Below are 144,179 nucleotides of genomic sequence, written 5' to 3' on the forward strand. Positions count from 1 at the left end.
CTCTGTTAGGGCCCCTGCTTTCCTTTACGGTCCAGCTGTTCCCCACTTTAACGCTGTGTGGCTCGGACAAGGGCCTCATCTCAGCCCTAAGGATGGGCAAGTAATACTTATTTGGTCAATTCAAATCCCCCTCCCCTCTCTTGACCTCAGTGCTTGGTATCTGGATGATTAAATGACCCAAGCTGACCCCAGATTGAGTGGTATAAGCATCCAGAAAGGAATTTTGTTTTGTTTTTTTTATCCCCCAAGGCTATTTTGGAGTTGAACAGGTAACCAGGTGGAGCCTGATCATGAAGTCAGTCCAGAAGAGCAGTCTAATTACCTCATCTGAGACTTTTGATAGTATCAAGCCTGAAGTTAGACTACCCTTGGACACATTAATTTACTTCTCTTTCATTTAATGTATTCATTTATCCATTCATATGTGTAAGCATGCATTCATTTTTTCTTTGAAGCTTTTTGGTGTTGAGTTTCTGTCCCTTGCAATCAAAATACTCACACAGTTGCCAGTCTCCATCCCATTTTTTCACTCTAAGAAGCGCAACCTCCCGTCCAGCCAGACTGAAGCGCTCGTCCTTGCTGGCCCCTCATCTGCACCCATGATGCTGCCACTGCAGGCAGGCCCATCTCTCTCCTCTGCTGTTCCACATGGCGTTCTGCTCACACTGACATCTCTTCTTGACATCTTACAACCCTCCCCACCCTCATTAAAAGCTAATTTCCTCCTTTTCTTAACTCTGTACTTTTCTCCTTAATTCTTACCTTGTATTAACTCTTTCTTAACTTTATGCCTACCTACCTTCTGGTCCCATCTCCTTCTGCCTGCTCTTAGTCCTTTTCACATCCCATCCCCGTGTCACAGTAAATGACTGGTTGTGTGTGTGTTTGGGAGGGTGGGGGTGGGAATCTACCACCATTTCCATTTTAAGATAAAAGAAACAGAGTTTCAGAGAGGTTAAGTCAGACCAATCTGAAACCAAAGTCTACAGTCTTAACCACTATGAAGTCTTTCCCTTAATTATCACATTACCATTAATACAATCATTATTAACATTGATAGTGAGAGTAACTAAACATTTGACACACTGAGCCTTTGCCTTGCAATGAAAGTGAAAGTCGCTCAGTCGTGTCTGACTCTTCGCAACCCCATGGACTATACAGTCCATGGAATAGTCCAGGCCAGAATACTGGAGTGGGTAGCCTATCCCTTCTCCAGTAATCTTCCTGACCCAGGAATCGAACCAGGGTCTCCTGCATTGCAGGGACATTCTTCGCCAGCTGAGCTACTAGGGAAGCCCTGCAATGAGATAAGGGATAATTTAAATATTAATAGATAATCTCTCTTAATCTTCAAAACAATCTTCTAAGACAAATGCTAATATGATGCTGTTTTACAGACAAGGAAGTGGTAAAGAATGAAGCTAAGTGGTAAAGAGCTCAGTGGCTCAGTGGTAAAGAATTCACCTGCAATGCAGAAGACACAAGTTCGATTTCCTGGACAAGGAAATGGAACCCACTACGATATTCTTGTCTGGGAAATTCCATGGAGAGAGGAGCCTGCTGGGCTGCAGTCCATGGGGTCGCAAAAGAGTCGAACACAGCTTATCGACTAAACAATAACAACAACAACAACAAACCGAGTTCCAGAGAGGTTAAATGATTGCCTAACTAGAATTTAAACTCGACTATCCTTTCAGAAGCATTGCTCTTGGGCACTACATTTTGTAATGCTTGAAGAGAGAGAAAGCAAGATTGATGAAACTTGAATGTGAGCGTAAACTTGAACAGGCCGAGGAGACCTGTGCAGCCAACCTCGAGACCCCTTAAAATAAAGGCAAGAGGAGTCAGAGGATGAGTGAAAGTGCCCACCCCCACCCCCAGCCCAGGAGCAACACCCCTCCTCCACCCCTTCCCAAGAGGACCGCTATCCCGAGTCCAAAGCAATGCCTAGGTCAAAATCTCCATTTTCAATCACCCACGTCAGTCAGTCTGGACTGTGTGTTCAAATAGGATTTTCTTTCTCTCCTTTTTTTTTTTTTAATTGGAAGGAAGCTTTAAACACTTTGAAAGTGGCCTCAGGGACCAGCTCACAGCATGCTCTGCATCTCCTCCTTTTGAGGCAAGCGTCCCTGCAGCCACTTTGCAAGCTCTGTTTTCAATTACAAAAGCTTGTTTGAACATGGTCTGTCACAGAGGCTGTTCAAACAGGCTTTTGTAATTGAAAAGGAGGAAAAACAAAAGACTTCTAACCTTCCGGAGCCAAGATCGGATGGAGCTGGTCAGACAATTGTGGAACCAAAATGGTGGTCCCCAGGATGGGGATTGGGGCCAGCCAAGAGGAGAGCTGGGCTCTTTTGCCTGGGCTGAACCTTACTGGACTAGTCTGTTCTGATGGATAAGAGGGTTGGAACAGACGTGAATGGAAGTAGAAAAGTACAGTGACTGCCACCAACGGTTCCTAAAGAGCAATATTAAATCAGTTTTGGATGACCATTCAGAGATAGCCTCAAAGGCCTTTGGTGCCTAAATTTTAAAAATCACTTCATTTTAACTTTTTTTTGCCAATATCTTGAAATTTATCAAGCAAAAATCTCACTTTATTACACATACATCTTTAACTCTTCATGCTTTCTTATCTCACCCTTGGACAACTTTCAGAATCTGCATAGAATTTAGTAACATTGCTTCATTTTCATTACATTTTGAGGAAAATGACAATGACTTCCAATTTAAGTAAATTTCAGTTAAAATTAGATCAATTTAAAAATATTAAGTGAGGACTTCCCTGGTAGTACAGTGAATGAGAATCCACCTACCAATGCAGGGGACATGGGTTCAATCCCTGCTCCGGGAAGATTCTACCTGTCGCAGAACAACTAAGCCCACACACCACAACTACTCAGCTTGTGTTCCGCAACTACTGAAGTCCGTGTACCTACAGGCCGTGCCCCACAGCAAGAGAAGCCACTGCATCAAGAACCTGTGCCCTGCAACAAAGACCCAGAGCAACAGCAAAAAACCAAACAAACCCCAAACAGTAAGTGAATAGCAGAGCTAGAAGACAAAAACACAGCAAAAGTGACGTTGGTACATGGATATCATAAAAATAAAGAGGTTGAGGAAAATCGAGTTTGGAGACACTGGTTTGGTGGCTAAGAGTTTGGATTATAGACTGACTGCATGTATTCACATCACAGAATACCACCTACTTGAATTTCATAAACCTACATTCTTCCTCTGCAAAATGGGGCTAGTAAAAATATCTAACTTAAAATAAGCAATCATTCAGTAACTGTTTTCTATGATTGTTACTAAAAATAATATTATCATTTAGCTTAATGTTTCTCAGACATAAAAAATGAATGGACTCCCTTTAGAGGGAGAACAATTCTCACGAATGCTTAGTGTGGATGAAAGCTTTTGCAGACCTCAAGCATATGGCTAAGGAAGGATATAATTTATAAACCAAGGATCCAGGCACTACAATCAATCAGTCAAGTGACCGAGGTTTAAGTGATTTATCCAAGGTCATACAACTGTTTAATGATGTATTTTTGAACTACTGAAAGACAGTCCTTGGCAGTGATTGAATCAAACATGTTGCTGTTGTTCAATTGCTAAGTCCTAGTCTTTACTACTCCATGGACTTCAGCCGCCAGGCTCTTTGGTACTCCACTGTTTCCAGGAGTTTGTTCAGATTCATGTCCATTGACTCAGTGATGCCATCGAACCACCTCATCCTTTGTGTCCCCTTCTCCTGCCTTCAATCTTTCCCTGGATCAGTGTCTTTTCCAATGAGTCAGCTCTTCACATCAGGTGGCCAAAGGATTAGAGCTTCAGCATCAGTCCTTCCAATGAACATCCAGGACTGATTTCCTTTCAGATTAACTGGTTTGATCTCCATGCAGTCTAAGAAACTCTCAAGAATCTTCTCCAACACCACAATTTGAAAGCATCAATTCTTTGGGGGCACTCAGCCTTCTTTATGGGCCAACTGTCACATCCTTATGTGACTACTGGAAAAACCATAGCTTTGACATGTAGTAGAATCCAGATCTCTCTCTTTTTTTTTAATCAGTAAATGTGCTTCAGACATGTTGGAATGGGCTAATTATTGTGTGGGTCTGTCTGCTCATTGCTGTACTTTTATTGTCCCCATTCTCTTTTCTTTCCAGTCAATGTAACAACCCCAAATTTCACCACACATTTCCAAAGACACCCCAAGGAGGTAGCATCTCCCTGCGGTTATAAACCTCCAGATGTCCACCATCCATTCCAGCCCTCCTCTGTTAACTCCTCCAGGAGTGCTTCAGAAACAAGGTTTCTGGTGAAGATGCTGGTGAGCATCAGCAGCAGAGAGGGATGGGCCTGGATCCACCCGTCACGTGATTACTCAAACACAGTTATGCTGTGCTCAGTTGCTGCAGTCGTGTCCGACTCTTTGTGACCCCCATGGACTGTAGCCCCTCAGACTCCTCTGTCCATGGGATTCTCCAGGCAAGAATACTGGAGTGGGTTGCCATGCCCTTTTCCAGGGGATCTTCCCAACCCAGGGATCAAACCTGCATCTCTTATGTCTCTTATGCATTGGCAAGTGGGTTTTTTTGTTTTTGGTTTTTTGTTTTTTTAACCACTACAACCACCTGGGAAACCCAATTACACACAGATCTAACATGAGATAGCAATGGATTTTGGGAGGGATGTGCTGTTCTTGAGTCTTCTCTTTCCTCCTTTCACTAAGAAAGACAACTGCATGGCTTCGAGTGACCTACCATTGCATAACAGCTTAACTTCTCTCCTCCAGTCCCTAGCTGAGTTAGAACACCATCCCAGGTGAGCAGGGCCCCTCTCACCAGGTAACCAGGACAACAGGCGGGAAAGGTATGAATCTTCAGATGCCTGTTCTACGAATGACCTCAGGAAAGATGAGCGTGGCTCAACAGATTCTTAGAACTGCCATTAGTGATCATGAGCAGGCCTGGGGGAGTGGAGAGGAGAGAGGCTGAGGCAGCATGGGGGAGACCTGTGCTGACCTAAGAACAAAGAAAGCTCCTGTTTCAGGAAAAGGAATGGAGCATATCTGAGAGTTGGAGAAGGAAACCTGGTTGTCGCATGTCTGGCCTTCCCATTACCCTCCTTTCTAGATAGATAGATAGAAAAGTATGCCTGTGTATAGAAAGAGATAGCTCTAGATGGATAGGTGTTATGAGAGATGCACACACATGCAACATAAAATTCACCCTTTAACCATTTTAAAGTGGAACTCATTGGCAGTCAGTACATTCGCAACGGCGACGCTTTCATCATCCCAAAAAGGAAACCCCATACCCATTAGCAGTCACTCCCCAATCCCCACCTTCCCCCCAGCCTCAGGCAACCACCAGTCCAGTCTATTTTCTGTCTCTAGAGATTTACTTATTCCAGACATTTCATAGAAATGAATTCATACAATATATGTGACCTTTTGTGACCTTAGCAGAATGTTTTCAAGGCTTCTGTATATTATAGCATGTATCAGTGCTTCATTCTTTTTTATGGCTAAAAAATATTTCTTTGTATAGATAAAGAGCAAACTTGTTTAGCCATTGATCAGGTGATGGACAGTGGGCTGCTTCCACCCTTTGGCAAGTGTGAATCGTGATGCTGTGAACATTCATGTGCAGGGGGTAGGGATTGTGTGTGTGTGTGTGTGTGTGCACATGCATGTGTATTGTTTAGTCATGTCTGACTCTTTGTGACCCCAAGGACTATAACCTGCCAGGTTCCTCTGTCCATAGTAGGGACTATGGGGCAACTGTAATTCAATGGAAGTTCACCTGCCAAGGTGAGCAGTCTGAGAACTGGTGCTCAGGAGGGATACGTTTTGACATGGAGAGAGGGACCACATGGGTGATCAGTTTCAGAGGGAGTCTGTGCTAAAGGGAAGCAGCAGGCAGGAAGGCACAGCCATCCCGCTGGAAGAACCCAGAGTGTGCAAGGAGAACAAGGAAGTCTGGCACCACCTTAGGGTGCCCCGTTGTGGCTCAGCTTAGAGAATGTGCTCCTGGTCTCTGCAGAGGAGTCTCTGCACCTGATGCAGCTCCCCAGGCCCGGGGACCCACAGAGTGTCCGAGGATCTGGGGAAGGGGAACAGCGTCTCAAGTCATGAAGCTGGGGAGAGGGGGAAAGTTCATGAAGACAGATGCGCCAGGCCAGAAGGTTCCTGGGATGGTAGCAAAGCTGGGGAGGTCTCTGGGGATCCCTAAGGGAATGGCAGGAAGGCGCGACAGTTAAGAGCTGACTCTCGAGGCAGAGAATCTAGGTCTAAATTCATGGTTGGCCAGGTCAGGTGCGACATCAAGGCAAATGCTCCAAGCCATGAGAGGCCCAACCTGCGCCACGGCTTGATGCCAAAGGGCTGCTACTCAGTAATCCTGACTGTTACTCAGCAGCTCATGGCTCCCTTCTCCATTGGAGGGGGCCCCTCCCCACTTCCTTCCAAGGGCCTCTAAGTCCCCTTTGGCCACACTCAGACTCAAGACAGCTCAGTGCCTCAGAGAACAGGAGGTTCAGCAAGGAACACCCCTCCCCACCATAGCTGGAGCATCCGTCCCTGGTCTGTTCGTTTAGAGTTTATTATTTTTCTTATTTAAATTGTAAATTCCCCTTCCCTGGAAGTCTTGCCCAAACTGTCCTGGTATCACGACATTAGCAGCTGGTTCCCCCTCTGGTTACAGATTTTCTGATCACTCGCGTGCATCATCCGGTGCAAAGCGAAATTAGCTGCCCCAGCAAGCGGCTGGAGAGGTTAAAGCGGAAACCGTCCGGGGCCTCCCCAGAGTCCTTGGGGAAGAGGCAAGGGGCGAGAGCAGGCTGAGGCAGTCTCGGTGCCCGATCCCCAGACAGGGCTGGGCAATCACGGGGCGCCAGTCTCCTGCACCCCGGCTCGGGAGCACAGCCAGGGAGCGGGAGGCACGATGCCAGTGTCTTCCAGGCCCAGTGGCTGCAATCTTCCAAATGCTTGAATATTTTACACTTTCTCCTGTGGCTGGGCTCACATGCAGAAATGGAGCGCAATCGCCCCTGAATTCCAAATTTACTTTAAGTAATTAAACTCATTTATTTCCATCTGAATACACTACGGGGTTGGAGGAGTTTATGGAAATCTGGGTAAGGAGAATGAATAGATAAATAAATTACTCGGGGAGAGGCGGTTACTGATGGAGACAAGGGGCCAGCAGTAGCTTCCTGCCAGAGTGGACTGGGCACTCTGCACCCCGTACACCTCTAGCCTGAACCCTGTACCCAGCAAGGGGTGGGGGTGAGTCTCACAAGCACTTGTAGGGGCTGGTGGGTGGGACTGTGCCACCCTGAGCCAGGCAGGAACTTCCGGTGTGCTCCCCTTGCTCCAGGAAGATCAGGGACTGAGCAATGTCTGTCCTCAGTGGGGTCCCCTCCACCCTGTGGCTCTTCCCCGTTTCCTTCCTTCCTCCCTCCTTCCTGCTTTCCTTTCCTCATTTTCTCATCCCCTTCATTACCCTTCAAGAAATAGCTGCTTTTATCAATAGTCTCATCAGTATCAATGGTTGGCTCCATCTCAAAATCAGTTTTCCCTTGAGGCCCTCACTGGTCCTACTAAGTAGATAAGGATCTTTTCCCATCTGAGTGCTCCCCCAACTCCCTTCTCTTCCCCCTCAACAAGGGCATTTTCCTTCTACCTTTCATCAGGTTCTACACTGCGCTATAAGTGGTGTATGTAGAAGCTGCAAGTACTCTGAAGGATCTGAACAACTGAGTCAATAAAGATACTCTCCTAGAGAGCGTGGATGAAATAAAGAAATATGCTTGTCCCATCAGAAGCCACCAGGAAGACAATTATGAGCTGGAGCAGGACCAGATCTCTGCTTCTCAGTCTTCTCTCAAACCCCACTACTTATTACAACCTTTCTGTTCTCTGAGACGCTGGGCATGATACCTGTGTCTTAGGAGCTCAATAGTAGGTATGGAGCTGCATGGAATTTGGAGAGGCCAAGTGCCCTTCATCACATCAGAGATGCAGTATGGGTAGGAGTTCATCATTCCTGTGATCTACAGGGTCTCCTGCTCAGTAGCATGCAGGGAAAAGGAGAACAGAGTCCACAGGAACCCTTCCTGCATTGGTGCATATTCACACACCACCATCACAATTACCCGAAGAATTGCTCATCAACACCCAAAAGAATTAAAAACATGTACTCAGACGATTGTACACAAATGTTTGTAGTAGCACCGTTCATAAGAGCCAAGGGGTAGAAACAACCCAAATGTCCATCAACTGATGAATGGAAAATTAAGTGTGGATATCTGTGCAGTGGAATATTATGCCACCACGAACAAGTATGAAGTGATGGCATACTACCCCATGGATGCATCTTGAAAGCATGACGCCATGGGAGAGAAAGAAGCCAGACACAAAAGGACAAAGACTGTATGAGTCCAGTTAGATGAAATGTCCAGAATGGGCAAATCTGTAGAGACGGAATGTAAGTTAGTGGCTGCCAGGAGATGTGAGGGGGGCGGGACAAAGTGAGGCTGGAGAGGACAGAGGGTGGGGCCTTGCAATGGCAGCTCACTCTGAACAGGGAAGTTTGCATTTAGCAAAGATCATTCCGGCTACGCTTTGAGAATACATTAGAGGATCTACTGGGGGCCCAGGTAGCGGAAGTGCAGGGAGGCCGTCCGGTGTCCAGGTGAGAGGTGATGGCAGCATCATGGTCATTTTTGCGTGGACACTGATTCCCAGCTCCCAGGACAGATGAGGCAGGAACCACCTGTAAGTACCTGGAGGCATCCAGAGATCACCTTGAGCCTCCTCATACCCCAGTCCTCTCCTTACTTCCTTAAATGCCACAGATGGAGACCCACAAGCCACCCCCACACCCACCCTACCACCCAACGTGGCTCCCATGGGTGGGGTCAGAACCATCTGGGGATTCCCACATTCTTAGACTGGGATCTTCACCAGCTCCATAATCTTGAGAAAACTACTCAGCATCTTAAACCCTCCATTTCTATATAAAATTAAGATGAGTCATAAAAGCTCCAGATCTCTCAGGCTGTTGAGGGGATTTCACATAAGATGCACATAAAGAGTTTAGCAGAGGGTCCGGAGACAAGCACTTAATGCACTTATATTAAACATGATCAATTATTACCAATATTACCATGTTCTAAAACAAGGGAGCCCTTTGGACAATCTAAACAGACATTGTTCCAAAGAAGATATACAGATGGTGTAAAAGCACATGAAAAGATGTCCAACATCACTAATTATTAGAGAAATGCAAATTAAAACCAGCAATGAGATATCGCTTCACACTAGTCAGAATAGCCATCATCAAAAAAATCTACAAGCAATATATGCTAGAGAGGGTGTGGAGAAAAGAGAACGCTCCTACACTGTTGGGGGGTGGAAAGGTTAACTGGTATAGTCACTTTGGAGAACAGTATGAACAGTATGGAGGTTCCTAAAATAAAACTAAAAATACAGCTGGCATATGATCCGACAGTCCCACTCCTGGCCATGTATTCAGAGAAAACCATAAATTGAAATGATGTATGCACCCTGATGTTCATTGAAACACTATTTACAATGGTCAGGATGTGGAAGCAACCTAGATGTCCAACAACAGAGGGATGGATAAAGAAGATGTGGTACATACATCCAATGGAATACTACACAGTCACAAAAAGAATGAAATGGTGCCACTTGCAGCAACATAGACCTAGAGATTATCATACTGAATCTGAATGAAGTCAGACAGAGCAAGACAGTTACCATATGGTATCACTTTTACGTGGAATCTTCCAAAACAAAGGCTACAAATGAACTTATCTACCAAATAGGAATAGAGTTACAGACGGAGAAAATACATTTATGGTTTTTGTTGTCCAGTCGTGTCCGGCTCTTTGCAACCCCATGGACTGTGGCATACCAGGCCTCTTTGTCCCTCACCATCTCCTGAAGTTTGCCCAAGTTCATGTCCATTGCATCAGTGATGCCATCCCACCATCTCATCCTCTGATGCCCTCTTCTCCTTCTAGACATCTGAAGGTGTCCAAATGTATGGTTACCAAGGCGGAAGGGACAAACTGGAAGATTGGGACTGACATATACACACTCAGTTTAGTTCAGTAGCTCAGTTGTGTACAACTCTTCGCCACCTCATGGACTGCAGCATGCCAGGCCTTCCTGTCCATCACCAACTCCCAGAGCTTGCTCAAACTCATGTCCATCAAGTCGGTGATGCCATCCAATCATCTCATTCTCTGTCGTCCCCTTCTCCTCCTGCCTTCTATACTTCCCAGCATCAGGGTCTTTCACAATGTGTCATTTTTTTGCATTAGGTGGCCAAAGTACTGGAGCTTCAGTTACAGCATCAGTCCTTCCAATGAACATTTAGGACTGATCTCCTCTAGGATTGACTGGTTTGATCTCCTTGCAGCCCAAGGGACTCTCAAGAGTCTTCTCCAACACTGTGGTTCAAAAGCATCAATTCTGTGATGTTCAGCTTTCTTTATGGTCCAACTCTCACATCCATACACGACTACTGGAAAAACCATAGCTTTGACTGTCCAAACCTTTGTTGGCAAAGTAATGTCTCTGCTTTTTAATATGCTGTCTAGGTTGGTCATAGCTTTCCTTCCCAGGAGCAAGCATCTTTTAATTTCATGGCTGCAGTCACCATCTGCAGTGATTTTGAAGCCCCCCAAAATAAAGTCTGTCACTGTTTCCATTGTTTCCCCATCTATTTTCCATGAGATGATGGGACCGGATGCCATGATCTTAGTTCTTTGAATGTTGAGTTTTAAGCCAGCTTTTTCACTCTCCTCTTTCACTTTCATCAAGAGGCTCTTTAGTTCCTCTTTGCTTATATATAGTATACACACTACTATATATAAAATAGATAACTAATAAGGACCTACTATGTAGCACAGGGATCTCTTCTCAATATTCTATAATGGCCTATATGAAAAAGAATCTTAAAAGAGTGGACTTTTGTATAACAGATTCACTTTGCTGTACACGTGAAACTAACTCAACATTATAAATCACCTACACACTCAGTCGCTAAAGTGTGTCCAGCTCTATGAGACCCCATGGACTGTAGCCCACAGGCTCCTGTGTTCATGGGATTTCCCAGGTAAGAATGTTGGAATGGATTGCCATTTCTTCCTCCAGGGGATCTTCCCAACCCAGAGACCGAACCCACGTCTCTTATGTCTCCTGCACTGGCAGGCGGGTTCTTTACCACTAGTGCCACCCAGAAAGCCCCGAAATCAGTTATACCCTAATAATAAAATTTGGGGCAAATTCCTTCTCTGGAGTGTGGGTTCCTTTAAGGGTAGATTCTTGGTCTGTTTCCCTGGGTTTGAATGAGAGCCTGATACTCTGTGGGTGCCCAGTAAACAGCTGTCTGATGTGGGAAAATGGGAATAAACACTGACCCATGAATTGCAAGTTGTAAAGGAGGTTAAAGTGAGGCAACAGTGGCATGTGGGTGAACAGGGAGGAAGGGATAAATCAGGATGCCTTGTGATTCAATTCATCCCCCAGAGCATCCTGTGGACACGGGAGGCAGGTCATATCACATGTACACCAGATGGGTGAGGACACCCTCGGCTCATTCTGCTGGCCTTGCTAGGCAGGAGCTCCCCAGGGCACGCTAAGCTGTTTCTCCCCATCAGTGAGAGAGTTTTCTCTCTCGACTAAGAGGCTGTCACTTCCCAGTCTCTCCCAGCTCAATCCAGGAGCTGTGCCTTCAGGAAGTTAAGCTAATAAAGCAGTGGCCGGCCGCCGTGGCAGTGATAAGCGGCTTAGCGTGGGGCGGGGAAGGGGGAGCTGGTGCTGACCTGGCAGCTTTTCACCTGACGACCACTTGTGGAGCTTGTGAGAAGGGAAAATGAGAATTATCCTTCCCTCCCGGGAGATCGTCCTCTTGCTTCCTCAGAAATTAGTTCCAAGGCCAGAATGTGATGGGAGACTCAGCATTTCTGAACTAGAAAGGGAAAATGTTGTGGGCAGGAGGGCAACCCAGATCTCTACAAAAGCTTTAGCCTGATGGTAAATGGCCGAGTTTTAATAGAAGTAATGGTCATTCGAGGTCTCTTCCCTAAGACTTTTTCTCCGAGCTTGAGTGGAGAGCTGGGGAAAGGAGGAAGGGAAAGAAAATAGAGAGAGAGAGGATGAGCCAGGTAAACAGAATTAAGAGAACAGCATCCCCCAACAAGGGAAAGGGGAATTAGGAATGATCAGGGCGGTTATGGATAAAGTCACCTAAGCCACTATGACGATGACGGGAAAGTATTAACAGTCCTTTCATCTGTGCTGATTGTCCAAGTATCAGAGAGCCTGTTCAGACATGGCAAGGATTATTAGACATCGTCTCCTGTGTCAAGCTGTCCAAGGCCTACCATTTGTATTTGAAATAGAGCTTAAAAGCTTTAATATGGCCTGCAGGGACTCCCACAATCTAATCTCACATCTGCCAGGGACAGGCAACATCAGCTGCTTTGAAGGATTGTGAGGTGAGTAAGATGGCTCCTGCCAGGGATGCTATATACAGTTCACACGAGAGTGCACTGAACAACTCTAAGGAGCATCATTCCCAATGTGGTTGTTACAGATTGGGAATGTAACGACAGTGATATGTCATATTAGCTGTCTTCAGAAATCTTCTCTGACCACCAAGAGTAAGTCTCTCCTGTTAATTCTCTATTTAATCAACCTATTTATTTCCTTTATAGAACTTATTGCAATCAAAACTGTACTGCCAGGCTTCCCTGATGGTCTAGTGGTTAAGAATCTGCCTGCCAATGCAGAGGACTTGGGCTTAATCCCTGGTCCAGGAAGATGCCACAGGGCAAGTAAGCCTATGTGCCACAACTACTGAGCCCATGCTTTAGAGCCCATGGGCTGAAAGTACTGAAGCCCGTGTGCCTAGTAGAGCCAGTGCTCCACAAAAAGTGAAGCCCCTGCAGTGAGAAGCCCCGTGCACTGCAGCTAGAGAGCAGCCCCTGCTTGCCGCAACTAGAGTAAGTCCGAGCGCAGGAATGAAGACCCAGCACAGCAAAAAATAAAAATAAATAAAAAAATATTATTTCAAAATTACAGTGCCTATTATCAGTCTTCCCCACTAGAATGTGAGCTCCATGTTGATCTTCTTCACTGTCTCCTCACCTCTAAAGAATAAGCAGTCACTCAGTATCTACAAGCTACATATCTTCATTAAGCTCATTTCTAGATAAAGAAAGAGCAGCCAGCATGTAGCTACTAAATGTAGCTCAGAGATGCTGAGGTACTTGATTAGGGCCACACTATCAGCAGCGCTTGAGTCTGAACTGAGTCTTGGGTCTTACGACACCAGGAGAATACTTCTCCCGAGTGGCCACCAAGCCAGTCTCCCAGGTTTCCCCTCCATTCCTGAGTCCTGAACCCAGAACCGGACAAGCTCCTGGCACTTTTCTCATGGATCCATCCCTTCATTATACTTTTTCCTCATTAGAACTTTACTTTCATCGCCAAACCAGCAGCCTTAATCGCGTGTCAGCTCTGCCGCTTCTAATTATTTCACTGTAATTATTTTTCCTTAACAAAGGAGATAAAACTAATCATAACATCTTTTTGTAAGCCTCCAAGAGTCACGCTTAAATTACTGCACTGATTTGAAAACCCCAGCAAGCAAATAGGAAATAATTATACTTTTATCTGGGCTGTAGGCTGACACTTTGCCAGATACCTACTAAGTTTTTGTTCAGAAACAAGAGGTCATGAGCAGGAAAAAAAAAATTGACTTTGTCATGAACATCCTTCAACTTGTGATGAATCTTTCCCTCTACAAGTTTGCGACCTGGAGGGGACTGGAGTGAGGTGGGAGGAGCTGGAGAACTAGCGATGTCTCCAAGGCATCCCCAAAGCACACTATTTTCAGGGTAGACCCCCAATCTCTGATTAGCACAAAACTACCATCCGGTCAACTCCTCTCCAGAAGGCACCAAACAAGTGTGCTTCAGTGGGAAGGTGAAAACAGTGGAGAAGGCTATTATGCTCCTGCTATTGGCTAAGTGCTCTTCTAGGAAATGGATGGGCCTCGTCTCATTTCATAACTATAATAGCCTAATAGGTAACTGTCAGTGTGCCTGTTGTTGCTGGTGGTCAGTCGCTCAATTGGCTCCAACTCTTTGCGACTGCATGGACCGCAGTATGCCAGACTTCCCTGTCCTTTACTATCTCCCAGAGTTTGCGCAAACTCTTGTCCACTGAGTTGGTGATGCCATCCAACCATCTCACCATCTGTCACCCTTGTCTCCTCCTGCTCTCAATCTTTCCCAGCATCAGGGTCTTTTCCAAGGAGTTGGCTCTTCATATCAGGTGGCCAAAGTATTGGAGCTTCAGCTTCATCAGTCCTTCCAGTGAATATTCAGGGTGCCCATTACATAGATGAGAAAACTGAGGCTAAATAACTTTGCCAAAGCCACGAATTTAGCAACTGAGATAGGTCTGTCTCCTCCTAAAATGCTGTTCTTTCCAGTAATCTCTATTCCAGGTAGCCCTTGGGTGGGGAGGGGAGAATGGGGGAGTAAGAGGACTCAGAGTTTAGAGGCTGTCCTTGCACTGCAGCCTCTCTCCATGAGGATGCCTCAGGGCCTCCCTCAGAAGATCTAAGTGGGATTAGACACAGGGCACAGGGGCTGATGCACTGAGAGCGCTCAATGCACGCCAGCTGCTCTGCTGTCTGACCTTCTTGGGAAAGAAAATAAACATGTACTCAGTGCCCCTGGACTGGAGAGTGAGAGACTGGGATGGCGCCCCAGGCAGGCTCTGCTTATCTCAACACCAAGAGGGCTCTGAAGATACCGCTGTGACACAAGATAAGGGGAACAGGAACTTCCGTGGTTCAGATCATCCACAAGCATCTGGCGAAAATCCTCATTGGTGATAACTCTCGAGTCAAAATAGAGGGATGGAAGTGCTGCAGGGGGTGGCCACAGAGAGCAGAGTCCAGGTGTGAGGGTGTAGAGACCTGGGCGGCTCCACCCAGCCCAAATGGTGAGACCCTTTCCGCCAGCCACCTCCAGGCTAACCAAACCAACCACGTGGTGACAGGGCCTCTTAGTGCTTATTCCCCTAGAAGCAGATGCTGGGTCAATGATCCAAGCACAAGTCATTTAGTTGGGAGGCGACTGGTAGGAGAGGGAGGCGTGAAAGGAACGTGGCTCATGTTATCAGGCAGAGTATCACCGTGGGAAACTCGATCCACCCCCCTGCCCCCCGCCCCAGGGAGTACTGGGAGCCAAGGTCAGGTCAAGGTCCCATCCGGAGGGTGGGGGAGCTGGAGTATTCATACACCAACTTCCATCTGTCGTGGAACAGAGAGCTCTTCCAGGAAAAGCCAATTTGCCAGCACTTCCAGCATGCACTGCACACAGAGGAACTCGAACGGCTCCAAAAAAAAAAAAGGAAGAAATTCTCAGGCAGAGATGCTGCCAGATGGGACTTAGGCCGCTGTGCACCCCAGCAGTCAGGACAGAAGCAAGACACTGATTGAGGGACGAACTTAAAGAGGCTGGCAACCCCCTCCTCCTCTGACCAGGAGCTACCCTGGACAGCTCCTTTCTGTCCTCTGCAAGTCAGATGAAACCCAACGATGTCATCTTCCTCCCATCCACTGATCAGCCTCCAGACTTCCTGAACCTTTTGAACCTACCCTACAAGGTCCCTCCCCTCATGGGGCTCAGAAAAGACTCTTAGAGTTGCCATCATCAGGACTTTCTTCTTCTTAAAGGCAGAGGGATGGACAAACTGATTCTTAAGTTCCAAGTGTTCTGAGCTAAAGATGGACTGTCTCCCAGTCAAGAAGACCTTGGCACCTCCTAGACTGCGTTTTGAGTTCTGGGAGTCAGGCAGTGGAAACTATGCCCCTCTCTAGTCGATGTTCAGTCAAATCTCCCTGGAGAGTAGCCTGAGCAGCAGGGATGTCCAGGCTGTATAGAGGTCTCCACCAGCTCTACTTGGGCTTCCCTGGTAGCTCAGGTGGTAAAGAATCTGTCTGCAATGCAGGAGACCACAGTTCGATTCCTGGGTCAGGAAGACCCCCTGGAGAAGGAATAGGCTACCCACTTTAGTAATTTTGGGCTTCCCTGGGGGCTCAGAGGGTAAAGAAGCCCCCTGCAATGTGGAAGACCTGGGTTCAGTTTGATCCCTGAGTTGGGAAGATCCCCTGGAGAAGAGAATGGCTACCCACTCCAGTATTCCTGCCTTGAGAATTCCAAGGACAGATGACCATGGCAGGCTACAGCCCATGGGGTCACACAGAGCCAGACATGATTGAGTGACTTTCACTTATCTTACCAACTTACTTCCCTTTAATTCTGCGCATTTTTGGTGACCATTCTAGACTGCTGGACAGGAAGGCTTCAAGATCCCCCTGTGGTCAGGTTGCCTTGCAGAGCATTAACAGGGAATATAAACAGGTCACAGATGGTTTCGAGGCTCTGACACTTTACCAAGGCTGGATTTACTCCCTACCTTTACATCCTTGGGGAGTGAGCTACCTACAGCAGCAACCCTTGAGCAACTGATCTGCCAAGAGTGGTGGGGAGTGGTTTGCAGAGTTCAGCTCCCTGTTAATTTCATTCATGCAATAGTGGGGTCGCATCAGCATCACCCCCTCCCACAGACAGAGCCACTCTCCTTTTATCTGTGTGATTTGGGGCATCGCCATAAGTTTTTTTTTTTTGTTTGTTTTGTTTTTTAAGAAAGAGACCCAACACTTCCCATTCATATGCATCAAACAGAAATGAAGCTTTGGAACACTAACACTACCAAGAGAACAGGAGCAGAAGGCAGCGGTGGCTCACACAGTAAAGAATCTGCCTTCAGTGCAAGAGACCTGGGTTCAATCCCTGGGTCAGGAAGATCCCCTGGAGAAGGGAATGGAAACCCACTTCAGTGTTCTTGCCTGGAGAATCCCATGGACAGAGGAACCTGGAGGGCTACAGTCCATGGGGTCACAAAGGGTCAGACATGACTGAACGACTAACACTAATATTCCTCTGTAGTTTTAGGTCTTGGAAGGGAACATAACATAATAATAAAGAATAAGACTGTGCTATACAGTAAGTTGGTTACTTGTTGGTTATCTATTTTATTTTCTAAATCAAAGCATTATTTTATTTACATATTATATTTTGGCCATGCTGACCAGCATGTGAGATCTGAGCTCCCTGACCAGAGATTAGACCCACATTCCCCCTGCATTGGCAGCACGGAGTCTCAGCCACTGGGCCACCAGGGAAGTCCCTAGTCATCTATTTTAAATATAGTAGCATGTTCATGCTAATCCCAAACTCCTAATCTATTCCTGCCCTCACTTTTTCCCTGGCAACCATTAAGTTCATTCCCTGAACTAAATGGGAAAAGATTTTGAAAGAGAATGAATATTTGTATGGGGGTAACAGAATCGCTTTGCTATACACCTGTGACTAACACATCATTGTTGATCAACAATACTCCAACATAAAAGTCTTTTTCATTAAAAAGAGTTTTCAAATGGCTACCTGAGTTCCCATCTGAACTCTACCCTTTACTGAGCATGGCCTCATAATATGGTTTCCCCAAGTGCTCCTGGATGTACTGAGTCCCACCTCAAGGGGTTACTGTGAAGACTGAATGTATTCTCACATGCTGGGCACATGTCTGTGTTCAGTGAATGTAAACTCACGCCATGGGGACCAAAGCGAGTCCCTTCTCGCCCAGCCCACGGAAGATGGTGATGGGGATTGCATGTCACACCAATTACTCTACAATCACTAAGTGCTCCATGCCCTGAAGGGACACAGCAGGCTCCACGAGAACTGTTGCAGATGGAAAAACGTTTATCTGGTTTAATCTCTCCTCTTGATGGTTAGGAAGACTAAGGCGTTTAACGTGGAACATCCCGACGCCAGGTCACACATAGAGAGCCAGGCAGGACGGGGACTCTGGCGTCTCAGTTCCAAGCCCCGTCCTCTTTCAATTGGGTGATGCTTTCTCACGTGTGTCGCTGGGTCTGTTTGTGTCACCCTGATGCTGCAGGTTGATTATCTGTGAAGCTTCCAGGTTTTGAGGGGCTGCAGAAAGTACCCACCAAATGCATGCATCCCCACCCTGCTTTCCTCTCTAAAGCCTCTGGGAAAGCATGGAGCTTCTGTCTGCATAGCACCCAGATGGTGGAGTGCTCACCCCTCCCAAGCCAACTCAGTGCTCAAAATCAGGGAATCATCCTTTGGAGAGCACGCAGTTCAAACCTGCATCTTTCCTGAACACCCAGCATCTTCCCATCCAGAGATCTGACCCAGGTCAGGCCTGCGCTGGGTGCCGTCATGAGCCACCCAGACCGCCTTCAGGGTCCCAGCTTCTGGGAGTGCAGGTGGCAGGTGCCCTTGGCTCTCAGCCCTCCCTGGGAATGCCTCAGCTGAAGGGACCGCCTCCATGAAGCTGCCCTCTTCCTGGGACGGCTCAGGTACAAAGATCCAGCCTTCTCACCACAGTGTAGGCGGTTCTGAATGGTCATTCAAGCATTGAGACTCTGCCCTGCGTGGGCTTTGGGCCTCTGTTTAGACGGCACCCCAGCTCATTCACCCACCCCCCAGCCAACCCCTGCCCTGCTCTCTTCCCTCCCCCCAGGGGTGGACCCTGGAGGCCCCCCATAAGCTTCTTGGATGCACCTCCTGGCTTCCGCAGAAACCCGAGCTGCCCCACACACGCACCTCAGAGGTGAACCAGAACCAGCACCAAACCAGAATCCAGGTGTCCAGATCTGCAGCCCGCGGCCATTCCCATAGGAAAGAATTGGCTAATCCTCCTATCAGTATACTAGGACTGCCATAAGGACAGGTTGCTTATGCAGCAGAAGTGTGTTGTCTCACGGTTCTGGAAGCTGGAGATTCAGGTTGGCTGGGTGAATTCCTCCTGTGTTCTAGGAGGAATCATCTGTTCCACGTCTCTCACCTAGCTCCTGGTGGTTTGCTGGCAATCTTTGATGTTCCTTCTAGAAGTATCAGCTGCATTTACGCCTTCACTTTTTTTATATATATATTTTCTTGGCCACACCACACAGCATGCAGGATCTTAGTTCCTCGACCAGAGATTCGACCCGCATCCCTTGCACTGGAAGCACAGAGCCTTAACCACTGGACCAGCAGGGAAGTCCCCCTGTGCATGGGAGGCCTATTTACCTTCAATTTGGGGGTGGCAAAGAGGCTAGCTCCAAATAGGACAACTTGGAATTCTTTTGAAAGAGGCATCTTTACATGGTATTATTCCCATGTGTGTGTCTAAGTCCAAATTTACCCCTGTAATAAGAACATCAGTTCCATTGGATTTGGGGCCCACTCTAGTGGCTCATGGAGAAGGTGATGGCACCCCACTCCAGTACTCTTGCCTGAAAAATCTCATGGATGGAGGAGCCTGGTGGGCTGCAGTCCATGGGGTTGTGAAGAGCCAGACACGACTGAGCAACTTCACTTTCACTTTTCACTTTCATGCATTGGAGAAAGAAATGGCAACCCACTCCAGTGTTCTTGCCTGGAGAATCCCAGGGACGGGGGAGCCTGGTGCGCTGCCATCTATGAGGTCGCACAGAGTCGGACATGACTGAAGCGATTTAGCAGCAGCAGCAGCAGCTAGTGGCTCAGACAGTAAAGAGTCTGCCTGAACTGCAAGAGACCCAGGTTCAATCCCTTGGTCAGGAAGATCCCCTGGAGAAGGGAATGGGAACCCACTCCAGCATTCTTGCCTGGAAAATCCCACATACAGAGGAGTCTGGCGGGCTACAGTCCACAGGGTCGCAAAGTCAGACACGACTGATTGACTAACACATACACACTACTCCAGAAGGACTCCATCTAAACTACTCACATCTACAATGACCCTGTCCTCAGAAAAAGTCGAATTGTGAGTTACTGGAGGTCAGGACGTCAACATACGAATATTGTGGAGGATGCAATTCAACTTGTAACACTTCTCTCAGGGAAAATATCAGTTATGTTGATAGTGCTCACAAGACGTGCTGTCTGTGGCTCAGACGGTAAAGAATCTGCCTGCAATGCAGGAGACCCGGGTTCGATCCCTGGGTCAGGGAGATCCCCCTGGAGAAGGGAATGGCTAACCACCCCAGTCGTCTTGCCTGGAGAATTCCACGGACAGAGAAGCCGGGTGGGTTAGAGTCCACAGGGTAGCAAAGAGTCGGACAAAAGTGAGTGAGTAAACAGCAACACGAGACACAGCAAGCAGGACGTGAGGATGGCCTCTACCCCCACCACACCCACTGGTACCCGGGCCAGCTTCCCCGTAGCCTGCATCACACCCTGACACAGAGCTTCTGGTGGTCACTTGCACCAAGTGTTGCCACAGAGATGAAACCTATTCATCTTTGATTTGGGTGCAGGGAAGAGATTAATTCCAAACAGGGCAATCTGGAATTCTTCTAGAAGAGTGTGTTAATTTGCTATAATGAAGTACAGCAAACTATGAGCTTAAGCTGTGAGCTTTGGAGGCTTGAAGTCTGAGGTCATCAGGGTTGGCTCCTTCTCTGCTTGAGGATGGTCGTCTCCTCCCTGTGTGCTCACATGGGCCTCCTTCTGTGTCTGGGTCCTAATCTCCTCCTATTACAAGAAGACAAGTCATAAGGAATTAGGGTCCACCCTAATGACCTCATTGTAACTTGACAGTGAAAGTGTTAGTGACTCGGTTGTGTCTGACTCTTTGCCACTCCATGGATTGTACCCTCTGTCCATGGAAGTCTCCAGCAAGAATACTGGAGTGAATAGCCATGCCCTTCTCCAGGAGATCTTACTGACCCAGGGATGGAACCCAGGTCTCCCATATTTCAGGCAGATTCTTTACCATGTGAGCCATCAAAGAAACCCATTTTAACTTCAGTTCAGTTCAGTTGCTCATTTGTGTCCTTCTTTTTGTGACCCCATGGACTGCAGCATGCCAGGTTTCCCTGTCCATCACCAACTCCTGGAGCTTACTCAAACTCATGTCCATTGAATCAGTGATGCTATCTAAACATCTCATCCTCTGTCATCCCCTTCTCCTCCTGCCTTCAATCTTTCCCAGCATAAGGGTCTTTTCCAGTGAGTCAGTTCTTCACATCAGGTGGGCAAAGTATTGGAGTTTTAGCTTCAGCATCAGTCCTTCCAATGAATATTCAGGACTGATATCATTTAGGATGGACTGGTTGGATCTCCTTGCTGTCCAAGGAATTCTCAAGAGTCTTCTCCAACACCACAGTTCAAAAGTATCAATTCCTCAGTGCTCAGCTTTCTTTATAGTCCAACTCTCACAGCCATACACGACTACTGGAAAAACCATAGCTTTGACTAGATGGACTTTTGTTAGAAAAGTAATGTCTCTGCTTTTTAATATGCTGTCTAGATTGATCAAAGCTTTAATTCCAAGGAGCAAGTGTCTTTTAATTTCATGGCTGCAGTCTCCATTTGCAGTGATTTGGGAACCCCCCCAAAAAAAAAAACAAAGTCTCTCACTGTTTCCATTGTTTCCCCATCTATTTGCCATGAGGTGATGGGACCTGATGCCATGATCTTAGTTTTCTGAATGTTGAGCTTTAAGCCAACGTTTTCACTCTTCTCTTTCACTTTCATCAAGAGGCTGTTTAGTTCTTCACTTTCTGCCATAAGGGCGGTGTCATCTGCATATCTGAGGTTATTGATATTTCACCTGGCAATCTTGATTCCAGCTTGTGCTTCATCCAGCCTGGCATTTCACATGATGTACTCTGCATATAAGTTGAATAAGCAGGGTGACAATATACAGCCTTGACATACTCCTTTTCTGATTTGGAACCAGTCTGTTGCTCTATGTGCAGTTCTAACTGTTGCTTCTTGACCTGCATACAGATTTCTCAGGAGGCAGGTCAGGTGGCCTGGTCTTCCTATCTCTTTAAGAATTTCCCATAGTTTGTTGTGATCCACCCAGTTAAAGGCTTTGGCATAGTCAATAAAGCAGAAGTAGATGTTTTTCTGGAACTCTTGTGCTTTTTTGATGATGCAATAGATGTTGGCAATTTCATCTTAATCACCTCTTAAATAGACACTATCTCCAAAAACAAACACATCCTGAGATGCTGGAGGGTTCAGACTGAGTAGACATATAAATCTGGGTGGGATGCAGTTCAGTCCACAGCAGGAAAGGAGAACGTACCGTGATCTGAAAGTATGGGCTTGACCATTTCATGGCCACCCCTACCCCACCCTGCATTCTGCCTTTCCCAGTTAGTCTCTCTCCTCATGGGCTTTTACTTAAGGGAGTTTCCCATATTTATTGCCCCAAGAGCACAGGAAAGGAAACCACACAGGCCCTGAAACAAAAAACCAGTTCCTAAACACCTCTCTCCTCAAGTGATAGGGAAGTCTCTGCTAAGAACATGCATCAAAGTCGAGGGGAATCTTTGTATTCCGCTGGCCTGACTTACAAGGTAAAGTGGCATGCAGATTTCTTATTTAATAAATTCCCACAGAAAATTAGTTTTTCACAGTGGGGAGAATTTCAAGGCTTGCCGAGATGAGCGGGCAGGATCTAATCACTGTCGAGGCTTTGTACATACAGCGGGCATCTCGGATCTCCGAATGATCCAATTACTCTGCGGAGGCCCATCCGCCTCACCTGCATACTAATCGAGAGAAGGAAACACACTGGCCTTTTCGGGAAGCTCCAGACGCATGTGGCTCCCTCGCTGACCTTCTGCCAATTACATTCATCTCAATTCTATTAGCTCGTTTTTTGCCCGAAGGTGACATATGCCTGGCTTAGATGGAGACGTGCCTCCACCAGCTTCCCTTGGCAAGGGGAGAGGATGCCGGCTCCGCGGCGCACACATGTGGCTCGCACAGCCGAGGCCCCTGAGTTTGCTTCCTTATGGTCCTCACAGTGAGGACTGCTGAAACAGGAGAGTGCAGCCATCCTGGGGGACAGACCAGTGTCTAAGTTCTGATAGGTGGCTTTTTTAGAGATAGAGTGATGAAATAGGGTCAGACATTTGTGTTGGGGCCTTCCTTAGTGGCTCAGACTGTAAAGAATCCTCCTGCAATTCAGGAAACCTGGGTTCGATCCCTGGGTTGGGAAGATCTCCTGGAGAAGGGCATGGCTACCCACTTCAGTATTCTCACCTGGAGAATCCCATGGACAGAGGAGCCTGGTGGGCTACAGTCCATCAGGTCACATAGAGTTGGACACGACTGGAATGACAGCATGCATGCACACACGTCTGTGTTTGAGTTCAAGTTCCTCTCTTAGAGGGCAACGTGGAACAGATGGCTTCACTTTCTCTAACCTCTGAGGTCTCATAGATAAAATGGAGGTGGATACAGGTTCTGATAGCTCAGTTGGTAAAGAATCTGTCTGCAATGCAGGAGACCCCAGTTTGATTTCTGGGTTGGGAAGATCCACTGGAGAAGGGAAACCCACTTCAGTATTCTGGCCTAGAGAAGTCCATGGACTGTATAGTCCATGGGGCCACAAAGAGTCGGACACAACTGAGTGACTTTCACAGGTTCTGAAATAGAAAGTGTTTCTGTCTGCCTGGCCCCACCCAACCTCCTTCCTATTCACTTATCATCCGCCTCTATCCAAAGGAGCTTGGGATGTTTTGTGGACTAGAAGAGCTAAAAGGTATAGCAAGTGGGTCTAAGGATATAGCAAGTGGGTCTAAAGAACGCCCCCTTATGTAGACGCAGGCATCTAACCAGCTGCATCTCTGTGTAATGCTGGTTCCGCTTGCTATTGAATCACCAGGAAGAGCAGAGCAATCAGGGGTGATTTCCACAGGAGAAAACTCAGATGTGGGACCATGAACAAGATGGACACATGGATAAAAGGCATAGGAAATATTTAGGAACAGAGAAGTGGAGATTGTTATTATTATTTTAAATATTTATTTATTTGGCTGCACTGGGTCTCAGTTGCGGCATGCCAGAGCCAGTCGTTCCCTGACCCAGGGATTGAACCCAGGCCCCCTGCACTGGGAGCTCAGAGTCGTAGCCCCTGGACCACCAGGGAAGTCCCTAGAGTGCAGATTATTATGGCATGTGTTGACTGGTGGGCAACTGTGTCCGGAAAAACTATGTGGAGTTTATCTATATTTTCCAGTAGAGAATATATTTCTCCAAAAATACACACACACACACACACACACACACACATACACACCTTCACAAAAGAAGTAAGCCACCTCAGGTGAGCCCAAGAGAAGGCTGGGCGCCCAGAGTCCAACCATGGGGGACTCGAAAGGGGCTCACATGTGTGTTGAGGGTCGGGGAGTTTCAGCTGACTCACCTGAGATGAAAACTATAATGGCCAATGGCAAGGTTAACAGTACAGCCAACTCCACAGGCTTAAGACTCCATGTGAGCAGCACTTGAAGGTGAGTACCATGTCTTGGGGGGGGGGGCGGGGATTCTTTGTGGCTTTTGAGTTTGTCTTTCAGTGTTTAAAGAATAACAACTGCATGTCTTTCTCTGGGCTTGGAGTAGAGGAGAAGAAGGAGGGCAGGAGGAGGAGAGAAATTCGATGAAGACTACTTTCCTCCCATAATGAAATGAAGGAACTTTGCTTCAAAGAGAAGCAGCACTTTGTGGGAAATGAAGCATTACTTCGTGGGAAAACATCTTAGAGTCATTCAGACTTGGGTTCAAATCCTGGCTCTGCTATTTGTCACCTGTGGGCCTAGGGATAGGGGAACTGAATATTTGAGCCTCAGTTTATTCATCTATAAAATGGGAATATTAATTCTAGCCTAACTGTTCTGTTGAGCTTCCCAGGTGGTGCTAGTGGTAAAGAACCCGCCTGCCAATGCAGGAGACAAGAGAGACAGGGGTTCAACTCCTGGGTAGGGAAGATTTCCTGGTGCAGGGCATGGCAATCCACTCCAGTATTCTTGCCTGGAGAATCCCATGAACAGAGAAGCCTGGCAGGCTACAGTCCATGGGGTCTCAGAGAGTTGGACATGACTGAAGTGATGTAGCATGCACACAGGCAATGGTTGTGTTGCAAGGGAACACTATGGACAAATTTCCTAAAATGCCTAACTCATGGTTCAGTTCAGTCCAGTCACTCGGTCATGTCCGACTCTTTGCGACCCCATGGACCGCAGTGAGCAACAATGGGTATCTGTCAGTATTTAGAGCTTATAGTTCAACAGAGGGATGGTCATTCATTCAACAAACATCCACTGAGCCCAGTACATGCTACAGGCATTATGACGTGTGTAACCAGGAATAACAATGAGTTACAAGCACCATCAGAAGTACTGGGAGCTATGAGAGTTTAAAGGGAGGGCAAGTCATTTCCAGGTGGAGAAGCAATAAAGACTTCCTAAAGAATCTTGAAGAATCAGGGCTGTCTGAGCATGGGGGTACTGAGGAGAGCATTTCTAGAAGAGGTGAGACCATAAACAAAAGCAGTAAGGTGGAAAAGCAGAGGTTATGGAGAAAGAAGTGCGGGAAGCATCCTTTGGGTGGGGTTTATGATTGTAAAACAGCAAAACCCAAAAAAACCTTCTGTAATGACAGGTATTTCCTGAATCATTTTTGATAAGGTAGCCATGAGCTCCATGTGGCCACTGAGCTCTTGAAATGGAGCTGTTACAGATGAGAAAGCTAATATCTAACTTTATTTAAATGTAAGTGTAATGGTCACATGTGGTTAATGGCTCCTGTGCTTCCTAGCACAGGTGCGAAGGGCAATTAGGAGCCAAACCATCTGAACGAAAGAATTGAGATCTGACTGGGGAGAGTCTTGAGTGCCATGCTGAGAATCACACTTCATCCTTTGAGTCTAAGCCATCACAGTCTGGGTCTGGAACGCTATTCCAGTTGCAGAGTGCAAGGTGAATTCTAAAGGGGACCTAGGGGTGAGAGGATCAGGCTGGAAGAGTCTAAAATTATTTAGAAGAGCAGTGATTAGGATCCCGCCTTAAACTGGGAGGGTACGCATAGAGAGGTGAGCATGGGTGTGAGAATCAGACTCGTGGGTGACGTACAGCTGTCAGGAGACTGGGCTGGGACGGTCAAGGGAGACGGATGTGGCTAAGGGGGAGCGGAGATGTGAAATTTAATCAGTGAGTCTCGGTGTCTTGTGACACCAGGCACAGGAGAGAGTGAAGACAGGATTATGAGCTGGATAAAGGAGAGGAGGCGGGTGTCTCTGGGGCCGACTTGGTGAATTCTGATGGAGTAACAGCTCCATTGCCCCTCACATGCCTCCCAAACATAACCACTGCATCTTCCACTCCCCCTGGGGGGAAGATTTTTCTCTGGTTAATTTCCCCAGGTAATCTAACCTGCGTAGACTTGGCCCTGGGGGGTTGGAGCTCCAGGGGCCTGAAGGGGGGCTCCTGCGCCTTCCTGAATGGCATGGACATGCTGGTGACTCCTTTCAGGGAGAGGAGCTTGATTTGGTATTCCTGGCACTGCCCACGTCTCTCACGCCCTTCTCCGAGCTGGCTGCCAGGTCCCCAAGAACCCCGCATGACTTGCTGGAGAGCGGTGATTTGTTTTTGTCCTATTAACTTCTTTAAAGGACAGGAACAGATTACTGGGCTGGAGGGATGGCCTGGGAAGAATACGGATGAGGAACTGGCTGCATGAGGCCAGAGCAGGGGGGTGCTGGGATAAGCAGGGCAAGAGGGCTAAGGAGGAAATAGAATCCTATCACCGAGCTCACATCTGAAACCAATCTCTCCGCAGAACTGCTGTGGTCTGGGGAGTCTTCTCTCTGTGTATCTCTCTCTCACTTTTTTTTTTTAATTTTAAACCATTTTTTCATATACTATATTCCCTCTGCCTAGAGAGCATACCTACCCTCTCCTCCACTCTCCTCATCCATAGCTACATCATCCATCCATGAATTAGTGAGTAACACATTAAGCATCTCAGTTCAGTTGCTCAGTCATGTCTGACTCTTTGCGACCCCCTGGACTGCAGCACGCCAGGCTTCCCTGTCCTTCACCATCTCCCGGAGTTTGCTCAAACTCATGTCCATCGAGTCGGTGATGCCATCCAACCATCTCATCCTTTGTCATCCCCTTCTCCTCCTGCCTTCAATGTTTCCCAGAATCAGGGTCTTTTCAAATGAGTCAGTTCTTTGCATCAAGTGGCCACAGTATTGGAGTTTCAGCTTCAGCACCAGTCTTTCCAACGAATATTCAGGACTGATTTCCTTTAGGATAGATTAGTTGATCTTGCAGTCCAAGGGACTCTCAAGAGTCTTCTGTGCCTATCTTTGTGTTAACAACTGAGTGTACCACAGGAACAAAATGAGATAGTATTCTACCCCAACCCGGAAATCCAGAGAGCAGGAAAAAAGCTTAGATACTAATCACTGAACCACTCAATCAAGGTACAATTGTGAACTTAGATAACTTTGCTGCAGAAACTCTTGCCAAGCTTTAGGCTTGCCCATTCAGACACATCTCTGTAACATCCCCTCCATGCCTTGACTTATTCATCTGCAAAATGGTGTTGAGAATAGAACCCATATATGCAGTGGAGAGAATTAGATATGATTTTACATGCAGGTGTCCAAAAGAGAACCTGTCAATATTATCTGTTTTATCATCACTCCTCTGTGAAGGTCAAATTGGACAATGAACTCTGGTCCCAGGACCATTCTCTACTCTGAATGCATCCGAGGCTGATTAGTTTTGGGTATGAGTAAGAGGCCCATCAGATCTTTCAGGAACACTGTGGGCCAGCCTGTCCCTATCTCTCAGGTAGCACAGTCGGAACCTCACTCTATGATTGACACACAGAGGCTCTTTCCTAAATCCCTGGCCTTCTAGGGAACCGTGAAAAACATTTGGAACTCAAAGCACAAACCTGTAACGTTTCAGAGTGAAACCCATCTGCTCAAAGAGAGGAGTTAAGGGAAGAGCAATAAAAGGCATGATTTATAGGCTGTCTAGTGATATGCGCTCACATATGGCTATCAGGATACTGAGGGGGCAGGCGGGGAGAGCCAAGGGACAGCTGCTGAATCCCCTGAGATTTGCAGTCCAGATGAAAAGGTTTGTTCACCTATAGTAACCAAGAGAGGGCCACCCTGAGGCTTGTCGCTCTCCTAGGTGCTGAAGCATGTCCTCCTAACACAAAGTTTTCTCTTCTAAATTAAGTGGAGCAAACCTCCAGGGTGGCTACTGTATCTTTCCCCATGTGTTCTGGCAGATTCAAAGCTGATTTTTGAGAATAACATTGATCCTACTTATATGTTTCCCAGGAGATGGTACTGATAGAAATATGAAATATTAAAGCGTACGTACCTACAAGCCTTTAAGGAGGCTGAGTAGGCATACAAAGGGAAGAAAGCAGAGTGGAGTAGTAACTCTTCTGTGTTAAAAAGGGGCTGGGTAGCTTTAAGTGGTGGGGAGGAAAGAAGAGACTTAAAGGAAAGGAGTGAGCGGGGTTGGGGGGGGGGTTGCGAAAGAGGATTGTGGTGAGAAAGGAGAGGGATTCAGGCAGCTGATGAGAAGAGGAGGAAAGTGGGAATTGACAGCTGAGTTTTAGGAAGTGGAGAGGATGCTGCTGATGCCTCCTTCCACTGCCAGAGCATCAGCCCCCAGAGGCTGGAGTGTTGACTGACATCACTCACACGTCCCCCTTCTCCAAATAAAAATGCCCTCACCTGGGAGCCTACACCTGTCCTCTTAAGACAGAAGATGGGACCAACTCTTCAGGTGTAATTCACATTCCAGGGCCTCCCAGGGGGGCAGTCTGAGCCCAGATTCCCCCTGAATCTACATCCTCGCTGACTCTTAGCTTTCTCATCCTTGTTTTCACTCCCCTTCAGCAGAAAGCACTCTGTCGATATATCCCCTAACAAGACTCCCTCGCAGACTCCTGCTTCCAGGCCACCTAAGACAAGATGTCTTACAGTGTCATGCCACCTTCTCCGTCATGTCCCCTTCCCCAGGAAATATCGCTAATACAGATTTCACTCTTGCATGCTTTTGGATTTAGAATTGTGCATCTTGGGCTGTGATGATATTCTGAGATTGGCTGTAAGGTTCAGCAAAACAGTTAAATCACTTTCTGTTTACAATGAAAATAATATCTATCATGTATCAAATGCCTCTGTTTTAATCACTGTTTTAGGTACTTGACATTGCGTCATTCAGTCCTCCCGACAGTCCTAGAAGATGCTGACTTTTCCCTACATTCTAAATGAGGGAACGGAGTCCGCAAGAGGTAAACTAACTGGCCCTGGGTCACATCACGTGTCAGTGGCAGAAACGGGTCCAGACCAGGTTTTATTTTTTTCGATTCCAACAGCTTTTTCTACACAATAGGCCAAACTGGGTCCTTCTCCAGCTCATTAAGAATCAATATCAAACTGCCAAGTGCTCATTTCAGAACAGAAATGCAGATCCTTCAGCCCCGGTATTTCAAGCACATACATTTTCTTCTTCAGTCAATGACACGGGGGTTGGCAGTCACAAGGGAGTCCAGCCATGAGTTGACTGAAATCCAGCTCCTACTTCCAGAAGCTCATCTGAGAAATCTAATATCTGAGGCAGATAATCTAATGGGCCTGTGAGTCATCCATTTCTGAGGCTTCTCAAAGCTCTAGTCTTGTATTAAGTTAGAAGGACGGGCACCTGGCCCATATCATGTTATCTCCCTCCATGAAACTGCCTCAACCAAGTTAAGACTTAACACTGTGACCTCAGCATTTATAACAGAGGAGGGCAAGGAATGTCAATGCGGACAATCCTTTTGTTGAACACAATGTTTTCTGTTGTGAAATACCCATTAAATACAACGCAAGTGACTGACTCCCTCTCAGAGTTCAGTGTTTGTGCAACATTTTCTCCTGCAAAGGGACTTTGTGTTTCTTCTCACCATGAAATATAGGTTCTAAACCCAGTGTGTTTCTCATTTTGCCTTTGCTTCCAGGAAACTCAGAGACAAATTCAGTGCCCTGATACATACAAGCTCTATTTTAGATGGAAACTCCTGCAATGTTTCTGAGTTGTTTTCACATGTTTTATTTCTTAGGCTTGACTGAATCAGTCAAATTTCTACCTAGAAATTTGAAATAAATGTAATAAAAGACTAAAAGTAAATCTGTGTGTTCTTAGAGGGAATACCTGGAAAACTGGGCCACTGAGGTTGTATTCTGATCTGGTGGCATTTTTCTTTAAATATCCCCAATGGATATCCCTCCACTCCACAAGCATGGCCATGAACACAGTCCAGGCCACCATGGAATCCCATCTGGATGACTACAAATGTTTCCTACTGGGGGGCCAGTTGAGTTTTGACTTACTCCTTGCCTCTCCTTTGATTCTCCACTTTGCAACCAACTTGTCACTGGACAGGGCTTCCCAGGTGGCTCAGTGGTAAAGAATCCACCTGCCAATGCAGGAAATGTGGGTTTGCTCCCTGGTCCAGGAAGATCCCCTGGAAAAGGAAATGGCAACCCACTCCAGTATTTTTGCCTGGGAAATTCCATGGACAGAGAAGCCTGGTGGGCTATAGTCCACTGGGGTCTTAAAAGAGTAGGACATGACTTAGCAAGTAAACAGTAACAACAAAGTCACTGAACACACCATCATCGTCACTTTCATCACCACCATCAGGGTCCCCAACACCATCATCAGAGCTCTCACTCTGTGTCAGGCACTTTACAAACATTAACTCACTTAACCATTTAAATACCCTTAATAAAGATAAGGAAACTGAGGCATAAAGAGGTACAGCCATGGGAAGAAGAGATCATTCCAGAACTAAGTGATAGAAAATGGAATTCCAACTCAGATGGGTCCCCATCACAGAAGCAGAACTTTTCATCACTCCTAATCACCCTTATGGATGTGAGAGTTGGACCATAAAGAAAGCTGAGCATCGAAGAATTGATGCTTTGGAACTGTGGTGTTGGAGAAGACTCTTGAGAGTCCCTTGGACTGCAAGGAGATCCAATCAGTCCATCCTAAGGGAAATCAATTCTGACTATTCATTGGAAGGACTAATGCTGAGGCTGAAGTTCCAATACTTTGGTCACCTGATGCAAAGAGCTGACTCATTAGAAAAGATCCTGATGCTGGGAAAGATTGAAGGCAGGAGGAGAAGGGGACGACAGAGGATGAGGTGGCTGGATGGCATCACCGACTCGATGGACATGAGTTTGAGTAAACTCCTGGAGATGATGAAGGACAGGGAGGCCTGGCATGTTGCAGTCCATGGGGTCACAAAGAGCTGGACGTGACTGAGCAACAAAACAACAACACACTTAATCACCAAGGTTCTGTTGGTTAATGGCCTCACCTCTTATAGGTGAGAACTGGTAGAGGTTCGCTCAGAACTCACTTTCTTATGGAAGTCTTACTGACCCATCACTACTAATGTTGCACTCCCAATCTCCTTTTCTCTGTTTCACTCTTTCCTTTTAACTTTCCATGTATTCACTTTCAACACCCCATGTGTACGTGTGTGCTAAACAGCTTCATTTGTGTCTGACTCTTTGTGACACTGTGGACTGCAGCCCGCCAGGCTCCTCTGTCCATGGGATTCTCCAGGCAAGATACTGGAGTGGGTTGCCATGCCCTCCTCCAGGGGATCTTCTTGACCCAAGAACTGAACCCAGGTCTCCCACATTGCAGGTGGATTCTTTACCACTGAGCCACCAGGGAAGCCCAAACTATTGGAATGACGGTGGTTTAGTTACTAAGTTGTGTGTGGCTCTTTGCAACTCCATGCACTGTAGCCTCCAAGGTTCGTTTCCCCATGGGATTTCCCAGGCAAGAATACTGGAGTGGGTTGCTGTACCCTCCTCCAGGGGATCTTCCCAACCCAGGGATCAAACCCACATCTCCTGCATTGGCAGGCCAGTTCTTCACCATTTTGAGGGCCCCCGGGAAGCCCTCAAAGCCCTATACAACCCCTTATTCTTTTTGTTCATTGTCTGTTTTCCCTGCCAGAAGATAAGCTCCACAGGGACAGAGAACTAACGGTATTCATTGATGGTCGAACAGGAACACAAGAAATACTTGTTGGATCATTGAATAAATGAACAGTGCCATCTGCCCTCTGCATCAGCAAGACTCCCAGGAGGAGGTAAGCGAATGCCTGTTGTTAGAGGAACATTTGTTGTCTCATTGGGAAGTAGGCTCTGGCCCTGGGCTCCTGTGCTTTGTTGCTGCTATTACTGCTATGGTTCTCAGAATCCCTCAGATCAGGGTGGAGGGCCTTTGGGCCTCCATCCAAGGTCAGGAACTGTGTCTGGCTGCCGGAATGTCCTGAGCCCTGCACTCCGTTCTGGCGCTGCCTCAGGAGCTGTGTCCGTGGCCCTTGGAAGCCTCACCCCACTACCTTCCCCAGCCTCCAGCATTAGTCCAGACTGTCCCTTTCTCAAGCTCATGAGCAGGACTGGTTGAAATTCCTTGGGTGTGTGATGGTGCCTCCTCTGCCTGGCTGAAATTCCTTGGGTGTGTGATGGTGCCTCCTCTGCCTGGCTGTGGGGCAGTCAATACCCCTCGTTTGCCACCTCGCATATCCAATTAGGTGGGCTCTTGGTGGTGGGGAAAAGCGGGCTGTTTCCTTGACAGCAAATACCCAAACTGACTGAAACAATTAGTTTGTCTATTTTAAAACTGAATTCCAATGCTTCCATGGCAACCAAAGTTATTAAAAGATGTAAATTAAAGTGTTGCTCAGGAAAGATGGCTTGGCATGGAAGGCTCTAGTTTTGGGGAAAGAACATGAAGAATGGTGAACCAAGGGCATCCCCCTTCCTGCACGCAGGTCACCATCAGCTGGAAGGAATCAGTGCCAATGGCTCCACCTCGCACCCCTGACCTCTGTTACCACCTCTTTCGGAGACACCATGGTCTCTTAGAAGCCCGGCTTTGCAATGTCTAAAGCCCCTGTGATGGAAACTTGAGAGAGCAGGTGGGATGGCTGACATTGGCATAGCACCTACTGTATACCTGGGCTTCCCAGGTGGCACTAGTGGTAAAGAGCCCGCCTGCCAATGCAGGAGACACAAGAGACTCAGGTTCGATCCCTGGTTTGGGAAGATCCCCTGGAGGATGGCATGACAACCCACCCCAGTGTTCTTGCCTGGAGAATCCCATGGACAGAGGAGGCTGGCGGGCTACAGTCCATGGGGTCGCACAGAGTTGGACAGGACTGAGTATCACATGCTACTGTATACCTAACGACACTGAGCATTGAGATGTGCTGGGTGCTAACTCAATCCCTGGCATCATGCTGAGGGGTTTGCAGGCATTCTCCCCCCTGAAAGCTCCTAATAGATGAGATGGAATCTCAGTTCACTCCCATTTCACAGATGGGGAAACAGGCGCAGAGAGATGAAAGGATGAAAGGAGTCACACAGCCGGTAAGCGATAAGCCTGGGATTAGAGCCACATCTGTCTGATCATATTATATTTTCTGAATCTGTGCCAGACAAAATGCTGGGGAGATGGATTATTCCACTTAATCCTCTTAATAAACCTAAATGGCAGTATGGTACGGGATTAACAGCTCAGGCTTCTGAGTCAGACGGATGTGGGTGAACATCAGAACCTCCATGACTTAGTGCTGGGACCTCAGGGTGAGCGCTAACTCTCACCTCCTGAGTTTACTGGGCTGGGAGATGAGCTCTGTGTGGGGTGAGGATGCAGAAGCTGACCCAGGAGACAGAGCTCACCCAGGGTCTGATAAAGATAAGCACTGCAAGACCAACACGCCTTGTATTCTTACTATTCCCCTTGTGGGCGAGGAAGAGAGGCTTAGAGAGGTAAAGGAACTTGCTCAGGGACACAGGGCTGGGTTGTTGTTGTTGTAGAGTCGCTAGGTCATGTCTGACTCTTTGTGGCTCTGTGGGCTGCAGCATGCCAGCCAGGCTACCGCGCACTGTCTCCCAGAGCTTGCTGAAGCTCGTGTCCATCGAGTCAGTGATGCCATCCAACCATCTCATCCTCTGCCATCCCCTTCTCCTCCTGCCCCTAATCCGTCCCAGCATCAGGGTCTTTCCCAGTGAATCAGCTCTTTCAGTCAATCTCGTCCCCAATACTGTGCTCCTTTCCCCTCATCCCCATGAGCAAATGACAGTGTTCCTTCAAGATCTACAGCTTACAGTCTTTTTGGGGTAAGCCAGGGCGCCCAGAATCTTCCATCCACAAGCCCCTTGTCTCTCGTCCGGGGCTGCCCTGCCACTTCAGTGGCAGCACCCAGCATCCTGATAATCACCCCAGGGGCCGGGTCCAGGCTTTCTGTCCTCCGTTTGGCACTGCGCTGGGCGGGGTCCTGGCTCTGCGTTCCTGCCCACGCAGAAACGCATTCAGGTTTCAGAATGCTCGTTAGTGCTTTCACACAGTCTGCTGCTTCTGTGTCCAGCCAACACTTGCTGATCTGCTGGGATTCAGTTTAAACACGAACCCCTCTGAGAGGCTTCTCTAACCCCCGTCAGGGGTTAGGGGACAGGGTCCCATTAGCTTATGCTCCCCAGCATCTGTGCTGCTCTCAGCATGTTGTCTTTGTGTGTGTGTGTGTGTGTGTGTTTCTGTGTGTGTGTGTGTGTGCGTGTGTGCCCAATCTATTGTTTAGAACACCAGAAATCCTAACCATCATTTTATTCGAGCTCATGTCACTGGCCACTTGTCCATGGACAGAGGAGCCTGGCGGGCTACAACTGTCCATGGGGACGCAAAGCGTCAGAAACGACTGAGCGACAAACACTCCTGATCTTACAGATGAGGAAAGAGAGATGCCCAAAGAATCACCTCCTTGAGGTAACACAGCTGGTAAGTAGGAGAGAAGCGGAGTGAACCCAGGCCTGGGGTCTGGAATTCTGTGAGCTGAGCCCCCTGGCCGCACCCGGTGGGGGTGCTGGGCAGGACTGTGATGCTGTGATGCACAACAAATGTGTATTTCACCTTCATCTGCATTCCTGGTACTGAGCTGCTAAACCTCTCGGAATTTCCTAAGTGTTGAGAGCAATCAAGGTGCCTTTTGTTATATTAATTAGTGGCTTTTGGAAAGCCCCCAGGTCATTTAAGGATGGGGGCTGATTTCCAGGGGAGCCAACCAGGTGATTAGAGTGATTAGAGGCATGGAACTTTCAGTCCTAATCCAGGCCTCCTGAGGGACAGAGGGGCCACATGAGATTCAGTTCAATCTTCAATAGCCAACGACCAAGTCAATCACATCGACTTAAGGAAGGCTCCAGAAAGCCTCAAAGGACCGGGTTTGGAGAGCTTGTGGGCTCGTGAGCACACGGGGACCTGGGGGGAGTGGCGAGAGGGCTCAGAGTAACTGTGTCTCCTTCCCAGGTGACTCGCCCCGTGTGGCTCTTCCATCAGGCTGTTGAGTTATATTCTTTATAACATACTGGAAACCTAACAGATGAACCTATCTGCAGGGCAGGAACAGAGACGCACTCATAGACAGCAGATGTGCGGGCACAAAAGGTAAGGGGAGGACGGACTGGGAAGTTAGGATTGACATATACACACTGCACTGTGCTTAGCCGCTCAGTGGTGTCCGACTCTTGGTGACCCTGTGAACTGTAGCCCGCCAGCTTCCTCTGTCCGTGGGATTCTCCAGGCAAGAATACTGGAGGGGGTAGCCATGCCCTCCTCCAAGGGATCTTCCCGAGCCAGGGATTGAACCCAGGTCTCCGGCTTTGCAGGTGGATTCTTTACCTTCTGAGCCATCAGAAGAATAATCACTTCTAATCACCTGTGTATATACACTGCCATGTGTGAAATAGATAGCTAGTCAGAAGCTGCTGTATAGCACAGGGAGCTCAGCTCGGTGCTCTGTGATGACCCAGAGGGGTGGAATGACGGGGGTTGGAGGGAGGTCCAAGAGGGAGGGGATATATGTATACACATAGCTGACTCACTCTACTGTAGAGCAGAAACTACCACAGCATTGTAAAGCAGTTATACTCCAATAAAAAGTAAACTGGTAACCCAGTAAGTAGAATAGTTCTGCGCCCTGTGAGCCACTCTAAGGAATTAATTGTACCCAAGAGATGGGGTGTGGTCATTGGAACCCCTGACCTATAGCTGGTCAGGCAAAATCATGGGCTCTTCCTGGACTGGCATCTGAACTGGGGCATCAGTGGGGCTGTCTTGTATGACTGAGCCCTTAGCCTGTAGGACTGGACACTGTCTGCAGGTAGCTAACATCAGAATTGAGATAAACTGTAAGACAACCAGCTGGGGTCAGAGAATGGCTTCTTGTGGAAAAAAAAAACCCACACCTCTGGATTGCTGGAGCAGAATCCTAGGGTCACCCTCTCAGCAGGGAGTCTCACAGCAGGTGCCATGCACACCTACTGCTGAGCACTTTCCTCAATGACGATTCAAACCCCCAACCCCAGCACGTGACTTGAGAGCCAGACCTGCGGGGTTCAGAGTAGAAGACCCGGAACCCATCGGACCACCTGGCACCCAGCAGATGTCTGTCAATGAGAGGGTAAGTAAGAAAGGCACCTTCTGCCTCCAAACTCCATGAGTGAGTATAATTCATTTCTTTATTTTGGTTTCAAAGCAAATTTCTCCAAGAAACATTAGCATAGGGACAATTTCTGAAGGGGACCACAGAGTAGAGAGCTCAGATCAAGCCAGGATCTCTGCAGAAAGCTGACCACATCCCAGTCTCTCTGCTGGTCACTTAGAGAGAGAAAGGAGGGTCTGCTCCTCTGTACATGGAACTAGCCAGGCAAAAACACTGGAGCGGGTTGCCATTTCCTTCTCCAGAGGATCTTCCTGGCCCAGGAATCAAAACCATGTCTCGTGCATTAGCAGGCATATTCTTAACCACTGAACCACCTGGGAAGCCCTCTGAAAAAGCCACACAGCTCTATCGGTCCTGACTCCACTCCCTCAGCATAGGTCAAAAAAGTTCACATTTTTAGCTTACATTCTGTGTGACGCTTTTCTTAACTCTGCAAATTGCTATTTTACTAACAGCTTCCTTTTGGGGCATCAGGTGGAAGATTGGATGATTTAAGGGTGTGGGGAATGTGATTGGATCTGAATTTTTTTTTTTTTCTCCAAAGCCTCCAGGAGTCTAATGTGACATTCTGGGTAAGAGCCTCATGCGTGTGCATATGACATCTCCCTTAACGATGTACAAAATCGCTGTATGGAGACAGATCACCAGCAGGGCGGAGAGGAACCAGCGGGAGATGCCATCAGCCTGGCAGACTGTGGCCGCCACTGCTACTTCAGAAGAAATGGGCAAGGCTAAGAGGTCCCAGGGGTCTCCATCTGGAAAGTGCTCATCCACAAGGGATGCAAAGAACATCTGGCCTCAGCACCCAGACTTGACAAGATCCGACGTCATTCACACACAGGCTCTCGAGGCAATGGCTCATGCGTCCCCCGCTGCTGGGCCCAGGTGAGAAATCAGCTCCCCCAACAGAAGCGCCAGCTATTTCTAGGAGATTCTAATGGGACTCTGGGCTTCCCTAGTGGCTCAGAGGTAAAGAAACCACCTGCCAATGCAGGAGACGAGCGTTTGATCCCTGGGTTGGAAAGATTCTCTGGAGAAGGAAATGGCAACCCACTCCACTATATTCTTGCCTGGGAAATTCCATGAAACAGAGCAGCCTGGAAGGCTTCAGTCCATGGGGTTGAAAAGAACTGGACTCAACTTAGTGACTAAACAACAGCAACAACAGCAGTGGGATTCTGAAAGCACCAGAGCCTGATGAAATGGGAGAAAGAATTTCTCCCCAATTTGATGCCACACTCTGCCTACAAGGTACTGAAGTCCCCTCACAGAGCTTCTTGTAATCACCTCTGGATCTCACGGACCATGCATCAAGGGCTTTCATAACAACTGTTTGTTCCTGTGACCACTAGACCTCTACAGATCAGGCAACTGAGTGACAGAGAAGTTAAGAAACCTGCCTCAGAGTCAGCTTCATCCAGCTCAAAGGTGGAAGGAGAGAGACTGCAGGTGACTAATCCATGGGACTTTCATGCGCTACACTTGGAAAAGTCATACATCACTCTGATGCTCCTGTGCTCAGTTGCATCTGACTCTTTGCAATCCCATGGACTGTAGCCCACCAGGCTCCTCTGTCCATGGGATTTTCCAGGCAAGGATACTGGAGTGGGGATGCCATTTCCTCTGCCAGAGGATATTCCTGATCCAGGAAATCAAACCCAGATCTCCTGAGTCTCCTGCATTGGCAGCCAGATTTTTTTTTTTTTTTTTTTTTTTTACCACTGAGCCACCTGGGAAGCCCTACATCACTCTGCCCACTTTCCATTGGCCAGAACGCAGTCACATGGTCCCATTAAACCACAAGGGATGCTGGGAAATGGCACTAGTGGTAAAGAACCTACCTGTCAATACAGAAGATATAAGAGATGCAGGTTCTATCCCTGGGTCAGGAAAATCCCCTGGAGGAGGGTGTGGCAATGCACTCCAACATTCTTGCCTGGAGAATCCCATGGACAGAGGAGCCTGTCCATGGCTACAGTCCATGGGGTTGCAAAGAATTGGACATGACTGAAGCAACTTAGTACACAGGTACATGAGACCAAAGGCGAAAAGGCATGGGTTTTGGAAATTCAGAGCTGTCTCTACCACAGGCACTAAGCAAAGTCCTGGGAGCTCTAATGAGTCTGGGAAGCCAGATTAAAAAATAGACTCCATCATCTTTCAATCATCCATCTCGTCCACTCCCAGTCTTACAATGAAATCTTTCAGATCTATCCCTGGACAGTGTTCAGAGGAAGAGGAGGTGGAGGTGAAAGTAATTGATGAGGACTCTCTGGGGTTGTCTGGATGTTGCTCAAATGTAAAATTGAGGGACCATTTACTGACAACTTGCTCTGTACCAGGATCTGTACCCCCACACTATAACTGCCTTATCTCATGTAATCCTCACCCTCATGGGTTTCCCTGATGGCTCAGATGGTAAAAAAAGAAAAAAAAAATCTGCCTGCCAATGCAGGAGATGTGGGTTTGATCTCTGGGCCAGGAAAATTCCCCTGGAGAAGTAAATGGCAACCCACATCAATATTCTTGCCTAGGAAAATTCAGTGGACAGAGGAGCCTGGTGGGCTACACTCCACGGGGTTGCAAAGAGTTGGACAGGACAGGAGCAACTGAGCACGCACGCACGCATGCATTGATGGTGTCAGATTGTAACAGTGACTGTCCCCATCTCACAGAAGCGGAGGTGCTGAGAGAGCACACAGCAATCCCAAGAGAACTGGAAATCACATCCAGGTGAACCTGATCTCAAGTGTTTGCCCCACTGGCTTTTACATGTTTGTGCTCTTTTCTTCCCCTTAGTACGATTCTGTTTTGAGAAATAGGGTTTGTACCTTCCAGTCATATTATTTAAACCACAGCATTAGCTCACTCGGAAAGGAAAACATTTTCATAAAATATTCAGTACATGAAATATGAAAGAAAAGAAATATATCCACAGGAAAGTCACTAATCAAAGTGATTTTCTCATCCAGTTGCCTTACATGACTGGTGTTCTAGTCAGAACATGAAAGAAACAAAGGGTGGATGGCTGAAAATCCCATGCTTATCAGACGGAGCTGCCTGGAATGCTCTTAGCTTCAAACAAACAGGCTTCCAATTCCAGAAGAAGAGAGATGCGCGTGGTCGCATTCCTCTCTCAGAATGATTCTGGGAGCTGTCTGTGGGGACCCGTGGGTGCTTGTCACCCACATCTGGGACTACACTGCTATGAGGCTATCCGTCTGTTTACATACACAGTGAGATGGAACACCAAGATGGGTTGTTTTCAAGTAGCCTGGTTTCCTTCTCGGAGAATTTGCAGAAGAGAGTCATGAGGGACCGAGCTGTACTTTTGCTACTGTTTCCTGGTTTGCTTTCTCTTTTGGGATGTGGGTAATATCCCCCCTCTCCCGCTCCCAGTTGAAATGCGTGCCTAATTTTGTAAACACCTGGAATAAGAATGTGTTTTTAAATCAATATTGTGTTGTTTCTGTTCTCCATCCCCTTCCCCTCTCTCCAAAAAACAGCACCACGAGAGCGAGGCTGTGATTTATAACCCTTGATATCTGAGAATGGGGGGAGCAGAGTACATAGTACTAAATGGCTCAGGACTAGAGTGTCCACCTCTCCCAATCACCCTGCAGGCCTAATCCTGTGACTGCAAATTGGCCACCCATGGAGGCTTTGAGCAGCAGATCCTAAGGGCAGGGGCTGGCTCACTCAAATTAAAAATACACACCAAGCTAAAAGAGAGAGCAAAGCCAACAACCATTTTCATTTTCAAAAATAAGACATTTTAAATATTCATTTGAATGTATAGTAATAAATGATTACACATTTTAATCTGTTTTCTGTTTGACAATACTTCATTTGCAGACTCTTCATAGTTTTTAAAAATAGACCCAGAGTCCAGATCCCCACAGCATGAAATTTTTCACGTTCTCTAATTTGTAGCAATGTATTTGTGTCAAATTTAGTCTACAAGTCGCCCTAGGGTGCGTTGGCACTGGGTGGCTGAGAAGCCACCTGCAGCTTGAGCCCAGGCATCACATGGGGCTGTGGATCAATCCTGGGACTAGGGTGCCTCTGCCGTGGACAGACTCTCCCCTGAGATAAGCAACCTGAGCTCTGCTTAGTACTTGTATTAGAGACAGCTACCATCCCTTTTCTCCTTCAAGTTCACAGTTACACCACATTTCCCAGCCTCCCTTGCAGTTCAGTGGGACCACGTGACTGAGTTCTGGCCAATGGGAGGTGGAAAACGTGACGTATGACTTTTCAAAGCATGGCCCTTAACAAGTTGCCTGAATGGTCACCTGTGCTCTTCCTGGTTCCATCTTCTAGTTGAACGAAGCTGATTCCGAGGCAACTTTACAACTCCTCTGTTCCTCAATTGCATGATTTATAAAATGGGGGCAAACATAGAATCCACTATTGGGCTTGTTTTGAGGAATATTTAATGAAGTAAAAACAAGACCGCAGAACATAGTAGCTGACCTTAAGGACTGTGAAATCAAAGTTTAAGGCTTTGCTTCACAGTCATGCAACTCATGGGCCAGTTTTTTAACCTCTCCATCTATTTCCCATCCTCTGAAACAAGGATAACAATACTCTCTGGATAGTAATGTGGTGGAAGTAATTTTTTAAAAAGATAGAAAATGCTTAGAATATAATAAACCTGCCATCTAGTGAGTACTATGTAAGTCTTACCTGCTACTAATACTATTACTACTGCTGCTACTATTGCTATCATAATAATTACTATGCTTAGAAGAGTGTCTGGTGCATAGTACTATTCATAAATGTTGTTGCTCAGTTGTGTCTAACTCTTTTGTGACCTCATGGACTGTAGCCCACCAGGCTCCTCTGTCCATGAGATTTCCCAGGCAAGAATACTGGAGTAGGTTGCCATTTCCTTATCCAGGGGATCTTCCTGACCCAGGGATCAAACCCGCATCTGCTGCACTGCAGGCAGATTCTTTACTATGTGAGCCACCAGGGAAGCCCATTCATCACCATTTCTGTAAAACACCTACAACAATAGTCTCTACCAGAATTCAGTGAAATAATAGGTACAAAGCTTTATCATGGTACCTAGGATTGAAAACACATAAGCCTTGAATAACCTCTGGTCCTATTCAATGCCACATGTGCTTTGGTAGGAAAGAAGGCTCAGAGGGTCAAGACCAGACTCTGGGCGTGGATGATGTAACAAAGGAGGTAGAGACAGTTGAAGGAATGCACCAACACCAAACTTCACCTTTTCCATAATATGAGCTGGACACCATCCAGTTCTGGATTTTGACCAACTAGAATCAGAAGGCAATCCAGAGCCAAGGATGGAGAGAGTTCCTAACGCAGAAACTTAGACCCAGAAAGTGTCCCTACAGAGGACTCAGTGGGTCCACAGACTTGGATAAGAAAAAATAAAATTTTATTTCCAGTAACCTCTAATTGTAATCTAACATTCCCTTTTGTGGGGTTTCTCTGGTGCTCAGATGGTAAAGAATCTGTCTGCAATGTAGGAGACCCAGATTCAATCCCTAAGTCAGGAAGATCCCTTAGAAGGGGGAATGGCTACTCACTCCAGTATTCTTGCCCAGAAAATCCCATGGACAGAGGGGCCTGGAAGTTTCCATGGGGTTGCAGAGTCAGACATGACTTAGTGACTAATTGGTTGGGTTCATTCCCTTTAGAATCACTTTGTCCACAGAAGTGCATATAGTCAAAGTCATGGTTTTCCAGTAGTCATGTACAGATATGAAAGTTGAACCATAAAGAAGGCTGAATGCTGAAGAATTGATGCTTTTGAATTGTGGTGCTAGAGAAGACTCTAAAGAGTCCCTTGGACTGCAAGGATATCAACCCAGGAAATTCTAAAGGAAATCAACCCTGAATATTCATTGGAAGGACTGATGCTAATGCTGAAGCTCCAATACTTTAGCCAGCTGATGAGAAGAGCCAACTCATTGGAAAAGGCCCTGATGCTGGGGAAGATTGAAGGCAAAAGGAGAAGGGGGCAGCATAGGATGAGATGGTTAGAGAGCATCACTGACTCAATGGACATGAATTTGAGCAAGATTCAGGAGACAGCAGAAGACAAAGGAGCCTGGCATGCTACAGTCCATGGGGTCACAAAAAGTCAGGCACTCCTTAGCCACTAAATGACAACAACAAACTCCCTTTAATTATAAATATGAGCAGCAATTCACAGTAGAATTACCAGTACCTGTGAGTTTGTCACCTACAGAATCCACAGAATTTTTCAGTCATAACATTATAATTGTCATAGATATCTCAAAATGTCATAAGCTTGTTGCTGTTTCCAAGTTACAGTAATTATTAAATTTGTTATTTAATGTATTAAAAAGGAAAACAACAATTTTACTGGATCACATTTATTATTTTAGTAAATGCATTTCAATACACACATTTTCCTTAGTTATCCTAAGTATTTCATATTATATATTTTAAAACTTTATTCTCAGGTGGTTCTAGTGATAAAAAAAAAAAAAAACTTGCCTGCCAAAGCAAGAGATGTAAGAGATGCCTGTTTGATCCCTGGATTGGCAAGATCCCCTGGAGGAGGGCATGGCAACCCACTCCAGTATTCTTGCCTGGAGAATCCCATGGACAGAGGAGCCTGGCAGGCTACAGTCCATGGGGTTCCAAAGAATCAGACACGACTGGAAGCACTTAGCACACAGGCACACATTCTCCAAAAAGACCCACCATTCTCCTCAGATGTCAAAGGGACTCATGAAACACAAAAGGTAACAGTTCCTTGGTCTAGGGTCTCAAGGACCCTCAGTTCTACACAACTGAAGAGGAAGGTCAGGACTGCAGACACCTGCTGGTGATCACCCAGGTGTCTTCTGGCAGGTATCCTCCCAAGCCCTCTGCTACTACATCTATAATGAGGAGCTCATCACGTTTCCCCCAAATCCTCCATAGGATTATTACAAGAATCAAATATGGCACTGAATGTGAATCTACTGGCTGAAAGGAATAGGTTCTGTGTAAACATGGGGCATCAAGCAAATCATGCTTTGGAAACTTAACAGACCCTTCTCTAGCTTCCTCCTGGGGGTCCTGCATGTTGCTCCCAGGTCCTCCTCCTAGGATGCTACAGAAGGAAAGCTGCCAAGGGCTGTGGGAGGCAGAGACCACTGGAGGCACTGCCGTCACATTACGAATTGAGTCCTGGCTGGATCCCTTGTAACAATAGTCTCATCCCTTTGAATCTCTGTTTCCTCTTCTTGTGACAGAAAGAGTGACACTGGAATAAGAAAAGCCCATGCAAAGTGTAAAACAGAGCGCCTGCCACGTAACCACAGTGTAGGGTTTGGTGAAGCATGGTGGTTGGGATGACAATAGAGATGACTATTATCATCATTGTCACACAGGGGCAGGTATTTGCTACTCATGGAATAACTATGGGAGCTTCACATTTCCAAACTCCTTGCCTGTGGGCACAGTGGGACACGTTTTAGCTGGTGGATTGTGGGTGAAAGTGATGGGTGCCATTTCTGTGCTGAGACAGTGAAAAAGACATGTGAGATTCCCTCATTCTTTCCTCCCCTGCCATAGGGATGGTAGAGGTGTGTGCTGACATGGTGGAGATACAGGATAGAGCAGCCTGTATAGCTCGATCACTAGGAGAGAGCTCCCTAGGAGAGTCACTCTGTGCTCACTGGATTGGTCCCCTGAGCAAGAAATAAGACTTGTTGGGTGAGCCATTGAGATTTCCTGGTTAACCTGTTACTTCAGCACCTCCTAACCTGTCCTGACTAATATATTAACTATGAAAACCACAAAGAAACACACAATATCTACATCTTTAATGATGACAATGGCTAGGTCTACACGAGACACACTTAGAATTCAGTACCATCTACAAGGGCATGAGTAGATAGTCCACTGGCAAATCTGGACAGAATCTAGTCCAAAGACTGAATGTAGTCCAAGGAGAGATGCTCAGAGGTCACTCACTCCAGTGTCTGCATTCCATCTGCAAACCCTGCTGACCCAGGACAGCATTTACTCATTGGAAGTGAGGTAGCCTCCCGAGACACCATGTCTGTAGACATTAGCTGAACCACCAAGGTGCTATTCCTACACACCGTTCTCTCTCCTTCCCACCAAAGGTTCACGGAACTCTTGAGCAATGCAAAAAGCTCTCAGTATCCATGTTGCCCCCAGTATGTAAGGAGGAGGGCATGGAGGACCAGAATCCCTGTCTATGGCGCCGCTCGGGATGGTACAGGGGCAAACTATAAGGAGTAATTAACACATTTCAAACCAGCATGTAAAACGTGTCAGCTGTTTTGAGTGTTAATTGATATTTTTGCAAACTAATTACATTAGAATGACAAGGCCAGGAAGACACTGAAAGAGTTTACCAATTTTGTTCCGCTCCTCTTGTTTAACTGGCTACATGGATTACCACTTTATTCAATTTTTATTTTTTTTTAATTTACCAGAAATGATCTAAACACCATGCTATTTCACAGCTATCATCATTTATTCATAGCTCAATAGAGGAAGCCAGAATAGCAATAACTCTTTCTTTTTTTTCTCCTCCTAATTGTCATTCTGGGGAGATAAGTGGAATATCAGCCTCGAGTCAAGCTACATTAGTGCTGAGAAGCAGGCTCAGTCATGAAGTTTCTCCAGTGTGCGCTAACATCATTTGTCATGAGAGGTTTGTGCTGAGCAATCAGACTGTAACCCAAGGGGGTGTTCAAGCCTGCTTCCCCCATCTTAGCTGGGCTGCTGGTGCCAAAGGCAAATTGCCTAGAATCAAACACTAACTCTGCCTGCTAGCCGTGAGGCCATGAATGGATCCCATCAACTCTTCCGAGCCTTGGTTTTCTCACCCATTAAATGAAGGTTATTTACGTGAATACTTATCCACACAAGTCTGCTGGAAAGAAGAAATGAGGTAATCCATGTAAAATTCTCAGCAATGTGCTTGGCAGGCAGAGGACATCCAATAAATGCTGGCTGTTCTCACGGCCACCACCACCACCACCGTCATCAAGGGTCTTCTTTCCTGCTGCCCCTACAGTCAGGTGCCAATCCACATGTCTGGGGGATTTCCCAATTCTCCTGTCCATCCCTCACCTATATGCACAGTAAACCCAAGGCAGTCTCTCTGCTGTTTGCCAAACTTGGTCCAGATGATTAAAATAAGCCATGCACCGTGGTATCCAGGGCTACGACCCCCAGTGCCTCTTACTGACCTCAATGCTAGGTCACAGGGGTGGGTGGGAGAGGAGGATGACTTGATCACCCCCTCTAGGTGTTCATTCTCTCCCTTGAATCCTCCTCTATTTCAGAACTTGAATAAAAAGCATCTGTTCATCCATCTGTGTATTTTTTTAGGTTTGGGGCTCTATGAGAGCAGGAGATGTGTCTTATTCATTTTACATGTGTGCGTGCTAAGTCACTTCAGTCGTGTCTGACTCTTTCCAACCCCATGGACTGCAGCCCTCCAGGCTCCTCTGGCTATGGGATTCCCCAGGCAAGAAAACCAGAGTGGGTTGCCATGCCCTCCTCCAAGGGATCTCTCTGATCCAGGGATCGAACCAGGGTCTCCTGCATTGCAGGTGGATTCTTTACTACCTGAGCCATCAGGCTCTCAAAAAAATAGTGATGTAAAAATAGATGCCCTTTCCGCTTTCTGCATCAGTGGGTGCTCCTCCAAACAGATCCATCTGCTAATGAGTATGTGGTCCACAGGTTTCCAGAACCTCTGAGCCCGGGCTGATTCCAGCCACAATCCCTCTTCCCTCTTGTTCACTAGTGTTTCTATGATTCTCTCAGGGGCAGCTCACAGTTCCCCATATGGAGCTTTTCCTTCTCTGGCCTGTTACAAAGCTTTGCCTTTGGCCTCGGTTTCCACAGCCAGTTGAATTCCTACCACCCAGGCTGATTCTGAACATCCCAACACTCCCTTCAACTGTCACATCTTTAAGCCTCCTCCATGGAAGCCCCACCCCTGTGGATCAGTTCGTTTCTCCTTTGCCATTGATAAAGATGGGCTAAACTATCGGAGTGATGTAACATTACAGACCCTGGCAGGTTGGAGCCTCTGCTGTTGGGTCTAATTTGGTGCATCGAGTCTGAGAGCTGAGTGAGATGTGAGCCCGGAGCATACCTTTTGATCTTAAGTAGTCAGAAGGTTGGAGTGTATAATGCTATGGAAATAAATGGTGTCAAAACTGTAGGAAATAATTTATGGTGTGGGAATGGGCTCTGTGATCACAGGGCCCTCACAACATCTTGAAACAGAGAGTTGACGAGGTTGTTTGAGCTGTGGCAGGGGCAGGTGGGCAGGAGGGAGAAGGAGAAGAGGAGAGACTGGGTTTTTCTCACGGGAGTTGGGAGGCCCAGTCTATGTCTCTGAGAAACAGGAGGTGACTTCCAGTTTAAGCTTGTCACTTCAGCTGACTTTGGGGTCTGAGAGTCATGGATGAGATTCTTGATCCCTTTCCTATGAACTCTGTAACTTGCTTAATTAAGAAACTTGAACCTTGGTTTGCTCATCTGTAAAATAGGAAAAATACTAGTAGTCACTGCACAGGGCTCTTGTAAGGGTGCAATTAAATAAGTTATATAAAATGTCTTGTAGAGTGCCTGGCATATAGTCAGATACTAATTAAGACCCAATGGACTTTTTCTTTCCCTTTAGTTACTCTTTTTCATTAACCTCATCGCAATGTACAAGTGGTGAGATTCTTCTAACTCATCCTCAAAAGCTCAGAGTAACAGAAACCAATTTTTTTCTGATATAAGCAGTAGAAAGAGAATGTTTTTGACTGCTCACCTTTCTCAGGGACCTTTACTTACTTTCCAAGGATTGAGGTGTTTCTGGAAGGCTCAAGATCTGATGAATCCATTCGGTTTAGAGACTATGAACTGGTTTTAGTTGACACCCTGCTCTTTCCTCCTGTACATCAGAAGGAGCGCCCAAGAACCCTAACAAAAATAACTACAATGACTAGCATATATGAAGGGTTATTTGTGCACCAGGTAACATTGCTAATTGCCTCCCACAATTTATACCATGACTTTTCACCTTCACCAAAAAGCTATAAGGTTCTAAAATAGGTAACCAACCAGGACACACTGTATAGCAGTGGGCTCTCTATTCAGTATTCTATAATAGCCTAAATGAGAGAATAAGTTGAAAAAGAATAGATATATGTATATGAAAAATGTTGCTATACACCTGAAACTAGCATATACTCCAATATAAAAAAAAATTTTTTTTTTAATTGAAAAATAAAAATGGGGGCAAAAAGTTATAAGGTTCATTCTTTATCTTCATTCTATATAGGAGGCAAACAGGACATGCAAAGGTTAAGAAATTTGCCCCAGTTTCATCTCCAGCAGGGTCTGGAGATGGGAAATGCTGGAGCTGGGGTTTGAAGCCAGGCGTTGGACTCCATAGCCTGTACACACAACAGTCAAGTTCATAGTAGAGCATGCCCCAGCACTGCAGTCAGACACTGATTCAGACATTGGTCCTGCTATTTAATTCTTACGTAATTGTGGCCAACGTATGTCACCTCTTAGAGTCTCAGTCTCCTCCTCTGTGAAGTATGGATGGTGACACTCGTAAAGAGCGTCATGAAGCTAATGCAGTGCTCAGTGCATAGTATGCATGTGGTGGATGGCATGGTGTGTCCAGGGCTGCTGCTGTCAGCTCAGCTCCCGCCCCTGGGGCTGCCAGATGCCCGTTTACAGGACAGACCTCACTGATCAATACCCTCTGCACAGTGCTTCCCATCAGCGTCCCTCTTCCTGCTTATCTTTCCCTCTTTTACTCTCAATTCTACCTCTGCTACTCACTGGGTATATGAGGGCTGCCAGCCATCAGCTCTGTTGGTCTCTTCCTTTTCCTTAAAATTCATCCACACTTACTCTCCCATTCTTTCTTCAGTTCAGTTCAGTCCAATCGCTCAGTCATGTCCAACTCTTTGTGACCCCATGGATTGCAGCACGCCAGGCCTCCCTGTCCATCACCAACTCCCGGAGTTCACTCAAACTCACATCCATTGAGTCGGTGATGCCATCCAACCATCTCATCCTCTGTCATCCCCTTCTCCGCCTGCCCTCAATCTTTCCCAGCATCAGGGTCTTTTCAAATGAGTCAGCTCTTCGCATTATGTGGCCAAAGTATTGGAGTTTCAGCTTCAACATCAGTTCTTCCAATGAATACCCAGGATTGATCTCCTTTAGGATGGACTGGTTGGATCTCCTTGCAGTCCAAGGGACTCTCAAGAGTCTTCTACAACACCATCAATTCTTTGGCACTCAGCTTTCTTTATAGTCCAACTCTCACATCCATACATGATGATTGGAAAAACCATAGCCTTGACTAGACGGACCTTTGTTGGCAAAGGTATTGCCTCTGCTTTTTAATATGCTATCCAGGTTGGTCATAACTCCTTCCAAGGAGTCAGCATCTTTTAATTTCATGGCTGCAATCACCATCTGCAGTGATTTTGGAGCCCAGAAAAATAAAGTCTGCCACTGTTTCCACTGTTTCTCCATTTATTTGCCATGAAGTGATGGGACCACATACCATGATCTTCGTTTTCTGAATGTTGAGCTTTAAGCCAACTTTTTCACTCTCCTCTTTCACCTTCATCAAGAGGCTCTTTAGTTCTTCTTCACTTTCTGCCATAAGGATGGTGTCATCTGCATATCTTAGGTTATTGATATTTCTCCTGGCAATCTTGATTCTAGCTTGTGCTTCATCCAGCCCAGCATTTCTCATAATGTACTCTGCATATAAGTTAAATAAGCAGGGTGACAATATACAGCCTTGATGTACTCCTTTTCTTATTTGGAACCAGTCTGTTGTTCCATGTCCAGTCCTAACTGTTGCTTCCTGACCTGCATACAGATTTCTCAAGAGGCAGGTTAGGTGGTCTAGTATTCCCATCTCTTTCAGAATTTTCCACAGTTTATTGTGATCCACACAGTCAAAGGCTTTGGCACAGTCAGTAAAGCAGAAATACACATTTTTTCTGGAAGTCTCTTGCTTTTTTGATGATCCAGCCAATGTTAGCAATTTGATCTCTGGTTCCTCTGCCTTTTCTAAAACCAGCTTGAACATCTGGAAGTTCATGGTTCACATATTGCTGAAGCCTGGCTTGGAGCATTTTGAGCATTATGTTACTAGCATGTGAGATGAGTGCAATTGTGTGGTAGTTTGAGCATTTTGCCATTGCCTTTCTTAGGGATTGAAATGAAAACTGACCTTTTCCAGTCCTGAGGCCACTGCTGAGTTTTCCAAATTTGCTAGCATATTGAGTGCAGCACTTTCACAGCATCATCTTTTAGAATATGAAATAGCTCAACTGGAATTCTATCATCTCCACTAGCTTTGGTATTAGTGACACTTCTTAAGGCCCACTTGACTTTGCTTTCCAGGATGTCTGGCTCTAGGTGAGTGATACACCATCATGATTATCTGGGTCATGAAAATCTTTTTTGTACAGTTCCTCTGTGTATTCTTGCCACCTCTTCTTAATATCTTCTGCTTCTGTTAGGTCCATACCATTTCTGTCCTTTAGCGAGCCCATCTTTGCATGAAATGTTCCCTTGGTATCTCTAATTTTCTTGAAGAGATCTTTAGTCTTTCCCATTCTATTGTTTTCCTCTATTTCTTTGCACTGATCACTGAGGAAGTCTTTCTTATCTCTCCTTGCTATTCTTCTTGTGACATTCTTTCTTAATGTCACAGCAAAAAGTGTCTCCTTTCTCAGTCCAATTAAGACTGTAGTTCTCTGGCTTCATGCTGGTCCCCGATGACACAATGGTGACCAAAGCAGCTTACCCTCAGGGACACTCTGCTCACCTTCCAGCATGTAAACCCCACCTGTGCTCTGATCCCCATCTTTGTATCCTCTGAGGCCCGTTCTTCAGGCATATGACAAACGCGACCCAGCCTCTGCCGTCTTCAAAATTCCTTCAATCCAGGGAGCATCATTGCTTTGGCTCAACCACTTGCCCCTTGAGAGACTGGTCCATATTCTACATATGAGTTGTTTTCTTTCAGTCTACTCCCTAAGGCTCCACTTCTGTCTTCCACCACCAGCACTGGGAAAGCTGTTGTTGAGGACATTAATGATTGTCCACCTGACAAGTCTAGACCCATCAACCTGGGGCTCACTCTCCTTGACCCCAATGAATCATCCAGGGCCTGCCCCTTTCTCGTAACCCTCTCCCCCTTCAGTTTCCAGGAGGATCTTGGTCTGTTTCTCCAAGTTCACCCTGACCACTTCCACTCCTCTTCACAGCTCACGTACCCCTTTAACACTTATTCCCTGAACATGCAAGTGCTTTCTCATCTGTGCCTTTTCTCGCCTTCTCTGCTTTTCTTGACTTCAAGCCTCCAGTCTGTACCTTACCCACTCTGGGAAGCCTCCATATATACCATACTCCCCTCTCAGCCCACTTATGTCTCAGCCCAGACCCTAAACTAAAGGAATATGGAGTAGGGTTTATGGAGAGGGCTTTGCTCTTACAAGAATGCTGGCCATCACAAAACAAAGGACACTATACCATTTACAATATAGCCTGCTCCCCTCCACATTGGTCCATATGTTCTTTGAGGGTAAGATTGTATGTTCAAGTCACATATGGATCCCAGGACTTAGCTCTTTCCCTGGAATAGAAGAGCTGCCACTTAAATCTCCATCAACAATAGACAAGACAGGGAAGCAACCTAAAAGTCCATTGGACTGAGGAATGGATAAAGAAGATGTGGTATATATACAATGGAATATCACTCAGTCACTAAAAAGAATGAAATAATGCCATTTGTCACAACATGAATGAAACTAGAGATTGTCATACTGAGTGAAGTAAGGTAGACAGAGAAGGAGAAGCATTGTATGATATCCCTTGTAATCCTGTATATGAGGAACCTAAAAAGAAATGATACAAATGAACTTATTAACAAAATAGAAACAGACTCACAGACTTAGAAAATGAATTTTTGGTGGCTGGGGGGAAGGGATAGTTAGGGAGTTTGGGATGGACATATACACACTGCTATATTTAAAATGGATAACCAGCAAGGACCTACTGTGTAGCATAGGGAATTCTGCTCAATGTTATGTGGCAGCCTGGATGAAGAGGAGTTTGGGGGAGAATGGATACATGTATACGTATGGCTAGGTCCTTGCTGTTCACCTGAAACTCACAACATTGTTAATCAGTTATACTCCAATACAAAATAAAATTTTTTTTTCTTTATAAAAGACCAATCATGTCTCCAACTGAGATTTCTGGACCCTTGAATAAAGACCGGATGACTCTTTCTATGGTTCTTTAAACATTTTTTTTTTTTGGAGCTGGTTTCAAGGACAGAGAAGACTCTCAAAACGTGATTGGGTAAATTAGATGAGGTCTGTGTGCTTGTGCTGGGAGGGATTGGGAGCAGGAGGAAAAGGGGATGACAGAGGATGAGATGGCTGGATGGCATCACTGACTCGATGGGCATGAGTCTGGGTGAACTCTGGGAGTTGATGATGGAAAGGGAGGCCTGGCGTGCTGTGATTCATGGGGTCACAAAGAGTCGGACACGGCTGGGTGACTGAACTGAACTGAACTGAACTGTGTGCTCATTGGGAAGCTTTGCTGATCTTCAAGTGGATCTTGCCCTTGATGGAGAGAAGAGGGCTATGGACTTTGATTGAATTCAGTTCAGTTCAGTCGATCAGTTGTGTCCGACTCCTTGCAACCCCATGAACCACAGCACGCCAGTCCTCCCTGTCCATCACCAACTCCCAGAGTTGACCCAAATTCATGTCCATTGAGTCGGTGATGCCACCCTACCACCTCATCCTCTGTTGTCCCCTTCTCCTCCTGCCTTCAATCTTTCCCAGCATCACTGTCTTTTCCAATAAGTCAGTTCTTCCCATCAGGTGACCAAAGAATTGGAGCTTCAGCATCAGTCCTTCCAATGAATATTCAGGACTGATTTCCTTTAGGATTAACTGGTTTGTTCTCCTTGCAGTCCAAGGGACTCTCAATAGTCTTCTCCAACACCATCAATTCTTTGGCACTCAGCTTTCTTTATAGTCCAACTCTCACATCCATACATGACCACTCGAAAAACCATAGCCTTGTTAGACTTTGTTGACAAAGTAATGTCTGTGCTTTTTAATATGCTGTCCAGGTTGGTCATAACTTTTCTTCCAAGGAGTAAGCATCTTTTAATTTCATGGCTGCAAATTTTGGAGCCCCAAACAATAAAGTCTGCCACTGTTTCCCCATCTATTTGCCATGAAGTGATGGAACCAGATGTCATGATCTTAGTTTTCTGAATGTTGAGCTTTAAGCCAACTTTTTCACTCTCCTTTTTCATTTTCATCAAGAGGCTCTTTAGTTCTTCTTCACTTTCTGCCATAAGGGTGGTGTCATCAGCATGTCTGATGTTATTGATATTTCTCCTGGCAATCTTGATTTCAGCTTGTGCTTCCTCCAGCCCAGTGTTTCTCATGATGTTCTCTGCATGTAAGTTAAATAAGCAGTGTGACAATATACAGCCTTGACATACTCCTTTTCCTATTTGGAACCAGTCTGTTGTTCCATGTCCAGTTCTAACTGTTGCTTCCTGACCTGCACTTAAATAAGCTGCCTGCTTAAGGTGTGGGTCCGCCATGATGCAAAATCACCAAAGCACATTTTCAAAGCCACGAGTCTCAAGCTAAACTTCTAGTTATTTATTTATGCTCTTACTTTATACAAGAGATAAAAATTGTGTGAGGAAGCAAAATAACAATTGTGGATCATTTGTTCTGTGCCAGGTACTATCTTTGGATTATGAAATTTTCAAATTCAAATCAATCTTTTGAGGGGGTGGTTTTCATTCTTGCCATTGTATGGATAAGAGACCTGTTCATCAGTGAAGTGACTTGACCGCAGGCACATAACTTATAAATTGTGGACCCATGATTCTTATCCCATCTCTAAGACTCCAGAGAGCGCAGCTTTCCCCACTGTAACCCTCTCAGCGCAGTAGCTCAACCTTCTCCTATAAAATGTTCTCACTTCACAAGTGACTTGGAACAGCCAGGACTGGCCTTTTGTTCACAGCAAAAGAAATTCAGTCTCTTCTCAAAAGTTCTGGCTTCTCTCCAACTGGGCCAGAGTATTCAGAGGCTCTGTAACCCCTGGATCTGCTTTTCTGAGACTCGGGATTGAAACAAGAAAAATGCATGATTCCTTGGCCTGGGTTCAAGTTTCCTTCGAGATGGACACAGGGATTGGTGGAAGCGAGATCCCACGTACCTTTCTCTGAGGCCACCAGGTTCTGCCAACTGCACTGCTTCCCACTGCAATTATTTGGGATAGCGAGACTAATATCAATCAATCTCACTTTGATCGCTTTGCCATGAAATAGGAGCTGGCCAATTTGTCAAAATTGAGGCCCTCCACGGGGTTTATATTGCCATTAAACTATCAACAGGAAATCATTAAGGTGAGGCAAGAAACCAACTGGTAACTGAAAAGAAATGATTTTTTTTTCCCAAACATCCTTGCCTACAACCTCCTTTGTCTAGCTGTCCGTGCAACCACTGTGGGGCTGGGTCTCAGATCTCTGAGCCACCCTGTAGTCGGAGGTGGAGAGAACTCAGATGCAGGCATTTGCAATCCAGTGGCTGAGCCCAGGTTACTTGGTTCTCTCACAGCAGGGCAAGCTGCGTGACGACAAACAGAGGGGGAGATGTGTATGCATTTGTGCGATAAAACAGGCTTAATGATTCCGAAGGGGAAAGAGTCCAGGAGACGTACAGTAGCAACTCAGGAACAAAATGGAACCATGCAGGGCCAATTAATGTGCAAATATGTGTGTGCTGAACTTGCATTCCATTCATCATGTGGACATGAAAATTGGGCCATTTATCTGTTATATTATGTATGTGACATCTTAGTTTGGTTCTTACAGGCTGCTTGGGGACAAAGGGCCATGTGCTTTGCGGCAAGCAGAGGGAATTTAAGATAAATTCTTCAGCTGTCATAAACATTGCTGGGCAGAATTTGGTCAGAAGATAAAGCTCTTTCCTCTGCAGGGTTTTAACATTTCTCAATAGTCCATGTGCCATCTTATTAAAACTGTGTGTGGGGCGGGGAGGGGTGGCATATGCCATGAAAAATTATTGGCACAAACAGCTCGCTGTCATGTTTTCAAAGTCCAGATTTAGCAAACGTTATTCACATATTCACTGTCAATCTGCAGAGAGAAAGGGAACTGGCAAAGCCATTCATTCTCACTGCTTCTGTGGGTTTGTAATTCTTCTTGTCTGTCTTTACCAACGTCTCCTCCACAGGTGGGGTTTGTTCTGTTTAAATTACAACTGTTTGTCTGTACTTAGAGGGAAAAAAAGGAAAGTCATTTGAGAAGGAAAAGGACCTCATAGAAGTACTTTCTCAGAGCCACTATTATTTACCTAACAGAGCATGCCATGAATATGGATCACACATTAAATAACGGTGATCGCTTGCTTTGATGAATTGCCATTAGAAATTCAATTAATAAAAGGTTACCTCCCTGCAGTAGTGCAAAAAATATGATCTGGCTCCAACAATTATAACTTAGCCTTGGAAACGCTGGTTAGGAGAAAGGAAAAGTTGTGTGTGTATGTTTTAAACCTGTTCCATCTGTGACATAGGATTCTGGAATTAAAATGAATGAATGAATGAATGGGTGATGAATGGGTGAGCTTAGGCTATTTTTGATCCACAGTTTTGTCTCTATGCTGACAGCTCTACACTTCCTCATTCCCTTGTTTTCATTATCTTGTGTTATACTTTTTATGCTATGTTTTTTCAGTTTTGTTGCTGCTTTTTGTTTTAACCAGGTAGCTTCATTGTTTTCCTTGATGCACAAATCATATACCATAAAGTACACTCATCTTAGGTGCAGAGCTCCATAAATCTCACACATGATGGTACCCTATGTAACTACATCTAGACGAAGGTGTTGAGTATTCCCATTGCCCAGCTGGCTCTCTTGTGTCCTGACCTAAAGGTAACCCAGACGGTTACTTTTATCACCCACTCAGAGGTGGGTGCTCTTTCACATGTAAATGAAATCATACAGGATGTATTTTTAACTCAACATTATTACTCTGGGCTTTCCTGGTAGCTCAGTGGTAAAGAATCCCCCTGCTAATGCAGGAGATATGAGTTCAATCCCTGATCCAGGAAGGGATTACCTTTAGGTCAGGACACAAGAGAGCCAGCTGGGCAATGGGAATACTCAACACCTTCGTCTAGATATAGTTACACAGGGTACCATCATGTGTGAAATTTATGGAGCTCTGCACCTAAGATGGGAGAAGGCAATGGCACCCCACTTCAATACTCTTGCCTGGCAAATCCCATGGACGGTGGAGCCTGGTGGGGTGCAGTCCATGTGGGGGTCGCTAAGAGTCAGACATGACTGAGCGACTTCACTTTCACTTTTCACTTTCACGCATTGGAGAAGGAAATGGCAACCCACTCCAGTGTTCTTGCCTGGAGAATCCCAGGGATGGGGGAGCCTATTGGGCTGCCATCTATGGGGTCGCACAGAGTCGGCCACAACTGAAGCGACTTAGCAGCAGCAGCACCTAAGATGAGTGTACTTCATGGTATATAATTTGTATACCAAGGACAACAATGAAGCTACCTGGTTAAAACAAAAAGCATCAACAAATGCCACAGAGCAACTAAACCCTGTGTACCACAACTATTGAGCCTGTGCTCTACAGCTTGGGAGCCACAACTGCTGAAGCCCACTGGCTGCAACTACTTAAGCCCAGTGCATTAGATTCCATGCTCCGAAACAAGAAAAGTTATCACAATGAGAAGCCAGTGCACCGCAACTACAGAGTAGCCCCCGCTTGTCATAATTAGAGAAAAGCTCATGCAGCAATGAAGACCCAGCACAGCCACAAATAAACAAAAACTTTTTAAAAAGTCACAATATTTAAACATATATATATCTAAAATTCATAAAGGCTATTTCCTATATCCATTGATAACTATTTTTGGTTAGCATCCTATATTCCATGGTATGACTATATCACAATTTATTCATTATCCTGTTAATGGACATTAAGTTTGTTTATTTTTTGGCTATGATAAATAAAGCTTCTGTGAAAATTATTGTGTACATCTTTTGGTGGCCATTGGGCACACAAGCAGGAGTGGAATTGCTAGAACATTAAACATTATTTCAACTAAGTTTAAAGTATTGCGAGTCTCCAAAACTCCAATTTTTAATTTGGAAATAAGGATAACAAAAATCCTGCCATGTGTGATTTCTGTGAAATTGAAAAGGGGCAACATATGTTTAATTGTTGATTATTTGTTTTAAACTGCCAAATGAAGCACAAATGTGAGACTGTTCCTGGGGGGTTGAGGGGTAGAGAAGATGAGTGTGTGTCCAACTCTTTGTGACCCCATGAACTGCGGCCTGCCAGACTCCTCTGTCCATGGAGTTCTCCAGGCAAGAATACGGGAGTGGGTTGCCATTTTCTTCTCCAGGGGATGGGGATCATAGGAAACAGGCATCTGTCCATGGTGCTGATTCTAGAGCACTGAGACATATGCAGATATGATCTATTGACAGAAAGCAGAGTCAGTCCTCAAGGAGTGACAGAGCTACCATGTATTAACACCCACTATGCACCAGGCCATGATCTGGGTGGTTTACATGCTGCTATTCATATATTGAAATCCTGTCCCCCAAGGTGATGGCATTAGGAGGTGGGGGTGGGGGGAGGTGGTCTGGAGGTGATTAAACCTCAGGAGTGGGATTAGTTTCTGTGTAAGAAGAGATATTGGATATTAATTGAATACTGGATATTCATTGGAAGGACTGATGCTGAAGCTGAAGTCCAATACTTTGGCCACCTGATGCGAAGAGTTGACTCATTGGAAAAGACCTTGATGCTGGAAAAGATTGAAGGCAGGAAAAGAAGGGGATGACAGAGGATGAGATTGTTGATAGCATCACTGACTCAACAGGCATGAATGTGATCAAACTCCGGAAGGTAGTGAAGGACAGGGAAGGCTGGCGTGCTGCAGACCATGGGGTCACAAAGAGTCAGACACGACTGAGCAACTGAACAATGACAACAAAAAGAGACAGAAGAACTTGCTCTCTCAGCTTCCATGTCATGTGAGGATACAATAAGATAACTATCTGAAAACCAGAATGAGGGTCCTCAGTGGACACCGGATCTGCCAGTACCTTGATCTTGAATTTCCCATCTGTCTAAACTCTGAACAATGAATTTCTGTTGTTTAAGTCCCCCAGTCCATGAACTGACTAAGACACATGGCATGAAAGTTAACAGCCAGCCCTTTGTACCTTGCTAGACACAATTAGAAATCCCAACTCACTCTCTCTCTCTCTCTCTCATTAGCTGAATTGTTCTAGGAAAGTCACTGAGTCTCTCTGAGCCTCAGTTTATTTTTCTGTGAAGTGGGGACTACAATAGTGGATACATCCTGAGATTTCTGTGAGGATTTTATAAGCTGATGCATGTGAAATCTTTACATGGTGAATGGTATGTGGTAGGCACTGGATACATGGAAACTGGTTCTCTGTTGAGAATAAATCAAAAGAGTAAACACAGCAAGGCCCTTTTAATGCTCTCAGCAACCTTGTGTGATGTATTGTCATTCTCACTCTGAAAACGAGGCAAGGAGCTTCGGGTGGACACATGACTGGCCTGAGGAATTGCCCCAAGATCATCAGGAAGCAGGTGGACTAGCAGCTCCTTACCCCTCTCCATCCTTTCACATCCTGACCTTCTTCTCCTCCCAATGATCTGCCTCACCAGGCATCTAAAGTAACATTCACACCACTCATGAACCACATACCAAGTCGCTTCAGTCGTGTCTGTCTCTTTGTGACCCTATGGACTGTAGCCCGTCAGGCTCCTCTGTCCATGAGATTCTCCAGGCAAGAATACTGGAGTGGGTTGCCATACCCTCCTCCAGGGGATCTTCCCTACCCAGGGATAAAACCAGTGTCTCTTACATCACCTGCATTGGCAGGTGGGTTTTTTTACCACTAGCGCCACCTGGGGAGCCCAGTGAACCACAGTTTCTGGAACACTTTTGCACACCAAGCTATCCTATCCAAGCATGCAGACATCTGAACTGGTTTCCACTCTTTGCAAAAATCTCCCGTCAAGTTTTGTAGAAAGCTGCCAGCATCTGCCTTCACACTCCTTATTCCATATGACCATCCAACAACCATGTGACGGGTCCAAAGGAGCCAAGTTACCCTCACTGAGTCCATGAGAAAAGTGAGTTTCAGCAGGGAAAGTGATGGATGCATGAAGTCACACAGAACCGAGGCTGTGGAGGCCCTGGTCAACACCTATTGCTCAATACACTCAAGCCAAACTTGCAACTGGGATGATGGCTCCACGGCCCTGGGTGTATTTTGCATGAACCCACTCAGTGACATCATGTACAATTCCTCACGGATGGTCACCCTGCTGGGGACTGCTGATAAACATCTTTTCAAAGTCTCTACCTACTGTCAGCATCAGTCACAGTTCCCTTACTGCCCCAGAAGGTGAACTGGGAAAGGAAAAAGAGGGAAGGAATGGAAACCACCAGAGAGACAGATGGAGGTCTCACCGCTGAAGCAAGGACTTGTCTCGATAGAGCTAGAGTCATCATGTGGATATCCAGACTCTGGAGTCACCAAGACAGAAGCAAGTGGGAGACCCAGCTTTGAGGCCATCCACCATCTTTATCAGGCTACTCAGCACGCAGTCCACAAAGAGTACCAGGGGTGACCCAGTCGGCCCCAAACCCAGCACCGCGGAAGCCACGCAACTGACAACACACGAGACAAATCTCCAGGAGACTGTGCAGAGCACAGTCACAACCACAGCACCCACTTCATGCATCACAGAAGAAAATGGTTTCAGAAAGTCCTCCAAAGAGACAACAAAACCACATTTCCTACCTCAGTTGTGCTGGTAGCCAGGCTTGCTGAAACCTGCAAGTTAAAAGAAAAAAAGACATTAGTATTGATTCAACAAGAAGGTAATTGGATTAATTGTCTTTTTAAAGGAACTGGCATCAATAATTTGTTATGACCCGAGGGGACAATGGGTGGGACGGACGGACACACACACACACACACACACACACAGGTGCTTTTTCTTCTATCAAGCACAGGAGCAAGATTTGTTTTTCCAGTCCTGTGAATAAGGTGAAGAGGATAATTAATATTTTCAACACATTATAACAATCTTGCCAGGAAGAAAAAAGGGGAAGGGCTGTGTGCAATGCCCATGCACTGATAATGATTAAATGAACACCAAAAAAAGCAAAGGCATTGAAGACATTGAGGCTTCTTTTTCCCTTAAAGTTTTGAGTCAGTGTTCTGAAAAGGTACAACTACAAACTACAGAAACTGCAACCTTCGGTTCCAAAATGCCTCAAACACTCTGAACTAAAGAGCGATGCCAAGGATTGTGCCATGCTCTTTATGTCATCCCCAGAACAACTTTTATTATCCCATTTCATTGCTGAGAGTATTGAGCTTAGAAGAAAAGTAATCTTTTCCAGCTCAGAAAGTTATTCAGTAGAGGAAGTTAGATTTAAGCTCAAGAAAAAGTCACAGACTTTCAGGCTCCTACCCACAGCCCGTTCTGCACTAAAGGACTTGACTTAGACTCCACCCACCATTTTCAAGGTGGCTTCCCCTGTGGCACTAGTGGTAAAGAACCTGCCTGCCAATGCACGAGACATAAGAGAGGTGGGTTTAATCCCTAGGCAGGGAAGATCCCCTGGAGGAGGGCATGGCGACTCACTCTAGTATTCTCACCTGCAGAGAATCCCATGGACAGAGGAGCCTGGCAGGCTACAGTTGGCTACAGTCTATAGGGTCTCAAAGATTTGGACATGACTAAAGCAACTTAGCACACACACCTGCACCAAGTTCATATATGCAGAGAGGGAACCTCCTATCTAGGGGCAGATAGGGTGTTATTTTTCCCCTGATGACTCCAGGAATTATCTCCCCCACAACTCTCTACTTACACCTGAGGCTGACCTGGCCATCCTCAGCCTTATTTTCCTACCAGCCAGCTATGAACTGAGTTGAGTCTACTCCCACTCCAAATTCATGAAGCTCTAACCCTCAATGTGATGGTATCTGGAGGTGAGCCCTCGGGAGATGATTAAGTTTAGATGAGGTCTGAGTGAGTCCCCCAGGATGGGATTAGGGCCTTTTATGAGACACCAGAGTTTGCCTCCTGTCTCTCTCTTCACCTTCTTGCACCAAGAAAAGGCCATATGAAGACACAGTAAGAAGGTGACCACGTGAAATCCACAGAGAGAACTCTCACCAGACACAACCCTGCTGGCTCCTTGATGGCGAACTTCCAGCCCCCGGAATTGGGAGAAACAAACCCCTGTTGTTTAATCCACCCAGTCTATAGTATTTTGTAACCCGAGTAACCCAAGCTCACTAAGACAAGCCAATACCAGCTCACAGCTGTGAATCAACTAAGGGCTTAAGAATGCATGGGTTCCTGAGTTAGATGAACAGGCCTGTAACCCGCCCCCCTCCCGGCTCCCATTACCCTCACTCCGGCGCTCACCCCCAGGGAACTAGACCAGCCCTCGCTGAAGCCATCAGCCCCAGAAGCAGCTGAGGCAGTGCTCGCTTCCCACTGGGCAGCTTTCAAGTGTCATCAGCCTGCTAAATAGGAGGCCAGACTTTAGACTGACCTCAGCCAAGAGGATGCATTAGTTAGTGTCCTGAGGTTTAGCAAGGTACGAGTCCGGGGACCAGCCATGGGGAAACCGCCAAGGTGTGATGAATATCGGAGCCCAGGGCACCTCCCCCCTTACCTTCCTTTCCCTCCCTGCCCTCTGTCCTTTCTGTGGTGGGGCTGGGAAAGCAGCTGGTCCCAAAAAGAGTGGCCATATCCCTAAAGCACAAGTGCAGAAGGTCCCTGGCTACATAGCTCTGTGTGTGTGTGTGCACACACGCGTGTGTAAAGTGAAGCATGCCATTCAACAGCTGCAGGTCCCTGGCAGTGCATGACAATACAGTTCTCAGGTGCCCTCTCTAACTTCCTCTGCTTCATAATCTTAGTCTGAGTCTCCTAACGTTGTGTATTTCGGGTCACACAACCCCTTTCATTCCTCCCTATTAGGCAAGCCTGCTTCTTGCATCTTCCTTAGATAAACACACATCAACAAAGAGGAGTAGGCGTGGCTGTTGATGGAAGCACTGTTGGTGATAACAAGACGCTTCTAAAACATTTTAAATTTTATTTAAATTGGAGAATTATTACTTTAAATATTGTGATTTTTTTGCCATCAGATCACATCAGACCAGTCGCTCAGTCGTGTCTGACTCTTTGTGACCCCATGAATCACAGCACGCCAGGCCTCCCTGTCCATCACCAACTCCCGGAGTTCACTCAGACTCACGTCCATCGAGTCAGTGATGCCATCCAGCCATCTCATCCTCTGTCTTCCCCTTCTCCTCTTGCCCCCAATCCCTCCCAGCATCAGAGTCTTTTCCAACGAGTCAACTCTTTGCATGAGGTGGCCAAAGTACTGGAGTTTCAGCTTTAGCATCATTCCTTCCAAAGAAATCCCAGGGCTGATCTCCTTCACAATGGAATGGTTGGATCTCCTTGCAGTCCAAGGGACTCTCAAGAGTCTTCTCCAACACCACGGTTCAAAAGCATCAATTCTTCGGTGCTCAGCCTTCTTCACAGTCCAACTCTCACATCCATACATGACCACAGGAAAAACCATAGCCTTGACTAGACGGACCTTTGTTGGCAAAGGTATTGCCTCTGCTTTTTAATATGCTATCCAGGTTGGTCATAACTTTCCTTCCAAGGAGTCAGCATCTTTTAATTTCATGGCTGCAGTCACCATCTGCAGTGATTTTGGAGCCCAGAAAAATAAAGTCTGACACTGTTTCCACTGTTTCCCCATCTAGTTCCCATGAAGTGATGGGACCGGATGCCATGATCTTCGTTTTCTGAATGTTGAGTTTTAAGCCAACTTTTCACTCTCCTCTTTCACTTTCATCAAGAGGCTTTTTAGCTCCTCTTCACTTTCTGCCTTAAGGGTGGTGTCATCTGCATACCTGAGGTTATTGATATTTCTCCCGGCAATCTTGATTCCAGCTTGTGTTTCTCCCAGTCCAGCGTTTCTCCCAGTCCAGCGTTTCTCATGATGTACTCTGCAATAAGTTAAATAAACAGGGTGACAATATACAGCCTTGACGTACTCCTTTTCCTACTTGGAACCAGTCTGTTGTTCCATGTCCAGTTCTAACTGCTGCTTCCTGACCTGCATACAAATTTCTCAAAAGGCAGATCAGGTGGTCTGGTATTCCCATCTCTTGAAGAACTTCCCACAGGTGATTGTGATCCACATAGTCAAAGGCGTTGGCATAGTCAGTAAAGCAGAAATAGATGTTTTTCTGGAACTCTCTTGCTTTTCCCATGATCCAGCGGATGTTGGCAATTTGATCTCTGGTTCCTCTGCCTTTTCTAAAACCAGCTTGAACATCTGGAAGTTCATGGTTCACATATTGCTGAAGCCTGGCTTGGAGAATTTTGAGCATTACTTTACTAGCGTGTGAGATGAGTGCAATTGTGCGGTAGTTTGAGCATTCTTTGGCATTGCCTTTCTTTGGGATTGGAATGAAAACTGACCTTTTCCAGTCCTGTGGCCACTGCTGAGTTTTCCAAATGTGCTGGCATATTGAGTGCAGCACTTTCAAGCATCATCTTTCAGGATTTGGAATAGTTCAACTGGAATTCTATCATCTCCACTAGCTTTGTTCGTAGTGATGCTTTCTAAGGCCCACTTGACTTCACATTCTAGGATGTCTGGCTATAGGTCAGTGATCACACCATCGTGATTATCTGGGTTGTGAAGATCTTTTTTGTACAGTTCTTCTGTGTATTCTTGCCATCTCTTCTTAATATCTTCTGCTTCTGTTAGGTCCATACCATTTCTGTCCTTTATCGAGCCCATCTTTGCATGAAATGTTCCTTTGTTGTTTTTTTGTTTGTTTTGTTTTGTTTTTAATTTTATTTTTAAACTTTACATAATTGTATTAGTTTTGCCAAATATTAATGAATCCGCCACAGGTATACATGTGTTCCCCATCCTGAACCCTCCTCCCTCCTCCCTCCCCATACCATCCCTCTGGGTCGTCCCAGTGCACTAGCCTCAAGCATCCAGTATCGTGCATCGAACCTGGACTGGCAACTCATTTCATACATGATATTTTACATGTTTCAATGCCATTCTCCAAAATCATCCCACCCTCTCCCTCTCCCTCTCCCACAGAGTCCATAAGACTGTTCTATACATCAGTGTCTCTTTTGCTGTCTCGTACACAGGGTTATTGTTACCATCTTTCTAAATTCCATATATATGTGTTAGTATACTGTACTGGTGTTTTTCTTTCTGGCTTACTTCACTCTGTATAATAGGCTCCAGTTGGTACCTCTGATTTTCTTGGAGAGATCTCTAGTCCTTCCCATTCTGTTGTTTTCCTCTATTTCTTTGCATTGATCACTGAGGAAGGCTTTCTTATCTCTTCTTGCTATTCTTTGGAACTCTGCATTCAGATGCTTATATCTTTCCTTTTCTCCTTTGCTTTTAATTTCTCTTCTTTTCACAGCTATTTGTAAGGCCTCCCCAGATAGCCATTTTCCTTTTTTGCATTTCTTTTCCATGGGTATGGTCTTGATCCCTGTCTCCTGTACAATGTCACAAACCTCTGTCCATAGTTCATCAGGCACTCTATCTATCAGATCTAGTCCCTTAAATCTATTTCTCACTTCCACTGTATAATCATAAGGGATTTGATTTAGGTCATACCTGAATGGTCTACTGGTTTTCCCTACTTTCTTCAATTTAAGTCTGAATTTGGTAATAAGGAGTTCATGATCTGAGCCACAGTCAGCTCCTGGTCTTGTTTTTGTTGACTGTATAGAGCTTCTCCATCTTTGGCTGCAAAGAATATAATCAATCTGATTTCAGTGTTGACCATCTGGTGATGTCCATGTGTAGTGTCTTCTCTTGTGTTGTTGGAAGAGGGTGTTTGCTATGACCAGTGCATTCTCTTGGCAAAACTCTATTAGTCTTTGCCCTGCTTCATTCTGTATTCCAAGGCCAAATTTGCCTGTTACTCCAGGTGTTTCTTGACTTCCTACTTTTGCATTCCAGTCCCCTATAATGAAAAGGACATCTTTTTTGAGTGTTAGTTCTAAAAGGTCTTGTAGGTCTTCATAGAACCGTTCTACGTCAGCTTCTTTTTTGCCATACATCAGTACAAATTGGCCATGGGTATACATGTGTCCCCCACATCCTGAACCCCCCCCATTTCCCTCCCCACCCTGTCTCTCCAGGTTGTCCACAGAGCACCAACTTTGGGTACCCTGTGTCACACATCAAATTCCCCTGGCTGTCTACTCTACATATGGTAACGTACATGTTTCAAGGCTATTCTCTCCAATCATCCCACCCTCTCCTCTTCCCACTGAGTCCAAAAGTCTGTTCCTTACATGTGTCGCCTTTGCCGCCCTGCACATAGGACCACTGGTACCAAAACAGAAAAGGACATTTCTCAAACACTGTTAAAGCCATTTGCATTCAAATTATGAAAGCAAAGAATGGCTCCAGTGAAACACAACACGTGTAACCTGGATGTGGCTGCTGGACTGCCAGTTTCCGATGCTCTAAGCCAAATCAATTACAGTCCAGCCACATTATAAAATAGTATGCTACAACCAGAATGAATGGGCTGAATCCCAACATTTTGACATGAAAAATTCTACCACACATACTGCTAATGGACAAGAAAAGATGGAGAACAGCACATACAACATTGTTGTTTAATCGCTAAGTCACATCTGTCTCTTCTGTGACCCCATAAACTGTAGCCCATCAGGCTCCTCTGTCCATGGGATTCTCCAGACAATAATACTAGAAGCAATTGCCATTTCCTTCTCCAGCATACAATGATACCAATATTCTAAAAAAAATTAACTGAAGTATGTAAACATTTGGGGGCTCCCCAGATGGCTCAGTGGTAAAGAATCCTCCTGCCAATGCAGGATATAGAGGAGATGTGGGTTTGATCCCTGGGTCAGGAAGACCCCCTGGAGAAGGAAATGGCAACCCACTCCAGTATCTTGCCTGGGAAGTCCCATGGACAGCGGAGCCTGGTGGGCCACGGTCCATGGGGTCACAAAAGAGTTAGACATGACACAGTAACTAAGCACAGCACACACATATACCTTATATATTCCTATAACTGAGCAGGACCCTATGGGGCCTTCCCAGGACAGACCGCTCCCCATAGCCTCTGCTTTAGCTCCTCTCTGATGTATCTAGATAACAGTATCTGATGCACATTTTATGATTTGTTTCATGGATGCTAAAACCCACACCAAAGGGAAGAAGTGCTTGATGACTATGAGCACATAGCCCCCAGACCTACAGGTGCCTAAAAATTGATAATGTTAGCCCCTGGGACATCACCCTGTTAAGTCGACATCAACCAATCAGAGAGCTGTGCAGGAGCTGATCATATGTTCTGTGGCTCCCCTCCACCACCCGGCCTTAAAAAATGTCTCCCTAGGGCTTCCCTGGTGGCTCAGTGGTAAAGAATCTGCCTGCTAATGTAGAGGACATGGGTTCCAGCCCTGGTCCCAAAGGATCCCACTTGCTGTGGAGCAACCAAGCCAGTGTGTATGCCACAACTACCAAGCCTGTGCTCTAGAGCCCATGAGCCAGAACAGAGAGCAGCCCCCACTCATGGCAACTAGAGGAAAGCCCTCCCAGCAGTGAAGACCCAGCACAGCCAATAAACAAATAAGCACATCTCCCTGAAACCCAACAGGGAGTCTGGGTGCTTCTGAGCACTAGCCCCCAGGACTCCTTGCTTGGCACCTGCAATAAACTCTGCATTTTCTTCACCACAAGCCAGTGTCAGCAGATGGGGTAGAGAACCCAAGTTTGGTTTGGTATCATTCCTCCTCCCATACTCACCTCTTCAGTTACACACACACACACAGATGTATGTCTAAAAACATGTCTAGGAGGATATACATTGAACCAACCAAAGTTTTACCTCTAAGGAGGAATTTGGAACGTGACTGGGGCTTGATGGTTTGAGGAAAGTCATGGGGAACTTTCTATTTTTCTGAATTGTATGAAAATTTTTCATTGAGCATGTATCCGTATATTATTTGCCAAGCTAACATACATTTAAAATATGATTTAAAAAACAAAGTTTTACTGTTCCCATTAGAGAATCTACAGAAATGTTGGCTTGTCTCATTGAAGGCAGAACTCAAAACAGCTCTCTTTCCCATTCATATATATGATGACACAGAGGAGAAGGTGGGCCATACGGTGATGCAGTAGGGAGTCGTGGGCCTGTGGACAATTGGAGGTAGATTTCATTTAATTTATGACTTATAATTCTACTTTTACAAAAATATATGGAAATCCTCTTGATGGGGGTGAAAGAGAGTGAAAAAAAAACTCAGCATTCCAAAACATAAAATCATGGCCTCTGGTTCCATCACTTCATAGCAAATAGATGGGGAAAAATGGAAGCAGTAACAGATTTTATTTTCTTGGGCTCCAAAATCACTGTGGATGATGACTGCAGCCATGAAATTAAAAGACAGTTGCTTCTTGGAAGGAAAGCTATGGCAAACCTAGACAGCATATTAAAAAACAGCAGAAACATCATTTTGCTGACAAAGGTCCACCTAGTCAAAGCTATGGCTTTTACAGTAGTCATGTAAGGATGTGAGAGCTGGACCATAAAGAAGGCTGAGTGCCGAAGAATTGATGCTTTCAAATTGTGGTGCTGGAAACAACTCTTGAGAGTCCCTTAGACAGCAAGGAGATCAAATCCTAAAGGAAATCAACCCTGAATATTCATTGGAATGGACTGATGCTGAAGCTCCAATCCTTTGGCCACTTGATGTACAGAGCCAGTTCATTGGAAAAGACCCTGATACTGAGAAAGATGGAGGGCAGGAGAAGAAGGGAGCAACAGAGGATGAGATGGTTAGATGACATCATTGACTCTGTGCATGAGTTTGAGCCAATCTGGGAGATAGTGAAGAACAGGGAAGCCTCACGTGCTGCAGTCCTTGGGGTCACAAAGAGTTGGACATGACTTAGCGACTGAACAATAGCAACAAAGAAAAGCAAATGTTGAAATTAACTAGAATTCTACATATTATATTCAGTGTCGATTTTATGGTCATAATCATGTGAGATTCACCCCTGACACAGGGAGCTCTGGGTTATCCAGGAACATGGTACCCACAGACTTTGAGGCCTGACTGTAATCTGCTGTGGCAGGGTGGGCAGACAGAGGATGGGGGAGCCAGCTGGGTGGGGAGGGTTCTTTAAGGGCTGCAGTTTCCAGGCTGAGGCACTTGGCTTTTATCTCATCAGTAGCAGCCACCATCAGAGGCTTCCCGGCGGGGGGCTGATATGATTAGAGCCTTGTTTGAGGTGGGCCATTCTGTGGACCAGTACAGGGCACAGAGGGAGTGCAGGAAACTCCCAGCAGGACACTCCTTAGAGCTTTGTTCCAGTGGCTTCCTATCCCTTTAATCATTTCCCTTCCTCTACCTGTGTTTGAAATCACAAAGATTAAGGGGTTCCTCCTCGCTTGTGCCAGGAACTTGATGTATGTGATTCTTTCAGTCCTCACCTCAACCCTAGGAGCTGGTTCTTGAGCCAGATTTTCAGATGGGGAAACTGAGGTCGGGATGCTAAGTTCCTTTCCCACAATCAGGACTGGGACTATGGTGTTTGAACCCAGGTCAGACTCCAAAACTGCCCTCAAGACCCAGGCAGGGTCTGGTGGAGATACAAGACTTCCTACAAATTAATAGAAGTGTTGTCATTCAGTTGCTCAGTCATGTCTCTTTCTGGTCCTGTGGACTGCAGCACGCCAGGCTTCAATGTCCTTCAGTATCTCCCACAGTTTGCTCAAACTCACGTCTGTTGAGTCAATGATACCATAAGACCGTCTCATCCTCTGTCACCCTGTTCTTCTCTTGCCCTCAATCTGAGTCAGTTCTTCATATCAGGTGGCCAAATTATTGGAGCTTTAGCATGAGTCCTTCCAATGAATGTTCAGGGTCAATTTAGGATTGACTGGTTTGATCTCCTTGCTGTTCAAGGGACTCTCAAGAGTCTTCTTCAGCACCACAATCCAGAAGCATCAATTCTTCTGAAGGTGCTCAGTCTTCTTTATGGTCCAACTCTCACATCTGGTACATGACTACTGGAAAACCATGGCTTTGACTAGATAGACCTTTGTCGGCAAAGTGACATCTCTACTTTTCAATATGCTGTCTATGTTTGTCATAGCTTTCCTTCCAAGGATATTCATTTCTTGCTCACATAACAACTATAGGTGGGAGAATGTATTAGAGGCCAGTTCTCCTCCACAGCATCATTCAGGGCCCCAGGCAGAAAGAGGTCCTGCCATCTTTAACATGCGGCTTCCCCATGACCAGAAAGCCAGATGGAGGAGGATACATGAAAGAACTCAAGTAGGTGGTCTTTATGGACCAGACCCAGGAGTCCCATATATCATTTCAGCTTATATCCCATTGGCTAGAGTTCAGTCACAGGGCCACCTACAATGGCAAGGGGTTTGGACATGTGGTTGAGCTATATGTCAGAGAGAAGATGGTTGTGCAGAACAGGGCTGGCGGGCCTGGCCACACCTCCTCACTGCAGCCCTGCCTTGCCTGAGAGCCCCCTCCATGGCTCCTTGATAGAAAACCCACCTCCAGTTGACCTTCCCCAATGTCTCCTGGTGATCAGTCTGGCAGATAAGACAGTCTCCTGTTGGCTGAGGTCCCCTCACCTTGCAGCTGGTCCTCTGGGGTGCACCAGCCACGTGGCTCAAACCTAGCTCTCTGTGTGTCCTCTAGACCCGCAGGAAACTAACAAGTCCTTTCACAAGAGCAGAGATTGAAGCTGAACCTCCTTCTGTCTCTCCTGGTGTCTCCTCCCCCAGCTCGAACCAGCAGAAAGGGGGGACAGGAAGCTGCACCAGCCAGCTGATTCCTCTTCTTGCTGGCATCCCAGTGTTTACAGGGGATCCCTTCGGAGCTCACCTGGTCTTCAGGTTGACACTGATAACTCTCCTCTCTGCCCTGAAACCTCTCTAGTCTTCCACTCCTCTCTGGTCAGTACTGGTAACAGCAGAGCTGGCTCATCCCCTCGTGGACCCAGAGGAGGTCCCTGAACCCATTGTGTCTGGCCCTCTTTCAAGTATAAGAGGCGCTCAGCATTCTTCTGCCTTCACTTGGGGTCAAAATGATCTATTCTGGGAAGACAGGAACTGTCTTCCAGTCACCTTGACCAAAGCATCCTGCCAAAGGCTGTGAATGTGTTGCCAAACTGGGTCAACTTGTCCCTGAATGGATTAAATCTCTGGGTTGTTTTCACTGGTGTCAACAGAACACTTTGAAGTGCTGTTGTCAGAGGGTGGGGAAGCAGAACAAAGTGTGTGGAATAAGACAAACAAGGTCCCTGCCTCTCCGAAGCTGGGGGGCTCTGAGAAGGTCACTTCCCTGACCTGAGAGAGTTGATTTCTCTATAAGCTGTGCACAGGGAAACTTGTCCCCAAGCGGTGTGGATTCTGTGTTGGCTCGTGATTAGTATACACTGGTGTCTTCAGCACCTCCCTGCTGTGTGTGTGTGAGTCCCTGAGCAATCTGGGGCTGTAGAAAAGCTGTGGAGTTGAGTCCTGGGTTCCAAATCTGCTTCCCCTCACCACCACCATGCTAGGTATGTCATCTGGAGCACATATGGTGACTGAAATCTGCCACACGTTCTTTGGTGCTTCTCCTGAGAAGATGTGGGGTCTATGCTCCCAACCCTTGACTCTAGGCAGGCTTGAAAACTTCCCTGACCAGGACTTCCCTGATGCTCCCACTGCAGGGGGACCAGGTTCAATATCTGGTCGGGGAACTACATCCCACATGCTACACTCAGACTCGGAGTGGTCAAATAAAGAAATACATTTTAAAAATACATTTGTTTTCCTCTGGCTTACTTCACTCTGTGTGATAGGCTCTAGGTTCATCCACCTCATTAAAACTGACTCAAATGTGTTCCTTTTTATGACTAAGTAGTATTCCATTGGTTTTATCCATTCATCTATCAGTGGACATCTAGGTTGCTTCCATGTCTGTAACAAGCTAGAGGGGTGGGAAAGGGTGGGAGGTGGGAGGGAGGGGACATATGTAAACCTATGGCTATTTCATATTGACCTTGACAGAAATCAAACCATTATTTTAAAGCAATTATCCTTCAATTAAAAATAAATAAGATTTTAAAAAATAAAAGGAAACAATGGCTTCTTTAAAAAAATTTAAAAAATAAAACTACCCTAATCACCAGATTACAGCAGAAGGAATGTTCTGTCTTTTCCAGGCCAGATTTAAAAGATTGGATGTGTCCACTGCTGTCCAGGGGGCCCTCTCTGGGTGTCCTTCATGCCCACCAGAGGTCTGACTACCCTGAGGCCACATGGAGGCACTCTGATGGACAATCCCAGCTGACCCCACACCTCCAGCCTCCCTGGCCGATGTGCCAACCACCTCGCACCATGGCCCCCCGCAGGCAGTTGAACGCCACCAGGAAACCTCAGCCCACCCACGCCCAGCACACCCTGCCTGGATCCCTGACCCACAAAATCTTGAGCTGTAATGAATGGTTGTTGTTTAGAGCTGTTAAGTCCGGGGTACTTGGATACACGGCAATAGATGCTCACAACAAAAGGTACTTATGCTCTCTAAGCCTATAATTTCATACTTATAAAACAGAAAACATGTTTTTACAAGATAAGTCCTAAGAATTAAGCAAAGAACATATATTTAAAGCCCTTGGTCCCTGGCACACAGCAAGCTTTGAGTTTCAGCGCATGAGCATGTGTGCCGGTCTTTGTCCATCTCCACGTGCAACAGACGATTGACTGTCAAGCGACGCCTCTCAGAGCACACAATTTGATTTCCAGCTGGTAAAATGTATATGGGTTGCTCTGAATTCACATACACCTAGGCTTTATAAATCCCTGCCCTACCACTTACAGGACTTCCCTAGTGGCTCTGTGGTAAAGAATCCGCCTGCCAATGCAGCAGACGTGGGTTCGATCCCTGAGCTGGGAAGAGTCCCTGGAGAAGTACATGGCAACTCACTCCAGTATTCCTGCCTGGGAAATCCCATGCACAGAGGAGCCATGGGGTTGCAAAAGAGTCAGACGTGACTGAGTGACTGAAACAAAGAAAAACACCACTTAGAAGCAGTGTGCACACCCGAGAGCGCTACCTCTCCTCTCAGGATCTCAGTTTCTTCAATTAGAAAACAGATATAAAAAGATATCTTGCTGTCTTTTTGGCGAGGATTCGATGGGAATGTCTGGCCTAGAGTTAGAGATTGGGAAGGAATAACCGTAGTCTTAGTTTGGTGGCATAACTGTTACAGTAGCAGCATTCATAAAGCTGATATTTTGAGCTCTACTGAAGTTAATGGAGCAGTCTTTGAATAGACTCCCCCAAAGGGGTATTTCTGAAAGCAGGTAGCATCCCCTCTCCCCACCACCTCTCTCTTCTATTCTAGCTCAGGACTTTATTCCAGTCCTGAGCTGCCAGAACTCAGCCCAGATTTTGAAGTGTGAGTGCAAAAAAGAAAAGAGCCCATTCACAGATGATACTCAACGCTCCCCTCCCTCCCTGAACCAAATTCCGTAGGCTCTGGGATGCCCAATGAATAAAAGCCTCTTAAAATTCTTCCAGAAAATGCACAAGGTTTCTCTTAATAAATCTCGCTGTCAGGAATGAAATATTTACATGCACTTGCTTCAAAATGCTGGCAGCTTGTAACCGAAGAACAGTCTTACTTGTGGCGATGAACAACCACCTTGGGTCCATCCTGTAGATGATTTTGAGAGGAGCGAGAGGATGCAGGGAAGGGAAAACTGCAGCAGGAAGGCCGAGCCTCGGAGAGAGGAGCCGACAAAACCCTGCCCTTGGTTTGCCCTTGAGGCTGGTGTTTAAGGAAGGTTAAACTGGCTCCAGCACTGGGTTGATGGGTGTCTGAGCTGTGATGAGCCCATCAGTCACCCTGACACATGCTGGAAAACACCGAGCGATTGCAAGCATTCCCTGAAGCTTAATTATGAGGCAGATGGGAGGCTGGGTTGGCACGAGGAGGAAGCCCTGGGGCTCCCCGCGCCCTGCCCCCACCCCTCCACCAGCATCCTGGAATCCTGGGGAGAAGTTGACACCATCCACATCTCCTTCCAAAGAGCTCCCTGTTGCTTTTTTTTTTTTTTTTCTTCTGAGGCCAGGCGGCAAGTTTTAAAAAACACTCCTAAGATGGTTCTGCTTTCAAATTTAGCTCAGCAATCTGGAAATGTAGTTAAAGATCCTTAAAAAACCTCCTTTCTCTTTGACCCAATAACTCTGCTCCTGGGAATGTGTCCTAAAGATGTACTGGAAATACAGCAAAAGCCTGTGGCACAGAATAATGCTGCGCAACATGTTTGTAATGGAGAAGACAATCGGAAACAACCTAGCTGTTCAAGAGTCGGGGATCGCCTCAGGGAGCTTAGTCATCACCCCTTTTCAGGGAGCACTGTATGACTGTGGAAGCGATGCTCCAGCAGAGTTTGAAACAACGTGGGAAAATGCTTACATATGAAGAAAGCAACAGAACATGACTGACATATACACCGTGCTAAGTCGCTTCAGTTGTGTCGGACTCTTTGTCACCCTATGGACCGTAGCCTGCCAGGCTCATCTGTCCACAGGATTCCCCAGGCAAGAATACTGGAGTGGGTTGCCATGCCCTCCTCCAGGGGATCTTCCCAACCCAGGGATCCAACCCATGTCTCTTACATCTCCTGCATGGGCAGACGGGTTCTTTACCACTAGAGCTCCCTGGGCAGCCGGACATATATACTGCATGATCTCAATTCTGTTAAAATATACATAGAAGGGACATGGGAAGGAAATGCCAAAGAAATATGTTTACAATTTTTCTCTTTGGGAAATAAAGGCAGATATTTCATTTTCTTCTTTCTCTTTGCTGCGCTTTCCAAGTTTTCTCTAGTAAACAAATGTACAGGAAGCTATTCTTTAGACACCATCTAGTTCCTGCCAGTCTTTTCAAATATTCTACTGTTTTCCTAATGCTGTCTTCCCCAGGGATTGGTAGTTCCAGAGCAACACTGGACTGGACTATGCGACTTCAAATGGCACAAAACAAAGAGACAGGAAACCTGGCAGGATGAGCTTTGTGCAGTGAGTCAGGCGCTGAGCTGAGACTTGTGTCCATTCCCTTATTCACTCCTCACATCCTGCTTTGCTATTGTTTAGTCACGGAGTTGTGTCTGACTCTTGCAACCCCGTGGACTGTAGCCTGCAAGGCTCCTCTGTCCATGAGATTTCCCAGGCAAGAACACTGGAGTGGGTTGCCATTTCCTTCTCCAATGCATGAAATGAAAAGTGAAAGTGAAATCACTCAGTCGTGTCTGACTCTTTGCGACCCCATAGACTGTAGCCTACCAGGCTCCTCCGTCCATGGGATTTTTCAGGCAAGAGTACTGGAGTGGGGTGCCATTGCCTTCTCTGCCAAAGACTGCTAGGTAAGTGCTATTATCATCTTCTTTTTTTTAATTTTTTTTATTCAATTTTAATTAAAAAAAAATTATACATGTGTTCCCCATCCTGAATCATCTTCTTATCAATGTTGTAGGAACTAAGAGCCTAGATAAGTTAAGAAACTTTTCCAGACAACATGGCAGTTTAAAAGTCAGGCTGGGAATGTGCACTCAGGTTGGGCTGAGTATACATTCCTTTCCCTCCCCTCCTTCATCATCAGCCCCAGATGGACAGGAGGTGCCCTAGCTGTCACAGCCCTTCCTTCCAAAGCCCTTATTGTAAGATTTGAATTGCTATGGAAACATCTCAGGATACACACCACCCACCCCCCCAGCAGCCCCCACCACCTCATTTCTTCCAGTGCCTAGAATTCCATCGCTAGAGATGCTTTCCTTTAGGTTATAAAGCCACCATACGCTTGTCCTCTTTGAAAATGTGTATCCAGCTGGGAGAGGAAATGGGGCTTAACGCCTGGACAAGAAGGGGGTGAAGAGTAGGGGCCGTATGCTGACCTGGGGTGTTCTCAGGCTGGGAAGAGGGGCCAGAGCACGATTTATAAGCTGGGGTGTGTACAACTGTCATTCGGGGTTGCCCAGCAGTTCACCTCTTTTCTTAAAAACATCTCTATTCCAAGAAACCACCTCTCCCCCATCATGCGTGATCTCAGGGTGGAGGTGAATTGAGGTGGTCAGTTTCCCACTTCAGACTGAAAGGGCAGAGAGCCCTTTCTTCATGCTGGCTGCACTTCAGGGTCAAAGGGAGCTTGACGAAAGGCAGCTGTCCAGGACGAAGCCCTGAGTGTTCTCCCATCCAAGTACTAGCCAGGCCCAATGCTGCTTAGCTTCCAAGATCAGGCGGGGTTGGGTGTGTTCAGGGTGGTATGGCTGAGGACAGCCCCAAGTGGTCTAAGTCCATCAATCTGGGGAGGCCGCTGGACAGTGGTAGCCACCGAAGCCATCCAGGGGACTCTGAGGAGCAGACAGCATTGAGGACCCCTAGGCCAGATGCCTCTTCTCAGCCTCCCCAGGCCAGTGCGAGGCACACATGATCAAGCACTGTCCCCTCTGTGTCTTGAGATCTCAGACTGTTGAGTCAGCAACATGAGGGCAGACACAAATGGCTAGGGTGCATTTACCCCCATGGATGATGGGGCTCTGCCAGGACCAGACCTGAAAGGAGGATATTCCTTCTTCCAGTAACTGCAGGCCCAGTCTGGTTCTTGACCTCTTTCCAAGCTGGTTCTCCTGCCTTTGTACAGATTCTGAGAGCTCCATTCCAACAGATCCCTTTTGTCGGACCCAGGAGCAGTAGACTGTGGTCACAAGGACGAGAAGGCACCACAAAAGGAGCACACAGATTTCCAGGACCACCAGAGCGTCCTGTTCATGAATGGTAGAAGCGACCAACCATCATCCAAAGATTCATGCTCCTGTTTCCCTCATGTGTAATTGCCACCAGGAAATGGCTGTACAGCCAGGGACTACATTTTCCAGGCTCCCCTGCAGCTCGATGGTACCATGTGACTAGTTTGCACCAATGGGATGTGACCAGTAATGATGTAAGCTACTTCCAGGCCAAGCAGCTTATGAGGCAGGTAGGCCTCTCTTTTTCCGAGCATTTCTGAATATTTCCCAGGCATTTCTAAATGTTTCTGGAGCCTCTGGGGACTGAAGGGAGGGGAATGCTGCCAGGTAAAAGAAATCTGGATCCTGGAATCACATTACGGAGAGCTGGCAGGCCACCAGAGACACCTGTACTGGCTAAAGAAGCAAAATATAAACTTTATTGTGTTATAGGACTGTAACTGGGGGCTTGCTTTTTAACAAGGGCTGGTGTTCTCCTAACTAATACATCCTATTGCTACTGGTGATGATGATGACAATACTAAGAATAATATTGGTACCTTCAGCTAATGTTTGGGGAGAAATATCAATAACCTCAGATATACAGATGATACCATCCTTATGGCAGAAAGTGAAGAAGAACTGAAGAATTTCTTGATGAAAGTGAAAGAAGAGAATGAAAAAGTTGGCTTAAAACTCAACTTTCAGAAAACAAAGATTATGGCATCTGGTCCCATCATTTCATGGCAAATAGATGGAGAAACAATGGAAACAGTGAGAGACTTTATTTTGGGGGCTCCAAAATCACTGCAGATGGTGACTGCAGCCATGAAATTAAAAGACACTTGCTCCTTGGAAGAAAAGCTATGACCAACCTAGACATCATATTTTGCTGACAAAGGTCTGTCTATTCAAAGTTATGGTTTTTCCAGTAGTCATGTATGGATGTGAGAGTTGGACTATAAAGAAAGCTGAGCACTGAAGAATCAATGCTTTTGAACTGTGGTGTTGGAGAAGACTCTTGAGAGTCGCTTGGACTGCAAGGAGATCAAACCGGTAAATCTTAAAGGAAATCAGTCCTGAATGTTCCCTGAAAGGACTGATGAAGCTGAAACTCCAACATTTTGGCCAGTTCTTTCTTCAAAAGAACTGACTCATTTGAAAAGACCCTGATGCTGGGAAAGATTGAAGGCAGGAAGAGAAGGGGACGACAGAAGATGAGATGGTTGGATGGCATCACTGACTCAATGGACATTAGTTTGAGCAAGCTTCGGGAGACTGTGGAGGACAGAGGAGTCTGGCGTGCTGCAGTCCGTGGGGTCGCAAAGAGTCAGACACGACTGAGTGACTGAACTGACTGATGTTTCTTCTTTTCCATTATTTTTTTAACAGAATCTTGAATACAGTTCCCAGCACTATACAGTAGAACCTTTAGTTAATCCATCCTCTGTGTGATAGTTTGCAGGTGCTGATCTCAAACTTCAGTCCTTCCCTACCCCCACCTGTCCCCCTCGGCAGTCACAAATCTGTTCTCTGGTCTGTTGTTTGGATGTTTATAATATGCCAAGCTCTTTGCTCAGGATCTTGCCTGTAGTAACTCAGTGGTTCTCAACCAGGGCTAATTTCTCCCCAAGGGACAGGTGGCCATGTCTGGAGATGTTTTGGTTGTCACACTGGGCAGGGGGTGGGGGTAGTTAATTGTCATCTAGTGAGTAAAAGCAGAGATGCTGCTGAACCCCCTACAATGCACAGGACAGATCCCCACAACTAAGAATTATCTGGCCCCAAATGGTACTAGCGTCAGAGCCAAGAAACCCCGTGGAAACTCACCAAATGCTAATCATCCTCACATTGAACACCATTATAATCCCCATTTTTCGTTTGTTTTTTATACATCTCTCCCTCTCCTCTCTCCCCATGTCTGGAGAAAGAGACATAGAGAACAGATTTATCCCCATTTTAAAGACACAGAAACAAAGGCCGAGAGAGTGTATGCTAGGAACACAGCTGGTCAGCATCAAGGCCAGCAGCCTCAGCCAGAGGCCATCCTGCCTCTCTGCTGCCTGACCCCCTGGACTTGGCATCTCTGCTCTCTACCGAGCTGGACTAATCCCAGACTGCTGGGCTCCCTTTTCTGAGGGATCATTCAAACCGTCTCCACCATCCCTCAAAGGGGGACCTCGTTGCTACGGTCAAGGACGCCATCATCGAGCGAAACCACCAGACAGGCTCTGTGTTGTCAGGTTCAGCTGGACGGTAAATGATTCTACAAGCTGATCAGGATTGGGGTCCGACTCAGGCTGAAATGAGACACTGCCTGCCAGATCCAGGCAAGGAAGGGGCAGGGTCAGCCGTACCCTAGCCCAGAGGTCTAGCATATTCCCCAAGTTTTAATCCTGTCGTCCACATTTTGGGAAACTTAAGTGTGCAATTCCCTGACTCTCTATAATCCCCCAGCCATTCCCAGGCTGGGAAGTCAGAGCTGGCCAGGACACAGAACCCAACCCGGGGCTGAAGTGGTGAGTTTTCGGCTCTGTCTCTCACCATGGGACCTGCTCTTTCCCTGTGTTTCCCCCATTCAGTTCACACCACCTCATCGCTGCCTTCTCTCTCCATATAAGAGACGAATCTAACGTCTGCAGACTGTCTCTCTCACTAGGGCAGGTCTGATCTGGGAGCATATAATCCCATTACAGTGGATAAGTGCTATCACTGAGGTGCCTGTCGTGAAAAGCCTTGGGGATCCAGAGAGAATAAGGTCAGAGCATCAGGAAGAGAAGGAAGGGCCACAGAAGGAGGAAGCGGCATGGAGCTGGGTCTCGGAGGATGGGTCAGTGCACTCTGAGAAGGAAAAGGCAGTGCCCAACCCAGAGTCCTCTTATCAGTCCAGTATGTCAGTCCCCCCACTGCTGTGAGTGTCGGTGGCCACCTTCTCTGGAGAATCAAACTTTATCCAAAGATGCCAAAGAGGAGAGCCCTGCCCCAGAGGTTGCATGCAAGCCAGTGGTAGAAACATACATTTTGCTTGCTCCAAGGTGGGCTGACAAGGGTCTGTATAGTCAAAGCTATAGTTTTTTCCAGTGGTCATGTACAGATGTGAGAGCTGGGCCCTAAAGAAAGCTGAGTGCTGTAGAACTCGTGCTTTTGAACTGGAAGAGACTAGAAAAGGCATGCTGGAAAAGGCCCTTGAGAGTCCCTTGGACAGCAAGGAAACCAAACCAGTCCATCCTAAAGGAAATCAACCCTGAATATTCATTGGAAGGACTGATGCTGAACCCAAAGCTCCAATACTTTGGCCACCTGATGTGAAGAGGCAACTCATTGGAAAAGACCCTGATGCTGGGAAAGACTGAGACCAGGAGGAGAAGGGGGTGACAGAGGGTGAGATGGTCGGATAGCATCACTGACTCAATGGACATGAGTTTGAGCAAACTCTGGGAGACAGGGAAGGACAGGGAAGCCTGGTGTGCTGCAGTTCATGGGGTTGCAAAGAGGTGGACACGACTTAGCGACTGAAAAACAAAAGCAAGGTGTGAAAGCTCCGTGGTGCTCCTCACACCCCAGGGCTCCCTGTGGGACCAGGCTGAGGCTTGACTTCAGCCAAACTCCATCTTTACCGAGCCTCTCATCCTGCCACCTTTACTTCTCGCCAGGTTCCTGCTCAAAGCACACTGCTTTCAATACCTATTTGCACAAGAATCACATGTCAGTTCTGCCTCTAGAGAATATGACCTAAGGCCTGGAGGAAGGGCATTCTGGGTGGTCAGGACAATTTGGGCAAAGGTTTGAAGGCTGATATGAGTTTGGAAGGTCAGCAAGCTTTTATGCAGTATTATTAATAATAATAATAAGTTAGCATTTACCAAGGATTATCCTGTAGGCTGCAAAAACAAAACTCTGCTCTCAGTATTTTTAAACATCATCTCAATCCTCATCACAGTTCTAAGATGCAGATTCTTATTGTCCTCAATATTAAAAATAGTTGGACTAAGGTGAAGTAATTAGCTCCAAGTGGTATGGCTGATAAGTGGCAGAGGGAATTCTGACTTCAAGTGGGTCTGAGTTCAGAGTCCTGGCCCTCCAGACATGACGGTTGAAGTCTTAAGAAAGTCTCCACACGCGGGCAAGACATCCTGCTTCCTTCTCTCACCCATCTACCCAGCCACGGAGTTGTTGAGTTGCTAAATCATGTCCAACTCTTTTGCAACCCCATGGACTGTAGTCTGCCAGGCTCTTCTGTCCATGGAACTTCCCAGGCAAGAATACTGGAGTGGGTTGCCATTTCCTTCTTTAGGGGACAGGGATCGAACCTGAGTCTCCTGCATTGGCAGGCAGGTTCTTTACCACTGAGCCATCAGGGATGCCCCCAGGCACGGACAGTTCCTTTAAAATATCCACACACAGGATGCCAAGCTTCGGGTTTCACTGTCACCTTTGAAGGCACAGGCTCAATGACTCCTTTTAATAGGATACAGTATTTACGGACCCCAAATGAAAAGGACAGCATGGAGGAATGCTGGGAACCTTTGATCGCACAGAGATGACATAATTTATGTTCTGCCACCACCGTCTTTGCCCCCACTCACTGCAATATCGAATTGGAGGGGAAATTTGGTGATTGCTTCAGTTGGGCTGGGCCCATTTGTGCCCATGTGTTTTTCTTATTACCTTGTCCTGCCTGGTGATCCCTGAGTATTTCATCTCTTTGCTGGCAGGGCTGGCAAGTTTCAGGGCACCCCTGGCAGAGTTGAAAACGCCTTGGAAAACACACAGGAGGAAACCAAGGAGGGAGGTGTTGGGGCGGGAGGAGCAGGCTTGGGGAGAGGTCTGTAGGTAGAAAGTTGGGAGTGCCCCTGTGTTTAGAGGTGAAACGCAGAGCTCCCACCATGGGTTGGAGAAGAACAGCCCATTCTGGGTCAGGCAATGGTCTGTAGCACTGATCCAAATGGACATGGTTCCCCCTCTTGCCTGGTGGGGAACGCACTTTAGAATCATGAGGATAACTATCAGGAGAGTTACTATCATAATAGATTCCCACACGACCGTCGAGTATTGGGGTGATTTCTGAGGCTATGTGCACAAGCAAAGGGTGCAGAAAAGAAGAATGCAGAAGGCCCAGGAACGGGGGAGTGGCTGGAGTGCACCCTGCACAGACAGGGAAGCCGGGTGCCCAAGCAGGAGAGTGCTCGAGGAGGCCAGTGCAGGACGCCGCCCCCGGTGTGATTCTCCAGCTGGGCTGCACACCTGCTGACCCAGCCTCTAAAAACTCAACTTTCCTCCCCCTCCTCCCCAGACTGAGCTGTCGCCCTGCCTGGGGACACAGATCTGAACTCACACCTGGTCTAAGGCCCCTGGGAGGTAAGAGAGATGAAATGTCAGGGGCGCCCCGCTGGTCCAGTGGCTAAGACTCTGTGCTTCCATCGCAGGAGGTAGGGGTTCGATCCCTGGTTAGGGAACTAAGATCCTGCATGCTGCGTGGTGCAGTGAAAAATATTAATAATAAGAACTAAAGGAAGATAAGACGTCAGGCATTGCAGTCTCCTAACCCAATTCAGTCTCAGCCCTGCCCCTGACTCCCTGTGTGGGCTGGGGCAAGTCCCTTAACCTCTCTGGGCCTCAGTTTCCTCATCTGTTAAATGGGGACCACGTAGGGCTGTGTTTTTTTTAAGGAGTAAATTGGTAGCATGCATAAAGGAGTTACAACCAGTGTTGGTGGAGAGTGAAGAGGCAACGAGTGTTGTCTGGTGTCATCACGCACAGTTACCGTTGATTTTATTACTTCTGCTGCCACTTCATTTCAGAAGCACAGCGCTTAGCACCCAGGCTACCGGAAGTCAGTATTTCTGTTATTTCTTCTCCCTCCTTTCTCTGCTGCTGCTGCTGCTAAGTCGCTTCAGTCGTGTCCGATTCTGTGCAACCCCATAGACGGCAGCCCACCAGGCTTCCCCCTCCCTGGGATTCTCCAGGCAAGAACACTGGAGTGGGTTGCCATTTCCTTCTCCAATGCATGAAAGTGAAAAGTGAAAGTGAAGTCGCTCAGTCGTGTCTGACTCTAGCGACCCCATGGACTGCAGCTTACCAGGCTCCTCCGTCCATGGGATTTTCTAGGCAAAAGTACTGGGGTGGGGTGCCATTGCCTTCTCCTTTCTCTAAGTAACTCCAAAGAAGGCAGTTACCGATTCAAAGGACGCAAGCACGCAAGTGCACCCACGTATTCCTAATACACAGCACGCTGCCGCCGCCATCTTCTTTCCAGCAGGCGGCCTCCAGCACTGACTTCCCTCGCTTCCACTCCACCCAACTCCTCCTGAGAAAGGCTCAGGGAAGTTCGCTTTTTCTCCATCCCACCTGCTTATCCAAGCACCATCCTCTCTCGTTCGGATGAGAGGGATAAGACCACTTAACCAGTTAAGTGATAGCCCCCAGCCTCTTAGCCACTGGGACGGCGGAGCCACTGAGAGCGAGCCCGGGATCCCCAGCCTGGGGTTCAGGGTAAACAAGATTACCTGGGGTGGCAGGAACTGGTGGAGACAGAAGGTGTTTCCAAACTTAATCTGAAATTAATTAGAAAACGAAACAAGCCAAAGGACAAACATCTGTGAGCAGATGATGTGCAGAGGCGAACAAATTGGACACATCACATTCCGCTTGAGCTGGGAGTAGGATCCTGCCGGGCTACATAGGGAGTAGCCGGAGAGGCTTTCAGGGGGAGCAGTCTCAGTGTTTACTTCTCAGGATCAAATGACGGAGCAGCGCCAAGCTCCAAAGATGCGGTCAGGGAGAGGGCTCTGCAGGGGAGCTGTGCGTCGGGGAGATGATCATAAAAACTCATCAGAACACACGCTGTTCAGGACCTGGGAGTGAGGAGCAGAGTGGTGCGTATGAGAAGGGAGAAGCCTCCTGAAGCAGCCAGAACCGGGGGCTCGCCCGTACCCCACGACAACCTTCCAGGCGGGATTGGTGGTAATGGCTGTTCCAGGGCACCTCCCTCACAACCCCCTTGCCATTGCTGAGTCAAGGTCTCCCTACCTAATGCAGGACATGGCAGCTCCCCTGACCATGGGAGCAGGCTTCCTCGTGCACCCCGCAGGCTGGAAGGGGTGCCGGCACTGAGGTCCCGGAAGCACCCCTCCACTCCGTGTGCCCCCAGGTGGACTGCTCAGACACGGCCCATGGAGGAGCCCACGGTCCCGGCTGAGCGCGTGCACACGCGGGACCTGCCACTTTGGGCATCCTCACTGGCCTCCTCACCACCCCCTCCCTTTCCCCTTCTCCACCTGCTTCCTGGGACCAGTCCCCAAACAAGCCGCTAGCACCCCAAGTCTGACCCGAGCTGGGGGCTGCTGCTAGGAATGCAGACAGACAAGGATGTTGGTGGCAAGCGGATGGGATGGGGGTTGGTAACCTGGATGAGTGAGAGACACTGTGCACAGACCTGTCCCAAAGCCGGCGAGATCCCTACGGGGACTCTGGTGGTTCCGACTCCCGTTTGGATCAACTGCCTGGTGACCTCATCACCGCCGTTCCCCAGATCCACGTCAGCCCTGAAGTCGGGGACCCCCGGCACACAGGAAGCCACACTCGCAGCATTACCTTAGCTCTGACCCCAGCAGACACCAAGCAACCCTGCCCTCTTCTTTCTAAAGAGGGAGCAGACACCCAAGGATTCTTACCCGAGTTAACAGCCCCCCTCGCCTTGTGCATTGCGGTCACTTGTATCTCAGCAAGAACGAGCTGGAAGTCTGCTGATGGAGGTGGGAGAGAAAATGGGTCCTGGGTCCTGCTGGTCCTAGGGCGGGGGGCCGGCTCCAACGCCCTCCGCCCAGCATTTCAGGTGTCCGTGTCACCTGCCTGAGCCCCTGTTACTCCACTCGCCTGTTGGTGAGGGACAGAAAAGCTCCCTCACTAGGCTACTGTGAGGACTATGGGAGATGGTCAGCACCAACTTGTGGAATTACAACCCAGAGACAGAGATGACAGAGCACATCAACTACACTGAGTAGAAGTTGCTCTCTCTTCCATAATGCTTCCTCCATTGTTTTTTGCATCATATCAAGCACAGGAAGATACACCTGGTTCTAACACATGTTGTAAATCAACTATACTCCCCTCCCCCCTAAAAAAAAAAAAAAAACCATGAGGGTAGGAGGGGCTTTGTGGGAGCCCTCCTTTCCTCTCCTCCCACCCCTCCACCTCATCACAGATGCTATTGGCGAGCATCTGTCATAAGCCACATGCCCACTCAGCATTTTCTCACTAAATGCTCCCCACACCACCCTCAAAAGACGAGAGCTGCCTCCCGTCCCTGCCCCACCCCAAGAACGCTCGGCGAAGATGGAGATGCGCCACACCTGAGCTGCCCAAGACAGCAAACACCAGCGACCAGCTGCCCAGTGCTTGGCCTGTGCCTCGTGCAACCAACGGGCTTTTACTTAATTTTAATTCCTGATGTGCAACTAGCCACAGGTGAAACTGGTCACCATGTTGGACAGCAGAGATACACACAGGGGTGAGAAAGAAAAGCAAACTGAAGTCTAAAGGAGTTCGGCAACTGCCCAAGGCCACGGACCTGGAGGAAGGTGGAGGTCAGAGCTGCTCCCACTCTCCCCAGCTTCCCGTGTGCGTCTCCTAAAGCGAACGGCCAGGCTGGCCGTGGACTTACTCAGACACAGGAGACGAGATCTGAAAGTCAAGACGGGCCGGGTGAAAAAGACACTCAGTAACCAGGGAACTGGCTCAGAGAGACGAGGAAATGAATATTCAAAGCAGATAATGGTGGTGGAAATGCTCTGTAAACTGTGAAGTGCTGTCTCAGGGTGGGGGTTATTAATAATCCCCTTTGGCACTGACTCCACGGCAAAGATTTCTTGTCCCTCTCCATATCCTGCTGCTCTGTTAATCGTTAATTAAAGCTTAAGGGATTTGGGAATACAGGCCTCTGAAATTTGGACTAAACCCTCCATGTTATTGAAAAGAAGAAAAAAAAAATAAATGAAGAATCTTGGATAATTAGCTTTTCTTTCCCTAAATGCTTTCTGGGTGTCATTACAAACCAAGTGCCAGGCTAATATACCTTGTGTTGTGAATGCCTCACAATTCCTGCTAATTGAATTAAACCCAATTCTCTGCAAATAAACTCTTGGTTGTTCTTTAATGGCAAATAAGGAATAGAGCTGTTTCTTTCTGGAACGGGTCATTACAAGGCCCTAATTACCAGCATCTCAACGTGTTAACGCCAGCCTAACGCAAGGCGCCTTTATGTCGGCTCCTGACAATGACGGCTCTGTCAAGATCAAAGTTGTGGCTTGCCCTTGGAAACTTCTCCCTGTTTTTCCTCCACTTCAAAATATTTAATAACGACTAATCAAATTTCTAAGATGGCAGAGAAAGGACAAGAGGACAGAAGTCCCCCTTTTTAAAAAATATATATATATTCAGGACAAATATTTCAAAACTGACACACTGCTCATGCCTCCTCCCTCCCCTTTCTTTCTCCCTTGGACACAGCACACGTCGTGAAGTTGCCAATGAGTGAAGGAATCTGTGCCTCTGGAGCTGCATGCGAGCCCAAGGTGAACGGAGGAGCCGCACAGAGTAATCGGATGTCAGAGAAGAAGATGGATTCCTCGGTGCGTGCGTGGCCCAACACCTTTATCAATAATGCAATGCCAATTACTTTGGGGACCAGCCTTGGCTCTTGTGGGATGAGAAACTTTATTCCAGGGCTCTGAGAACAGCATCTGTAATCAGCCACCTTGCCCAGACTTTAAAATGCAGCACACATCAGTGCTTACTGGCAGTTCTGCCCTGATGTGTGGGTGGAGGTTTCACGGCTGAGATTTCAGAGTCGGGTGGATGAAATTTTCACACGGGTGTGACTGACCTTTGTGTGCACTTGCCGCTTCCTGGTGGGTGATAGCTGGCTCTCTGAAGTGCTAAGCCCTCATCCTAGGAGAATCCTGTGGATGGAGGAGCCTGGTGGGCTACAGTCCATGGAGTGGCAAGGAGCTGGATACAACTGAGGGACTGAGCATGCACACACACATCCCATGAAAAGCCTCAGACTCTCAGCTGTCTGTTATAGAGGAACAGACCAATTTGAGATTACCTGGGCAACCCAGAAATTGGGTTCCCACACTTTACCCTCCAAAGCCTCTCCTTTGCCTCCCTCAGTGCCCAAATGCCTCATTCTTTCAAGATGTTCTGTTTGCCTCCCTAGGAAAGCTCTTCTGATCTTCTCTGACAGCAAAACTCTTAAATTCAGCCTCCAGAACCCAGGGCAGACACCCCCATCAGAGCCTGCCAGTTGCTTCAGCTTCTCCTGTTGCATTTTTCTCTCCTGCTTGTGCCTGAGGGCAACACAGCAGAGTGGATGCTTGGGCTCTGATTGGGGTTGAATCTTAGTTCTGTTACTTGTAGCTTGGGGCAAGGTACTCAACCTCTCAGAACCTCTCTTTTCTCATCCACAGAACAGGGATGTTAATGGCTACCCTGCTTCAAGGAATGGCTTGGGTATGACGTGTTATAAATAGCAATGTGGATAAAGTGACTGGTGTATAGCAGATGCTCAGTAAATGGAATCCCACCATGGCTCACTGGTAAAGAATCCACCTGCCAATGCAGGAGACGCAGGAGACAAGAGTTTGATCCGGGTTGGGAAGATCCCCTGGGGAAGGGAATGGCTACTCACTCCAGCATTCCTGCCTGGAACAGAGGAGCCTGGCAGGCTGCAGTCCATGGGGTCACAAAGAGTCAAACATGACTGAGCACGCATGCACATACCATGTTTTTAATTATCAGGCTGACCTTCTGTATTTCCTTGACCCATGTAGATGTCCACTTCCCCCACCAGACAATCAGTTCTTTGAAGGGAAAGCATGGGCCCCATTAACTCCTGTATCTCTAGCACAGCTCCAGGCATGCACCTGGTTTGGAAAATGTTTGCGTAATAAACTAACAAATAAATACCTGCATGTTTATTCATAATGAATAAAAAAGGAATGGATACCTAGAACAAACACTGAGGAAGAGAAATCAGTCAGTGCTTAGCATGTAGGAGGTGCTTACAACATGTTCGTAAATGAACGAATGAAGCGACACCTACAACCAAACATTCAGGGATTTAAGTGAAAGTCAAATGGAAAGGCTTTGTGGTTTCCCACCGAGAAAACAAGTTCCCCCCAAACCCTCCTGCCAGAAGCAGCTCGCATCAGCTCTCAGCAGAACAGCAGTGTTAAATTATTGCTTAACTGCTCCTCATATGATGGTCTCCGTGTCTCGCCAGGAAAATCATCGCCATTCTCTCGGCGCCGGGAACAGCTGCATTTCACATGTTCAGGGCGCCTTTTCAACACGACTCCCTCTAACAAGTCTGAACTTAATTTCAGTGGCTCCCTCTCCCTTTCCTCTCCAGAGAGATCTCTCCAGGAACCTGACATGTGAAGTCCAAGGTTCAGGGAAGAGATTTACCATCTCCCAACCTACAGGAATAGAGGAGGAGGAAGGTCTTTTCCCAGAGAAAAGATGTGGTGGTGTTTTATTTCAAATCACACCTGGGGGCTCTGGGCTTGGAGTAGGGGTGGCCCGGGGAGCGCAGCAGCGTATTTTAAAGCAGACAACGTCTGTGGCTGCTTCTCTGTGTCTGTCCGTAGAAGGAAGCTCTTGATTCTGGCTGAAATGATGACTGGGCTGCACTGGGCCTGGCTGGTGGAGGCAGGGGTCCCTGAGGCTATGGGAGTAGTGCGTGTGGGCTCAATCATGTCCGACTCCTTGTGGCCCTATGGACTGTAGACCACTGGATTCCTCTGTCCATGGGATTCTCCAGGCAAGATTCCTCAAGTGGGTTGCCATTTCCTCCTCTAGGGAAACTTCCCAACCCAGGGACTGAACCCAGAGGGTCCTAACATATAGGACACCCACTTAACATTCAACTTACAGTCGAACTTCAGATAACAATGAACATAAGTTTTTTAATCATGTACGTATGGCTCCAATACTTTGGCCACCTGATTCGAACAGCTGACTCATTGGAAAAGACCCTGATGCCGGGAAAGATTGAGGGCAGGAGGAGAAGGGGACGACAGAGGATGAGATGGTTGGCTGGCATCACTGATTCAATGGATATGAACATGGACAGACTCCAGGAGATGGTGAGGGACAGGGAGGCCTGGCATGCTGCAGCCCATGGGGTCGAGAAGAGTTGGACGTGGCTTGGCAAATGAACAACAACAACCAGTGTGGCCCACATCCTCTACGGGGCATGCTTTTGGTTGATGAACATTTGTTGTTTCTCTATTTGCAGCTAACTGGGCATCGTGTGTTTTTCACTTGCTACGTCTGACAACCTGTTGGGGGTTGGGAGGGCAAGGTGAGGAAGCCATTTGCTCAGAGCCTCCCTCCCTCCTGCCTGGAAAAGGATGCCCTAGAGAGACAGGTGGCTTATTCAGGTTCTGAAGATCCCTGAGCAGAAGCACCATACTGCAGTGAAGAGGACAGCCTCTCAGTCCAGCTCTGGGGCTTCAAATCCCAGCTCTGCTGCTTCTCAGCTGGTGAATCTGGGCATGTGACCTCACCTCCTCATGCTCCCACGTCTTCATCTACTAACCGGGATGGGTGGTGTCACGGTACCTACTTTATATAGCACGTGGGATGGTTAAGCGGAACCATCTATGTGTAAAGTACTTGATACAATGCTTAGAAATCAGTCAACCCATGTCATAAGGCACCATAGTTATTACTCGGGCCTAGTTTTTGAACTATGGTGCTGAAGAAGACTCCTCATTGTCCCTTGGACAGCAAGGAGATCAAACCAGTCAATCTTAAAGGAAATCAACACTGAATATTCATTGGAAGGACTGATGCTGAAGCTGAAGCTCCAATACTTTGACCACCTGATGTGAAGAGCTGACTCACTGGAAAAGACCCTGATGCTGGGAAAGATGGAAGGCAGGAGGAGAAGGGGGTGACAGAGAATGAGATGGTTGGATGGCATCACTAATGCAATAGACATGAACTTGGACAAACTCCAGGAGATGGTGCGGGACAGGGAAGCCTTGCATGCTGCAGTCCATGGGGTTGTGAAGAGTTGAACATGACTTGGTAACTGACTATGCGGGCTACTCCATTTCTTCTAAGGGATTCCTGCCCACAGTAGTAGATATAATGGTCATCTGAGTTAAATTCACCCATTCCAGTCCATTTTAGTTCCCCAATTCCTAGAATGTCGACGTTCATTCTTGCCATCTCCTGTTTGATAACTTCCAACTTGCCTTGATTCATGGACCTAAGATTCCAGGTTCCTATGCAATATTGCTCTTTACAGCATCGGGCCTTGCTTCTATCACCAGTCACAACCACAACTGGGTATTGTTTTTGCTGTGGCTCCATCCCTTCATTCTTTCTGGAGTTATTTCTCTACTGACTCCACTAGCATATTGGGCACCTACCAAACTGGGGAGTTCATCTTTCAGTGTCCTATCTTTTTGCCTTTTCATTCTGTTAATGTGCTTCTCAAGGCAAGAATACTGAAGTGGTTTGCCATTCCCTTCTCCAGTGGACCACATTTTCTCAGAACTCTCCCCCATGACCCATCCATCTTGGGTGGCCCTACACAGCATGGCTCATAGTTTCATTGAGTTAGACAAGGCTGTGGTCCATGTGATCAGATTGGTTCAGATCAGATCAGTCGCTCAGTTGTGTCCGACTCTTTGCGACCCCATGAATCACAGCACACCAGGCCACTCTGTCCATCACCAACTCCCGGAGTTCACTGAGACTCACATCCATCGAGTCAGTGATGCCATCCAGCCATCTCATCCTCTGTCATCCCCTTCTCCTCCTGCCCCCAATCCCTCCCAGCATCAGAGTCTTTTCCAACGAGTCAACTCTTCGCATGAGGTGGCCAAAGTACTGGAGTTTCAGCTTTAACATCATTCCTTCCAAAGAAATCCCAGGGCTGATCTCCTTTAGTGGACTGGTTGGATCTCCTTGCAGTCCAAGGGACTCTCAAGAGTCTTCTCCAACACCACAGTTCAAAAGCATCAATTCTTCGGTGCTCAGCCTTCTTCACAGTCCAACTCTCACATCCATACATGACCACAGGATTGGTTAGTTTTCTGTAATTGTGGTTTTCAGTCTATCTGCCCTCTGATGGAGAAAGCTAATATCTACTACTATACATAACTATTATATCTACTACTGTGGGCAAGAATCCCTTAGGAGAAATGGAGTAGCCATAATAGTCAACAAAAGAGTCTGAAATGCAGTACTTGGATGCAATCTTTAAAATGACAGAATGATCCCTGTTCGTTTCCAAGGAAAACCATTCTGTATCACAGTAATCCAAGTCTATGCCCCGACCAGTAACGCTGAAGAAGCTGAAGTTGAACAGTTCTATGAAGACCTACAAGACCTTCTAGAACTAACACCCCCCAAAAATGTCCTTTTCATCACAGGGGACTGGAATACAAAAGTAGGAAGCCAAGAAACACCTGGAGTAACAGGCAAATTTAGCCTTGGAGTACAGAATGAAGCAGGGCAAAGGCTAATAGAGTTTTGCCAGGAGAACGTACTGGTCATAGCAAACACCGTTTTCCAACAACATGAGAGAAGACTCTACACATGGACATCACCAGATGGTCAATACCGAAATCATATTGATTATATTCTTTGAAGCCAAAGATGGAGAAGCTCTATACAGTCAGCAAAAACAAGACCGGGAGCTGACTGTGGCTCAGATTATGAATTTCTTATTGCCAAATTCAGATTTAAATGGAAGAAAGTAGGGAAGACCACTAGACCATTCAGGTATGACCTAAATAAAATCCCTTAAGATTATACAGTGGAAGTGAGAAATAGAGTTAAGGGACTAGATTTGATAGACAGAGTGCCTGATGAATTATGGACAGAGATTTGTGACATTGTATAGGAGATAGGGATCAAGACCATCCCTAAGAACAAGAAATGCAAAAAAGCAAAATGGCTGTCTGAAGAGCCCTTGCAAATGGCTGAAGAAAGAAGAGAAGTGAAAAGCAAAGGAGAAAAGGAAAAATATACCTATCTGAATGCAGAGTTCCAAAGAATAGTAGTAAGGTGAGATAAGAAAGAATTCCTGAGTGATCAATGCAAAGAACCAGAGGAAAACAATAGAATGGGAAAGATCAGAAATCTCTTCAAGAAAATTAGAGATACCAAGGGAATATTTCATGCAAAGATGGGCACAATAAAGGACAGAAATGGTATGGACCAAACAGAAGCAGAAGATATTAAGAAGAGGTGGCAAGAATACACAGAAGAACTGTACAAAAAAGATCTTCATGACCCAGATAATCACAATGGTGTGACCACTCACCAAGAGCCAGACATCCAGGAATGTGAAGTCAAGTGGGCCTTAGGAAGCATCACTAACAACAAAGCAAGTGGAGGTGATGGAATTCCAGTTGAGCTATTTGAAATCCTAAAAGATGATGCTGTGAAAGTGCTGTACTCAATATGCCAGCAAATTTGGAAAACACAGCAGTGGCCACAGGACTGGAAAAGGTCAGTTTTCATTCCAAACCCAAAGAAAGTCAATGCCAAACAATGTTCAAACTACTGCACAATTGCATTCATCTCACACGCTAGTAAAGTAATGCTCAAAATTCCACAAGCCAGGCTTCAACAGTACATGAACCATGAACTTCCACATGTTCAAGCCGGATTTAGAAAAGGCAGAGGAACCAGAGATCAAATTGCCAACATCTGTTGGATCATCAAAAAAGCAAGAGAGTTCCAGAAAAACATCTATTTCTGCTTTACTGACTATGCCAACGCCTTTGACTATGTGGATCACAATCAACTGTGGGAAGTTCTTCAAGAGATGGGAATACCAGACCACCTGATCTGCCTTTTGAGAAATTTGTATGCAGGTCAGGAAGCAGCAGTTAGAACTGGACATGGAACAACAGACTGGTTCCAAGTAGGAAAAGGAGTACGTCAAGGCTGTATATTGTCACCCTGTTTATTTAACTTATTGCAGAGTACATCATGAGAAATGCTGGACTGGAAGAAACACAAGCTGGAATCAAGATTGCCGGGAGAAATCTCAATAACCTCAGGTATGCAGATGACACCACCCTTATGGCAGAAAGTGAAGAGGAGCTAAAAAGCCTCTTGATGAAAGTGAAAGAGGAGAGTGAAAAAGTTGGCTTAAAACTCAACATTCAGAAAACGAAGATCATGGCATCCGGTCCCATCACTTCATGGGAACTAGATGGGGAAACAGTGGAAACAGTGTCAGACTTTATTTTTCTGGGCTCCAAAATCACTGCAGATGGTGACTGCGGTCATGAAATAAAAGACACTTACTCCTTGGAAGGAAAGTTATGACCAACCTAGACAGCATATTAAAAAGTAGAGACATTATTTTGCCAACAAAGGTCCGTCTAGTCAAGGCTATGGTTTTTCCTGTGGTCATGTATGGATGTGAGAGTTGGACTATAAAGAGAGCTGAGCACTGAAGAATTGATGCCTTTGAACTGTGGTGTTGGAGGAGACTCTTGAGAGTCCCTTGGACTGCAAGGAGATCCAACCAGTCCATCCTAAGTCCATTTCCTTTAGAAATCAGTCCTGAATATTCATTGGAAAGACTAATGTTGAAAATGAAACTCCAATACTTTGGCTACCTGATGCAAAGAGCTGACTCATTTGAAAAGACCCTGATGCTGGGAAAGATTGAAGGCGGGAGGAGTAGGGGCCGACAGAGGATAGATGGTTGGATGGCATCACTGACTCAATGGACATGAGTTTGAGTCAACTCTGGGAGTTGGTGATGGACAGGGAAGCCTGGCGCACTACAGTCCATGGGGTCGCAAAGAGTCAGACATGCCTGAGTGAGTGAACTGAACTGAACTGACAACTGAACAACAACAACTTATAAATCAGCTGGAGAGTGTCTGCTAACCTGCCCAAACAGTGACCTGCAGGACAAGGCAGTTTCCCCCATTCCCTAACCCATAGGCCAGCACTCCATCTGCTGTCTGCTTTTGTAAATAAAGCTTTATTCGAACACAGCTGAGGCTGGAAATAGATAGGCCCCAGGGTGAGCAGTTGGAACTTGTCTCCCATGGACAGATACTCCAGGACGAAGATTACAGCAGGAGCAGGGAGGAGCTGAGTCCAGCTTGCGTAACAAATAAAGAGACCATGTATTTCTCATTCTTGAGGTCAAGGAGACCTCCCTGACTACACATACACAGAAAGCCTCCTTAGGGGTCAAAAAGGAAGGAGCGCCACCCCATAGTGGGTGATGTCGACCTCCGTGCTGCTGGAATCCGTCTTGGCTGTGAGATGCATGCACACACAGGGGAGGACCCTGAGATAAACCAGAAACTCAGAACCAGGAGAAGCAAGATGACCGGCCAGAGGGAACCAGGAAGAACCACCCCATAGAAGTGATTTAAACCACCACAAAGGCCGGACGCTGTCCTTGTGCTCGTCTGTGTGTGTTGTACTATTCAAATGTACTATTTTTCCTCCTTGTTATTGTTCAGTCACTAAGTTGTGTCCCACTCTCTGTGACCCCATGGACTGCAGCACGCCAGGCTTCCCTGTCCTTCACTATCTCCCGCAGTGTGCTCAAATTCATGTCCATTGAGTCGGTGATGCCATCCAACTATCATATCCTCTGACCCAAATGAAGATACCACTCTTTAAAAGACACACACTCTCAACCAGCCTCACCTCCTTGGGAAGCAGTGGCCGGCTTAAGGAGTGTCCTCAAGGGCCCCACAGTGACCAAAGAGCTTGGAAGAGACCAGAACATTTCGGATCAAGAGCAGCTCTGTGACTCACCTGCAAGAAGACCTCCAGTAGCTCAAGTTCTCTCCCAGAGCAACTCTGAGAGGCGCTCCTCCGGGTTTTGCCAGCATGCTTCCCAGGACAGGGAACTCACTGCCTCCCCAGGTAGGTGGCCCTGTCCGCACTGGAGCCTGCTGCTGCTGCTGCTGCTAAGTCGCTTCAGTCATGTCCGACTCTGTGCGACCCCATAGATGGCAGCCCACCAGGCTTCCCCCTCCCTGGGATTCTCCAGGCAAGAACACTGGAGCGGGTTGCCATTTCCTTCTCCAATGCATGAAAGTGAAAAGTGAAAGTGAAGTCGCTCAGTCATGTCTGACTCTTAGCGACCCCATGGACTGCAGCCTACCAGGCTCCTCCATCCATGGGAGTTTCCAGGCAAGAGTACTGGAGTGGGATGCCATTGCCTTCCTACCTGCTGTTATAGGGCTCTTCCCCAATGCTTACATGGGCCTCCAGGTAACTCTGACCATGTGTCACACTTCTAACTAACTTGACTTCCCTTTTACATATGTGAAAAAGTGGCTCAGTGGGTAAAGAATCCACCTGCAATGCAGGAGACACAGGCAGACGTGGGTTCAATCCCTGGGTCAGGAAGATCCACTGGAGGCGGGCACAGCAACCCACTCCAGTATTCTTCCCTGGAGAATTCAATGGACAGAGGAGACTGGCAGTCTACAGTCCATAGTATCGCAAAGAGTCAGACATGACTGAAGTGACTGTGCATGCACACAGCACACATGCACATGTGCAAAGCCCAGATTCTCATCCTAGGAGCTCCTTGCTCCCGCTGACAGCTCTGTGTTTATGTAAAGGCCGTGACAGCACAGGGAGAGCTGTGCGCTAGGTGCCCCACAGGTACAGGGCAGAGGAGATCCAAAGCCCAGTCGCTGCTAGGCCAGCCAGCTCGCTGCAGCTTTCTCCCTGCAGAGCAGAGCATCCCCGGGGCCCCAGCCTCTGTGCTGTCAGACACCAGGCAGAGAGGGGGCGGCCTCTCTGGGAGCAGCTTTGTTCTTCCAGACTCTTTAGAAAAGCGGTCTGATTCATTGCCATGCAGATGTGCAGCTTCTGGTTCAAACAAGGACAGAGCCAAAGGGAAGTGGGGGAGGCAGGAGAAGCCTGGGACCAAAAGGCCAGAAAATGGTCCTAAAAGGGTCACTTGACTCATGACACAGGCCCCAGGCAAGTTTCTAAAACACTACAGGGACCTAAGCAGTCCGACTTTTGTTACTGTTCAATTGCTAAGTCATGTCTGACTCTGTAACCCCATGGACTACAACACACAAGGCTCCTCTGTCCTTCACTATCTCCCAGAGTTTGCTCAAACACATGTCCATCATGTCAGTTTGATGGTTTGATCATGCCATCAAACCATCTCATCCTCTGTTGCCCCCTTCTCCTCCTGCCCTCAATCTTTCAAGGGAGGGGCGTGTTATTTAGTTAGATATTAGGTGGACTGTGAACAGTGACCCATAAGTGCTGATCCACTTCCTGCCTTAGAACACAATGGGAGGTTGTGATGCCTGGAGCTGTGGCAGCCATCCTGTGATCATGAAACTATGACCATGAGGCAGAAACTTTGTGCTGAGAGTAGCAAAGCTAAATTGTGAAGCCAAGTTTGGATTCTCGATGCTACTGAACTAGTCCTGAGCCACCGGACTTCAGTCTTCTTGTTGAGTGAGACACAGTCTTTGCATTGATAAGCCTCTGTTAGCCAAGTATGTTGTTTGCAGCTCAGGACACTCCAGTTGATGGAGCATTTGACAAATATTTCCTGAATTGTGCCTGGGTGGTGGGGTGGGGTGGAGCCTATCAGAAGTCTCTGCCTAGTGAGTTAGGATCAGATATAGTCAGTAGGACACAATGATGGGGGAGGAGAAGAGGCTGAAAGTATTATGGCCAAAACCAAGAAAGTAGCTTTTTACAAAAAGTGAGTCTCAGGAAGAAACTCAATTCCCTCCCAGTTATAAACATTAGATTTCTAGTTTTGATGGTCTGTGATTTTTGTAAGACTTTTTCTCCCTGGTAAGTATTGAGCAGAGACAGGAGAGGCTTATCTGGGGTCTTAGCCAGTCAAAATATGGTGCAGAGAGCATGGACTCTGGAATGGGTTAAGCTGAGTCTGAGTCTACCTCTTCTGAGCCAGGGTTCAGCCTCAGCACTGTTGACATTTGGGGCTGGATAACTCCTCACTGTGGGGTCTCTCACACCGAGATACGGGCCTCCACCGTTAAAGGCGAGGAGCATTGTCTCCTCCAAGTTGTGACCCCCAAAATGTTCCAGATATTGCCAAATGTCCCCTGGGGTGCAAATAGTCCTCAATGAGAAACATGCCTCTCAAACAGTTCAGTTATGTTTTATGAGTGTCATTCAATTGTCTTCACCCATAGAATGATACTCAGATGTGTTCTATCTATTGAACTTAAAAAAAAAAAAAAATGCCTCTCCAGTAGATTGTGAGCAAGGGGACTGACTCCTCTGGGCCTCCTTTTCCTCATCTGTGAAATGGGACTAATAAGAGAGCTATGTGCTGAGCTGGTGAGAGTTCAGGTGAGAGGGGCAGTCTGCAGGAGGTGCTTTCATCAGTGTGAACTGTTTCAAAGATTACCATTCTCTGAGGAAGGCTGTGCCAAGCCTGCTTCATGACTTGGCACTCAGGGAATGTAGGTATTAATCAATCCAAGTCCCCGTTTCCCAGATTAAAAAAAAAAAGATCCAGAGAGAGCAGGGGACCTGGCCAGTGTCACAGCCCTGGGAGCAGAGTCCTGCTATCTCAAATGCTGACCTGTGTCACGTCTTTTGGAAGCAGAAATCTGAACCAGCCTTTCCCCAAGAGCCTTAACCTGCCCCCCACAGAACCCTCAACACCAATCAGTTCAAGGGCTTTAATGAGTACAGACTCCATACCAGACATCATGGTAAATACCAGGAAGGCAGTGATCAGTCAGATGGGCACGGTCTAGCCTGCCCTCATGAAGACTGGTCAGAAAATCCAAAATAGCACAAATAACGATGGATGAGGTGCCCTTGAAATCACATGAAGCCCTGAAATAGGCCAAAATTCTGGAAAGTAGACCCAGAAAACTCCAATTCTGCAACCTTTTTTTTTTTTTTTCCTTTCCAAATGAGGGGTAGAAAGCTCCCAGGACAGAGGAGAACACAGGCATCAGACAGTCAGCTCTCCAGAAAAGGCATTTCCCCAAATTCCTCCTGCCCCAACAAGAGGGTGTGGGTGGTAACTGGAGGGGCTGAGAGCAGAGAGAGAGGCATGTGGGGACTGACTGAGATTCTGAGGCTTACGTAATTTCTGACAAAGCCATCCCTGATCAGATTTGGATGGGTACAAAAGAACAGCAGGAGAAGACCCTGATGCTGGGAAAGATTGGGGACAGAGGAGAAGGGGCAGCAGAGGATGAGACGGTTGGATGGCGTCACCAACTCAATGAACAGGAATCTGAGCAAACTCCGGGAGATGGTGAAGGACAGGGAAGCCTGGCGTGCTGCAGTCCATGGGGTCGCAAAGAGTCAGACATGACTGAGCAATTAACAACAATAACAAAAGAGTAAACCCATGGCCAATATGATCACTTCGGATCTTGCCAGCTAGAAAAAACCCTCATCCTAATTTGTGTTACCCGAGGACCCTGAGGGCAACATCCTTGAGGGTGTTTGAGGTAGAGGGAGCAATGTGTCTATTCAAGGCACAGAGGAAAGTCCAGCAGGTCTGGGATATAAAGAGCGTGTGCAAAGGCTCATGGGAGGGGGAGGAGGAAGGCGATGGGAGTCCCATGGGGCTGGAGTAGAAAGGGGGAGAGGGACCCTGTGGATGCTAAGACCAGAAGTGTAGGCTGGGTCCTTATACTGTGTCTGCTCAGTCGCTCAGTCATGTCTGACTTTGGAAGCCCATGGACTGCAAACTGCCAGGCTCCTCTGTCCATGGAATTTTCCAGGCAAGTATACTGGAGTGGGTTGCTATTTCCTTCTCTGGGGGATTTTTCTGATCCAGGGATCAAACCCACATCTCTTGTGTCTCCTCTATTAGCAGGCAGATTCTTTACCACTGTGTCACCTGGAAAGCCTTATACTGAGATGCCTCCAAATCACATTAGGGAATACAGATCCTTCTGCAGGTGCCCAGGGCCACTGGAGGGTCAAAGGTGTAAAGTATCTCATGATCCAGCTTCTATTAGGGGTGCATCCCTTTGGCTTCAGTGTGGAGGATGCATTGAGGGAAGCCAGGCTGGAGATGGGAGACAAGGCAGGAAGCTGGAGCTTGGAGAGAAAAATCTTTGGGGAGCAAGAGGTGGCCTGGGCTGCTGTAGAATGCGTTTTCAAACCAGGGGAGTTTGTGCTCCTAGACACTTGGCAACGATGGGAAACGTTTCAGGTTGTCACAGCAGGTAGGTGGGGCTGGCTTACAGTGGGTGAGGGTCAGGGATGCAGCTAAATATCCTATAGTGCTCAGGACACCCCCTGCAGAAGATCACCCACCCAAAAATGTCAACAGTGCCAAGGCAGAGTCCTGGCACTGAGAGATGGGTTTGTGTTCAGAAGGTACAGTGGGAGCTCTGATGATGAACCAGACATGGAGGCTGAAGAAATAGGAAATAAGGAGGACATGTCCTAAGTAGCAGGAAGGGTCATGGTTCCATCCTGTGACTTGGGGAGCACAGAGGAGGAGAAGCAAGGAAGGGATCAGGATGGAAACTCAGTTTGGGGCGGGTTGAGGCCAGGGTCCTGGACGTGAGCAGTGGAAAACTCACTCAGTGCTCCCGGCTGTCTGGACATAGGGTGTCAGCAGCTCCCTGTCCCCCCGACTGGACTCATCAGCTCCCCCTGCATGGTCCACCTGGGCCCCCACACCCAGAGCCCTGCCCCCTGAGCCCCTTCCCCGGAGCCCAGCTCTCTGGGGGCGGGTGTCTGGCTCTCCTCGACCAGCCCCACCCTCAGCTGGGGAGCCCACGGCCCCCTCAGCCGAGGCAACCTCGGCAGCAGACGGAGTGGCCCTCCCACTCCCCAGACTTCAGTCACCGCTCCCCTCCACCCAGCCTCAGGACTAATTAGACATCTGCAGCAAGCTACAATTTGCTAAATTGCCTCGCGCTCTAACTTCTGGCAGGGATGAATCTGAGTCCCCAACTCAAAGCCCAGAAGCCTTCCTCCCAGCAGCCTTGGCCCCCTGAAAGCCCTGGATGTCACCCTGGATTTCACCAGGCCCCCAACACCCCAAGGGAGCAGAGCAGGGACAGGTCGAGGGTGTCTCCCCACCAGACGGGGCCGGGGGAGGACAGGAGGCGCCTGGCTTGGCTCCTTAAGGAGCTCGTCATCAACTGTCCCCACACAAAGATTCCAGAGGAAGATGAATAAGTAATCAGATATAACAACTTGCCAAATTGAGTTTAATCAAGAACTAAAATGGGTAAGACAGGAAACACGTTTTATGCGGGTGGGCAGACGAGTCTCTTTTCCTCATAAGACCTTGAGAAGGAAGGGTCCTTGGAGACCATCTTAGTCCAATGTTTCTCAAAGAGCCACCTGCCTCAGAATTCCTTGAGGAGGGTGGGAGGTGCTGGGAATGCAGATCGCTGGGCCCTGTCTCTGAAATGCTGATTCAGTAGATCCAAAGGCAGGGCGCAGGGCAGCAATACTGACTCTTTCAAACAAAGCGGCCAGGTTTCTGACCCCCCACCCGTAAAGTCTGGCTTGTGCGAGGATCAAGGTTCTGCAAATCCCTGTTTCTTTACTAAGCTTCCCCAATCCTCCGCATCAGAATTAATCAGAACAGGAGGTGTCACAGCGTTTCCCACGAAGCTGATCAAAGCGCACGCAGGTCCATAAGGCTGTGCGCAGCTGTGCTGCGCCCCACCCCTGCCCACTCCGCCTCTGCCCAGCCAGGAGCACCTGCCCCTCACTGTCTCCCAGGACGTCCATGTCGAGCTCAGGCACCTGATCTGGGAGGATGCACATCCCAGGACCATAAGGCTCCCGATCCCTCCTGTTGCCCTGTTTCGCATGCAGGACAAGCAGGTTAGTTATGTTTCAGAAAGAGAGTTTCAACCTGGCGCTGCAAGAACGCCATCGTCCCCACTCGGGTTTGGAGAGACAAAGCAGCATATGCATGAATATTTTTACCTCCAAACAAACACATGAGAGTCCAATCTTTCCAGAATTATCGTATTATAATCATTTGGACAGGGCCTGGACTGAAGAAAGGGATGCCTCTGTTCTCTCTCCAACATCAGACTTCGCCAGGCCCAACACATGTCGGCTCTTGGTTTAGTGATCCCAAACCATCCTTACCTTTCAGTTAAAGGGGACCCTCTAAGAGCGGCTTAAAAGGCAACACTGTATTGGTTAAGTTACCTTTATCCCTGAAAGGTTCACAGTCCCCCCTCACACATACCGTTCTGCGAACATCTTACTAACATAGATACGGGTTGAGTTAGGAAATCATGCTGACCTGTCACCTTTAATTCTTCACACGGGGCTTCTTGGCAAAGGTAGTAAGGCTTGTTGATGACTAAGACTCTCTAGAATGAGACTCTTACCCAGACCCTTGCCTCTCCTTACTTAGCTTCTAGAGGTCTATGGACACCCTGATATGAATGTAAAATATGAATTTGGGGGAGCGGGGGTCATTGGCTTTTGTCTGATTCTCAGAAACATCTAAAAGAGACAAAGGCACCATTGGAGAATCTCTTTCTCAGTTGTAGGGTTTGTACAGCAGGGGGATGACCAGGATGACCTCTGGGGAGCCTTTAACCTTATCCTGTGCAGGAGGCTCCCCTTCGCTCCCATGTCTCCTGCAGGGGTCTCAGAGCGCTGAAGTCCACAGGAGATCAATTTCTGAAACACCTCTGCTTCCTGTGCTACCTCTAAAACCCAGCACACAGCTGTCTTCCTCTGCTGAGTCCATGAGGCCCCAATTGAGAAAGGACTTCATATTTGACAGGTTTGCACAGAATGTCCCGTGAGAGTGCACCTACCCTCGTGCGGAAAACCACATCAATAGGACGGAATAAAAATAGAATCAGAAACATAAGGATGATATTGCCTGCCAGGCCATGACTAAGCACATCATACATAGCACATGGATTGGATATTGGGTGTCTGCTCATTTGTGTGCGACTCTTTGCGACACCACGGACTGTAGCCCGCCAGGCTCCTCTATCCATGGGATTTTCCAGGCAAGAATACTGGAGTAGGTTGCCACTTCCTCCTCTAGAGAATCTCCCCAACCCAGGGATCAAATCCACAACTCTTGTGGATTCTTTACCAGTAGTGCAGCACCTGGGAAGTCTCATACATAGCATCCTGGCTCATCTTCACAACAGCCCCAAGAAACGGACTACTATTCCTTCCAGTTTCACAGCGAGAAGACTGAGGCACAGAGATGCCAAGAAACCAGCCCAAGGTCACACAGCAAGCAAGCAGCAGAATAGCATGCCCTTGTCTGTCTTAGCTTTCCTTCCATGAATTCGCCCTCCCCAACCCATTAGCCAGCGTAGTTTTAACTCCCCGGGCTCAGGATCTCGTTTCACTGCCTTCATCCCAACTCCAGGAAGGCAAGATCCGCACTACTCTGTAACCACTGAGCTTCAGCGTCCCTGCCCCCTTTTATTCTGGCCACACTGCACAGCATGCAGGGTCCTAGCTCCCTGACCAGGGATGGAAGCTGTGCCCCAGCAGTGGAAGTGTGGATTCTCAACCACAAGACTGCCAGCGAAACCTCTCTCCCTTAGACTTCTCAGGTTATACCTGACCCAGGCCATTGGCCTCCAAGCCACGCAGTTCCCCTTCTCTTTCAGGTCCCAGTTCTGCCCTGAGACTTTAGCTGGGTCCTGCCTCTTTTATGCAGTCTTGGACCATAACCTGAGGCTGGCGGGGGTCTTCCTTCAGCCAAAAGGACATGCCTTCACTCTAGACTTAGGACGCTTGATACACACTTTTTTGAGAGCTTCCCATGTCCCAGAGCCCAGTTTAGGCAGTGGAAACATGTGTGAACAAGATTGAGTCCCTGATTGAAAAGAGCTCATGCATCCATTTTTTAAAAATTCATTTATTTCACTAAATCTTTAATGAACACCTACTATGTGACGAAATATAGATGTTTGTGTTATTGTGAGTAGGGAGAACAGATGTTCAACTAGCTGACAACATTAGCAAGCTCACTGCACATGGTGATCAGGGTCACAGTGAAATGGTTGAGGGAGCCTATTATACTGAGTGAAGTAAGCCAGAAAGAAAAACACCAATACAGTATACTAACGCATATATATGGAATTTAGAAAGATGCTAACAATAACCCTGGGTACGAGACAGCAAAAGAGACACTGATGTATAGAACAGTCTTATGGACTCTGTTGCAGAGGGAGAGGGTGGGAAGATTTGGGAGAATGGCATTGAAAAAAAAAAAGATTAAATGTATAAACAAAGTAAAGGGATGCATTTTTGCTTATCAAAAAAAAAAAGAAAGAAAGAAATAGTTGAGGGATACGGCGGAATGGCAGGTGGGAACCTCATTTCTGTGGGATGCTCTGGGGTGGTCCAGTGGCGGGGGATGGCCTGTGAAGGAGCCCTGAATGTCCCAGAAGATGTATGCATGGGGTGGGTGGAGCGGCAGAGGGAGCAGCTAGGAAACGGCCCGATGGCAGGATGACCTTGGGCTGTTGAAACAAGATGCTCAGTTTTAGAGCCACAAGCAATGGCAGGGAAAGTGGAACCTGCTTGGTGGGGTGGGCAGCAGCAGTGCCAGATGGGCACCCTGCAGCCATGGAGACCATATGGATGCACTGCCTGTGGATGGCTGGGGACACAGGGAAGAGGCGTCAGCTTCTTGGGTTGCTTTGGGTTCAGAGATTCCATTCCAGCTGCTGTCTGTCCTCTTCCTGTGGGCCTCACCCACAGGGGTCTCCCCTCCTGGGCTAGACCCACAGACACCCACCCATAGGGAGCTGGAAGCACCAGTCCTTCTGGGACTTGGTCCCCATCCTCCAGAAAGTCCTTCAGACCCAACTCAGCCCCCTTGATCCTGGCCCCCTGTTGTTCCCTTCCCTCCAGCTGCTCGTCTGTGACAGACACTGAGCTTTCATTGGGTCACGTTCACTTTTATAGAAGAAAAACAATGAAGAGTAGATAACTGGAAGTGCAGTGATTCCTTTGTACTCCTGAGTGGAGTGTGGACAACGGGAAGCCTTGGCGGGCCTGAAACAACACCCACCCCAGCATCGTCGTAAGATGCACAGCGAGGCGTAGTGCCCAGTGTGGATGGTGAAGTTTCACCGACTTGACCCAACCGTGAGCACGTGGTTTCTAGCCCAACACACAGGTAGCCAGGTGGAGACAGCTCACAGATGGCTTTGCAGCCCATGCCATGGGTGCTGGACAATCCAAACCTGGACAGAGGTGGCAATGTGATGTCCAGGGAACGACCTGGGAAAACATTTAACATCCAGGGAACATTCCCCTGCAGGGAAATGTCAGGGCCATCGAGTATACAGAGCAGACGAAGGAGCTGGAATCAAGAGGGAAGGAAAGGCAAATATCCTCAGATCGCGCCCCTGGAGGTCTTGCCTGCCATCTATGCCAGTAAGTTATCTGAGGAAGGAAAAAAAAACAACTTTTTTTTTTTTCTGTTTGTTTCCCCCTTTGAACTTTTTGAGCTTTTTCGAAAGGTTCCAAATTATCTTTGATTCTGTAGTTGCTGGTGATAGCATTCAAAGGCCTTCGGGGTAACAGGTGCATTTCAAATGAGTGGAAATAACAAATAAATTGAATCTGGGATTTACAGCATTAGCGATGTCTTTGTTCTCTTGCGTCAACGCCAGGCTTACGGACAACAGAGCTATACAGCCCGCAGGAGCCCAGGGGGTGCTGCTGAGGGGGGAGGAGGAAGAGGGGCTGGGGGCAGAGAAGGGAGGATGCAGAGGAGGACCACTGAGTCCCCCTAGGCGGTTCCCCGGAACATGCTGCAGGCTCAGCCTCCAAAACGCTGCTGATGCCCTTCCTCCTGCCTCCACCCCCGCTGCCACCACCCCGGTCCAAGCCATCATTAGGACTTCAACAGTGTCCTGCTGGGCTAGCCTCACTTCTCTTTGCCCCTTCAATCCATTTTCCACACAGCAGTCAAAATGGTCTTTTCAAAACCCACAGCTCATCACGTGACTCCCGGCTTAAAACCCTGCTAGAGCTTCCTGTGGTGTCGAGGGTAACCTCTGTGCCGGCTGCAGCCTGGAAGCCTCTTCAGGGTCAGTCCCTGCCCCCCTCTCCGCACTGCCCTCTACACTCTAGCGTGGTCGGTAGCTTCTAAGATGGTCCCCAAGATCCTATCTTCTGGGCATTCATGCCTTGGTGTGGTCCCCGTCTCCCTGAGTATGAACCTGTCCTTGAGACTTGCCTCTAATGAAGAGAAGACAGCAAAGGAGAGACAGCTTGAAACCAGGTCCTTCCTTTAGTTGGTCAGACCTTGAGATGCTGCAGTCTGCAAGAGACTCTGCAAGAGCTAAGCTGCACCTGGATTCCAGATCCAAAGTTATAATAACTGTTGTTGTTTTAATGTTAAATGTTGGGGTGATTTGTTACAGAGCAATAGATAGCTCCTGTATCCAGCTGCCTTTTTCTCCATCCAGCCTACAGATACGCCACTGTCTTCCTTGCCCCAGGGCCCCCAATATACTCTACTCTCTCCTGAAATGCTTCACCCCCACCCTTCACATGGCTGCATGGTTTTTCATGCTTTATTTCTCAGGCATCACTTTCTCAGAAAAGTGACCTGATCACACCATCTAAGTAGTTAACCCACCCACCAGTGTTCTTTAATACCCTTTAGTTCTTTAATTCCCTTTGTATTATAGATCTGACCATGGTTAGTAATTATAAATTAATGAAATATGAGCCAAATGACTCTCACCCATATAAACAGATGTGTGTATGCATCATGGGCAGATGGGTGAGTGGATCAATTGGTGGGTGAATGGATGGATGGATGGATGAATGGAAAGATAAATTGGTGGATGGATGCTTAGATAGATGGATGATGGGTGAAGAGGAGAAAGAGTGACATTGACACATGGGTTTGTGTTCAGAGGAAGATGGCCAATACAGCAAGAGGACTTGGGACTTTAACTTGAGCAGGAGTTGATAACTAGAGTTTCACTGAAACACCCATTTTTTCCATGGTGCTACAATACTACAGAAGAATTGAGTAGTCAAGTCGGTAACAGTGTGACCTGAAAGCTCAAAATAGTTACTATCTGGCCCTTTTCAGGAAAATTTTGCTGACTCCTGATCTAGAGAGATGGGATTCTTGGGGTGGGTGGTTAGAGTCAGAGCTGCCCCCCAAAATAGGCTTCCCAGGGAAGCAGTGAGCACTCTGTCTTGAAGGTGTGCAAGGGGAAACTAAAAGACCACTTTCCAAAACATTGTAAAATATTAGTTCATCAAGCATTTAGCCTGTTTGTGTCAGGAACTCCTTTAGAAATCAGATGAAACCTAAGCACCACTTCTCAAAATAGCATTTATCAATGTACAAATATTTGCATAGAACATGAAAATTACATTAAAATACAGATATCAAAAATTTATAAGAGAACAATATGTCTGTGATTTTTAATTGACACATTAAGTAACAATATCTGGTGATGGTGTATAGTAACTCTAAAGTAGACATGAGCATAAAATAGGGGTCAGCAAACCATGATTCACAGGTCAAGCCTGGCCCACAACTTATTTTTATAAATAAAGTTTTATTGAAATACAGGTACCGCCATTTGTTTAGATCATAAGACTGCTTTCATGTTATAAGGCATAGTTGACTAGAGACAGCAAATACATGGGCAGTAACACCGAAACATTTACTCTTTGACCTTATACAGAAAAACTTTGTCAACTCCTAGCACAAGGGACTTTCGAGATATCTGTAACACAATATGAAGAACCTGGAATTTCTATTAGCAATAAAACCACAGGTATTACTAACACTATTGAGGTTTGTTTTGAAATTCATATTAAGGGATAGAGTAAATTTCTGATAAAGCTTATGTAAAGAAGTGTTAGGGGAAGGAGAGACTGCTTAACGGATATGGAATTTCCATTTGGAGTGATGAAAAATTCTGGAACAGTGGGGATGGTTGCCCAACACCATATACTTAACGACCCTGAATAGTATACTTCAGATTGGTGAAAATGCTAAATTTCATGTTATGTGTTCTTACCACAAAAAAAAAAAAGCACCAAATTAAAAAAAAAAAAAAAAGAATATATTTTGTCCATCCAAGTTTTTGAACCCCCTGAATTTCATCCACAAATTCCAGGTAAACATCTAGGTATATTCCAGGAGTCAAAGTTCTTAGAGAAACGCTTGGGCTGTGGATTGCAAAGGAGTAAAAAGCAAGAGATTGACCTGCTAGTGAGAGAAGCAGGGGGACAAAGTCCACGTCTGAGACCCTTGGGCACACGAGCCAGGCTGGAGCATGTGGTGATGTCACCGGGAAGGCCCAGGCAAGTGCAAGAGAAAATAAATCTGCTGCCCCGCCTGAGGAGCCCAGGAACTAGAGGCAGGAGGACACAGGGGTCCCATCTAGGGATGCTCGGGGTCTGTATTTGTCTACTGCGCAGCTGCCCTCAGACCCCTAAAGCCACAGGGCTCCACGTGGATCACGTGCAAAGTCACATCTGAGCCCGCAGCCTGGGAAGACAGAGGCCTCAGATGCCCTGCAAAGGCAGAACGTCTAATTGTGGAACTCAATTCTGCTTTCATAGGAATCAATTTGGAGGGATTTTCATTTTCAATTATTCAACAACATCCAATTTTCCCTTCACACCTCAGCCAGACAGAAGGAGAGAAATTGCATGTGTCAATCACCCAGGAAGGCCACAGACCAGCCTCCAGTCGCCCGGCGTGGAAGACTGGAGGGCCTGGGGGTGTGCCCCGCCTGTTCTGAGACAAATGGAGACACCAGCTGGCCTTTGGCCCCAGACCCCGGGACACTGTCTGGCGCTGGTTCTCTCTGTCAAGGAGGGAGACAGACAGTCTTGGTCTTCCTGCTGGTGAGAGTGACAGCCTCGGGGCACCAAGGAGGGGCGCAGCCTCTGGCCTCCCCGCCCCTGGCCGGTCTCACGGCCACTCTTCATCCAGCATCAGAGAAGGCCCTCTGGCGTCCTTGGAATTAACAGGAGATAGGGGTTCAGACTCCAACAGCCCTCGCCCCCCGTGCCATACCTCCGAGAAAATGCACATGGTCACTCTGGACCTTGGCTTTGTACCCCTTACCGTGGAAGTGAGTCCCTCCAGCTTCTGGACACAGATGGGTTAAGCAGCCCACTCCAGCTCCCACAACTAGAGGCAGAACCTGGGCTCAAAGCCACAGTCTGGCTGCCGAAGCTTAACGCCCACCCCGTAGAGTAGGGTCCCCAGTCCCCAGGATCTAACGCCTAATGATCCGAGGTGAAGCTGATGTAATATAATACTAGAAATAAAGTGCATGATAAATGTAATGCACTTGAATCACCCCCCAAACCGTCCCCCCAAAAAAACCATCTCCCATCCTCGAGTCCATGGAAAAATTGTCTCTCACAAAACCGGTCTCTGGTTCCATAAAGGCTGGGGGCCGCTGCCGTAGAGGTTGCTGCCCGGCCCAGCACCAGGCTCTCAGCGGGGACGCGTCCACGCCTGTCATCCCCAGTGGAGCCCTCGGTGCCATCACCTGGTGTGAGACTGTGAGCTGCTCAGCTCCCCGAACCTGCCACCCGGGGCTCAACTGCGTGTGTACCAAGCCCCAGGCGCCAGCCCTCAGCTCACTCTGAAAAGAGTTACCACCTGCCCGCCCTGCACCGGGCCTTGTGTTGATCGACAAGAATAAATAGAATGGCCTTCGTCCACTTGCAGCTCAAATAAGTGACTCCCCTCCATGTGCCAGGGCCTGCGCTGCCCTCCGGCATCCTCAGTGAATGGGGTAGCGGGGAAGGCTTTGGGTATTGCTGTTGTTGTTTAGTCGCTAAGTAATGCCTGACTCTTTGCAACCCCATGGACTATAGCCCACCAGGTTCCTCTGTCCATGGAATTCTCCATGCAGGAATACCGGAGTGGGTTGCATTTCCTCCTCCAGGGGATCTTCCCGACCCAGTGATCAGACACGTGTCTCTTATGTCTCCTGCATTGGCAGGCAGATTCTTTACTGCTGAGCTACCTTGGAAACCCAAGGCAATGGATATCACTGGGGGTTAAATGTGCTGAAAGGAGTGGTATTTTGAGCCAGGTGCAGGGTGGGGCTCCCACCACCAATAATAGTAACAACAACAATACCAACACCAGTAGAACAGTCAATATATCCTCTGTGCCAGGCATTGCTCTCAATGCTCCAAAGCCTTGTGACTAAATCCTCACAATTCTCTGATAGAACAGCTCTTTTTGATCCCATTTTTACAGGTGAATGAACTGGGACCAGAGGCTAGGTTACTTGCCCGAGGTGTCACAGGTCATAGAAGGTGGTGCAGAAGCTCTAGCCTGGGACTCTGGCCCCAGGAACAGGCTGGTAACCATTTGGCTCACTCTGTGGTGTGCCCTCCCCACAAAGAGGAAACACTGTTGGGTTGAACTGTCAGGACTGGCTGGGAGGGTGGAGTGGTCTGCCAGCATTGAGGCCGAGAGAATGATTGGACACCCTCCCTGCACTCCAGCTGGACGGACTGTGTCCAGACTGGCTGCAGCCGCAGGTCCCAGCCCCTGAGGTGGTTCCCATGTAATGTCTGAGGCCAGATGAGCAGGAAGTGATAGGAATCAGCTGTAAGGCGTATCTTCCTCTCTGAGTGGTGATTCAGTACTGATGGGGCTGGGCTGCCCTATGGGCAGGGGGCTGCAGAAATCCTGGTGGGAGCATCACTGGGTGGTGGATCTGTGGGAGAGGAAGGGGGGAGCGGCCAGCCTCTGTGGCCAGCTAATGGCTGACAAGGACCCTCCTCGGCTCTCCCAGGGCAGATGGGCTCACAGGTGGGAGCTGCAATGACAGACCGCCTGAACCATGTGGGACCTTGGGGTCAAAGGCTAGGAAAACTGTCGCTCAGAGAGGGGACAGCACTCCCTGGAATTGGGACCAAGATTTCCTCTGATGAAGACACTGCTGTCAAAGAGAGGGCTGGATGCAGACTGGCGTATTTAACTGTCTGATCCACTTAAAACCCGGTGAGGCTGGGAGCGCCCCGGAGACAGACAGGGGTCAGCGGGTCATCAGGATGCTGCCAGAATCTCAGGCAGCAATTCAGGAGGCTGCCGCGATGCTCTTTGGGGGAACGGCCTCACATCTCTTTCTCAAGGGAACACGTTCCTCCTCCCAAAGCCCACCTTCAGGCGGCACCCCTGAAAACTGACCAGCAAGCACAGCATCAGAGCCAGGGAATAAAGCGTACAGGCGTTGGGGTGGGGGGCCATGGGGCAGGGGGTGGTCTCCCCTCCTTGCTGCCCAGAAAACCAGGGGGGCTGCTTCCCTCAAGCTGACTCCTGGAGCTCAGTCCAGCAGTGATGAGTCCAGGGTCATGTGTCTGGTGGATGCAGAACCACTGCCTGAGGCTGGGGCGAGGACGATGTGCCAGACGAGGGATGTGTCTGGATACAGAGATCCAGCATGCGGGGAGGTTTCGGTGTGGACAGCAGCAGCTGGCCGTGTTCCTGAAGCTCATCCTGAGTCCCACTCCCTGCTGTCCTCCCGGATCACGACTCTCCATCTTCACCAACAGCTCTTGAAGACCAGACCCCCTTCAACCCCTCCGCTCCCTCCCCAAAGCAAGCAGAGGGAAACATTCTAGAAATGAAGCTCGACCACCCTCCATCCAGAGGTTCTGTGTCCCCAGGGAAGGGCTTCAGAAGGTGTGTCTAGTACGATGTCTGACTGCTATTGGTGACGAGGAGTCTGCTGACAGAGTGAAAGAAGCCAGAAGCTCCTGGGCTGTTCACAGAGCACCCCCGCCCCGGCACCCCTAGAGCAGGAACAGGTGCTCCTGGTGTCCCCCTCCATGTGGGACTGGAGAGCCATAGGAGGCAGGCACTTGTCAGGTGTGACTTCCAAGGAAACCTAGGCTCCCCCACAGGGTCAAGTGACTTCCTCTCCCCAAGCCTCAGTTTCCCCACATGCACAGTGACGATGGTTTGATCACCCCGGGGGCATCACTGGGCCAGATGTGGAAACCACTCCACACTCGGCCTGGGGCAGTGGCCATTCGGTAGTTGGTAATGATGCTAATGATGGTGACGGTTCCCATGATTTGCTGCTACTATTGATTTTGGACGATGATGAAGATTACTTAACGTCTTCATCCATCACTCCTCTGCCTCAGAGATCCTGCTTCTCTCTCAATGAAGACAAAGACATCTAATACGGTCCAGGAGACCTGCTACTGTCTGAGTCCTGCTTGTATCTCAGCCCTAACTTGATAAGCCCTGTTTTTTATTTTCCTCTCTCATTCCCCCTCCCTCCCTCTCTCACTAGGGGGCTTGGTGACTTGCCATCCTGCCAAATGTCACCAAGACCTTCTCCTATACCCTAAGCTGTGAGATTTTTTGGCCCTCTCACTGGTTCTCTCATTAATTTCTCACTCTCTTACTCATTCAAAGGTAATTTATCTACTGCCAACTCTGTGCCAGGCATTGTAAAAACTGAAGTGCCTGAAATTCCAGCCACAAATGGGATATCAGCGTGTAGTCCATCATCCATCCATGCCTGCTTGTCAGCAAGCTCAGTTTACAAAGAAATGTCAGGGGAGTAAGATGGGATAGAAGGTCATGGACCCCAGAGACCCAAGTGGCTGTCCACACCTGTTTAATCACAATAATAGGAATATGGGCACTTCCAGAAACACCTACCTCCAGCACACACACACGCACACACACATACACACACACACATATGTCCTAGCAGAAGATCCAAATCAAATTATAAAATAGGGCTTAAGTACAGGAAAGGGGGTGTCCTCACTGAGCCCCACATGGAATTCAGAGTCTGCTTTCTGCGGGATTTACTGAGAGGTGGGTGGATCCCCAGCCCACTGTTTACTTGTGTGTGAGGAAGAGAGACTATGAAAAGAAATATTTTTTCTGATATTCTCAAGAAGGAAGACAACACAGACAGGACAGAGAGCAATTTTTCTTGGTGTGGATCTTGGGATGATAAAGAATTGCAGAGAAAACAGCTTCAGACAAATGAAGGAGCAGCTTTCATGAGACACTGTGAAATTTGGGGTTCAGGTGCCATGGTTTGGGGGCCCAGTTGGTGAAAAAGAGTTGGTCTTATCTCTTCTACAGAGAAAACTATGTTGCTTCAGCTGGTGAGCCTCAAAAGCACCTGGAGAGTTTTGTAACTTCAGGTTCTAGAAGTCAGGGATGCCTTCCTAGAGGAGGTGAATAGAACTTAGATGAGCATATGTGCATGCGTGCTAAAGTCACTTCAGTCACATCCAGTTCTTTGCGACTGCATGGGCTATAGCAGAATTTTCCAGGCAAGAATACTGGGGTGGGTTGCCACACTCTTCTCCAGGGGATCTTCCTGACCCAGGGATCAAACCTGTGTCTCTTTTGTCCCCTGCTTTAGGCAGGTTCTTTACTGCAAGTGCCATCTGGGAAGCCCTAGATGAGTGTGTGGTATGGGGTAAAGGTGTGTCAGAAAGCCCCTCCTGCTTCTGACATCCCAGTACCTCAAATCTAAGGATGCAGCAAGTGAAACAAAGTGGAGATGGGTGAGGAAGATTATCTTTAAGGGGCTCTTGGGTGCTGGTGGTGGGTGCTGGTCTACAAATCCGAACCAGGGCGCCTCATCTTCCCAGAGCACCTACAACAAGAACTGGAGGCTCACACAACCCCACAGGCCACAGCAAGAGCTGCCACCCCGCTGACTGGCCCCTTCCCAACCCAGAGGTCCCACGAGCCACACACCTAGGAGCTGTGAGGGCTGAATAATCCCAGAAGATATTCGCCAAGGGTAACACCCACACAACATCCCTGCCAGAACCCAGCCCCCCGGCCCCATCCCTGCCGGAGCTCACCACTGAGCCCAGCATCCAAGCTCTCCGCAGCACCAATTTCTCTGGGCTCCATGGTTTCCCGAGAAGGGATAATAAATGTGTTCAGAAGTGTGGGGTGATTTATTAAAGTGCATTGTATTGCAATGGTTTTACAAGAAGATTAATTTTTAATAAAGAAACCTATTACCTCACTCTTTGAGGACCTTCACACACCTAAGAAAAATGATCCTCTCTGCCTCTGTGGAGGTTGCTCTGATTTCTTTCCTGGAACACAGTCCACTTTGCTCTCTCCCTCAAGAGACGAAGATGGACTTGCTGAGTGGGGTCCAGACAGAACCCGGGCCTCTCCTTGGTCCATTAGCGACCGATTGCCCATTTTTCAGGCTTTTTTCTTATCCACACTGGCTTGGCTTTCTGGTCTCAGGGCTGCCCCCTCTCTCATCATGAGAAGCAGTGCAGAACAGATGAAGGGCCAGACTCTCAATCCCCAAGGCCCAGGCCAGCTGCTGACCACTGAGACCTCCAAGCTGGGGCTTGACAGATGGAAGGGAATTTAAAGGAGACCCACGTGTGATTAAGACATCAGAATGCGAGTCGGGAATAAAGCTAGGAAGGACTAAGCAGCTTCACACACAAATGGACCAGATGAGAGGCTTCAAAACACCACACTCCACCATTCACAACCTCTGTGACCTTGAGCAAGTCACACGACCTCTGAGCCTGAATTTCCCCATCTGAGAAATGGGGGGAGGATTCAACGAACTGAAACAAGTGAAATCTCTATGTAGGACTTATTTTTGTTGTTACTGTCATTGCTGTTGATATTACTGAAAGGAGAGAAAAGGCTGGGGAGGCTGAATGCAGGGTGGGGGGTGATCTTTGCATAAACTGAAGGCCTTTTAGGGAATAAAATTCCTTCTTCTCTCCTTCCATAGGAATAGCATACAAGGAAACGGGGGTACAATTTGCCAAAGAGGCTTTAGACAAAGCCAAGAAAGAAGGGTCATGAACGTGGTCCAGGCGGATGTGGGCCTGATAGTCCAATTCAGGCAACTGAGGTTCTCTGGGGGATTTTAAACCGAGGAAAGTGCCCTCTGGCAAGAGTAATTATGACAGGTTACTTCAAGACAGAGGGTTAGTATTATTATTGTTGTTATCGTTGTTGTTGTTATTGTTGTTTTTTAAGCCACATCATTAAAAAAACCAGTTGAGAACCTACCACGTGCTGGGATTTCATCTACAGTAATTCCAGGGCTCCAACCCAAACATACATACATTTAATTACACATAAAGGACTTTGTACTGAGCTTAGGGTTGGAACATATCACTAAAATTCCCAATAATACTTGACCCTCATGATAAAATACCAATAGTAGCTAACATATATTCAGTACTTTATCTGTGCCAGACACCATACTAAGCACTTGATATATTAGCTCATTTAATTCTCAGAATAACTCCATAATGTGAGGAAACTGTTTGCAAAACACATATCTGATGAGGGATCACTATTATATAAAGAACTTAAAACTCAATAATAAGACTTGCCCATTCTGGTATTTAATATAAATGGAATTCAGTGATATGTGGCCTTTTGAGTCTGGTTTCTTTCAGTGAGCAAAATGGCATTCACATTTCATTGACATTGTTGAGGGCTTCCCTGGTGGCTCAGCAGTAAAGAATCCACCTGCAATGCAGGAGAAGCAGGTTCGATCCTGGGTCGGGAAGATCCTCCAGAGGAGGGCATGGCAACCCACTCCTGCATTCTTGCCTGGAGAATCCCATGAACAGAGGAGCCTGGTGAGCTACAGTCCAGGGGTTCACAGAGAGTCAGACATGACTGAGCGAGTAACAGCAGCAGCAGCCACATTGTAGCGTGTATCAGGGTTTCATTCCTGTTTATAAGTAATATTCCACTGGATGGATAGACATCACAGACAGAAACCAGATTAGTGGTTGCCCGGGGCTGTGGAGAGGAGTGAGTGGGGAGTGTCTGCTTAATGGGAATGGAGTTTCTGCTTGGGGTCTGGAACCACAGTGGTGAAAGTTGTGCAACACTGTAGAGGTACTTAGTACTACTGAACTGTAACACTTTAAAGTGGTTTAAATTGGCAGTGCGTGCACACATGCTCAGTCGCTTCAGTAATGTCCAACTCTTTGCCACCCCCATGGACCATAGCCCACCAGGCTCCCAGCTGAGGACAACCTGATTTTTCAGGGTTACCATCTTTTGCAAACACATTCATAACTCAGAGGGGAGGTACAGAGCTGAGATTAAGTACTAAAGGCTGTTAACTATAAGGTTCCAGTCCCAAGGGGGATGGAAGTGTAGGTTTATTCTATGGAGATCTTGCTGTTGAGGTCTGATCGCACAGAAGGGAAAACAGCAGAGCCATGTAAGAGTTCTAGGCCTGGACTGGGGTCTGCTCCATGGCTGCATTCCAAGTTCATTCCAACTTCATTTAAAGATGCCATCACCAAATACAGTCACAGTCCAAGGTATTAAGGGTTTGGACTTCAACATTTGGATTTTGGTGGGGACGGGACTCAACTCATGACGCCCTGTGCGGATTCAGGTGTAGAACCGGCAAGACTGACAGGTGTTCAGGAGCCACAGCAAGGAAGGAGGAGGATCCTGAGAGAAAAGGACGGGGGAATCCCAGATGCGACATTCAAATAAGGTTCGTGGTGTGGACTATTCTCTATCGGCCGTGCTGTCTCGGGCAGACATGACTCCTGGAAACGCCAAGTGGTTCCAGCTGCTTGTTCCTCAATGCATGGCCCAGACCAGCAACACTGACCCTTCCCAGAGACTGTTAGAAATGCAGTCTCTGGCCCTACCCCAGACCTACTAAACCAGCCTGCAGAGTAACCAGATTCCTAGGTGATTCTTGCTGCGATGTAAGTCTGAGAAGCACTGATCTAGACTCTCAACTTCTTCCTGCCTCCCTCCTCCACAGAAGCCAGGATTTCCAGAACTGATTCCTGTTCAGAAGCCCCCTCCCCAACTTGGTTCCCTGTGGATACACTTGTGAGGCCACATATGCAATTAAGTTATAAAAAGACCCTAGGAAGTTCTTTTATCAAACTGGTTTGCACCCAATTGATTTCCTGGTTGTGCAACTGTGCCCAGTGATGAACCGTTTTAATAGGAAGTGAAATTAGCCCAGAAACCTGGCTCCATCTTCCTCAGCCAGGCTGCCTTCAGAGATGAACCCTGGAGGAGCCAGCTCACAAGAGGTCCTGGCCACTTGGCCTCCCGGGATGCTGGGAAGTGATGAAGGAAATGCTGGGAGAGGTGCTGAAATGGCTCGAGCTCTAAACTGAGAATCAGCGGAGGAGATGCAATGCAGGTGCCCCAGCCCAGTGAAGGGAAAGGAGGGACCTGCCGGAACCGTCCCAAGGCCCACGGCCCTGATGGAGGTCGGGTCAGTCACTGCACTTCCTAAGAGAGAAAGGAGGCTCAGAGAAGTTAAGCAATGGTGCCCTTATCACACAGCAAATGAACAGAGGAGCCAGAATTTGAACCCAGATGTCTGCTAACAGCAGCCGACTGCCGAGCCTCACACGAGGTGAGGATCAGTTACTGTGCCGGGGTTGTCAAGGCAACGTTCGTTTCTGCCTGAGGTCTCGCAAAGACGTTTTTCTATCAGGTTGTTCCATCTTATCCTAGGGGTCCTGCCCCTCTGGCTGGAAACGCTGAGTGTTTGGGAAAGTGGCTCCAAGAGGCTTAGAAGAGTCTTTGGGAAGATCAGTGGGCTAAGGAGTAAGAAGGGCCCCCCCAGGGTGTCAGCTCCAGGAGGGCTGCGCCAGGCAGAGGGCATCATCCGTCCAGCCGACAGCCGCCTCCGCTAATTAGGGAAGCTTATCCCAGGGCATCACGGGGTGTGTTTAGCTTTCAGATCCCGTCTCTCCCAGTGACTACAGTCCCTGGCAAGGACCCGATTTCCTAATGAGATGTGGACAGCTTCTTTCACCCTCAGGGCCTGATTTTAACCCGGGAAAGAAAAGCACGCCGGCCACCTGTTGGCGTCCCTCCGATGGCCATGGACGAATGAGAGGAAGTGAGAGAAGGTGAGACACTGGTGGAGGAGGGCCTCTAGCAAAGCCGCGGGGACCATTCTATCTCCCTAAGCCTTGATGTCGAATGGAAATAACAATACCGGCCACCCCCTCACCCCCAGGGGCATGTCAGTGCCTTGCGCCCACGGTGCACTGACTCACGGAGAGTCAGCTGTGCTGGTGTGTGTGCTGGAGGCACTCATCTGTCCCCTCAAGGCCACCCTACTTGCTCTGTGCCTGGGAAGGTTCACCTTCATGGACTGTAGTGACGGATCCCCTTCTTCATGGGCGGAGGGAGACGGACGTCACAGGATAGCACAGATGGGAGCAAAGGGAGATGAGAGTGTCCTCCTGACTCCCTCTCTGCTGGAATGTGGGCTGACAGTGACCTCTCCTGAAGGTCACAGCCGTGTCAGGTAAAGTCTGGGTTCTAGGAACCCCCGTTCCCTTGGCCCCTTGAAGTCTGGGGAGGCGGTAACAGCCCCCCCCCAACTGTTGCTGGCTCCAGGGCACTGCCTCTTTGCCCATCTGCCTCTCTTCACCATGCCCTGTCTCATAAACAATACCCAGGTGGTTGGATGGCATCACTGACTCAATGGACATGAGTCTGAGCATCCGAGCAAACTCCAGGAGACGGTGAAGGACAGGGAAGCCTGGTGTGCTGCAGTCCATGGGGTCACAAAGAGTCGGACATGACTGAGCAACTCAACAACACAACAACAATCCTAAACTCTCTTCACTTCTCCCACGAGTGCACGTCATGTTTCTGCAGGGACCCTGACCCACACAGAATCTGAATTATTTGGCCCCTAACCTTCAAACATAATTATAAAGAATAGGTGTTACTAGCTTCCTATTGGAGATAAGAAAATTGAGGATTAGACCTCAAATCTGCATAAACAGCCCAAGGCCATACATTAGCTAATAGAATTGCCAACGTATGGAGTCTGGTCTACATCTGTGACCCATGAGTCAAAATGAGTAAGTGCTTATTGAATGGAGGAGGAAATGAATGACTGAATAAACCCATTCCACCCCGCCATCTCTAATCTAGGGTTTAAATCTAGCTGTGTTGCAGGACTTCAAGTGTGCTTCATCCACAGTTCACAAGAATCATTCCTCAGAGCCACCTGTAACCCTGGGGCTTCCCTGGTGGCTCAGTTGGTAAAGATTCCTCCTGCAATGCAGGAGACTGCCTGCAATACAGGAGACCCAGGTTTGATCCCTGGGTCAGGAAGCTCCCCCTGGAGAAGGAAGCAGCAACTCATTTCAGGATTCTTGCCTGGGAAAATCCCATGGACAGACGAGCCTTGTGGGCTACAGTCCACAGGGTTGCAAAGAGTCAGACACGACCAAGCAACTAAATCACCATCAACACCCTATAACACAGGTCTCCTCAAAGACCCTTGCCCCGTCTCCAGCTTTCAGGCCAACTTGATACTAGATCAGCTTCTTCTAAGATCACCATTTTTTTAAGAACTCAGTGTTCCCCAAACTGTATTTTTCCACCCCAGAGCCTCCAAGTCACAGCAACTCAACCCTCTGCACTTTATCTACAAAATTTTCCAAAATACTGCGATTTTAGTGGGACTATTAAAAATCTGTCAGAGAAATGCTGGTAATGGCAAAAACATTTCTCTGGGGCCGTCAATTCCCCCACATATCCATCAGCGCTGCCCTGCACGACAAGGAAGCCCTCATTTAGAATGTGTCAATTCTGATTATTAATGCGGGGAAAACACCTGCTAAGTATGTTTTTCTGGAGGTGAGCTTGGCAGGACACAAGGGCAGCAGCAGCCGGGGCTGCAGAGAGAACCCTGGTGCCCAGGGCCAGCTCTAGGAAAGGCCACCATGATTAATGAGAACTTGGCGATCACAGCACACATGGGGCAGGAGGGGGCGGGGCGGAGTGGGGAGAGTCGTCACAGCACGCAGATGGCAGTCTCCCCTGGATTGCACGGAATGCATTCCTGCTTGGGGTCCACAGCACCCTGACATGTTCATTAGTCCTCAGATTTATGAGCTCGTGAAGTGCCCTGGAAACTCCCTACAAAACAGTCCTCAGGGTTCAAACCTTATCAGTGAACAGAATAGCTGTGCTTCATTGTTTCACTAAAATGCTTTGACTTGATCACTACCACCATTAAACCAAGTGTAGGCACTCACTTGTGTACTGTTTCATTTGTCTGTCCATCCATCCATCTATCCATGCATTCATGTAGTAATGTTTGTTCTGCCTCTTTCTCTCTTACTTTCTCCATCCATCCATTCATCCAACTAACCATCCATCCATCTGTACATGAAAGTTTGTCCTGTCTCTCTTTCTTTCTCTCTCTCCCCCTCCCTCTCTCCATCTTCCCACCCAGCCAACAATCCAGTCACTAATTCATGAATTTATTTCTTCACTCAACAGGCACTAAATGAACCATTACTCAATTCCAGACAACATGGTAGTCACCAAGGATACCAAGATGAATCGGACATGGGTCCTTGACCTTAAGGAGCTCTCAGTCTAGAGGAGGAAACAGACATGAGTATGGGTAAAAGGCCCCAGGGAAGATGAAGATAGCAGCAGACCATTGGCAGTGCCGGGGCAGAACTGCCCAGGGGAAATCGCAGAGCTGGGTCTTGCAAGATGAGCAAGGAGAGTTGGACAAGTAGAGAAGAATGTGTGTTGGGTGAGTTGGGATGGCCAAGGCTGTTCTGGGCAGAGAGATCAGCATATACAAAGGCATGGAAGTTTGATCACTGGTGAGAATTAACAGGTGAGGCAGAAGACTGAGAAGGAAAAGAAGATGTTTTCTGATGCCTTGAAACACCTGAATGAAGCAACATAATCATGGTGAAACATGAAGTCCTGGAGAGGAAAAGCACATCCTTTTCAACTTGCCATATATCCCTTTCATATCTAATTGTTGTTGCTATTGTTTAGTTGTTAAGTTGTGTCTGACCCTTGGAAACCCCATGGACTATAGCCCACCAGGCTCCTCTGTCCATGGGATTTTCCAGGCAAGAATGCCATTTCCTTCTCCAGGGGATCTTCCTGACCTGATATACCACCTTAAATACAGGGGGAGCTTAATAACTATTTGTAGAATTCCATCATTTTATTAATTCAGCTCTGTTTCATCAAGTGTGTAATGAATGCCCATCAGGTATGCCCAGGGCAGAGGCACACAGGTGGGCACCTATTAACCCCAATACCTCAGGGCTAAGTACACAGTGCCTGGCACCTAGCAGATTCTCCATGACTATATGTTCAGTGAAAGAATGAATGTCAAGTGTCATGTATGTGTTTCATGGTCATGATATCATGTTAATGCTTCAGTTCAGTTCAGTTCAGTCGTTTAGTCGTGTCTGACTCTTTGTGACCCCATGGACTGCAGCACACCAGGCCTCCCTGTCCATCACCAACTCCCAGAGTTTACTCAACCTCATGTCCATCGAGACAGTGATACTATCCAACTATCTCGTCCTCTGTTGTTCCCTTCTCCTCCCACCATCAATCTTTCCCAGCATCAGGGTCTTTTCAAATGAGTCAGTTCTTCGCATGAGGTGGCCGAAGTATTGGAGTTTCAGCTTCAACATCAGCCCTTCCAATGAACATTCAGGACTGATTTCCTTTAGGAGGGACTGGTTGGATCTCCTTGCAGTCCAAGGGACTCTCCAGAGTCTTCTCCAACACCACAGTTCAAAAGCATCAATTCTTCAGTGCTCAGCTTTCTTCACAGTCTAACTCTCACATCCATACATGACCACTGGAAAAATCATAGCTTTGACTAGATGGACCTTTGTCAGCGAAGTAATGTCTCTGCTTTTTAATATGCTGTCTAGGTTGGTCATAACTTTTCTTACAAGGAGCAAGTCTTTTAATTTCATGGCTGCAGTCACCATCTGCAGTGATTTTGGAGCCCCCAAAATAAAATCTGTCTGTTTCCACTGTTTCCCCATCTATTTGCCATGAAATGATGGGACCAGATGCCATGATCTTAGTTTTCTGAATGTTGAGTTTTAAGCCAACTTTTTCACTCTCCTCTTTCACTTTCATCAAGAGGCTCTTTAGTTCTTCTTTGCTTTCTACTGCTTACTGCAACCTTACAAGGAAAATGGTATTGTTTTCAAAAGAGATGAGGAAACCAGAGCTGGGGGATGTTAAATAACTAGCTTAAGATTCCGCTGCCGGGACTGAGGAGAGCTGGGGTTGGAATTCAGGGGTGTTGTTTCCCAAGCACCCACTATTTCCGTGCTGCTCATCCAGTACCCCTCCCAAAGCCAGAAAGAGGAACATGACACAGGACAAAGGAATCCTCGGAGCTGTCAGGGAAGGACCAAGCCTGTAGCCAAAAGTGACGGGCAATTTGCTTGATGCCAAGGTGGCCAGGGAGGATTGTAGAAGGGAAATGAAAGTGGAGGAGGGTTGTTTTTTAGTGTGAGGAAATTGTGGCTGTATTCCCATCTCATCAAGTCCTGCTGTTAGCTGGGCCCTCATAAAAGAGAAACCCACATTGTCTAGCTCCAATTTAGCATCTGGGCATCCATGTGGGCCCAGACATGCTCTTCCTGGAAAGAATGATCTTAACCCTTTCTCTGCATGGATTAGCAAATAGCTCCATCAATAGTACTTCTGGCTTGAATTTATAGTGGCACAGGCTTGGAGGATGGAGGGGCCAAGTATCACTTTACCCTAGTGAGTCCTTCCTGGCTGCCTCCCCAGCTGGGAGATCTCTGAACACAAGGACCCCTGTCTTCTACATGTGTCTGATGCCCTACAGTTCAACCATTTTTTATAGAAGATGGAAACCAGCATCCAGTCACCCAAGCCAAACCCCGGCTTCCAATCAGAGGAGGCAAGACAGCTTCTCCACATCTAAAGCAGAAAGACTCCTTTAGCATCAAAAAGGGGGAAATAAAAGGGGAGAAAGGGCTTTCGAAGTCTTCTTGCCCTGCTCAGACTCAACAGCTCCAATTTGAAGAATTATTTTAGGCCTCCTTTTGATGGGGAGCTGAAAGGGCAAAGTTTGGGCTGCAAATAAAATTGAGCGTGCTGTGCAAAGGAGAGTCACACCACACCAGGAACATTTTAAGGAGCTTATATGCAGCTTCGAGGAGAGCTTATTACATCTCTGCTTCCTGGGAACTTGAGGATCAGATTTAATCTGTAAAGAGGCCCTGTCAAGGTCTCCTCCCCAGGCAAACAGAGCCTCCAGCAGACCCAGGCTGAATGGCGGTTCTCTCTCCAGCCTCGGCAGAAAAGCACACGCAGCCAGCCGTTGGGGAGACAGCGTCCAGCGTAACCACCCAGTCTCCTTTATGCTCCATTTCCCTACCTAATATACAGCTGTTCTGCATACGTAACTTCTATCGCCAGCAAAATTGAACGTCCTGATTCTTAATAACGCTGGGCAGTAATTTCATCACCCGGATCACTCTCTTCGCCTGTCAGCATAGAGGGGGGAAAAAAATTCCGTGTTGTTGGATAAACCCACCAGATGGTTCATCTCTATCAATTGCACATTACGCCTGCCGTTACATCTCACTCTGAGTAAATCTCGACTGTTTAGCGACCATCACGTCAGTATTTTTTTGCCTAGTTAGCCTTTCAACCTTATTCCCAAAGTAAGCAAACCACGCTCAATCCTCCCATGGACCTCGTTCCCGCGCCTGCATCCAGATGCATATGTCCTCAGCTCTGTGAGTCACTGCTCGGCGCCAGCTAAGTATATTACTGCCTCGAAAATTAACTTGCACACTGAGAATAATCACAGAAAAGAAATTTGTTTTCCTACAAGGTTGTTTTCCAGCTGTTTTAATGCAGACAATTTTACCCTGGAACCTAAATTGAAAAAAAAAAAAAAGAGAGAGAGAGACAGACAGAGAAAGAAGAGAGACTTTAAAATCTGCATAATTTGAAAGTGCTTAATGTAAATTAGATAGATCAGCCTAATTTTATTTCAGTACTTTTTAATTGCATTTATAATTAGCAAAATACATTAATGTGCTACACAGAAGGTCAGGATTTCTGGTAAAGGGATCTAATTAAAATGCCCCAGTGCATTTCTGTCACACATGCGCCCAGAGGCCTGCTTCCCTCCGCACTCCGGACCGGGGACTATTTTTTAACTCGTGTGCGTTTTCATCAAAACCGGAGATCCTGTGATCAGCCTTGTGTGGAACATCCCACTCTTAGGGACGCCCAGTGAGTCCATTCCAAGTCTAAAAGGCCAGATCCCATTTGTCCCCACGTGGCAAGGCAGTTTTCAACAGTAACTCATTTCCCTTGGAATTCCCTTTCCTCACTCTTTCGTCCATTCGAGCAGACGTCAGTCCGTGTTTTGTGTGGGGAAGGGTTGTAAAAGCAGCGAGCAGCCAACACCAACAGCGGTAGGAGGGCTTCTCTGCTTGGGCTCTCCTGTGGTCCTGTTTGCCTCTGAAGAGCACTCCCATTGAGGACAGAGGTTCTGGTCCGCATTCTCTATAATGACAGTGACGATGATGATGCAGTACCAATAGTAGTAGAACTGAGTTTTCTCTCCTCCAATTCCTCCCAAAGTCACCCTGAAACCAGTTATTATTAATACATCACTCTCAGGCCATTTTCCCTGATTCCACAAGCTGCTGACCCAGCAGACGGCCACTTTACTTGCTCTGTGGAGTTCTTGCCCTGCCCAGCGAAGGATCCCACTCTAGCTCCACCTGCAGCCTGGCCAGGGCTCCGCATATTGGGAGAGTGGTGTCTGCTCAGTGCCTCAGTTGTCTAACTCTTGGCGACCCCATGAACTGCAGCCTGCCAGGCTCCTCTGTCCATGGGATTCTCCAGGCAAGAATACAGCAGTAGGTTGCTATGCCCTCCTCCAGGGGATCTTACTGACCCAGGGACTGAACCCCCATATCTTGTAGCTCCTGTATTGGCAGGTGAATTCTTTACCCCTGAGCCACCTGGGAAGCCCTGGGAGTGTGCCAGTGAGGTCTAGTCCCAATACAAAGGCACGAGCTCGGCCTCCCCCACCCCCTGTCCAGCAGGTCCTGGTAGCAGGATGTCCCATCACAGCATGCTCTTAAGTTCCTTTCACCTTGTTCGCATCCTGTTATCACCGACACCATTACCCAGGAGAAAGGGGATGGGCTCTGGGATCAAGTTCCCCCTAGCACTTTGGCTAAGGCAAAGATGAGCACCACACCGTTGGACTCAGAGATCAGATCAGCCCGTGTGGCCTGTGGGGTTAATCTGGTTCTCCTGTTCTCAGAACATTTCCCACTTTTTCTGGAACAATCTGGTATATTCCACAGTTTCCTATATCTACTCTTCTTACTTAAACATGTCTCTCAGTGTATAGGTAGGATATGTATCTATGTTCTTGAGCTTACATATTTGTATAATTATATATATACCCACATGGGCTTCCCTGGTTAAAAAAAAAAAAAATCTACCTGCAATGCAGGAGATGTAGGGGATGCAGGTTCGATCCCTGGGTCAGGAAGATCCCCTAGAGGAGGCCATAGCAACCCACTACAGTATTCTAGCCTGGAGAATCCCATGGACAGAGGAATCCGGTGGGCTATAATCCATGCGGTTGCAAAGAATCAGACACAACTAAAGCGACTGAGCACAAGCACATATACGCATACACACACACACATATATGTGTGTGTGTATATATATAACAGATACATATTTAATACAAGAAATGAAACAGGCATATACATCTTTGAAGAAATGCATATTCATTTTCTGAGGACAGATGTATATTTAGTACATGAAACAGAACACCCAGATATAGCAATCCTCCCCCACTTATTTTTTTAATTAATTAAAGAAATTAAACACTCCACATTATATTCTGGGAACTAACATTTGTTGCATATGTAGATGTACTAAGAGCTTACACAAAGAGCTATATATTTTTATCCTTCAATTTTTTTCAATGATCCTATCTACATCCCAATGGGATAGTTTTGAGAAACCTCCCTTTTGCAGAGAAGCTGAGGTTCAGAGAGGCTACCCGAAATTCTCACAAAGCTGGTCCCAAAGCCAGGCCTGTGTGACCCAGACAATGGTCCACACCTCCAGGCCACACTCACACTGACCGTGAAGGAGTGTATGCAGTGACCGCACAGAGCACATACCCACGGGGAACCTCACAGCTCAGACCCCTTGGGCATAATTGTTGAACATACAAGGGAACATATAAGGTTTTCCTTCTGATCCCATTGGGAAAAACAGAACATTTGACAAACTTAAGGAAATAAACCTGGTGGAAGAGCCGACTCATTGGAAAAGACCCTGATGATGGGAGGGATTGAGGGCAAGAGGAGAAGGGGACGACTGAGGATGAGATGGCTGGATGGCATCACCGACTTGATAGACGTGCATTTGAGCAAACTCCGGGAGATAGTGTTCAGTTCAGTTCAGTTCAGTCACTCAGTGGTGTCCAACGCTTTGCGACCCCATGGACTGCAACACGGCCGGCCTCCCTGTCCATCACCAACTCCTGGAGTTTACTCAAACTCATGTCCATTGAGTTGGTGATGCCATCCAACCATCTCATCCTCTGTCGTCCATTTTCCTCCAACCTTGAATCTTTCCCAGCATCAGGGTCTTTTTCAATGAGTCAGTTCTTTGCATCAGGTGGCCAAAGTATTGGAGTTTCAGCCTCAGCATCAGTCATTCCAGTGAATATTCAGAACTGATTTCCTTTAGGATGGATCTCCTTGCAGTCTAAGGGACTCTCAAGAGTCTTCTCCAACACCACAGTTCAAAAGCATCAATTCTTGGGCAATCAGCTTTCTTTATAGTCCAACTCTCACCTCCATACAAAACTACTGGAAAAACCATAGCCTTGATTAGATGGACCTTTGTTGGCAAAGTAATGTCTCTGCTTTTTAATATGCTATCTAGGTTGGTCGTATCTTTTCTTCCAAGCAGCAAGCGTCTTTTAATTTCATGGCTGCAGGCATAACCTACAGTGATTTTGGAGCCCCCCAAAATAAAATATGTCACTGTTTCCACTGTCCCCCCATCTATTTGCCATGAAGTGATGAGACTGGATGCCATGATCTTCGTTTTCTGAATGTTGAGTTTTAAGCCAACTTTTTCACTCTCCTCTTTCACTTTCATCAAGAGGCTCTTTAGTTCTTCTTCGCTTTCTGCCATAAGGGTGCTGTCATCTGCATATCTGAGGTTATTGATATTTCTCCTAGCAATCTTGATTCTAGCTTGTGCTTTATCCAGCCCAGCGTTTCTCATGATGTACTCTGCATATAAGTTAAATAAGCAGGGTGACAATGTACTTGATGTGCTCCTTTCCCTATTTGGAACCAGTCTGTTGTTCCATGTCCAGTTCTAACTGTTCCTTCCTGACCTGCATACAGATTTTTCAAGAGGCAGGTCAGGTGGTCTGGTATTTCCATCTCTTTCAGAATTTTCCAGTTTATTGTGATCCACACAGTCAAAGGCTTTGGCATAGTCAATAAAGCAGAAATAGATGATTTTCTGGGAAAAAAACATCATTTTTGATGATCCAACAGATGTTGGCAATTTGATCTCTGGTTACTCTGCCTTTTCGAAAACCAGCTTGAATATATGTAAGTTTGCAGTTCATGTACTGTTGAAGCCTGGCTTGGAGAATTTTGAGCATAACTTTATTAGTGTGTGAGATGAGTGCAATTGCTCAGTAGTTTGAGCATTCTTTGACATTGCCTTTCTTTGGGATTGGAATGAAAACTGACCTTTTCCAGTCCTGTGGCCACTGCTGTGTTTTCCATATTCCTGGCATATTGAGTGCAGCACTTTCACAGCATCATCTTTTAGGATTTGAAATAGCTCAACTGGAATTCCATCACCTCCACTAGCTTTGTTCATAGTGGTGCTCCCTAAGGCCCACTTGACTTCGCATTCCAGGATGTCTGGCTCTAGGTGAGTGATCACACCATCATGGTTATCTGGGTCAGGAAGATCTTTTTTGTATAGTTCTTTTCTGTATTCTTGCCACTTCTTCTTAATACCTTCTTCTTCTGTTAGGTCCATACCATTTCTGTCCTTTATTGTGCCCATCTTTGCATGAAATGTTCCCTTGGTATCTCTAGTTTTCTTGAAGAGATCTCTAGTGTTTCCCATTCTGTTGTTTTCCTCAATTTCTTTGCACTGATCACTGAGGAAGACTTTATTATCTCTCCTTGCTATTCTTTGGAACTCTGCATTCAAATTGGTATATCTTTCCTTTTCTCCTTTGCCTTTTGCTTCTTTTCTTTTCTCAGCGATTTGTTAAGACCTCCTCAGACAACCATTTTGCCTTTTTGCATTTCTTTTTCTTGGGGATGGTCTTGATCACTGCCTCCTGTACAATGTCACAAACCTCCTTCCATAGTTCTTCAGGCACTCTGCCTATCAGATATAGTCCCTTGAATCTGTTTCTCACTTCTACTGTATAATTGTAAGGGATTTGATTTAGGTCATACCTAAAGGAGATCAGTCCTGGGTGTTCATTGATAGGACTGATGTTGAAGCTGAAACTCCAGTACTTTGGCCACCTGATGTGAATAGCTGACTCATTTGAAAAGACCCTGATGCTGGGAAAGGTTGAGGGCAGGAGGAGAAGGGGACAACAGAGGATGAGATGGTTGGATGGCATCACCGACTCAACGGACATGAGTTTGGGTGTACTCTGGGAGTTGGTGATGGACAGGGAGGCCTGGTGTGCTGCGGTTCATGGGGTCGCAAAAGAGTTGGACACAACTGAGCAACTGAACTGAACTGAACTGATACCTGAATGGTCTGGTGGTTTTCCATACTTCCTTCAAATTAAGTCTGAGTTTGGCAATACCGACTTCATAATCTGAGCTATAGTCAGCTCCCAGTCTTGTTTTTGCTGACTTCTCCATCTTTGGCTGCAAAGAATATAATCAATCTGATTTCCATGTTGACTGTCTGGTGATGTCCATGTGTAGATCTTCCCTTGCATTATTGGAAGAGGGTGTTTGCTATGACCAGTGTGTTCTCTTGGCAAAACTCTATTAGCCTTTGCCCTGCTTCATTCTGTACCCCAAGGCCAAATTTGCCTGTTACTCCAGGTATTTCTTGACTTCCTACTTTTGCATTCGAGTCCCCTATAGTGAAAAGGACATCTTTTTTAGGTGTTAGTTCCAGAAGGTCCTGTAGGTCTTCATAGAACCGTTCAACTTCTTCTTAAGCATTACTGGTCAGGGCATAGGCATGGATTACTGTGACATTGAATGGTTTGCTAATGGGAGATGGTGAAGGACAGGGAGACCTGGCATGCTGCAGTCCATGGCGTTGCAAAGAGTCAGACACAACTGAGCTACTGAACAACAAGTAAATAAACAGAATAGACATCTGAAGAAGAGATACGTGATCCATGTACATTTCGTGGAGAAAAGCATAAAGGTGAGTAATTAGAGCACAACACGCAGTTTCCAATTCTTGTTGCTCTGATAAGAACCCAGCAGAGATGCTATCCTGTGACGCTGAGCTATATAAAGCCCCCCACTGCCAGCTTGTTCAAGCCCCCACGCCTCTGCCTCTGCCGTGCCAGCGCCCAGGAAGCCCCGCACCTCCCTGGTCCACCTGGGGAACAAATCCTCTCATCCTTTGCAACCGAACCCAAATATCTCGTTCTCATCAAAGCCTTCTCTGACCCTTGCTGGTATATATGTGGCACACAGCAGGGATAAACCAACTCTGCTTGGAGGGTCAGATGAGTCATAATTTATTGTTTGAATTCTCCAAAGGGAAAATCTGTCTTATTTATCCTACTACTAATGGGAACTAACATCATAGCAACATCTATGTGCAGGAACTACAATAAATGAGTCACACACAACATTTCCATGACTTCTCATGGCAACCCTACTTGTCACATTTATCCCTGTTTTTCAGGTAAGGAAATGGAGATTCAGAGTGGTTAAGTAACATGTCCAAAGTCACACAGCTATGAAGCGCTAACAGCAGTGTTCAAAGCCAGGCTGTCTTCTTCACTATAGACTCCCAGGGCCTAGCACACAATAGATGCACAGTAAAGGCTATTTGAGGGAACAAATGGTGCGTATTTACTGGAAGCCTCCCTTCCGTGTCATATCCAATTACTTTCAAGCAGATGGAGTGAGGACACCTTTCAAGCCCTTGTCCTGCTTGTCCTAAGGCCTCATGACTTACCTCGAAGTCAATATTTCATTATGAGCCCATCATGCAGGTCAGTGTAATAATTAATGACTATCTGCTGGTGTGACTGCTTATCGTATTTTAGCTTAATTCCAATAAAATCTAAATGGCCTATTAATTTTCCTAATAAATTTAGATATGGCCTCTGACCGCAATCTGGCTTTGATTAGCTAACAAAATATTTGAAGATGGGCCAAGCTGGCTCTTTCAAATATTTCAAGCAAATAACACTTAACTGGATTTAGGATTCTCTGCGTCAAGCTTATGGCTGTGCTCAGCAGTGAATAAGGCAAGAGGACAGCTTCATAATTGGTCCCCAGCTCCCCAGAGTCAAGCTGCCCTGGGGAGCAAGCCATCTAGATCAAGGTTTGGAAGCCAAATGTGACCAGGACAACACAAATATGTCCTTGGTTACAGGAAAGAAAGGGATGGAGCAGCAGGTGAGTAACTTCTCAGGAGCACCCACAGGAGGGTCCCACACACAGGATGCACCTTTCTGAGACTGCCTGCCCCAGAGATGTTCTGAAATGCTCCACCACTGATGAGAACCCAACATATGGCTTATACCTCCAGAGACCCAAAAGGAAATCAGGAGAGGTGGGAAATGAGAATGTTCTTCCACAGGCTCATTGCGGGATGGGTTCCTCTTACTCTTCAGGTCTCACTGTAAGTGTCAAGCTGCAAGGTGCCCGCCAACCCCACCTCCCTCATAAAAGGGACCCCTCATCCCCCTCAATCAGTTATCACAAAGCCCTGTTCAGTTTTCTTTATAGCACTTATTATTAGACGCTGCAATCTTTCATAGGAATTTTATGTATGTGTTTGTCTTTTGCACCCCACCCTAGCCCTTCAGTAGGACTTCAAGTCCAAAAGGGCAGAGAGCTTGCACAGTGCTTAATGCATAGTAGATGCTCAATACCTATTTGCTGGATGAGTAAATAATTGGTGAATGAATGATGATGGATTGAATAATGATGAGAGAGGGTCACACAGAGGTCAATCTGAAAGAAGAAGTAACAGAGACAGAGCCCTACCAGGTCCGGAGTCAGACAGAGCTGGGTCTGAATCGTGGCACTGCCTCTTGCTAGCTAGATGGCCATAATAAATTACTTAACCGCTCTGTGCCTCAGTTTCTTCATCTGTAAAATGGGGTCAATAGCAGTGCCTCCCTTGTAGACAGTATTCAATGTGTTGATATGTAAAACGCTCAGTACAGTAACTTGAGCACAATTAGCGCTCATGAAAGGTTAGCTGCTACTGCCATCCTTCGCCTATTCCTCCTCCTCCTCATCGACGTTAACATCGTAATCATCAAGATCATCATCCTCATCAACAGCAGCAATATCATCATCATCCTCCTCCTTCTCATCATCATCAATATCATCATCATCATCACCCTCATCAATATCCTCCTCCTCCTCCTCATTCTCATCACCCTCAGCCTCATCATTACCATCACCATCATCACCCCCGGGATGGGGTCTTCCCCTCTAGCCTTATTCTAGCTCATCTTCAAAACCCAATCTGCACAGCACCACTCCTCTAATACCCCATGATACTCTTTGAGGCCACTGATCTTATCCCATATTCTTCCACTGTCCCAGGACCTACAAGGAAAAGGACACCCAATCAACACAGACACTCACTCTCAGGCTGGACTGATCAACACAACCCCAATTCCTTATTCATGCCCTCATTCCTCTGACACATTTGCAGCACACATCCCCTGGAATCGACTGCATGGGGCTGCAGCTACTTCCCTCCCTATTGAAACCTTTGCATTTCAGGATGCAGCTCCAGATGTTGGTGGGTCTCTTGATGTTGGGGTTCACTGTTCCTGACCCCAACCTGTGAGTGATGATGGCCATCCACAACAGCTCAGCAAAGCCCAACCATGCCCTAACATAGAGATAGCTCTTAACCGTACAATGTGAGAGTTGAACTGCAGTACCCACCTATGACCATCTAGAATGCTTTGCTAAGCCTTGTGCAGGTGTGAAAGATCAAGTGCAGTGCCAAAGTCTGAAAACAGGGATTACTGATGCAAGTGGCGGGTACTGTCAGAGTTGTCACCAGTAGAATAAGAAGGCAACTAATTCATTAGAGAATGAGGGATATTGTGAGGCTCTAATGGGTCTGGGAGGCAATAAAAAGAAGTGGATGCTTTTCACTGGACACCAGCAGAAGGGGAGAGCAGAATCATGTCTCTTCCAGGATTAAAGTCAGATGTAATGGGCATGCATGATGGGGAAAACTGATCTACCTAGAAGGCCAGAGGAGCCTTCTTGAAGATGGTGAACTTGAGCTGAGACTTGCAAGAGAAATGGCCAGGGATCAGGAGGAAAAGAAGTCCAGGCTAAGGGAATAGCACACTGAAGACTACAAAGTAGAACAGATCTTAGTTCCTAACAGGAAGTGAGAAGCCCAGCATAACTGGGCACAGTCAGTGAGAAGGAGGGAGGAGAAAAGTAAAGTGGAAGCAGAATTGTGTCTTGACATTCACTGGTGTCTCCATTGTCCTGGGCCACTGTGACAAAAACACCATAGACTGTGGTTTAAAGAACATTTACTTCTCATTTAGTTCTGGAAGCTTGGAGGTCCAAATTCAAGATGCTGGCAGACCCGGCATCTGGTAAGGGTCTGAAGGCTTCCTGGTTTGCAGGTGGCTTGTTGCTGTGTCTTCACAAGGCTGTGGGGGTGGGGGGAGGGAGTGGGGAAGAAGGAAGGAAGAGAAGGAGGAAGTGTGGGGGGAATGCTTTGTCTCTTTTTCTTCTTATAAAGATATCCATTCCATCCGTGGGGCTCCATTCTCATGATCTTGTCTAAACCCAAAGGCCCCACCTCCTAATACCATCCCATCACAGAGATGAAGGTTTCAACACGCAACTTTGGGGGAGATTACACAAACATGCCATCCATAATGATGGGTAAGGTTTCCTGTTAGAGTTTCCTGTCCATTTCCAGTGAGTTGTAGAATAGCACAACAAGGTGGGGATAATTTTTCCTTTTCTCCAGGGGAAAACCTGAGATTGGACCACTTGAGTAGGCTGGCCCGGAGTCAACCCAGTGAGAGAGTGGGGGGAATTTGAAAAGGTGTTCTGGTTTGCATGTGATTCCTCCTCTCACCTCAAGAACCAGAGAGATGAGAATGGATACGTGTCCAGGAAACACACAGAGAGTGTGTGAACTGGGATCCCACGGAACGGGGTGAACTTCTATCTCACAGTGAGTCTCCATGACAGGACCACCGCCTCTTGGCTGCTGATATTTAAGACATGCCACCAGCCTCTGCTGAGATTTAATATTGGTTTAGCAGGCAGGAGCTAATTAAATGTTAATGTTCAGTCACTTGAAATTAACCATTAGGAATCTCAGCCTTATTTGTAAGTTTCTTAAGCCATCATTAATGTGTTCTGGCTGGTTCCCCCCTCGCCGGGCCTCCCGACTCCTCCAGCTGGATCCCCCATCCACAGGCAAACTCATTTCCCTCACCACATGCCTTAACACGTAGCATCTGACCTGCCCGACAGCCATACACCACTGAGCAGATCTAAAAGCCTGAACTCACACACACTCACGCTGGCATCAAGTTTCACCTTAGGTGAGTCTACCTATAATTCCATATGTAATGTGTTACAGATGACAAAGCACTTTCAGGAAAGTAATTGAATTTGGCCTCATAGTGAGATGAGGGCAATGACGATAATGATGTTGGAAGAAGAGGAGAAGGTGGAGAGGAAGGAGGTGAAGGCAAGGAGGGAAGGGAAGGAGAAGGAAGAGATAGGGGAAGAAGGACCGTCCTTCTAGTGTTTGACGTTTGTGTTGTCAGGCTCACAGTAACGCCACAAGGTCCACGGTGTGCTTTCTGACTGCTTTCATTTTACAGATACAGAAACCGAAGCCCAGAAAGACAAATGCATGTGCCCAAGACCACTCGTGGGACTGGATGTCAAGGCCGAGACTTGAAATGCTCATTCCTTTGACTACAAATGATCGTATAAATGAGACAAAGTCAACTTCAGAGAAGATGAGAGGTTTGATCAAGAACCCACAGTTTTACGATCTTACCCACAATATGAGGAAATAAAGTTCAGAGAAATTAAATGGCTCACTCAATGCCACAGCTTTGTATGAGGATCAGAGCTAGCATCCTAGATTCCAGTCTCCGAGGAACTTTTTGAGTGTGTGTGTGTGTACGTGTACACACAGGTTCAGGCTCCCTCCAAACCCAGAACACCCCCGGAACATCTCCCTGGTGAGAAGGTCTAGGACACTCCTAGCTTTGCAATTTGCTGAATTCCTGGTTGCATTTCAGCCCAGAGCACTGCTCTTGAATAGCTAATAGTGGACAGGTGGGAAAGACAGGGATGGAGGGAGGAGGGGGAACACCTCATCTCTTCCCAGAAAGTCCCTTCTGGGACTCCGTCAGCTCCAGGACCTTTCAACTGCAAGAAGCTTGTGCCTCTGTGCCTCTGCCCAACGTGCTGAATTGAAAATCAGGGTAAATCTGCACCAAGGGAAATGTCTAATCAAGGCTCAGGTTTGCATTTCCTTTTCAATGGCATGTTGACAAAACAAGAAAAGACAGAGACAGATATGATTAAGCTGACTTTGGGAGGCCAGCCAGCAAGAAGTGAGAGCAGTGGGGGCTGCCTATGACCAGCAAGGAATGGCCAGAGGGGACATTTAGCACAGAGGGCCACACCAGGGCTGGGACCCTGGCCCTTATGAGCTCTGCTCAGAAGATGAATCGCAAAGTTAGAGAAAACTGAGGTCAGCCCCATAGAAAGGGGTTGGTGGGGTACATAGCCAGAGGTTTATAAAACATGAGGTTTATAAGCTGTGGATGCAAAGAGCCGACTCATTGGAAAAGACCCTGATGCTGGGAAAAACTGAAGGCAGGAGGAGAAGGGGACGACAGAGGATGAGATGGCTGGATAGCATCACCAACTCAATGGACAGGAGTTTGAGCAAACTCTAGGAGATGGTGAAGGTCAAGGAAGCCTGGTGTGCTCCAGTCCATGGGATTGCAAAGAGTTGGATATGACTGACTGAACAACAATATTAAGCTGTGGAGCTATCTCTACAGTATTACACAGAGTTAGAACAGGAATAGTAACAGTGATGACCATTTACAAAGAAGCTGTTCCGTGACAGGATTACACACACAAAAAAACACCACTTCTTCAAAGATGGTTCTGTTCCATAATCTCTTTCACAGACCCTGAGACTGAGGTCCCAAGATGCTATATCACTTGTCTAAGATAACCAATTGTGAGGGAGTCAGAAACCATCTCTCCTGTATTGCTGGTTTCATAGGAGAGAAAACAGGTTCCATGAGGACAGAGCACTACCAAGGGCATCCTGAACATCCCTGGCATCCCGGGAGCCTCCAAGCCCCAGAGGAAACCCCAGGAGATCCAGATGATGTGCTCAGTCACCTTGCTGATTATCTTCAAAGTAACCATTTGGGCCACAGCAGCAATCATGATTTTTCCCTATCTCTTTATTTTCAAAGAGAACAAAGTCCCTTTAAGTGGAAATCAAGCAAAGGGTATTTAGGTGGGTCAAACATTTCATAGCGTGGTGGGATCACTTCCTTTTGAATACATGAGGACCAACCTCTGCTTTGGTTAAATTTTTCTACTCTGCAAAATGTAGTCTGGGGCCAGAGAGATCTGGCTTTGGATCACCTCTAATACCCACTGCTATGTGGCTGTTGGCAAGTCTTGTAACTTTGCTAAGCCTAACTGTTCTTGGAAATGGAAGAGTTAGCCCATCAGCCCACAAATCTTTGAAAGTCTGCAGTGTGTCAGGCATGTCGTAGGTGCTGAAAGGAGAGCCATGGAAAGACAGACCAAAATTCGGAGCTCTTGGCTGATATCTGAGTGGGGATAATAGGTAGTAATGAGCTTCCTGATGGCTTAACTGGTAAAGAATCCACCTGCAATGCAGAAGACACAGGAGATGCAGGTTTGATCCCTGGGCTGGGAATATGCCCTGGAGAAGGAAATGACAATCCTCTGCAGTATTCTTGCCTGAAAACTCCCAAGGACAGAGAAGTCTGACGGGCTACAGTCCAAAGGGTCACAGAGTCGAACATGACTGAGCAATTAAGCAGAGCACAATGACAAAAATATACAAGAGGACCCAGGCTGTAGGTTTGCTATGGGGATTCTAGATTCAGCATGTTAAGGTCTCAGAACAGTGACTTCTGGTGAGCCATCACACAACTGAGGATGTCTGTTAAAATAATGTAATTATGGGGAGCTCCCTAGTGGTCTAGCGGTCAGGACTTTGTACTTCCACTGCAGTGACCATGCATTCAATCCCTGGTCAGGGAACTAAGACCCCTGCTTCATGATGCAGTCAAAATAATCATAATAAATAATATAATTATGACTATCATTCTCCTGATCATTTTTTTAATCAGGTAGAACTACATAATTTTTAGGGCAATAGAGAATTTAAAAAGAAAAGTTTTCTATAGTGTGGTGAGCATGTAAGCACGAGTTTTGTTTTTTTTTCTTCCACTCTTTTCTAGATTCCAATATAGGTCATTGCAGAGTACTGAATAGAGGTCCCTGTGCTATACAGTTGGTCCTTATTAGTTGCCTATTTGATATATAGTAGTGTGTATATTGGAGAAGGCAATGGCACCCCACTCCAGTACTCTTGCCTGGAAAATCCCATGGATGGAGAAGCCTGGTAGGCTGCAGTCCATGGGGTCGTTAAGAGTCGGACACGACTGAGCGACTTCACTTTCAATTTTTACTTTCATGCGTTGGAGAAGGAAATTGCAACCCACTCCAGTGTTCTTGCCTGGAGAATCCCAGGGACAGAGGAGCCTAATGGGCTGCTGTCTATGGGGTCGCACAGAGTCGGACATGACTGAAGCAACTTAGCAGCAGCAGCAGCAGCAGTGTGTATATGTCAATCCCAATCTCCCAGTTTATCTCTCTCCTCCTCCTTCCAACCTTGGTACCATAGGTTTGTTTCCTGCATCTGTGACTCAAATTTCTGTTGAGGTTCCTTGTTAAGCACGAGCTTTTTCATGATCTAGCTGACTTGCCGTGTAAGGAATTAAAGAAAGGCCCAGCATCTACCTCCCACAAAGTAGCACAGGGGTGTAAGAGCAGCTGCAGAGAGAGTGGTGCAGCCTTCTGCCACTGCAGACAGGACGACGGCGATGCTCGGGTGTACCCCATGTGCCAGGCACCCAACACTCCCTTTCTACTTCCATTGTCACTGTAGCCCCCCGTGCAGTAGGCGCTTGGTCTTCCTTCTCTCAAGGAGGAGGATGAGACATGAAGAGGGTAGGAACTGTTTTCCGTGGTGGGACCAGGATGTGAACCCCAGCCCCTGACAACACCAATGGCTTTGTTCTTTTCCTTGCATATGTGTCATTTTTTTTTTTTAGCATTATGAGTCATTTTCTTTTCATGATCCTTTTTTTTTAAAAACTGACCTTGCCACTTCTGGAGGGGAAAGAGACAAAAATAAAGCTCTCCACATAGTCCCACCCTCCTCTGTAAGGTCTCTGCAACTCTGACATTGGAAAATGCAGAGACTTCTCCCGCTTACAAGCCTTGACCATATACCCCAGCTTACCCTTCTTCCTGAGAACACAGGTACCAGCATTTGTCAGCTCCCTTGCAGCTAGGCAGGGCCCTGTCACTGAGTTACAGTGGCGAGAGCATGAAGGGAAGGACTTTCCACTATGCCCAGGCCTGGTCAGTACAAATTCTCCAAGGGACCCTCACCCTATTTCCCCCGGGGGCCAGAAGGTGAAGACGGAAGAGCCACAGAGAGGTAGGAGCCGGGGTCCTAAGTAATTTCAGGGTTTGTCTGTTACAGCAGCACATGTCATATTAGCCAGCACTTCCCACTGAAAGACAGGTTCCTTTCCTTAAGGGTAAGACTCATGTCTCATTATATTCTATACTCTAGGCCCCCAGCAAGAGGCCTGGCACATAGTAAATTCAGGAAGGCTGGCCGGGGTGGTGGTGGTGGGGGTGCAGTTCTTAGGGGAAGAGGTTCTGAGATCAGGTCAGCCTGGGTCTGAGCACCAGCTCTGAAACTGTGAGCTGTGGGAGACTTTGGCGAAGATGAGTTAATCTCCCTGAGCTTCATCTTCTCATTGGTAAGAGAGTGAAACTAACTGTCAACACAGAGTCATGACAACATATAGCTGTGGATCTTTAGATATGATGGGGAAAAGTGCTTGTCATATAAAGGGCATGCAACAAGCCTGGGAAATCCCACGGTCGGAGGAGTTTGGCAGGCTACAGTCTATGTGGTCGCAAAGACTTGGGCATGACTGAGCAACTAGACAACAAAAAGCGCTTGGTAGCTGGTAAGATACTGCTGCTACTACTGATGAAACCGGTACTGTTAAATGCCCCACAGTAACAGCCTGAACATGACCTTGAATATACCCACATGTGCATGCACACACACACACACACCCACACACACACACACACACACACACACACACGCTCACTCACACAAAAAACATACAAATACACAGGCTTCTAAACTCCCTAAGGTGGCTTCCTCTTCTTCTAAATAACAATCATGGCTCTGTCCCTTTTTCACAAGCATTTGCCATCACCATTCAGAGCTTCTCCTTCTCCACTTCACCCTCCTCAATGCCGCTGGCTCCTTGAGTTCTTAGAAATTATAATTAATTCATACTCTGGACTCTCAGGATTATAAGGTATTATAGGATGGCAGAGCTAAGACAAATGCTTTAATTCACCAGCTGCCATGTATTTAATTAGAGATTCCGATGAATCCTTCTTACACAGATAGGCCTTCTTACTTCATGTTGCAGGAGAGAGGGAGAGAGAGTGGGGGAAGGATTTGTGCACAGGCCTCCAGGACTCTCAAACTTCTGGCCAGCATGGACAGCTTATCTGGCACCTTCGAATCAACTGGAAGGGGAGCAGTGCTGGCTGAGAGCCCTTGCTGGGTGTGCCGGCTGATGGAGATGTCTTTGAAGAAGCTTCTCGATTTCTGAGACACAGGAAAGCTCTCTATATGGGGGTGGGATGGGATGCATTTTTCCTCAGATCTGAACTTCTTCTGGAACCTCTTATAATTTTTTATTGTAATTTTGGAGGTGGGTGGCAGAAGAAAAAGGGTTTGACTTTCATTGACAGCATCATTCTCAGGATGGGTGGGGGGTGTGTGTGTGTGTGTGTCACACTTGCTGATGAAGCTGACAGCTTGGTAAATAAGTAGTATTAAAAAGAAAAGACATCACTTTGCCTACAAAGGTCCATATAGTTAAAGCTATGGTTTTTCCAGTAGTCACGTAAGGATGTGAGAGTTGGACCATAAAGAAGGCTGAACACTAAAGAATTGACGCTTTCAAATTGTGGTGCAAGGGAAGACCCTTAAGAGTCCCTTGGATTGCAAGGAGAACAAACCAGTCAATCCTATTCAACCCTGAATATTCATTGGAGGGACTGATGCTGAAGTCGAAGCTCCAACACCCTGGCCACTGGATGCAAAGAGCCAACTCATTGGAAAAGACTCTGATGCTGGGAAAGATTGAAGGCAAAAGAAGAAGGGGGCGGCAGAGGATGAGATGGTTAGGTAGCATCATTGACTCTATGGACATGAGTTTGAGCAAACTCTGGGAGATAGTGGGAGCCTTGCATGCTGCAGTCTATGGGATTGCAAAGAGGTGGACACAACTTAGTGACTGAACAGCAATAACAACCCACCACAAGCTCCAATAACCTTACTGTTCCACTGAGTGATTTAGACAGAGAATGATGTTGCATCTCCTAGGGCATAATTTCCTTGTGCAGAACGTTGTCAGGAAGTATCATTGGTCTTCCATCTAATTCACCATGAGAAACTTCTGTATGCACCAGAGAACACCTATGATGCTCATTAGAATCAGGTTCCCAAGGAGAAGAATCCCAGATAACTGTGTCCTTGGGGTATTCACATGTTCCCTTTTCTCGCAGTGGAGGGCCCTGTACAGTTATTACAAGGTCTCCTTCACAAAGGGAAATACCATCAGCCCTTCTTGTCTCATCCCACCTTTCTGACCCCTTCTCCCCCACCCCTCCTAGATGGGGCCAGACTCCCATTTCACACTGTCATCTCATTAAGAGTTGACATAAAGCTAGTCAGACGTGAAATAGGATGTGATGAGTAGGTGCAGCCAAGCGAGAGAGAAGCATCATTGAGGGTAAAGTCCAGGTTTGAGTCTCGGGCAAGGAGCAGGCTAGGGAGATTGAATTTCACCCTCAGGGCAAGATCTTTAGGGATATTCTGGAGAAATTACAGGCTCATCTATGGGGCCCTTCTATCCTCATGGGTGGAGAAGGGCCAAGGTAATGACAGTGGAAATGAAGAGAGGCAGGTTTATTCAAGAAATTGAAGACACTCTCCAGAGAACCCGAGAGTTTACAGGATCTAAGAAGTAAGAAGATTCTGGAGAGTCCCTTGGACAGCAAGGAAATCAAACCAGTCAATCCAAAAGGAAATCAACCCTGAATATTCACTGGAAGGACTGATGCCAAAGTTGAAGCTCCAGTAAATACTTTGGCCACCTGATGTGATGAGCCGACTCAAGGGAAAAGACCCTGATGCTGAGAAAGATTGAAGGCAGGAGGAGAAGGGGATGACAGAGGATGAGAAGGCTGGTTAGTATCACTGACCCAATGGATATGAATTTGAGGAAATTCCAGGAGATAATGAAGGACAGGGAAGCCTGGTGTGCTGCAGTCCATGGGGTCACAAGGAGTTGGACATGACTTAGTAATTAAGCAATAACAACAACAAGTAAGGGAGAAGCATCATCAAAGATGAGGGTCTGGGGGGAGGTGTGGGGGGCCATTAGCTGAGAAGGAAATCAGAAGGATGGACAACACACATCGAGGGCCACTGAATGTCCCATGTCTTTACCTCTTCTCCTGGGAATTTACCTTAGGAAGAATTTGGTACAAGACAAGAAGTGGTATGCCCTTAAGTACTTGTGACAACAGCATCTGTGAAATGTTGGCTGGTGCTGCTGCTGTTTGGTCACTAAGTCGTGTCTGACTTTCTGTGACCCCCACGGACTGTTTCCTGCCAGGATCCTCTGTCCATGGGATTTCCCAGGCAAGAATGCTGGAGTGGGTAGCCATTTCCTTCTCCAGGGGAACTTCCCGATCCAGGGATGGAATCACATCTCCTGCTTGGCAGGCAGATTCTCTACCTCTGAGCCACCTGGAAAGCCCCATGAAGAACTGGACAATGGCATAAATACCCAATAACAATAGCACTTACTATGTCCTGTCCCGGGCATTGTTCTGACTGTTCAACACAGGAGAACTGACTCAACTGTAACAACAACCCTACAAAGCCAGTCTCATTATGACCTCTTGGTTGATAAGCAACCAAGGCTTCAAGCCATGATTCGGACCTGGGGATTGGCCTCCCCAAAATGAACCTGGAAATACTATCACTGTCCTTGACAGGGAGAGGTTCTGGTACATTTGAGCACAACAGCAGGCTAGAATTTTAGACAACCACTAAACAATTATTAAGGTAATTCCACAGAAACAAGGGAAATGTGTCTGGTGTATCATTCAATAAAAAATCAGGGGAAATGGTGTGGAAAGTCTGAAAATAATTAACACGGGTGAGATCGGGGGGGAGAATTTACCAGGATGAAAACATGTGCTCCTCAGGTGATAGGATTAGGATGATTTATCTCATAAAATTTCCCCATATTATTGTCGATACCCACCTTTTATTTATGGGGGCTTTTATTTATGGGGACTTCCCTGGTGGCTCAGACAGTAAAGCGTCTGCCTGCAGTGTGGGAGACCCAGGTTCAATCCCTGGGTCAGGAAGATACCCTGGAGAAGGCAATGGCAATCCACTCCAGTACTCTTGCCTGGAAAATCCCATGGATGGAGGAGCCTGATAGGCTACAGTCCATGGGGTCACAAAGAGTCGGACATGACTGAGCAACTTCCTCCTCCACCTTTTATTCAATGAAAAAGTCCACCCAAGATGACAAGAAAAAGATATAAACTGTAAATCCCAATACACAAAATATAAAAACACAGGTGAAACTACTGTATAGGGAGAGGAATTAGAACAACACTTGCCTCAGACTGGGGCATCCCGGATTGGCTCGAGATACTTTCTAAAATGGAGAGAAGTGACCCATACATAGGATGAGATGATAGTCACCAGGGTTTATATTATGGAGAAGGAAATGGCAACCCACTCCAGTGTTCTTGCCTGGACAATCCCAGGGACAGGGGAGCCTGGTGGGCTGCTGTCTCTGGGGTCGCACAGAGTCAGACACGACTGGAGCGACTTAGCAGCAGTAGCAGGGTATATATTAATATTTGTCAAAACTCATTGAATTTTACCTTTGAGATCTGTATATTTTATGTAAATTATTTACAGTCCATGGGGTCGCAAACTGTCAGACACCACTGAACGATTAACACACACACACACACACACACATATAGCATGTAAATCATTATTGTGTTGTTTGGTTGCTAAGTCGTGTCTGACTCTTTGCAAACCCATGGACTGTCTCCCATCAGACTCCTCTGTCCATTGGATTTCCTAGGCAAGAATGCTGGAGTGGGTTACCATGCCATTCTCCAGGGGATCCTCCCAACACAGGGAGAGAACCCTGGCCTCCTGCATAGCAGGTGGATTCTTCACCATCTGAGCCCCCAGGGAAGTCCAAGTGAGAGTGGGAGTGTGAGAGTTAATTTTAAGTGTCAGCTTGACTAGATCAGCAGAAGTGTAGGTATCTGGTCACAGGGTCTTTCTGGGTGTATCTGGGAGGGCGTTCTCCGATGGACGGGATTAGCACTTGAATGGCACATTCAGTGGAGCAGATTGCCCTCCCCAGTGCGGGTGGGCATCATATAATTCAGTTGGGGGCCTGCCTGGAACAAAAGGGGGAGGAAGGAGGGACTCCCTCCTTCTTTCCTGCATGACTACCTTAGCTGGGACCTCTCATCTCATATTCTCCTGCCCCAGGTCTAGGATTTACACCAGTGGCTTCCCTGGTTCTTGGGACTTTGGACTTGTTCTGAATTATATACCAGCTTTCTTGGGTCTCCAGGTTGCCAATGGCAGATCATGGGGCTTCTTAGCCCACATGATCATGTGAGTTAATCTCTCATAATTAATCAGTCACATAATTAATCAATCCACATACTTACCTACCTATTTATACCTACCTACCTACCCACCCATCCACTAACTTCTCTATCTATTTACCATCTGTCCATCCACCCATCCATCCATCCACCCACCCATCTATCTATCCACCTATTGGTTCCATCTCTCTGAAGAACCCTAATTCAAGGTGCTGCTGCTGCTAAGTCACTTCAGTCGTGTCCTACTCTGTGTGACACCATAGACGGCAGCCCACCAGGCTCCCCCGTCCCTGGGATTCTCCAGGCAAGAACACTGGAGTGGGTTGCCATTTCCTTCTCCAATGCATGAAAGTGAAAAGTGAAAGTGAAGTCGCTCAGTCGTGTCCGACCCTCAGCGACCCCATGGACTGCAGCCTACCAGGCTCCTCCATCCATAGGATTTTCTAGGCAAGAGTACTGGAGTGGGGTGCCATTGCCTTCTCCGAATTCAAAGTGAAGGGAAGACAAAACAAGACCTCTCATCTTGACATTTCCTTCTTCTTTCTGTGAGGAAGCTATCATAGAGATGATCCGTGCTATCAAGGACAGTCACCTCATTTCTCTGTCCACATTTCTCCTAACAGAAAAAGGGAATTTCAATAGGGTGGCACAATCCCCTAGAACAGGTCTCCTCAGAGGACAACCCACAGACCAGGGTCAGTCTGCCATCAGTTCAGTTCAGTTCAGTCACTCAGTCATGTCCAACTCTGCGACCCCATGAATCACAGCACGCCAGGCCTCCCTGTCCATCACCAACTCCCGGAGTTCACTCAAACTCACATCCATCAAGTCAGTGATGCCATCCAGCCTCTGTCTTCCCCTTCTCCTCCTGCCCCCCAATCCCTCCCAGCATCAGAGTCTTTTCCAATGAGTCAACTCTTCGCATGAGGTGGCCAAAGTATTGGAGTTTCAGCTTCAGCATCATTCCTTCCAAAGAAATCCCAGGGCTGATCTCCTTCAGAATGGAATGGTTGGATCTCCTTGCAGTCCAAGGGACTCTCAAGAGTCTTCTCCAACATTACAGTTCAAAAGCATCAATTCTTCAGCGCTCAGCCTTCTTCACAGTCTGACTCTCACATCCATACATGACCACTGGAAAAAAAATAGCCTTGACTAGACGGACTTTTGTTGGCAAAGTAATGTCTCTGCTTTTGAATATGCTATCTAGGTTGGTCATAACTTTCCTTCCAAGGAGTAAGCATCTTTTAATCTCATGGCTGAAGTCACCATCTGCAGTGATTTTGAAGCCCAAAAAAATAAAGTCTGACACTGTTTCCACTGTTTCCCCATCTATTCCCCATGAAGTGATGGGACCGGATCAATTTTTGTAAATAACATTTTATTGGAACACAGCCATGCCCATTTGTCCCCATGGCTATGGTTGCTTTCAATCTGCGGGGTGCAGCCTCGAGTTGTGACAGAGACCATAGGGTTGATATTTGCTACCCAGGTCTTCACAGAAAAATACTTGCTAAGACCTTCCCTAGAGAACATTTGGAAAAACGTGTGGGTGTTTGGGGTTGCCACAGAGACTTAAGTTGGGGCTGCTCCTGGCATTTATCAGGCATGGTGACTACACTGCATAGGGAGGAACCACCCTGTCCAGCCCTATAACAGTGACCCTGCTGAGAAACTTGCTCTCCAAGTACGTTCAGAATCTAGAGAAGGCGGCTACAGTTAAGGCTTAGACTTCCAGGCAAATTAAAGCTCTGCATGATTTCATTTCCCCTGTTTAGAGAGATTCACTTCCCTCCCCACTTTTTTGTCTATCTTTAGGCAAGAAGCCTCAGAAAAGCACCCACCTCTTAGCTTCCTTAACTTTATCTAACTTTTCAGTTATTGTTTGACAGCTTGTCTCACAGGTTCCCTTAGGACCCAGTTTTAGAATCAAGGGGGAGGGTTGTAAAAGTTGCCAAACCCAAGTTTAACAGAAGGAGACAGAAATACCCATCAGGCTTTGAACTTGTTTCATCACACATTTCCCACCTCTCCCAGTGGGACCTAGGGAGGGTGCTCTGCTCCTCGCGTCGCAATCATCACTTAGGGTTGACAAAGCACTTTCTGGGTATAGTAGGTTGTGCTCTGTGTGGTGGGCTGTGCAGAAGGAGGAATTTCTGGTTTTAAAGAGGAGAAAGCAAAGAAGTGATTTGCTCAAGGTTAAGTGGGTAACCTGAACTTAACCTTGAAGTCACAGGCATTTCTCAGGAGCTCCCTGTTGGTATTGTACTTAAGCAGTTTAACGGCGGGATTCCAGAAGCTGAACAGCCTTTTGAAAGCGTGTCAGGCTACAGAATGGGATGGAAGTAGGACAGGATGCAGCCTATTTTGCCTATGAAATCTTAAGTGTCCGTCTTGGAAGAGACTCAGCATTTTGGCAGCTGAGGCTAAGTTTATTCATCTTAATCTCTTTGCATCCTCAATGCCTGGCATTGTACATGATACACAGTAGGCACATAATAAATGTAGGATGAATAAATGAATAAAAGTCATCTCATCTTCTCTATCCTTCCTTCTACCCAGAAAGAATTATAGGCTCTGTGGTAAAGAATCTGCTTGCAATGCAGGAGACACTGGAAATATAGGGTTCCATCCCTGGGTTGGGAAGATCCCCTGGAGGAGGAAATGGCAACCCACTCTAGTATTCTTGTCTGGAGAATCCCATGGACAGAGCAGCCTGGCGGGGTACAGTCCATGGGGTTGCAAATAGTTGGACACAACTGAGTGACTGAGTACCCATGGCACAAGGTATGAAAGAAAATAAAAAGTTATAGTCCACAGCTTGAAAGATATCCAACACTCTTCTAAGCATGTGTATATTTTGGCTCATCTATTCATTTCAACAACTTTCTGAGTTTGGTACTATTATCATCCTCATTTATTTTACAGATAAGGAGACTGAAGATCAGCCAACTTACAAAAAAAAAAAAAAGCAGTCCAAGCTTCAAGAAGAGCTGGGGTTTGACTCAGGTCTGGCAGCTTCCTGTAGCAGGACCCACAATTACTACTCCACTATTCTGCACCCCCTAGTGGTAAAGAACCCACCTGCCAATTGCAGGAGATGTAAGAGACAAGTCTTTGATCCCTGGATCAGAAAGATCCCCTGGAGGAGGGCATGGCAACCCACTCCACTGTGCTTGCCTGGGAAATCCCATGGATAGAGGAGCCTGGCAGGCTACAGTCCATAGGGTCATGAAGAGTCTGACAGGACTTAGCACACACATTCTACATCCAGTGCTAAATGCTGGGGCAATGCAATCCCATCGTCCCGCTTGAGTGG

The sequence above is a fragment of the Bos mutus genome, chromosome 25 (assembly GCF_027580195.1).
Source record: "Bos mutus isolate GX-2022 chromosome 25, NWIPB_WYAK_1.1, whole genome shotgun sequence".
NCBI lineage: Eukaryota > Metazoa > Chordata > Mammalia > Artiodactyla > Bovidae > Bos > Bos mutus.